Source organism: Sinohyriopsis cumingii, chromosome 11 (assembly GCF_028554795.1).
Source record: "Sinohyriopsis cumingii isolate HCF-2022 chromosome 11, ASM2855479v2, whole genome shotgun sequence".
NCBI lineage: Eukaryota > Metazoa > Mollusca > Bivalvia > Unionida > Unionidae > Sinohyriopsis > Sinohyriopsis cumingii.
Genome location: NC_142971.1, coordinates 92,354,815 through 92,485,053, shown reverse-complemented (window position 1 = coordinate 92,485,053; position 130,239 = coordinate 92,354,815). Strand labels below are relative to the sequence as shown.

General features: G+C 38.3%; 1 protein-coding gene across 1 annotated transcript; it reads right to left on the bottom strand.

Annotated features, from left to right (window-relative positions):
- Positions 1-45,612: 45,612 nt before the first annotated feature.
- LOC149789006 (uncharacterized) lies at positions 45,613-118,537 on the bottom strand. The gene is made up of 16 exons (XM_089975164.1): positions 118,362-118,537; positions 115,883-116,123; positions 111,726-111,916; positions 110,844-110,962; positions 107,333-107,417; positions 90,260-90,460; positions 88,093-88,308; positions 85,602-85,751; positions 85,002-85,053; positions 82,913-83,042; positions 78,144-78,253; positions 76,682-76,851; positions 75,075-75,214; positions 69,848-69,992; positions 67,991-68,100; positions 45,613-48,167 (listed from the first exon to the last, which is right to left on the bottom strand). Exons 1-16 carry the CDS (start codon positions 118,471-118,473, stop codon positions 47,436-47,438), a joined length of 2,904 nt encoding a protein of 967 aa, XP_089831290.1. The 5' UTR covers positions 118,474-118,537; the 3' UTR covers positions 45,613-47,435.
- Between the last annotated feature and the right edge of the window lie 11,702 nt (positions 118,538-130,239).

Genomic DNA, 130,239 nt, shown 5'->3' with positions numbered 1-130,239 from the left:
AATACTCATAAGGACGCAAGAGATGCACAAATTTAATGTTGCATACACCTGCCTAACATACAAATTCATAGCAAATAAAATACATGAGTCAGATCAAAAGGATCCATATTTTGGATAGGTTTAATAAAGCAAAGCATGAGAATATCATACACTTGACCTGACGAGTCAGTGGAAATTCATAGAATAAAAAGTTGATATACCCACCCCAAATTTATACATGCATTTTCATGTCTGAATGCCATTTTTGAAAACATGTGATGCTCACAGTGCAAACACAAGCCGTTTCCCATGGTGATAATCTTGAAAAACATTGTGTACTTCATAGCTTGATACAATTCCAAATAGTTGTCATCCAGATAATTTTTGAGATATTCTACATGCCTTACACCAACGTGTCTACTAATATAAGTGGCTAGGTCTTCTTCCGAACCGACTATTAATATTTCACTGGCTACATACTGTGTAGTGCCTACATGAGGTGTACATGCATCACATCGATTTCAAGAACAGCACAAGCAGGAAAGACCAAATTCATAAATATATCCATATCTTGCATTATTATGCAATAATAGCTCAAAAAGTCACACCATATTCTTAAGATCAGATATCTGACAGGGGCAAATTTACGAAACTTTCCTTTGCCACCTAAGTTTGATAGGGTTGGTGCTTCGCCCCTCGCTAAGTGCATCATATATGCTGCGACAGAAAAGGCTGACAATGTTCCGATTGTAACTAAAGGCGAAACGATTCATCGATGCATTGGTATATCAATAAGTCTGCCACATCGATGCAGATGCTGAGACAAGGCGATGAAGAATCGATACAAAAATGATACTTCTGTTATTCAAGCTACTTTGGTGTTCAGCATTCATGAGTAATTATTGACCGACTGTATTTTTATTGACAAATGATTAGATTAGAGCTGCTGCAGGCACCGGGATTTGTGCTTGTCAGTAAAAGAGAAAACAAAACTATTGACACAACCTACTCATCTTCTATAATCTGACATAATGAGACCACCTCGCGCAGTTCAAAATTTCCCCGTCTCCTCGCCTTTTCGGCGGTATTATTTTTTTATATTTCATGGGTACATTCAGACACGGGTGACATAGATCAACATAAAGTAGACATTTAATACTTATTCCCCATGTATTGTTTAACTCCTTTACTAATAATTTAATAGACACTTGTATGCGAACTTCTATGTTGCTTTGTATCTTATCTACTTCGACTGAGTTTAACGTCATACATATACGGTGTGTCATGCAGTAAAATATGTTCAGTTCAGTTCTGATTGGAAGCATATATTGAGATAGAAAGTAAACACAGGCTTAAAGGTCTCAGTAGAGTAAGGGGAATTAGGACGTTTTGCATTTTCAAGTACGACCCTCTCTACTGTTTTAAATTTTGTAAATTTTGGTTGGGCAAATAAATAAAAACTGTTAAAGAGTGACAGGCGTAACAGAAAACAAAAACAAGTAGAAGAGATAGAAAGTCGTGGAATAATGATCAAAGGATGACAGCGACGTACATATAAACATCCGTGCTTGTATGTAAGACCCAACCAAAAAACCATCTCAGTGATATAAAAGTTATCGAAGTCAAAGGTGGCACAAATGAAAATAAGGTGGAAAATTTCCGTTGCTCGCGGATATTCCAGAGTTGAGAGAAGCACAGGTGCAATTGTTGATACATAGTCAACGGCATCTTAGTCTTATGTTACCAGTATAACGTATCGTCGTCATACACGGTGATGTTGTTCAATATAGATTTTTCACATACACAGTATCGAAATCATTAGACTTTGGAAATGAACTTCAGTTTAAAGCATTTGATATCAATTCAGATGGGTACTTAAGATATATATATATATATATATATATATATATATATATATATATATATATATATATATATATATGTGTGTGTGTGTGTGTGTGTGTGTGTGTGTGTGTACACGTGATTAAATCTGTAAGTGATGGTAATGCGGAATATACAGATGAGAGGAAAGCTAATGCTAACATCGACTGAAATTATTTTCAATTTGTCACCGAATATCGGCGTGAAAGCGGGCACCTGATACACTACTAGCAACTTGATGCCAGCATGGAGGTATTAGCATTAGCACGCGAAAACTAAAAGAAACGTCACCGTCAATCGTTAAATTAGCCAACGGCTGTTTCTGCAACGATGAAGTGGAATTCAAGGCTGAGTCCACCCTGGTTATATTCCCTAGCAATTACATTAAACCAGTATTGACTCAATGATGAAGAGAGCTGTCCCAACTGTTATTTGATAAGGACGCACATGTCAGCGTAACAGTTCTTGGATGACAACCTCCGTTAGAGGCAGGAAGCAAAGGGGAAATAGCTCTATTTATAAATGAGCCTGGTACCAAACCCACGGAACGCACAGTTAAAAATTCCCCCGGAAGGTATTTTCCAAGATTGTGTGACGATATTTCAAGACTGTATGACGTTATTTCCAGTAAAGTATAATGCTTGGTTGGAAGTGCATGCATGTATTGCAGCTGAACAATGCTAGCCTGTCGAGCAAATTGTCCCCACGATGACAATAATTATAGAAGAACGTTGACAGACCTTCAATGTTACCGTCGTGAGAAAATAAATGTAGTTAATATATAAAACAAAATCTCGCTAGCATTTTAATCACGAATGCGTGTCGATTCGGAACTGGTAGATTTGAGCGCTCAAGAATAAGCACATGCTGATTTTATGTGTGATTCTCCTGAAAGAAACTATTTTCATTTAGAGAACTGACAATTGTTGTCCTTTCTATTTAGGTAGGTTAGTCCGTTATGTATCATTTTCAAAAGGTGTGAACGAGTGCACACTCAATACCATGAAATTCGCAAATATAAAAACTGGGCAGAATTCACATAACCATGTTAATTGTCAACATTCAAGGAAGCAAACATCCACCACTACAATTTGATAAAGATACCAATCGACTCAGAACTGGTAAATCATTATTACTTTTCTTCATTTCAAATCTAATGCAATATTTTTATTTTAGTTTTTATTTGTTGGCCTGATAACTAACACGTATGATTGATTTCACACCTTGTCAAGATTTCACACCTTGTCAAGAGGTTGTTACTTTCAGTTTGTACCTATTCCAATCAAACCAAGTTCTTATGTGTTGCCCACAGACGAGTGATTGTGAGAATTAGAACTATAATTAGGACTGACAAGGTTACATCCAAATTTAACTGGGTGTTATGCTTTTAACTTTAATTCATTTACCGCTACATGTCTGAAAAATATTAACGTTTTGTAAAATTTCGTCAGTATTAACTTAATAATATGATTGTTCCAGCTAGTTTGCAATCGACGCTTACAATTTGAATTCTATTAGTAATTTTTTTCATAATTTATGTTTAAAGTCGATAATGTACAACTAAGTAGCAACTATATTGTTAAATAACTTTTTTTGGCACAACACGTGGGGAACGGAAGACTCTGAACCCTTGAGCTCAAACACTTAACTCAGGCTTTGGAAAATGCTTAAAATATTAAATTAAAATATTAAGTATGGTCGTATTATTATCCATAGGAATTCAGTCAAAAGGTATGACATTTTGATCATCCCGGGAAATGTTTATTTTTTCTGCGAAGAGGAAAAAATATAGTTCTCTACATTTGTGTACTCTGTGCACCCTGTGTATTTTGAGGTGAGGGAGGTGTTAGGATTTATCATTCCCTACAGGGAAAACATTTTTCCTTTTTTTCTTTTTGTAAATAATAAATTGATTCTTTTCTGTTGACGCATTTTTCTAACAAATGTATATATATATATATATATATATATATAGAGAGAGAGAGAGAGAGAGAGAGAGAGAGAGAGAGAGAGAGAGAGGTATATTGTGAGAAAAACAAATGAGGAACAAGATACAGGACCCTGATAATGGGTTAGAGACGACGTGAGTCTGTATATAAGGGATCAAATAAGAGACCTAAATATGCAGATCGACTTGCTAACCATCGTTAATCACCACCACTGCTCATCTCTATTTTATCGCGTTTGTAATAATTTATTTCATATAAATAGTGTATCTAGTAGAAACATTATCTTTACATTCTTATTTTCGCCTTCGTAACTTTTCCTTTCATCTAATGTTGCCTTTACTTGATAAAAAGAAGGGATGTCTGATTGACTCACAGCTTGATATTGTGTAAACGATAAAACACAGACAGAACCCAAATCCCTGCTTTGTGGGCTAGTAGTGCAGTTACAAACTAATGTGTCTTCTGGAATAAAAGTATCTTTACAACTACACCCGTACTCAGAGGACACTGTTTTATTGGCCATTGAGTGTCTTTTATTAACAAGGTTCGCTATACTCTCATTCACCTTTCAAAGATATGTGCAAACAATGTCTTCCCATGATTAGTCACTCCAGAACGTTTCATTTTACGTGGTTCATTCAAAATATATTCACTGATAATTACAACCAAATTGATTCATTGTGATTGATTGTTTCAAATGTTGACGTGATCATCAGATACGAGATAAAAATGATATATGATATATAACTAATTTGAGATTGCTGCTATGTAATGTGCTTTTCACGGAAACTATTTCAAGACCGCTGCCTTGTAATATGTTTTGCACAATAACTAATTTAAGACCGCCGTGATGTAATTTGATGTCATAAGTACTCCTCAAGTCATTATACAAATGTTGTTTTCACGTCAGTTAATAAGATAAACCACTTCCCTGTGTATGTGTGAGGAAGAAAAGTTCAGTTTTGAGGCCTAAACCCTTTCCATATACAATTACCTTGAATTGAGAGCCAAATCAGATGTCTGAAATGAATAAAGCTGTCCGATTTTGCTTCACTGGACAAGAGACGGGGAGGGGCTTGGTGGTAGAACTGATATTACACCTATATTGGTACCCAAAATGAATTGTTCCGAGAATTTTAGATAATCCACATAAATATAAGAATCACGGTACTAATTCAGTTCCCATAATAAACCTATGCAAACACCACGATATTAAAAATTCAATAACTTCGAATTTATAGTCCCCATGATCAAATTTATATTTATCAGCATAGACACATCCTTGATGACAGCTTATATGTAGAGAAATATATGAGCCGGAGCATTGTCTGGATCTACAATTGTTTGAAACATGTGCTTTCAATACCGCATCAAAAAGTCGTGTTGATTTCAGTAACGAGTCTTCCAAACACATGACTCTGAAGAGACTGAAATTCTATCATTAAAACAATGTCTCTGTTGTTTTAGTAACAACCAGGGTAAGCTCTCAAAATATTCTTTCTTACTAAAATCTAACTTTGATTATCAACCAATCCTGGCAAGCCAAACCCATATGCTCTATTTTATTTTCACCCATTTCTAGACTGGTTCGCATTTTTCAACATCATTAGTATAGTGAGTCCCATAGAGCATATCATTTCAAAAGGCTCATGTCTTGAAACAGGAACAGACTAAACAACATCACGGGTACAGACAACTACCGCTTTCACAGGCAAAGCGCTTACGAACACGGCGACAACCTTTGCATCCCATAATAGAAATGAAATCGAGAAAGTATCCCTTCAAAAAGTGCTAGATAGAGCAATCCTACAGTAAATATCGAAGTTTCTGTACATTTTACGTTGAACACAATTCATTTGGCACAGTCATTCGTTCTCAATAAACCAGCCTAGAATCATATTTGTAGCCTTCGCACTGAGAGCAACACTAACCTCCTCAATGAACGGGGCCTCATTGATGTCATAATTACTCATCTTCATGATATTGCTGAACAGGTTTTTTTTCCTTCTGCTTCTAAACATATTCTCACGGAATCTTCTTTCCTGCAACGACTATGATCAACTTAGATTATTTGCAAATGAATGGATGCCCCTTGTACCAGCTTCTGTCAACCATTAATATCTTTAGATGATGTGTGGACGCGTCTTGTAGTGTTGGACACAAATAAATCAAACTGCATTCATGGCTTAAATCCTGAAATATTAGAAACAAAACTATGTCTCTGTAATTGACGAATCTTTTATTGAGCTATTGTAACTTTGAATCTAAACTGGTTAACTCAAATCGTCGTGCAAACAAACTAGATTAAGTTACCCCTATACATAAATGGGGTAACTAAACTGATCCCTCCATGTACAGACCTCAGCCCTCCGTGTTGTTACCAAACTATTTGAAAAAATGTTGTCTGCCATTTTCTTGTACGCAAGGTTATTAGGCTTTCGAACCCATAGCTCTAGTCTGAGTGCATTGGTTAAGCTCAGAGATGAATGGATTAGCTACATGGAAAAGGGGAATATAATTTGTGTACTGTGTGTTTGTTAGCGTAAATAGGCTTAATATATCGGTATAACTGTATTGGCATACTAATGCATTGGATGATCATATTAATGTTTGATTTGAATTATATGCACTGTGCATATCCACGGTGCCAGAATAAGATGGGCACAGGGGGCAGGGTGCCTTGGGCCCATTTATCATGGGTGTCCCCCTGATTGCCGTGAAACTATATATTGGTCTAAACCGTATAATACTTAGTCAAATATAGTTTTAATAACTATACATTTGTAAAGGACAATTTAAGGACCGCTTTCATGGTTTATTTGTAGATCTATATATTAAGTGGCCTGCCCCCACCACACCCAACCCCCAAAGCTTGAAGTAACCCTGCCTATCCCCTAAGCCTTTACTCTCCTGAATATTCATTACTGCTAGTTTGTAATAAATACATTGAGGTCTATATGATAGACTTGCTAAATGTACAACCTCTATAAATATGGCACCAAACAATCAATCAATTAATAAGCGGAGGACCTTGAGGTCTTACGTTCATCATCTCGTAGACAGTCGCTTGATATAACATACATATAATGCAAGTAGGGCTAGTTATAAAAAAATATATTTTGAAACATTTCAAATAAAATATATTTAAAAACACTTGTGTATCAAATGCAATACTGGTGAGTAGCTTTGGTAATTTCTGCACTGGTGATATGAATTAGATATGAAACCTTTATATGAAAGAGGTTTCATACTTGCATTCAACTATGCCATTTTCGAGAATTGGTGTTTTTGTCTGTGTGTTTTACGATCGTCATTTTCTTGAGGCAAAATTAAAACGAAGCGCGTTTGAATTTGCAACTCCTGCTACTTTAGTGACAGGTTTTGGTTAATATAAAATAAAGAAATCGAAATGAGTGTCAGTTATATCCATACTCGAACCGAAAGTAAAAGTGTTAATATGGCGAACCTTGGTGCACAAATTCAACTCGACTTTAACAATATATGTAAAATATAATTAAATATAGAATATTTTATTATCGGAATATGTTACAGATTTAAATGTGCCACATGATTTACGAAACATAACGTTATAAACAACGAAAAGTCCTCTATGACGAATGCGATAATGGAATTTCTATTGTTTCTATTCATGCTCTGAATGGAATCTCCATTGTTTCTATTCATGCTCTGCATTTCCTCTGTAGACGCGTAGTCAGTATTTGTGCGCAGATTCGAAGGAAGTATTATGAGAATTGTATGAATGAAGCAACATGTTCATGCGAGAGATATTCAGGTAACCTTGTCATTAAAGTTGACACAATGTAAATCAACTATGGCTTTGTAATGAAGATTGTGCCTTTCTTCAAATTAATACATTTTAAATTCCTTTAAACAAACTTGAGTTTATTCATACATTTCCTGAATGCTGTTTGTGATCCGATTTAACTCCATCTTCTAAACATAAGGTCATACAAGGTCATACTCTTGAGTTTATCCACTACATGCTATTTTTTAATTAAATGTAGTGAGGATGATATTCGTATGAAGTAGTATTTTATGTAGTGAGGATGGTATTCGTTTCAAGATCTATTTTGTGTAGTGAGGATGATATTCATTTCTAGAACTATTTTATGCAGTGAGGATGGTATACGTATTAAGAGATCTTATGTGTAGTGAGGATGGTATTCGTTTCAGGAACTATTTTGTTTAGTGAGGATAATATTCGTTTCAATAACTATTTTCTGTAGTGATGGTATTCCTATTAAGAGGTATTCTGCGTTGTGAGGATGGTATTTATTTCAAGGTTTTAAGAACTATTTTGTGTAGTAAGGATGGTATTCGTTTCAAGAACTATTTTGTGTAGTGATGATGGTATACGCATTAAGAGATCATTTGAGTTGTGAGGATAGTACGAGATGCATCGTTATATTATTGTACAACTTTGCTCCATAAATCGGTCTGAAGCATGTGTCGTTACATTCCATTGCAAAAGACTGGATTCCTTCCTTACCCATATATGATCTTATTGTACATCTGTGCTCTACGACATACTTCAATAGAGGATAAATCTTGCGAGTGTTATTCTTACCTTGATTTATACCTGTTTCGTTGACAAACGTGCCAATTTAGTCGTTGGATAGCTTAAAATATTTTAAATGAATTTTGATCATCTTTAAATTTATTCGACCAAAGCTATCTTTTTCTGTGAACAAACTGTATTGTTCATCTCATTCCTGTTCAGAAAAGTGCATCTTCAGTTTTGTCTACAGTGGCAAAATTGTATCACTTTTGATTGGTTGAGGTTGCTAAATCTGTCTATATTCAGGTATACGGTTTGATGAATTAAAAACTAAATCGCCTAGTAGGTAATGTACCAAGTGGTACGCAATAATTAAGATACAAATAACGATATGACGAAACCGAAAACGATACAAACTATCAAGAGTCTGAGTAGGTACATTACAGTGTACCTTTTTGGTTCATGTATTGAAAGAGACAGGGTTTGTCTGTATTGTCTGTGTTTTACTGCACATGGGCACTTCGATCGTACTGAGGCAAGCAGAGTAACGTGCCTTTCCAAGGACACACCGTCATAATTTTGTTCACAAAGTTACAATTGTAATGTATTTTAAAGTAAATGTAGCAGGGGTCATATTGCAACGTACACCATTAAGCATAGTGAATCTATAGTTATGTCAAACAATTATGACATGTATACCTTTATGTACATGGTTGACGGACTTGTTGTGCCACGTGCGAAGAGACGGCTTTATGAACTCACAATCCTCAAGTGGCCACGTACCAGTTTATTGTGTTATATATTTTCTGTATGGTCAGATTAATTGATGCTTTGGCAGGATGCTGTCTCGTTTGAGATAGTATTTTTTCAGCTGTAGATATACGTGATTATCATATACGTACTTGTTTTTATTCTATACGGATGATTTAAATCTTTTTATAAATTTATTTAAGGTCAAACCTCACAAACACAATGCTATCTGATTTAGTATCTGCCTAGGATTACTGTAGTGCTTTATCTGAATAGATAATCTGGGTTAAATATATATTAAACGATAAGAAAAATATAGCTTTTATAATCCTGTGCGATTACTCTTGCTATATTTAGATTCATGTATGAACGTTTCTATCACGTAATTAAATATAGTCAGCCAGTAACGGAGACAGTTTTAATGTTTAAGCCGGTCTGTTTTTGTGTAGGCATCCATAATATGTATAATGGTGTTTATATCAAAGCAAGCTAGACATTTCTGGCTATGTAGCATACGCTTCAGTTGTCTATATTACGATCTGATTTTCAGAGCATGATGCATAATATTAATTGTGAATTCGATTGGGTATATAAAGCCATGAGTGAAACGCCTCAGTCTGCGAGCTTTCCCTCGTCCTTTGCCTTCTTGAAAGTGAGATTCTGACGGATTGGTTGGCAGACTAGAAGGAATACTGTAGGTTTGATTATTTTTGTCCTTAATGTAGTATGCCCTACTGTCCTTATACTGTTACGTGTTTAGGCTCGGATAAACAGTAACACAGAAAGAGTGAAAACAACTAGCTTTTTAAAATTTAACAAATAATCTATTTTCCTGGAAAATTCTGTAAAAATGACAAATGGAGAAGAACTTAAGATTTCAAGAATCAAATCCAAAAATAATCAAAGAATAATCCACGAATTAAATTGCAAAAGTCCTAGTAATAAATGTTCTAATAATTTCAAGTACGAACCCTGCTGGAAAATCCCAGATGGATGACGATGACGGATGATGTAGTCAGTACTGTGCATATCAACAGTGCCTTGTAGGAATACAAATAATGGCACTCAGGTGTTGGAAATCCAAATTAAATTTGTAAGCAATGTCTTTCCAAAATTTCTTTGTGAGCATTCCTCAAAGTATTTCCAGAGAATAAAGAATTAATCCTTTTGAAATCCAAATGAACTGAAGATAAATAACTCAGAATCTGGCTACAACAAAGAAAACTTGACATCAGTATAAACAGCCCAAAACTGATCTCTCTCTCTCTCTCTCTCTCTCTCTCTCTCTCTCAAACAAACAAACAAAGGTTATATGGTATTATAAGACGCAGTTTCGAAATTCCCCCAAGTTGCGAAATCAGAAGGGGGTCACGTGATAGTGTTTATATCATGTACACAGAATATGGCCTTGATTAGACCAATAATTTTATTCCCGGAATAAAAATTTTAAAAAAGTGTTTACTTCTTAACCCACGTAGTCCCATCATGACCTTGACAACAACGAATCATTTTAAAATAAAAATAGAACTTTGTTTACTAAGAATGATTCAGGTCAACCGATTTTCTGGAAAAATATAATCTCCAGTGAATAAATTTACATTATAAAATCATAAAATAAATATGAATTAAATCAGATATACTTAACAATACGACTAATATGGTACCATTACTTCATGTTCATTATTGTATTTTCATCAATTCATACCTCATATGTGAACAGCACAATTTCATAAATTCATGTTTCTTGTGTCAACTGCAAAATTTCATAAATATGTGTCTCTTTTGCGAACAACATTGCTACGTGATTTCATTTGTCAGCATAGTTCACAAATTCATATCCATTAACTGGATAGAACCGTATCAAACATCAATATTGTGTATGCTTTCTATTAAACGTCGACAAAGAATATAATAATAGCGGGGTATTAGAGACACGGACAGACAGATTCAGTTGTAGGCCGATAAATTAGTCCCACACCTATAATGATATTTACTAGCTGTTATGTTTTTAAAACCTTCAAAAATCTGCAGACACTTTTGTCTGCACACATCAGTGTACATTTTATTTACACTTACTGGTATTTCTCGTAGCTGTTGAGATACCATCGGCTTAAGGGTTACTTTGTTCATATGCATACACTATTTCAAGATATTTGACGACTTGTAAACCCACGTGAAATAGCAAAACCCATTGCCCTGTTTCCATTTTGAATTTCGCGCCAGATACGACTGTTATAAAATACTGGTAGGGACTTAACTGTATAAAGGCGTGCCCCGAAAAGATGTGCAGGCAGCAGAATTGCACATTTTAATAAGCATGTGACATCAGACCGATATATCGTCTGTCATTATCAAACACATATTTGGGGGTTTGATGTATCGGACTAATGCAGTTGACGTTAAGATGGCTTTGTTGTGAGTAATAAACCTTATTGTAAATGGAATCGTTGCATAAGATTGTAATTTACATGGCCTCTTGGACTTTGTTGAAATACTTGAAGTGTTTTATGCCTGGAGTTATTAGGATGAAGTAAGCAGCACATCCTTGCGTATATTTATGACATATACTCTGAATACAGTATTTAACTTTAATTACGATGACTTCCTTAACAATAATTACTTCTATACACCTAACAGGGTTGTTGCATGTATCATACGATTTTGCAATAGGACACTTTAGTGACCTTTGAGTGACTTGATGACCCTGGGAAACGTGGATTAACGTGTTTATAAATGTTTGATATTAACATTGATCAGACACGTCGCCAGGAGTATATCACAAAAGGGTCGACCCGGATGAAAAAAGAGAATGGGGTATTCAAAATAATAATTGCTACATTACATACAGATATACATAAAACATGGATATGGAAATTATTCCGTCAGAAGTATACGAAGATTCCTTCAGAACCAAACCCATATGTAAACTTTATAATGAATCTTTATATGCAGATATATATATATATATATATATATATATATATATATATATATATATATATATATATATATATATATATATATATATATATATATATATATATATATATGCATATAAAGATTCATTATAAAGTTTACATATATATATATATATATATATATATATATATATATATATATATATATATATATATATATATATGTAATGGTCAGCCATTGGACGAATGGTCGAATATGGCATTTACAATCAAATGACAAATACATACAGGTAAACTAAAACTAAGATAGTTTTATATACAGGATGGTGCTTTACAGAGGTGATCTCTCCTACACGTTTCACATTATATTCCCTTTTAAATATGTTCCCCAATCATATTCAGTTAGAATATTAGCCCGCTACGCTCTCGATTCCAGCCATACCAAAATATAAAAATCGTCGCTCTCTATCTCATTTTGAAAAAAAGACAATAACTAATGCACATTACCTCCCCTTGCCACCGCCATGTGTCGCAGGATTTATAGCTTGCTTGCTGCACCGATAACATTGTACATTTTACCTCCGACAGATCAAGCTATCTTAGTGCTAAATTTGGACCGTAAAACTTTAAATTTGGATTGATTTTGTTGGACAATCAATCTTCTACAGGTTATATACATTATTTTAACTATTTCTTCCTGATTTGAGTGACTTTGTCACCACCTTTATGGACTTCGTCTATTTAAGACCACGTGTCAACACGCTATCGTTGAACTCATGGTGTCATTAACCAGTTAACGCGACAAAGACTATTTCGCTTGCTCCCTTAGTAACGGGCTGGAATTTGCGACTTAGTAACATACTGAATTACTAATGTATGCTTTGTTTTCTATTCTTGTGTCGTTTCAATGAAAATGTCAACTAAATGTATGAAATGCAAATGTTCAAAGCAAGAGAAGTCAGCCATTATTCTTGTAGTGCATGTTCAAAGAGTACATCGTCTGTGCTATGCAGAGTGTGTAATACGTGGATAGTGGAAGTATGGCTACAGTATTAGCGAGTTATGAACATGCTATATTGATAAGCTTGTTTTATCTTCTTGTGTAGTTCCAGTACAAATGTCAAAAAAAATGTATGAAATACAAAGTTTACAGCAATAGTACAGAATCCATCGAAGAGAAGGAAAGGCAGAAAAAGTCCAGTGAGATAATGTGGACGTCCTCAGTATACATCTTAAGTCAACCTCCAATTCGCATCCTTTGGGACTTTGGGTTACCCCCCCCCCCCCAACCTAAAGCTCGTCGCTTGCAGCTTCGGTCTAATTGGGAAAATATCCGCCCGGGTTTGGGCTGCTTAGCGAACTTAAGTCCCTCCGCATGTCCACGAATGGCCATCAGGCCTCTAAGTCTGGATGCATAGGGGTTGTATTGGATTCGATGAATCCATTTCATGAAACAGCTCTGCCGTCATCGCCTTTCCAGAATAGGGGCATTGTCTTTGATACACCAATCCGGCCAACTAAGATTTACGTGGATCTGAGTGACAGATCCAACGTGTATCCGTTGTGTCGGCAACATAACCTTACAATGGTGGAGATTACAGTGAGAACTCTGTCAGTCCAGTCAGGCCCATGGATCGGCCGGTACCGATGAATGCCATCTAACCGTCCAAGCTAGGGAACTTTATTGATAAAACGATCCAGCAAACTAGGATTTACTGTGATCTTGGTGACAGATCTGTTCGTTTAGCCGACATACCCTTACTATGACGGAGATTTCAGTGAGAAATCTGTCCGACTAGCGGCCGTTTAGCGGCCGGTATCGTTATTAACCGGACCGTCTTCTATGGCCACCCATACGCCAGATAAAAGTCAGCTATTTCGGCAGTGCAGGATTTGCTTTTTTTTCACTGCTTATCCACATGGGAGAGTTAGTAACATTGTAAAGGGGACGGATTTTAGCCACGATACCAACTGGTATGGCTTATCCAGAGCTGCAAGCGGAACTAGGTCAGTACACGACAGTAGTGAATGGGGGCGATTCAGGGACAATGGGACTTACCATTAAAAACAAGGTCCCGGCACTTTGGGGACTATGTAAATTTAACATGGGGAAAACTGGCCCGGCACTTTGGGGACAATGGGAATTAACATGGGAATCTATTTTGGGTCAGTCTAGGGACAAGGGAAATTTAACATGGGAGAAAAAAGCAATTCTAGGGACAAGGGGAATTGAACATGGGATTTTTTTTGTTTTTTTTTAAAAAGATAAAAAAAAAAAAAAAATAAAATAAAATAAAAACGAAAAAAATCGGGTAGGCAATTGAAAGTCTATCTCTTTTCGAGAGATGTGGGTGGCCCTGAAAAGGGCCTTTGGTTTTCTTCTTCTTCTAATTTCTTCTATTTCTCCACCAGCTTCTTATTTTCTGTCCTACACTTTTTCTCTTCTTTTCTTTCTTTTCTTCCTCCTTTTTCTTCTTTTTCTCTTCTTTCTGCTTCTCCTCCTCTTCTTTCTTCCTCTTCTCATTTTCTTCTTCTTCTTCAATTTTTTCGTTCCATTCTCTCATCCTTATCCTTTCCTCTTCACCCTCCTTCTCCTCCTTTATTTCTTTCATCAGAGCATTGATCATGTCCTTTACTTTTCTTAAATTGTTGATCTCCATCTTCACTCGATGGGGACAATAAGAATAGTGATCCTCGTTTAGCCTCACTAACATTTGCTCCATCATACCCAAATTGTCCAGGACGTCTTGCAATGTTTTCATTTTATCAAGTTGGTTTGAAGCCATCTTCTTTTTTATTCTCTGTAGAATGGTTTGAACGACGAATACTGTGGGTTCTTATACGAAAAGCGCGGACGTGATGGAAAACATCCCCCTAAAGCCCAAAAGTTATATTACCTAGATCATCACTTAAAACGTGCGGACGTGAAGGAAAACATCCCCTACTTTTCTCATTTCTTATGATCTACTATCCACATAAGTGAAGCAGCAATTAACAAACCCCAAATCTACTATCCACACACGCAAAGCATTATAATGAAACCCAAAAATCTACTATCCACACAAACGTACGTGAGCGCTTACAAACACAAACACACACACACACACACACACACACACACACACAGAGAAAAAAAGAGTCAGTGTTTATATTCACTCTACTCTACATACACACATTGGCAAATCGATTACTATTTCTTTTCTAAAGGTTTGGGTAGCCCTGAAAAGGGCTGTTTGTTTTTAACTCCAAATGCACATATCTAATGCTGGCACCTTCCTGGCCTGGCACCACACACATATCTTCTTCCCCAGTCTCTTTTCACTCTTTTTTGGGGGAGAGCAGAGGCGGGATAAGTGGCTTCAGAATCCCAATTTTCTGTCTCTGGGATTCTGAAATTTCCTCTCTCCTTTTCCTCCTCTCCTTTTTTTCTTCTTTCCTCCTCCTCTTTTATCCTTCCCTCTTCGACAATGGCCTCCGCGGCCAGTTCATTTAGTATGCGCCTGGCATATTCCAGGTGCATCTGGAGTTCTAGAAGCTTTACAATTCTGGTGTTCATTCTCTTGATCAACCAACAAGGGTAGCTAGACTGCCGAGCGATTTTCAATTTATACTAAAAGCGCGGACGTGAAGGAAAACATCCCCTAAAACAAAATTGATCTTACCTAGATCATGACCAAACAACGCGCGGACTTAAAAGAAACACTCACTGACTTTTTTATACTACCCATCACTATTCTAAAAAATTTTCATTTAATCAATAATATACTATCCACATACGCAAAGCAATCAAATCAAACCCCAAATCTACTCTCCCCACACGTCAAACAGCAAAAAACATGATCTTAATCTACTATCCACACAAACGTACGTACGTTAGTTAGTTAGTTGGATTATATTGGTTTTCGTTCTTTTAAACATGTACCACTTGTTTATTCACGCACTGCGTGATTTTTAATTACTCCTGGAGGAAGGAAAAGGAGCCTCATCCCCCAGGCTTTTATGTATTCAAAGAGTACTTTTTAATTTAGCCACTCAGGTGTAGGACTAACTAGTCCTTAACAACCTGACTGAAAGGCTGATAAACATGAGTGGGAATAGTCACACCACACACTCGTGTTTCTTAGTTGAATCGAAATGCCCCAGGTGTCAAACCAAGCAGTATGTGACTCCCGCTACGATTGGTCGGCAGCGATGACGTCACATTAGGACACCTGGCCTTGTGGCATTGACGAAGTGGCCCGCTTTTTTGATATCATCAATTGCCTTTCCCAGTCCCATATTCCGGTAGACAGAGCCTTCCTTTTTTCCACTCTGTTTAGGTCGTGCAGGTTCATCAGCTTCATCGCCGCTGGATGATGATACTTCCAGGGCCGTGAGCACTTACAAACACACAATCATATACACAAACACATACACTCGCACTATAAAAAAGAGTCAGTGTTTATATTCACACTATTCTACATACACACATTGGCAAATGGATTGTTATTTCTTTTCTAGAGTATTGGGTAGCCCTGAAAAGGGCTGGGTTTTTTGCTTGCTATGACAATCTTTTAGTTTCTAACAATGCGACGTCCTCTGACGATAGACTTTCTGACGATAGGTCTGCTTCTTCGGAAAGAGAAGAACTCTTTGGTGTCGATACGACAATCGACAAAGCCTCTGTCAGGTTCAGGTTTCTGCTGCTGCTGTTGTTGCTGCTGTTGCTGCTCTCTCTCTGCTGTTTCTGAAGTCTGTACTTCTTTGTCCATTCTTCTTTCTCCCTGTTCACTTATTCTCTGAAGAGCTCTTCTATCAGGTCTTCAGTGACTTTTAACATTCTCACATTCTCTATCTCTTCTGGCTTCGGTATCAGACTGTGTCTGACCCTATGCAAATTTACGTAGGCTTCGTTTAGCTTAGCTAGTTTGGAGCACATCTTCGTAGGAGGATGAGTCGACAATGGATGGTTAGACTGGAGGCTACCCCGGCCTTAAAGTCAAAGCGCGGACGTGAAGGAAAACATCCCTCCACGGTTTTCGAGCCGAAACGTTCAATGAGTGCCATGAGAGGAATATTAAGAAGTCAAAGAGCATGAATCAAAATTCTTATAGCCAAACAAAAGACAAAGGCATTCTTTGCAAAACACAACATTTTTTGTTCAAAATCACTTAACACTAACAAACAACTCTAAGATTTTTTAACAATAACTCAACAATATAACATCAAACATTTTTTTTCAATTAACACTCTACTTTAAACAGGGCTGACAACGTTGTGAATGAAATTGTGATTTCCACTGTTGGAAGTCATTAGGCCATTGATGGACACTACGTTTCCTAGCTTGAGACAAAAGATAAGCATAATGGTCACAAAACCATTGATCTACTTTCACATCATTTCTAGAAGAAGAACGAGGATCAAAATGAGTCACTAAATGTTCTAAGGAATAGCCCAGGCTGCGATAATGGAGAAAATACACACAATATTGTCCACCCACCAAGGAATCTGTGCCTTGTAATTTCACATTATTGAATCGGGTGGTCTGAGCATTTCTTCTCATAAAGTCAATGATATCGTCTTCCAAAGGGGGCAATCCGTACGAATCGAAATATTCCACACATCCTTCTTGAGGAAAGTAAACGGTTACCCAGTGGGTTCCTGGGAGATGACATAAGCTAGATGGTCTTGAAGTTTGCGATGAGGGAGTTCATCTTTAGCACAGACGACAGGATTCCAAGAAGCCGTATACGAACTGTGGTTCAAAAGGTAATAAAGTTCCCAGGTATCCATTGATTTGTGTGGTTTTCTTCTTCACAGGTAATGATAAGTGACCAATTCGATCCTGACTTTTTGCTTGAAAATGTCTGACAAGTAAAAGGCGTTTAGCTTCGTCTCCCCACTCTGATTCAGAAGAGCTTCGATACGATGGATCTCTTGAGTGGTTAATGGTAGACAAGAATGTTCACGCAAGTCTTTATACCACTGATGCAACACGACTTCGTCCGAGATGAGACTCCAAGTTTCGTCCAGATACTCGTTCAATTTTTCTTCTTGACTTAACATCAGACATTTCTCGTGTTGAATTTGACTGGGATGATCGTTTTGACATCCATAGCAATCTTTCTTGATCAATTCCGTCATTTTTTCGACCAAGTGTTTGGCACAACAGCAGACTAAATGGGCTTCTTGTTCTGGCCATCTTGACTTCATCATGATAACTTCTTCGTCTTTGTCTTGAGATTCTTCTTCCCCGGTCTCCTCACATTCCATCTCCAAAGTTTCTCCACTAGGTAAAGAGGGATAACAGTCTTCCATGGCTTCTAATAGTCTAGAATGACTTCTCTCAAACTGTTGATTTCTATGGTATTGTCAAATTCTGCATACAGGAGGACGTTCACTGTGTGATCTGGAGGTGGATTTGCAAACTGAAGTTCCACACGAATCTGACCCGATTTTATAGGGTGGAAATGTCCCTCGTCGCTACCTTGGTCTGGAGTGAAATCAAAACCCCACAAAGCATAGCCTCCTGCATAATCGTCGTACGAAATACCGTGACTGGTGTTGGTTCCTAACTGTCCGGTGGCTTCGTACAGGGACAAGTACGATTTCAAATAATTCTTCGCGACACCAAAGTTAGGCTCAAAGGGTCGGGTACACAAGGTCTTGCCGTCGCGACTGACTTCGATCTTGGACACATTGTAATGTTGAAACTCAAAAGGATTTTGATCGTGGGTTCCGTTGAAGGCTGAATTCCTGACGATACCAACAATCAAACGCTTGGGTAACTGTCCTTGGAACAGATGATCTTCGATCATGGATCGCTGTCCAGCGGGAATGGTGAACGTTTTCACTTCTACGCGTCGTATCGGATACTTGGCGGTCGTTCTGCTCAACATCTGACTGACGTCGTTTGCCACTTTAGGTAACGCTTCCAAACGACGCACGTAAAATCGGGCTTGTTGAATGATAGTTTTGTATTCATTGGCATGGGCCATCAAATGGAAAGCGGCACTGCTACGATTCAGTCTCAGACGGATATCCACCCCGTTCAGCAAATACTTTTCTTGTAACCTCATGTCCAAATGTAAACGATCCATCAGTTCTAAACTTCGCCCTTACAGAATTTTCTTACGACGGTCGTTAAACCCCACATTGTGAGGACTGTCATCTTCTGTCAGGACTGTGTCGCTAAACGTGCCTACACCTACCGTGTCAGGTTTCCATACCACGCAAGCATCCAGATGAGTATTCTTGGCTTCTTTTCCGTACGTCATGAGATTTTCCAAGTAGGCACGATATGGGTAAGTATCCATGCTGCTGCTGACCAGTTTGTTATTCAAGTACAAGTCCACTTCGCTGAACAAGGAATGCATGAAATTGTTGACAGGAGATACTCTAGCATCGCCTCCTGGATTGGTGTCGTCCGTTTTGATCACTTTCACTTTCAAATACAGGTAACTGTTATTCAGATTGATGTAATCTTCGGGTTGTCCTTTGAGTTCAAACTCGATGAGAGCGGAATCCGTCAAAGAGGAGACGGGATGAAATTCCACCCACTGGGATTCTTGCACGGTCATCATGGTGGGGGGCATGGCAAACAGATCCAGTTCCGACTTGGAATAGGCGCAAGACTCTCGGTGCATCATTTTTTTCTCTTTCTCAAAAATCGGAAACGTTTAAGTCTCGAACAGTTCTTCTTTTCTTTGAATTTCTAGCTTTAGACGTGTGACGTCTGGTGAAAGGGTGTTTTCTTCGTCGTCTCTTTCTGCCTTGTCCTTGCTGAATACCTGACTCGGTAGCGTGCAGGTCATTTATAGGTGTTTCTCGTCGGCCCAAAAGGTCTTTGCCCGTTTGCAACAAGACATTTTTGCCTGCCCTCATGAAGGCTTCTTTAGGATTTTGTTTGTCGATGATGACATTTTGGAGAAATTCCTTGCCTTGTGTCAGTGACGCATCTTTCAAGGCGTGCAATCCACGTGTCACCATCGGTTTCAACACCGGGGCCACCGAACGAAAGGCCGATTTCAGCATATCTCCTAAACCGTGTCCTCGCTATCGAGCAACCCCTCGGTACACTGGATACATGACTTACGAGTCGTGAGAGAACCGTTTTCGAAAATGGAGTTTCACCGTGACTTTTCCTTTGGTGACTGAAATATTTTGTCCCAGATCTCCTTTTATAGCAATGTTGACCGTGTCCAAATAAGACTTACTGACAGGCAAATGGTGAGGATGTACAAATTCGCGGTGAACGTGGTAAGTGTTTCCACCTTCCTCGTCAGCGGTCGTGGCAGAATCCACTTTGAAAGGAATGACACGCAGTAACGCTACAGAGGTGTGTCCCACCACGTTGTACTCTACCACATCGGAGTACACAAACATCAAATTCAGTCCTTGGTTCAGTTCTACCGGGGCACGAAATAACTTGCTAAAAGACTCGTTGTCGTAAATGATTGGTAATTCGTTTTTCTTGAGCATGGCCTTTCTCATGTCCATGTCTCCGCCCAACATGTCAAACAATTCAGGACAAAATAAAATGGACACGATTTTACTCCCGTCAAATTTCATCAAGAAGCGACGAGCTGCTTTGTGGTATTCCATGGTGACACTTTTTTTGACACTTTCCAAAGCTTTCAGAAACACGATATTAAACCTGGAGGTTATGGTGCTCACCAAATGTTGACCACTAAAATAATAGCCTGGGGGAACGAACAAGTGATAGGTGGTGTACTTTTGATTTTTTGTGCCAGGGGTTTTCTTGTCATATTTGCCATAGGTACCCAAGTACTGTTGCAATTGTTCGTCATGAACTTCCACATCAAAAAAAATTTTGATAAGGAAGGACACTAAGGACTTGAGTCGGGTGAATGATTTCTACTAAAGCCACTTCCCAATGGGCTTCGTGATCTAATGGGATGGCCTGAGGTAATTTGGCCGTGTAACAGCACAACGTGTTGTTGGGAAACACCTCCATGGAACTGTCACTAGGTAAGGTTAAGTAAAATTGGTTTTGGTGACTCATAATTCCAGAGTTCTGTGGCTGTCCGAGGGGTTACTGGACGTCAGAGGCGTGTCTCCGCCCAAAATAGGGTTGTTGTTGTTATTGGAGTGGTGACTGACACTGGCACTGGACACAAGGTTCCCGTTGTTCCGGTTCGAGGAGAATTTCAGGGAGGGATTGGGAAGCAGGTAACCGATGCAGCTGCTCAATAAAATGGTCCACAACTGTTTGTCTCCTTGTTGCAAACTCAAATTGTCAATGGCTGCACCGATGACACAATACACCACGAAGATTTGGCAGAAAAAGACGATTTGCATTTTAGGCACACGTTGTCCCCACCACACCCACAAGGGTTGTTTTTGTAAATCTTGCAGAGAAGAACTGGGTGAAGCAGTGGTCGACGTAGCTGCGTCTGTGTGAAAGGGCATGATGGTCACTTCTTTTTATAGTCGATGACTTGCGAAGCCTCGATCCAAGAATCAAAACTGGGTGGATATCCTTTCCAACGTACTTTGACTTCTTTGACACGTCGTTTGCCCACTTTACGGGTTCTGCGTTCGAGAATGCTTTCGATGTCGTACACGTCGTCTTCTTTTTTGGTGACACGTTGTAACTCGGGCAAATAAAACGTTCCTTTGAGTACTTCTCCGTTCATGTCTTCCAATTTATAGACGGCAGGATGACGGCCATGCACTCGTCCAGTGACACGAAACAATTCGGTCGTCCAGTTAGGTAAGTAACCTTTGTCGAAAGTGCGTTTGGTTTTGCCAATGCGCACCCAATCTCCTACGGCCAACACTCCACTTTTCTTGGGGACACCCCTCGTCGGGGACGTACCAAACAGGCGCTCAAACACCAACACTTCGTTCTCGGGAGTCACTTCTTGAGGGGCACGTCCGATGCTTCGATGGTAAGATTGGTTGTACGCTTGCACCAGGTGCGGTAAGATGTCGATGTACTTCAGAGTGTGGTGATGCGTAAAATATTTCCACATACGTTCTTTCAAAGTGCGTTGAAAACGTTCCACGATGCTGGCTTTGGTTTCGGGATTCTCGGTGGTAAAAAAATGAATGTCACGTTTCTTTAATTCTTTTTTTAAAGCTTGGTTCAGAAATTCGGTGCCTTTGTCCGTTTGCTATCGAAGAGGGCGACGACCACTTTGTTTCAACACTCGTTGCAGGGCTCGCACTAACTCGCTGCTCGATTTGGAAGTCAAGGGTACGACCCAGGCAAATTTGGAAAAGACGTCGATGACACAAAACAAATATTTGTAGCCGCGATTGTAGCTGGCCAAATGAGAGACATCGGCTAAATCGGCTTGCCATTGATGATCGATGCCTTCCACTCGGGTGCGACTTCTGGCAAACTTGCGTCGAATGGGTTTGTGTAAAGTGTAGGTAGCTTGTTCTTGTAACCATCGTTGCACTTGAGGTAAACGGAGACTTTTCAGTCGCGTTTTGGCAGCACGATACAATTTTTGAACTCCTGCGTAACCTGCAGGATGGGACGGATCGTAGTAAATGCTGGCTAAGACTTTTTCCATTTGTTGGTTTGTGTGTTAATAAGGCACCCACTCTTGGAAGATGCTACTCTTTTTCTCTTGGGGTACTTTCTTGGATTGCAATGCTTTGCGTGTGCGACCAACAATAGGTGTCGCAGAGGAGGATGTCGGAACAGGGGATATCGGTTCTTGTTTCACTTCTGTCTTCACTTCTGTCTGCACTTTCTTTTTCTCTTCTGATGAAGAAGGGGTGGTCATCATCTTTTTAATCCATCCAATTCTGGAGGTAGGTGGTGTTGTTAACTTGCGTACTTTATCTGGTGAAGTTTGAAACCCTTCTTCTTCTTCTCCTTTTTCTGTCTTGGTCACTGGTAGTGGTGGTGGTGGTACTGGTGATGGTGCTGAACTTTTCATCAAGGTCTTAAAATCTTTCAGAGTGGGTAGAGCTGTTTCGTCTAAAGCTTTCTGGTGAAAGAGTTGCAGTCGTTGAAAGAGTTGACCGTACTTTTGCGATTTTTCTGTTTCGGACAAATCTTGGCGATCCATCAAGGACTGCAATTCGTGTTGTAACTGGGACATCTCCCTCAAATGGGGATTGGGAGGTAAATGCGGGGTGCGTTGTTCTTGCCAACGATGGTATTCCATCCATCGTTTGTAAGGCACTAAAGCTAGTTTTCGTCCTTCCATGGGGTTGTCAGGGGTCGATTCTGAGATCTTGGGACTTCCGAGGGCCTTTTTATCTTGCTCCCACCAGTCCTCCCAACATGGTTCCCAAGACTCCTTTCAGCAAGGGGCCTAGCAAGAGGGGTAAAATGCCTCCACGTTGGACCAACATCTTCTTCTTTTCACGAATGGGAATTTTCTTTTGAACCATTTGGCGAAGAACGTGACGATGTTTGCCTAAGCATTGTTTCTGGTGTTTGGACAAAGGGATCGTGCCTTTCAAGACGTTCAAACAACATTCGCACACGGTATCGATGACCTCTTTGGAAGTTGATTGAATGAGGTTTTTTCGTAGGGGTGGAGAAGCTTTGGACAGGACAGATAACGTGTCCCCATGTTTGACTAAACGTGGTGGCAGTCCTTTCCTTTTCTTTCCTTGGGGTTGTTTAGAAGAGGGATGTTTTTTGGAAGGTGACATCTTTGAATCTTCAGGAGCACCAAAACACTGATACCCCGACTTGGTCACGCACCTTTTGTTATATTGGAACGCGTCGCCACTGATTGTCTTTACGTCGTATCAACTTCAGGACAGGCATGACACGTCGTGCAGGGGTACACAACGGACTAAATCGAGCCAGTTCTTGCTTGGACAAATCCAGTAAACTTTGTAACATGCCCGATCTTTCTTGGACTTTGATTTTGGGAGAAGGTACTTTGTGAGCAGCAGCCACTGCCACTAAATTGGAAGGTCCTGCCACTGGGGAAGTTCTTGGGTCATCAACGGAGAAGTTCTTGGTGTGATCAACGTCTCCAAGTACTCTTCAGTTCTTGGTGTCATCAACGGAGAAGTGGATGAACTCGAGGCTGCCGGAGACGCTGTCACCGCCGTGGCAGGTCGTGGTTTGCGAGTGTAAGGTTGCGTCCTGGCCGAAGTGCCTCTCCTGCGACTAGTTTTCTTCTGTGGACTTTTCTTTTTCTGGGGACTTTTTCTCTGTTTCTTTTTCTGGGGGCTTCTTTTCTTTTTCCGGGTTGGTGTCTGGTAAGAGGAGGGTCCCGCCACTGGAGAAGTTCTCCTTGGGGACCTGGTCTTTTTCTACTTCTTGGAGCCTCGTTTGACTTTTTTCTTGGGTAGAACTTTGGTGGCATTAGGATCCCATCTTAAGAGAGAGCGAATGATGACCCCTCCTAGAGTACCGCTCCCTCCAGGTTTCAAAATGATTTGTTTTTTGGTTTGAGTGTCGATGCGAGGATCGGCCAGTTGGGTCAAAGCGACTTTGTTTCGATCAAAAAGCGTTTGGTTTGATGAGGAATCTGACTGATCCCTTGTAGTAATTGACGTGCTGTCACCGTGAACCATCGTAAGACTTCTTTGAGACTAGCTTCTAAGACACGAGCTCGTGTTTGTGGATTTTTTTCTCGACTGATGCCATACAAGGCACGAATCAATTTGACGGGAAGATGCGACTGAAGGGACGTCATGTTCAAACTGTGTGAGACAGACGAAAAGTGTCTGAGGTTTTTATAGATTTTTTTGTGGCATGAAATTAAGTCGAGGAGGGAGACGTGTACAGGACAGGCCCTCCGTCTTGGCACCAGTCGTGAAACAAGTGGGTACGAAATCGCAAATCATCGGGGATCGTAGGTTTCAAATCGACGAGTAAATAGGCGTGTGGAGTTTGAGTGGCATCGTCGTACGCCTGAGTCAGCCAAGGCGTCCCTAACTGTTTGGCTAAGACTTGCACTTGCGATTTATTTCGAGGGCTTTTAAACAAGACCACGTAATGCGCATTGAGACTGATGGTGCGATGAGCTTTACTTTGTTGAAACACATTTTGAGTAATGTAAACGACACTGGCATTACGATGATGCCCTTTGCGCGTGAACCGCAGTTTAATTTCTTCTTCGTCTTCTCCTAACATGTCGTCGAAAATGACCAAATGGGTTTGACGGGAGTCAGAAACGATGCCGTCGTCTTCTTTATGAATGCCTTCCACAAATACGATGGAATCGCCTTGACTTTCTCGCAAGAGGATGTACGCCGATTGCCACTCTTTGTAACACCACACGATGCGTTGAGGTGGACGATCGATCAAATGATGTTTGTGTTCGATCAAACGCTTGACGAATTCGGTTTTGCCAGAACCGCTAGGTCCAGCAATGGGCATGTTAAAGGGATGGCGAAGATACAAAGCCTCCCAACTGGCACGATCTAAGTGTTCGTCGATGACTTTCACAGTAGAGGAAGAGGGAGCAGAGACAGTAGAGGTAGCCATAGTGTTAGGAATGTCACTTGTGACACGAAAACAAACAAGACGAGAGTTTATATACTTTTTTCAGGACACGTTTATTGAATGTTTCAAATATGAACAACACGAAAGACAAAATACATAAAAGCCAAATAGTTATGTACAGCAATAAAAAACACATCAAAACGATCAAAGTGGAATATAAACAAGTCTCTGTACAACATGTTTTGGGTTACCAAGATATCCTAGGGACAGTGTGTAATGTTCTTACAGTCTCTACATGAGGTATTGTCACACAAGTGTACTCCCGGAATGACCTTTCAGGAACGTCCATGACAGTCCTGTCCTGAAGCGAGTGGTTGTTCTCGGTGACGGGCTCTTCTGGCACTGTCACTAACACAGGTTGAAAAGTAACTTTTTTCCTTGAGCAACTCTTGTGCATACTGGGCCACTTCTTGGGTCCAAGCCTCAAAACCCCCCTTTTTCCAGTCACGAACATCTGTCCAATGGGGGTGTAAGTCACAAGCGACACACACATCGTCATACACGTCTTCGGTAGCTAAAGGTTGACGAATCTTTTTTTCCTGTTGAGGTCGAGAAGTATCCAGATGAAAACGCAAGGCTTTGAGCAAAAGGAGTCTTTCGTGACCATTTAAGGCCATTGGGGTAGTAAGTGCTGTTCGTAAAGAGTCCACAAGGAATCGGCTGGTAAACGAAATCCCAGAAAACAAGTCACTAAGACACACACCAATTGTCGACCCAAATTGAATGGATACAGTTCTTGTAATAATTGATGGTAATGATCCACGGTTTGAATATGGTCAATGAGTTCCTTCCACGGAATCTGTTCAATTACATATGACATAAGCCGTGGCATGGCAGCCTGATTTTATAGTCTCTTTGTTTCGGAAGCAATAAAGGTACTTTCTAACTAGACATCTTCGTTCTCCAGTAGGGAATCTAAATCTTGCATACTGTAACCGAAACGTCAGAGCTTGTCTAGATGTTTCGTCTTCTGCTAAGCAGATTCCACGTAAAATATGTTGGTAATCCTTTAACTCGTCTTCCTCAATACGTTGCACTAGGTGAATCTCAAAGTAACCGAAATTACGAACGTTTAGTTCATTCACTAACTGAAAGTGTTCAACAAGGTCTGACCACTGAAACAATTTCTAACGAATCAGTCCTCTTATACCATTCAGGTACCAGTGGTTAAAGATCTGGTGACGTAACGGATGCAACTGTTCTTTACGTTTGACTTGTATTTTGACCAGCTCTCGGTAAATCCTTTCTCTCAACTCCACAGGCAAAGCACGAATGTTCTCTTGTAAAGTATCCATGAATAGGTCAGTCCGTACAATTCACAATCTTCTCCTAGAGCAAAAGTAATCCACATAGTGAGTAATTTCTGACCACTGCCATTCAGGGTAACGTCCAAGAATCTCACTGAACTCTTTTGATGTAAACGGTCAAGAGTGATATAATAGGACGAATGTACACTTGACCCAAAGAAATCTAACACACTGCTTGACTTTTTTCACTTTCCTCTTGTGAATTTCTCGGCACAAAAGTTCTACAGTCACCCATTGAGATTTCACTCTGGCAAGTCCCTGCCAAACTTCCTTGTAAATCTTCTCTTGCAGTTCTTTAGGTAATGATTCAATATCGTTTTCGAAATGAAGTTTAAATACCGGTCTCGGTGATGTCCAACATTTCACTCCTAGCCAATCTGGTTTCTTCTTCGTCAACGACATGGTAAGTTACTTCAATGTCTCGGTCCCACTAAGGGTAAGTAATGACAATTCGGTGACCATCGAGCATATTCTACGTAGGCCGAATCTTGCGGTTCCCAGTGGTGAAGTGACACACCGCAACTGAAGCACTTGACTTTATCTCCTTCGCCCAAGCAGAAAAATCCGGCTCTGCTAATTCTTCGGGGGTCGGGCCTCCCAGATACTTAGACCATTTTCCTTTGAACGATTGAAGACGATTTTCAAAGTCGCAGTATTCCGACAAACGCACAGGAAACGAATATTCGTCTTTCACAGGTTCGTTTCGATGAGGGTTGGGTGACATAGACAGGAGTTTGCTCAGGGCTGGATGACATCCGTAGCGGGGTAGACGTGAAAGTGAAAATCCACCTTTAAAACGAAACTCAGTAAAGTGTCCAAGAGGACGAGCGGCATCGCTTTCGCATCCCTCAGGTCTGACACGCACAGCATCACTTTCCATGATAGGGGTAGTGAGAACAAAGTTCCCATGATGCTTTACGGCATCGCTAAGGTCACAGCGTACAGCATCGTTCCCATCGCAGGGCTCACAATCTCATTCCACTTCAGAAGCCCCACACTTGAATTGTGCCTTTCTAAACTTGTTTTGTGTTTCTCTGAAAGTATTCATCTTGTTCGCTTGGTCTTCGTAGTCACAATGAACTATCGATCTTGCCTAGGGTTCCTGTTTATATACAGACCAATACCGACTTGTCCATACGGTAAGGTGAAATGATTGTGAAGTCGCACTCGCTTCTGGTACACGATTTGATAGACTTTTTCCAAGGGTCGACTGACGATGTGGTGAGTGGGTAAACGTACAATCTTGTTCGGTTGATAGGTGGTCACTTTAAAGTGTTCATCCTCTCCAGATTGCAAGGCTTCTTTCAATACCCCAAAGTTGACCACACGACTGTTACGATAATTCAGAGTCAGTCCTTTCACTTTGCACGTCGTGTGCACTTCTCCTTGTGGGTCCCGGTATTCGTAGCCGTAAATGTTTGGACCGCCACTGACGAAACTTAGAATCTTGTCGTCGGGATGCTCGTCTGTCCAGGCTCCTAAACGGTCTCCTTCGATGTCAGGGTGCTGTTGACTCGGGTGATGGATGTAAATGCAACTGTCCGTGTCAAAGTACAGGACGCGTTCCCCTAACAGTTCTAAAGCTTCGTACAATTTTAAGCGAGCATGAGCTGTCACGTAAGCCGCAATGATGACATTTCCAAAAGGGTCGTCTTGTACAAAGTCCAGATCTTCTTCGTAATTGACCAAGATCAAATCCTCGCGAACAACGTCCACGTGTTTCATGAATTTGGTTTTGTCGTGAATCATCTGGAAGGAGCGGGAAGGTTCTGTCAAATACTCCGTCTTGGGTAAACACGGACGTTGTGCCATTTTACCACACAAGCAATTTAACATCACTTTGGCAAACGATCGCCTGCCTTCGTTTTTCTCGATGTGATCTAAAGAGATGCCTTCTTGTGCCCAGTATTTCTCTTTGAATGTCTTTTGGTCTTCGGGAGTGTGACACCAGGAAGGACAGCCTCAAGCTTCTTGTTTCAGTTTCAAAAAGGCATCCACGTAGTCGGCGAAAATGCCTTTCTGCGTGGGGTCACCCTTGTGGTATTGTTGTGTCTTGGGAAAGTGACAAATTTCGTACACTTCTAACAGTTGGTATCCCATGTCCAGAGCTTTGAACAATTCTACGCTGACCCACGTCCCCGTCAAGGCCCGTTCTTCCTGGGTGTGCTGACAAGGTTGGTCTTGGTTGCACGTTTCGGCACAAGTACGGCACAAAGGAAACATCAGTTTGCCTTGGCAATGGTGAGGTAGCACGGGATGGTACAAGTTAGTGGGAGGCAAGCCTTTGCACTTGATCAGACCTTTGTATTGTCGAATGTTTTTCAGGTCGATGTGTTCCGTGAACAATTGTGGGTGTCCTGCAGGAAAGTGACAATATTTGCACACGTAGGGATACAGCGAACACACGTCCAAGTATTTGATTTCTTCTCCTTTCTCTTCGTCGGCTTGGTACAGAAAACATGTGGCATTGGTCCTTCCTCCGTACAAACTATCCCTCGGGTTCAGGGGGTCCATGAACTGGTAACTTTCCACGAGGCGTTTAAACTTGGGATCGGTTTTCAAACGGTGATCGTATTCGTGTTCCCACATTTCCACCACTTGGTCTCCTTCCTGTTCTAACTTTAGGCGTCGCTGACAAGTGGCCTGGTACAAGTCTTCCATGGTTCGTTGTAAAAACTGATTTTTAGTGCCACGGTCAGGATAACAGACGGGACATCCGTGAAATAAGCAACCGTTAAACTCGTATACGATCTTGGGGTTTTCTAAGTCCCAGCCATCGACCGAACGCGTTCCGATGGTCTTTTCACCCCCTCCGTTGCGGACATGCTGAATCCACTTGTCTTCCTTGTCGCACAAGTAATGTAACCAGCGTAGGGCTTTGACCGAGTATTGACGCTTGACATAGTTGGTCGTTTGAGGACTGATGACAGCTACGGTGTTTTCAGGCATGAATCGTTGCCGGTACACTAAGGAATACGCTTTGGCAATGGTGCAAGCTTCTTTCAAAGGATCGACCCCTCCGTGTTCCATGAACAGTTCTCGAAATTTTCCACAGCAACGTCGTAAAATATCCACGTCGGAACGACAATACTTTAACATTTCTTCCTGAAAGTCGAAAGGGTCGGAGGCGTGAGCCTGGTACCAAGCGTAGAAAGCTTTTCGTTGTTCGGTACGCATGTTGTCAGGGTCGTAATAGTGAGCCTCAGGCAAATTGTGTAGAACAGCGTGTTGATTGGCTTCCGTATTGAAAAAGTGTGGAAAGTACCCTTTAGCCATTTCTGTCATTCCAAATGTTTTAGGCATTCGACTCAAAGGCATGGCTAAGTGACTCATCGAATCTTTAAACTGCACTTGTCCCACTTGCATGAAAATGATTTTGGCTCCGTTCAAAGTGACTTTAAGACGTTCGATGCCTTGTTCCGTATAGTATCTCAAAAGAAACTGTCCATCGTATCCGGAGAAATTGTGAGCCATCACCGTGGCATGACGATGACAATCTCCGTAACGTTCGATGTCCTCTTGGCTCCACGTCTTGTCGATGGGGTCTAAGACCCATTGGGCAAAATCGGCTAGCGTGTTCGGTCCCCGAAAGATTTTTTCACGCCCTCCCGGAATCTTGCTGCAGTGAGGGCAATGACTGAAGATAGATTCTTGAATACACTTCTCGCACGCTCGATGAGCCACGCAGAAATTAGGAATGTGAATACCAGTCTCTTGCATGCATTCGGAATCGAAAAAGATGAAATTGCCTTTCTTCTTGTGTCCATCCTCTTTCTCTGGTGGGGATTGGTATTTTTGTGGTGACAAATGTGACATTTTTTCTTTCCTGAACATACGTGTGCCTTGGCACTGTTGGTACGTATGCCTTGTCCACACGTAGGGCACAATCTCAGCAATTGACAGTCTTCTGTGAACCTTGTGTTTTCAAATGTTGTTGGTAACAGGCAGGACTGACAAACGTGCGCTGACAAGCTGGACAATGCACTGGTTCTTGTCCTTCGTCCAGACAGGGTTGAGAGGCCAAACATCCTGAGCATTTACATCCACAATGTTTGTGTTGTTCTCGATTTTTATAGCCATAGTCACATTTCTCACAGTAATAACTGTATCCCAGGAATGCAGTGATACTGGTAATGGTATCGAAATGGTCATCGTGATAATATACATGAATGTATTTTCCATCCTTAAACTCTTTCCCTCGAAACAACAGAGGCCCGTGCACTTCTTGAGGGTGCACTTTCAAGGTGTAGCGTGGAGCTAGGACATCTTGCAAGTTTTGCATTTCAGGAATGCCACAGAGCGTGTCTTTGGACAGGCCGGCTTGTTGCAACAGGAGTTCTGCTTCACTTCGTTGTTTGGCTCGGTTCGATTTTCGAATGTTCTCCCAGTCTCTTTTCCATTCTGCCGTGTCGTTCTTGTCAGCATAGGTTCGTCCCACCACGATGGCTCGGGCTAAACACATCTGGTCTTGAGAATTGTGAATTTGGACGAGACTCTTTTTGGTGCTGCGAAGGTCGTTCACCAATAACACCTTATTGCGTTGTCCGGTCCCTTGAAGAGGAGAGACGTGGGTCATGTCGAGTGTGGCTTTTCCATCGGTGATGTCAAACTGGTCATTAGATTGTTGCACGTGTTGAATCTTGTCCATGACTTTGGAAGCTGGCAATTCTGCAGGGTGCTAAACTCGATCCAAACAGGGGATTTCAAACCGTCGTGTTGTATGGAGAGTCTCAAGCGATCGTCTTCTTTGGGTTGACATTGTCGCTTGAGTGTGGTGAGCAAAGAATTCCACATTCCGGTGATGAACCCTTCTGCTTTCTCTAACGGTACTTCGGACTTGAAATCTTTAAACTTCACCGTGTATTTGTAAGCCGCGGTTCTAAATTTTCTAGAGGAGCGCTTTTCCGTCTCTGGAATGTCATAGTATTTTTCAGGGTTGACTAAGGGTGGTGAACTTTGTTTAGAGGGTTTGGATTCTGGTTCACTCTTGTCCTCTTCAAAATCACTGGCATGAATTTGTGCCAAGACTTCAGCCCTGGTACGAGGCGATAGATCACGTTTCCAGCTCTTACTTTCTTCTTCTTTCTTCTCAAATGAATTGGATCATTTCATCTTGAATGCAAAACGTCAAATGACTCAAGTTTAAACACCATAGACTAATTTATAGTCATGGCAGACCAGCGTATATAAAAGGGTGTGTGTCTTGTCCCTTCACTATTCATTTATCTCTCAAACCGAGCACAACGATGGAAGAGACTAGGAAAATCGAACGTTTCATCAGAGCTTTGCGAGGGGTCATTAGAAAATTTTCTTCAGACCAGCCTTCGGACTACTCTCCTTTTCGAGATAAAAGTGAAGATACTTGCTATATCTGTCAAAAGAAAGGGCAATGGTCTTCATAGTGTCCAGACCGTCAAAAAAGAAAAACAGGGGTTAAAAGATACAAAAGTCAAGATACTTGTTATTATTGTCAAGAAAAAGGACATTGGTCTCCAGATTGCCCAAAAAAGAAACAAGAGGAGTCAGAAGAAAAGAGGGATTCTTCAGAGGAAGAAGAGGAGGAAGATAGCAGACAGGTGAAGAAAAAGAAACAGGAGAAGAAAAGAAGAAGGGAAGAAAGTGAGGAGGAAGAGGAGGAAAAGACTGTGACGGTGGAGAAAGTTATTGGCAATTGAAAGTCTATCTCTTTTCGAGAGAAGTGGGTGGCCCTGAAAAGGGCCTTTGGTTTTTGGTGTAGGGGTGAGTTTAAGCAATCAACTTTAACTGCCTTAAGCCTTTGCCACGGCCGAGGCCTACTTCTGACGATGATGATTGAGTTGAAATCACTAAGGGTGGTACGGTAGGCTTAGTCACAGGCTTGGCGTGTTTAGCTCGGGAAGGTCGTATTCTCTTCGGTCGTGATAAAGAAGTCTGATACATTTGTTTCAGACTTCTTAACTCCGCTAAAATATATAACAGTACCGTGACCGTTTGATTTTCACCCTCTTGTTTCTTTGCTGCTGCTTCTTCTTGTTGTTGTTGTTTTTTTCTTACCTCTTCTTGCTGTTGTTGCTGTAAAAGAAAAGCTTTTACAAAAAATTTCTCCAATTCTTCTTTCTGTCTCTGTCTAAAATTCTCCACGTGTGGTAATGAAGGTGACGAAGGTTCCGGAACAAATTCTTGCGAGGTAAGAAAATCCACAAAATCCCAATTCACCTCTTCTGAAAGTAAGTCCGGGTTCCCTTGGGTGGTCTCCACTGCTGGTGCACCCCAATGGATCGGTTTCTGAGTTTCCGTCATGTTGAATAGATTGACTGCACACAGGCGCTAGCGAATCTATATAGACCACGTGACGTCACAGACTGCTCTCTTCGGATTGGATGCGGGCTGACTGAATTTTGTAACGCGTGTTTGGATTGGTCAACAAACTCAATCCGCTTCAATCCTACCTCTACCTATAAATAAGCGCAGTTCACTGCATTGATTCACCTGTTCTCGGCGCCTCAAGATGTGGACCGATGTGCAATCTTCTACGCTTGTGTCTTCAATGATGTTCCGGACGGACATACCCATGTATGTCCGATCCAACTGGACAGTTGTCCACAGGACAGACACCAGTCTGTGGATACGTAGGATCTACGTAGAAAGACAAGGATGCCTCAAAAGAGTCCTGATTTACGGTCCTACAGTGAGACGCAGCCTAAGGACAAGAAGAAGACCAATGCGGTGCCCCTTATGTTAATGGATACATTAACATAAACCCAAAGGCCCTTTTCAGGGCCACCCACATTTCTCGAAAAGAGATCGACTTTCAATTGCCTACCCTATTTTTTTTTATTTTTTTTATTTTTAAAAAAAAAAACAACAAAAAAAATCCCATGTTCAATTCCCCTTGTCCCTAGAATTGCTTTTTTCTCCCTGCTTTTTTCTCCCATGTTAAATTTCCTTGTCCCTAGAAAAGTGCCGTTTAACCCACACAGGCATTTCGAAACAATCAGATCTCGCCACTACGGAGAGACGAATAATCGGACTAAAGACAGGGGATCATTTCAGTTAAACGTGCAATATAGATCCCAGCCCAGTGAGAGGGGACAACAGTCTTTCCAAGCTAGGAGGCAACCATACAGCGGAGACAAGAAATCAAGTTCTCCACCTTCAGACCTCTTAACTCTAGACATTGACCTACATCTTACAGACAGACTACCTGTGGAAGGCCGCCCCCTGAAATTTCAGGCTTACTGGATCACTCTAATCCCTCAGAAAGATTAGGTGATCCAAGTCATTTATGAAGGGCTTTTGATTTCATGTATCCATCCCCTCCTCTTTCTTTCTCTCCCCTCTACGCGGACGTACCGTCACATCAGGAGAAGGATGCCTTTTCAAAATAGAAAATTCAATCACAAATCAAAACAGGTGGTGGATATCGTGCACAAAACTACAATTGCCGAAGTTTTTATTTTTATTGGGCCTCAGCATCAGCCCTTGGGGTTTTGTCAAAGTTACGGATTGCATTGACATTCTGTTCCGATCGACTTCTTCTACAACTACGGCAGCATACCTAGACGACATACTCTAGAAACATAGCAAGCTCTATCCTACTCCAGAGCAGAAACTATCTCCACAAACAGTTAGATCATCTAGGTTTCTAATGAACTGGGAAAAGTCCGACCTCCGTCCATTCCAGGTTTTTGTCCATCTGGGTATGGTGTTTCTTACCCACCTGTATCTGGCACGGCTTTCTCGCGGTTACGCAATCAGAATCGTCGAATTCGTCGATTCCGTTTCCAATATGACATAGATCTGAGCCAGACTTCCTGCAGTTACTCGGATTATTAATGGTGGAACTTGGACTTCATCCCCTTCGGCCGTCTTTATTTTTCGCCCCTTACACATGACTTTGCTAGCACAGTGGCTGACCCTTTTCAATTCCCCTCGATCAAACAGTCATGATCACTCCCGACATACACTGCAGTGATACGCACGTGGGAGCCCGGGGAGCAGCCCCTCCATATCAACATCGTAGGAACGAAAACCAACGCCTTTCAGTTCTAGAAAGATAGACTCTCAGGCGAAATGGTACTCATTATGTAAGACAAATCTGTGAAGACTTACCTCCTGAAACAGGGGGTACTAAATTACCCGACCTCTGGGTTCTGATTTGGCAGCTTCTACGCTTGTAAAATAATCTCCGTATCAACATCCAAATCAGACAGTTTCCCGTCTGATTCGGTGTCTTTTCCGACACTCTATCCAGGTAAGGCCAAGTCCTTCACATGGAATGACATCATCTTTATTTGAATCGGTGCACTTTGGAGGTGTCCGAATAACATGTTGCCCACCTTTGTTTATCTAGTTCCAAACCCAGACGTTAGAGGGTCAGAAATGCAAGATGATTATGATAACGCCTCTCAGATGGAACATGTCCTGGGATATCGATCTACTCGACCTAGCGACAGATCTGCCCAAGATGATTCCGGCCAACCCGAATCTTCTCAACCAACCACGGTCACGGGTGTTCCATCCCTGCCGGGACCATCTTTTTCTTCACTCTTGGCTATTTTCCGGACAGCCTTGCTAGACAAACAAAGTCAACCTTCGATTATGAAAAGAATCTCGACAGCAAGATGGCCCACCACTCTGAAGGCCTAGAAGGTAAAGTGACATGCTTTCAGGGATTCGTGCCAAGTCAATAATATTGTCCCTCTGAGTGCCTCGATTCCTCAACTGGCAGACTTTTTTCTCTAGCTCTTCGAGGAGAAATAGTTTGCCCCAATTTACTTTCAAAGGCTACAGCTCTATGATATCGGACATATTCTGGCATCATGGTAGACATGATATTGGGGATGATAAAGATCTATCGCATCTTTTAGCCAAATTTTCTCCCAATCAACAAAATTTCTTCACTTTGTTTCCAAAAACGGAATCTGTCCTGTTTTTTAACACAGCTCAATTCAAATATATTCGAGTCTTTTAGCCACACTTCCCTAAAGTTACTATTATACAAAACATGTTTCTTATAGCTTTAGCTCCAACATGCAGGGTGAGCGAGCTACATGCCCTTTCTGACAACCCGAACTATCTTCAGTTCAGATTGGATGGTTATGTGGTTCTCTTCAAACAATCAGGCTTTGGAGCCAAAAATTGGTTACCGTCTGTCGATAATCAATGAGTTGCCATTCGTTCGCTGTCTTCCATTGACTGATCGAAAGCAGAGGCCATGCAAAATCCTGTTCTCGCACTCAAGCACTACTTGAAATGCACAGAGACACGTCGTGGCGCGCGTAAACGCAAGCACCTCTTTCGTCATGTGAAAGCCGGAAAACATTACATCACCCGTCAAGCCCTTGCTTCGTGGCTGAAATGGGTTATAAGCTTGAGGGAGTCGGAAGTCTCACAAGATCAGAGTCACGTCATGAAGATTACAGCTCATGATATTAGAGAGATATAACGTTTCGATCCGATATATAGTAGAAGCTGTTGGCTAGCATGCAGAGTCAACCTTCTCAAGTTTTATCTCAGAGAGTTAGCTTCGAAGAGGTAAACCTAGAATCTGGTAGGTCCGGTGAAAGCAGTCCATATGACCACCAGACCCAATTAAAACAATTAACACAGTCTTTCAGCTTCGCTGGATTCGTCAGTGAAATTTTGTCGGTAAGAAGATTTCAGTAATTATCTTCTTAATCATACGTAGGACTTTCATAACAACTGATGTGCTGCTCATGCATTTTTGAGAACTGGTTATCATTTGCATGAGGAAGCCTGCCATCATACCCGAGAAGGATACCCAAGATAGCGATCAAATGCTCAGCATTCCCTCCTCCTATTGACTATTTCTTAACGTAATATAATTGGCGAAAATAATAAAGACAAAGCCAGTTTTTCAGTAAATTATCTTTCTCCGAGAATAATTGCCAAATCACATTATTTAAAAGCCTCCCAGTTACACCGCCATGGGAGCATCATAATTAGTATCTCGCTCAGCTAAAAACAAAAAACATCTAGCGACACCTTACGTTTGCGAACGGATGTAATGATCAAGAGTTATTGCCCTGTGTCTATATGAGATTGACAAGGACGATTTTCGTCGATAAGTAGGGCTTAATTTGCGAGGTTGCAGGTTAATATCCTAACGTAATGTGATTGAGTAATTATTCTCGGAGAACCAAAATTTACTAAAAAAATAATTGATTAACTCCTCCAATGGCTAATACTGTGCACGTCTATTTTACTGTTTCATTTGAATGATAAGGAGTTATATACGACATGTGAAATTAAAAGTCTAAGAAGTTCGTATCATTAAAAACTTCGTTCAAGTCGAAAACGTAAATTGGTAGCGTACGACCACTATTCATTGGTGTTGAAAGACTATCGTGTCCTCCATGAAAACGTTTGTTATTTTGTTTAGTTCTAAAGCCCGAATCACACAAATGATTACCCTCTCTATGACACTTAAATAAATGCCATGAACGTAGACCCAAACCGATATCAACATAATGGAATTTATTTTATCGATTAATAACATATTTTCATTAGTTATAGGGTACATTTACTGATAAAGTCAATAACATTAGTACTCACTAAATATTTGAAAATCAGGATCTGAACGAATTTTTTTTTGAGAGGCAAGAAATACACTGCAGTTATGGTTCTAAAAGGACTACAATTTTCATTTTCCTATGCTACATTGACTGTAGTTGGGTTTGTATTGCTTTGCGATAACAACAAAAGTGGATGATTGAATCAAAGAATGTATCCTTGTAGACCTAGGTGAGAAGATGGCTATGAAATCCGTATCATCTCTGTCTGTCTTTTCTTTGTCTCAGTCACTGTCTGTCTGAAGGCCTCTCTCTCTCTCTCTCTCTCTCTCTCTCTCTCTCTCTATATATATATATATATATATATATATATATATATATATATATATATATATATATATATATATATATATATACATACATACATACATACATACATACATACATACATACGTTCATACGTACGTACATACATACATACATTCATACATACATACAAACATACATTTTTATGAACCTAAGAAACGTGTTAAAATTATTGTGATTTCGGCATACATTTCTTGTAAAGTATATGAATCTAGAGATTTAAAAGATATAAAAAAAAAAGTTTGAACAAGCACAAACCAACCATAAACATCGACACCATGGAATTAGCGTCAATTTTCCGATACCATTTCGTGTAAATGAAATTGCAATAGCACAATTACGAGTATATCACAGTTGGCCAAATATCAGATCAATATCATTTGGAGGATTGCAATCAAATAATTCACTTGTGTTCGCAGATAAAAATCTCCCGGTCGGAACTCCCGATTCGCAAGGAGCTGAAATTCCTACGGGAAATTATCAAATTGAAGAATTAAATAAGGAATTTCAATGCAGAATTAAATCTATAACAGGAAAGGAATCAAAAATTAACATAACAGTCCACGAACCAACTTTATCGTCCACGATTGAAATAAATTCACCCGATTGCGTCGTAGATATTTATCAATCCTCGATTAGATCCGTATTAGGATTACCTGAATTTCCTCCAGAATACAAAGTGATTCCAGAACCACAATTATATGAATTTACCAAGTATAGTAGAGGATATATATATTTGCCAGAATACCGAAAAGAATATCCATGGCATAGCACAGATAGTTATTATACTGATGTTAATGGTAAAAAATTTGTAATTGATTATGATGAAAACCGAAATGTATTTATTCAGGAAACAAATCTTATGTAATTAGCTAATAAAATTAAAACTGAATACAAAACTATGTTTGAAACGCTAAGCAGTTATTTAAAAATTATATTTTTGAGTACCCTAATGATATTAAAAAACAACAAATTATTAAATCGATAATGCATTTAAGACAGATTGTTGCAGATCTTGAATTTGCAAACAGATTCACCATTATATATTGATCATTATAAAATAACTAACCAGCAATTGCCAACATTTACATTACCAGGATTTAACGCAAATTATCTATTGAAATCGCTTGATGATTTTATTGAGGAAAAATTCCCTGATGTCGTCGAATCATGGAGAAAAATAGTATCACCAGCATTCATCCTTGGACATAATAATGATCCACACGGCGGCGGTCGTCATATTTCACCAGAAATCGTTAATATAACGTGAACGATTGCGTGAAATCTTATATGTGCCGTAATCGATGGCAACTTTCAAATAAATCACGCTCAACAAGGATACACACTTTATACATTTACTCCAAATGTTCCTCCTGGATTTTTGATTGTACAAGAACCGATTAATCCTGTTTATCTACGTACACATAATCCGTATTTGAAAAAAAAAAATTTTTAAATTTACTGATTAAGACGGACATTTACTTGATTTCAGGGGGAAATTTTGTCAATAAATTTATACGTAAAATCATAAAAATTTTATCTTGAGATTTGTGAATCTAAAGCTTTATTATGAAGAAAAAAAACCATGATCGTGTATGTATTTTGTCACTGGTGAAACTATAATAATACTATAATAATATATAATTACGGAAGTTTCACCAGTGGCGTAACGAGACATCTACATATGGCGGAATTCGTGATGGATCATGAATGATTTCATCGTGGATTTGTCAATCCAATTATAGATAAATCTATAAATATAATAAAATGTACCAACACGTGAAAGTTTATATACACGACAAAGTTGTTCCTGAAAACGCAATTAGAAGAATATTTTCAGTACCTGGGGAAAAAATTTCCATTAACATAATCATTGACGAACCTGGAAACGAAAATTTCCTATTGACGTAATCGCAGCAAGATAAACTTCGGCATGAACATATTATTGAAATTTCATGTGAACGAGATCAGATTTTAAATTATATACATTCGTGTATCAATTTTGACAAAATTAAAGAAATATTATCCGCGAAGTAATTTTAACACAAAAATCATAACATTTAGGTACTTTTTTTAAATAATCGTTCGTTTGGTATTCAAAAATTGGGAAAATCCGCGTCGGTAATTATAAAAATGTATAAAAAGATACAAAATTTTGAATAAAATAATTGTGGAGAAATAATTATGTCTGGAATTATATCAGGAATTATGTCCATAACTTTGTTATGATTGTAGTACTGTACACACGCCAAAAATCATGAAGGAATTCCTCGTACTCCAAAACCGCCTCGTAAACAAGGTTCAGGTCCTAAAAAACTTCCCTGACGCACTTGTCTTGAATGATGCCCGCAAAATTCGCGTATACAGGATTTATTACACGGAGCTGCCAAACCTATCGCGATCGACTTACATTTGTTTCTTGTCTGAAGCGTGATATATAGTCTCATACATTAATTGAAGATATATTTGTTTTAATTGTAACATGGATGAGTTTATGAGATTATCGAAAATTGCGCCTTGGGATAAAAAATTCCCAAATTCAGGTTTGATCTTGATCGAATTTCGAATAGACTTAATATGATATCGGATAGATCATTATTAATAACTATACGTGATGCCAAAAAAGAATTTCTTCGTGATGGTGCAGATTATGTATGTTCAACATTTATAATTATCCGTGATGATGTTGCTGTTGATGCCACAATAAATGATCAGCGATTATTAATTATCTCGAAGTGCAGAAATATTTTATCAGAATAAAATTTATTACATTATCGGCCGAAATAGATGGTGAAGTCTGGACTATCCGTGATAAACGTAATCCCGTACGTGTTTATGACAGAAATATCACAATAAATAACAAATTTAGACCAGGAGCATTAACTGGTATCGACAAACCGTATTATACACGAGCATATCCCGCGATTGCAGTTATTTATGGAATATATACGGTAAATGATAAACCACACGTTGAAGATCTCGCGCCGCTGAAATTTTCAACGTTAATTTGTGTAGCTGAACGAGTAACTGGACATTTTGCAGCATCGATACGTGGAAATAAATTGACAAATATACGAAGAGAAAAATAAAATCATGGGTAGAAACCGTCATGGATACCGGAGCAATAATTAATGATGTTGCTGGATTAGAAGAAAAATAAATTCCAATTATGGTATCGACGATAACCGCAGAAATATTATACAAGCCAAAATATTTATCGAGAGGAACTCCAATAAACATTATTGATCATAATGCGCATGCGTGGACGTCTGCGGTAACAATATTTCCGCGAAATCGAACGGTTAAATTTTATATTCGGAACATGTTTGATTTTATTAATGAATTAAGTAAAAATTATCCTGTATCAATATGGTTATTTTCGAGTTCAGATTGTTATGATCAGTTTGCATTGCCATGCGGAGATATTTATCGAACAGAATCATTACATATGCAGATGAGTAAACTTGCGCTGAAATACACTGACAATGAAAATGCTGAAAAATTACCAAATAAATTTAGTATATCTGATGTTAGAAATAAATTTCCCAATCTTAGCGAGGATGATATTGAAAAATTTTCAACGATATCTCCAGGGTAAGAAAAACCGCTGATGAAGAAAAACTCGCAAAAGATCTTGGTAGAAAATAATTGGTAAATTCACCCACGGCGGATTACATGATCATAAACGTTTATGTGCAAGATTAATTATAGATAACGCTGAGTTAGATTTCATGATTAACGATACTATTTCAAAAAATACACTTGTGCGTCGAGATGATGTTAATTTATCGAATGGAACATAACTAGGTACAATTAATTGTAAGTTATATGGATGGTGAGTCACCGCAATTTACCCATTTAAGATATTCGATGCTCGCGTATGTTTCAATAAATCTTTTATCCATGATAAACAAAGTTTCTAAATTCACTGTCAGAGTCGCCACGGATTCATTTTATATTGATAAAAATAATTCATCATTGTAAGAAATCTACCGGCAAATGCATCATGGGGCCCGTGGAGGGAAGAAAACAAAGAAATACTTGATAATGTTGAATCCGCGGTCGTTCCGATAGATGATACGTATTTAAGACCATACGGAAATATTGTAGCATCTGTAGATGATCCATTATCTTGTGATTTTACATACAAATATGATGTATCATCAACACCATCTGTGCACGATCCTGTGTCTAGACATATGCCAGTTTATCTTAATGGATACGGTGTTCTGGTAAAACAACTCGTGTAATCGAATTATTTCAAAATTCCGATATGATTGTATTAACACCTACGCATAGACTTGCTAAAGAAATGAAACAACGAGGAGTAAAATCTTGTACTTATCATAGCTTTTTTAGATATAATGGAGACCTGTGGACACCTGAACGAATGGGTGATAAATATTTATTATTATTTGGGATGAAAATATGTATTGTATCGTTGTAAAAATTAAAAGCATTTCTTAATTGGCTGTTATTGAAGAATACAGCTGTAATTATGTGTGGTGATCATGGACAACCACCTCCGATATTTTGGATCATCACCACATGATTGATTAAAGAATTTCGTGGATTTAATAAGTAACTGATGATTATAGGGCGCTTTGTGCTAAATTGAGAGAATTTAAAAAACTAATTAGGTTAGAATGAAATAGAGTTCAATGTGAAGTAATGCGTACAATGATCTCAGAAACTACCATTGGTGATTTTTGGAATCTATGGAGACCGTGCGATTTAATAGTTGCGAGTAGAAAAATAGTTCGTGACACACTTATGAAAAAATTATTTTCGTGTTGCATCGAGACAAATTTCCAAAATTACCGGTACCGATATGTTATCGACCATATGATACACGAAAACAAGATGTTCTCGTTGACGTACCAGAATCATCTAAACAACAAAATCTTTGTATAAATGATATTGTTAATACTGATATTGATGTTGTTGATACGCTAACAGATAAATCTCCATGGACACTTGGATATGCAATGACAATTCATTTATCGCAAGGTCTAACTATAGATACGTGAATCTGGATTGTGGATGATCGTATCGAATGGTCAAATTTAGTTTATTTAGCAGTTTCTAGAGTTAGAAAAATGTCTCAATTGATGAGAATTATTCCACGTGAAGAAGTAGATGAAGCAAATTCGAATGAAGTTATAGATGATGTCGTAATAAGAAAAAAACTGTCTAGTTACAAACAATGCGACAAAATAAATAAACGTAATTTTGATCTCGATGTGGAGTTTATCATGATACTACGACGGCAACAAAATAATCATTGTACGATTTGTAATACAATAGTGTCGTGGAGTAATGTTCACGGTAATCCAAAACAATTTACCGTAGATAGAATTAATAATGATCTTGGTCATACCCGTGAAAATGTAACGCTAACTTGTCTTGAATGTAATCGAAATAAAGGTGCTAGTTAAGTGAATGTGGTAATTGGTCATCTGAAATTACTTGTAACTGTTCACGTACAAATCCACGTTGAGGTTCAGTTGAATCTAATCTGTATATGTTTGGTCTACCCGTAGACGTAACCACGGAAAAAATTGTATGTGTAGTAATACTCCAAATAGGATCAGTTGCTCTTTTTTTCCGCCTTCGAGTTCACCTGGTTCATATAAATATCTTACGGTAACATTACCTAATACCGGTTGTTGTGGAAAATCACGTCGTTGTGGTATATATTCTTTGTGATTGCGTCAATAGGTTTTAATGAAATTGTTCGAGTAACTTCATTATTTAACGCAGCTATTACGCGCGGTAATCTTGAAACGTATTCACGAGATCTCGTACTTTGCGTAAGTTCTTTTGCATATTGATACCCAAATAACCACTCAGCAAGTGTTCGATTAAATCGTTCAACAATTGCCTGATCACGATGAATTGCAGTATTTCCACGTCGTATTTTGACATTATGTTTATTCATTAATCATGAAATTGCACCAAAAAAGTCTTTGCCAGGATCAACTTGTAATAGTTTTGGCCATTGTAAAGGTCCTCGTCGATAAATGCGTTTAAACGCATCGGTTACTTCAGTTGATGTTTTAGTTGATAATGGTTCAGCTTCTTTATATCTATTTGTAATGTCAACGAGCGTCAATGCGTATTTGTATGATATTTGACGTCGCCCAATTTTAATTGTATCGTGCGGTAAAAACAGAATATCCGCTTGATGAACTTCATTAGGAACACTAACATTAAAATGCTCATATTCGATTCGTTTAGGCGGTGGCAGATACATTTGCCACATTGATTGTTTTGATAACCATGATGCGGCGTCAAAACGTGTAACATTTGCTGCATTGGCGAGTTTATCAATTGCTGATTTACCTTTCCTTAGTCCTTCTGGGCTATAATAAATCGACTCCATTTATAATAATCAGTTGATCAATTACCAGCCCCAAACAATAATTTACCTTTCATTGCAGATTTAATTAACCAATTAGTAAGTTTTTCTCTGAAAGATTTATCTTTTATAGAATTTAATGCATGAATTAATTTTACGTCCGCGATATGTCGTTGTTGAAGATCTGGACTTTTACAAGCTACATCATGAATATGACATGCTTGATCGATCATATTTATCGGATTTTCATCGGGTTTTGGTTGATTTTGGTCATCAAGTCTGATATCGAGTCGAGTTCCAGGACCGCAATAATTATATCCAGGAAGATGTTTTTCTCCAGAATACTTAGCCCATGGAGTTCCTAGTAATTTTCCCTTTTTTTTAAAATAAATTTATATTTTTTTGTACCACACTGTAAACACTTACCTGTTAATGCCGTCCTTAGATTTTTTGTTTTAGCTGTCGCTAGGTCACCTGTAGGTGTACGTGCACGACATTTTACACAATATAGATCCATAATTATTATATTATTTGTATAATGGATGTTGTTGATTTTTCAGCAACACGAGCGCGTGCGCCAGTAAAACATCATCCAGCATTACCAAATTCTATTAGAATGATAATAATAGGTCCATCTGGATCTGGTAAAACTCAATTATTACTTAATTTGATAATGAGATGGTTAAAATGGGATAAGTTGTATTTAGTTGCACCATCCGTGGACGATCAACGATGTTACGAAGTACATAAAGAATTTAATGAAAGTACATTGTTGCTGGATGAATCTAATAACAATATTATTGATTTCATTACCGATATTAATGAGACACCGTCTGTTGATGATCTTGATGGATTTATTAATAATTTAGTTGTGTACGACGATGTGATGCTAGATAAACAATCAAATCAGGGAAGAATATTTTCCCGAGGAAAGCATATAAACAATAATATCTTTTATGTCACACAAAGATACACACAAATTCCTAAGGAAATCAGAGATAACTGTAATATTTAAGTTGTGTTTAATGGAGTTGATACGCATACGTTAAGAAATATTCGTCCGACTTGGTGTTCGGGAGACATGGACATAATTAAGTTTAAGAATTTCTTCACAAAAGCTCAATCAACTCCGCACAGATTTATAACGATAAATTTACATGACCCTAGATCACGATATCGCATTGGGTATCGATAAAATATTCGGCTAATTATAAGCAGCACTGAAGTCCCAACCACTGGGTGATTCCAAAAAGTAATAATTACGCCAAATATATATGTACACATGGGGGGGGGGAATTATCGTAATATATATTTCTGACAAAATTTAGGGCAGCCCAAATGAAGCCAGAATGACTAATAACGGGTTTATTTTACACATTTTTTGATCTTTTTTTTTTACACGTCGATTTCGTCATTGGATCCTCCAAAATCTGGTCTGTAGGACTTCAGTGCTGCTACTTCTGGCTGCACAACCTTGGTCATAGTGTCGCCCCTTTGTGTGCGCAACAGCTTAAATACTAGATTACATGATGACGTTTTAGAAATCCGTGCACTCTTTTCCTTGGCAAAAGATGTTGATTTTTGAAATTAATCTAACAATCTAGGGATAATCATAAAAACACGAAATAAATTGTAGATCAAGCATTTTAATGCGATATATGACAATAACAGCTGAGCATAGAGAAAGGATTGCTGAGTACACCGTAATGCCGGAAGCCAGAAGGAAGGCTATAGGTATCACTCCACCTGGTCTAGGTAAAGAAAAATGGCGTTTTAAAGAACTATTTTCAAACAAGATGCCTCAAATCAATATATTTGTGATTTTCAGTGACTGTACATTTCGAAAAGCGCCCTAAGTGGACCTGATGCCGTTCACCTGTCATACATTTAACAGATGACCATTTCACAAAATAGAGTTATGTTGTATTGAAGGAAAGCATGCTTATGTAAACTATCTACCAAACTTTATAATATGTCAGTTTTACCAAGTTTACTATAGTCTGACAAAAAAATTATCGCGATAAAGGTATAAGCATATATATCACTGATAATTGAATTTATACGACTTACTTATCACGTATAATCGAAAATAATAAACAAACTCATCCAATCAGATGCATGTCAGCGCATAAATACGTGCAGATTTTAGATGATTATGACATCAGCATAGTTATTAAGATGTAATTCCATCTTCATCATAGTAAAAGCCCGGCTAATCAGATACAACTACCACATAAATATACATATATATCGTTCTCATAATTAAATTCACCCAACATTTTCAAGATATAAGCTTTTTATCAAATTTGAACAAATTCCTACAAAAGCTAGTTTCGCCAATGGTTGAAAATGCGGACAACCAGATGCGAAATAAGTTTATTGATAGGCATAGGTCTTTGTTATACTACAATTTAATCCAGGATCTTCATCGTATTTGCGAAATATTTTTCAATCGTATCAGATGATACTGTCTCTCGAACGGTAAGAAGCTCGTTAATTGGATGCAAGATAACCTCATTCATATACTGAATCTCGCTTTTAGTTATCATCATTTGATATCTTGATTAAACAACCAATCTACCACATTTGATCCAAATCGAATTAAAAACAAAGATCAGCTACAACGTATTAAATATGCGTAGACTTCGCTTTTTATGAATTTTCTCCAAGATCTTGATAATATTGGCCTATATACCAAACTAGGTTACAATTGGATCATAAATATGGTCTCTGGAGTGGTAACAATATCAACCAATAGGATGCAAGATCACCTCGTTAACCTTGATAAAATCATATATTTTATGTCTGAGCAAATTCGAATGAGATGTACGGCCTCCAGACCGGAAATAACATCAGTCACTCTTACGCAAGATCACCCCAGTAATATTCATAGATCTAGCTCATTATCAGATTCACCCGATATCTATATGGTATGACCCCATATTCCACGTTTTACCAAACTTAGATCTGAAAACGACATCGAAAGCTGTAGCAAGCGATTCTTGGTGGACAGTCAATGACGACACACCGCGTACTACCGAAGCGTGGTCAGGCCATAAGCTCATATAAGGGTCGTATAGACAGGCGGGCTAGAAATATTAATACTGAGGTTCTAACTGTAGCTTATCTCGGTTTCATAGCTTATGGGTGCATATTAATAATAACAGGCGTGATGAGGCTCTTTTTTGAGCCAGCCTAATAGATCATTGAAGTGGAGAAGCGGCATCGATACACCTATGTCATTTTTACAAGTAAGTTTAAACCCAAGGTAATACTTTCAAATCAATCAGTGGAATTCATAAAATCTTTTTTCCGATGGTAAATTTTCACATTATATTATAAGATTAACTGTGAAATATTGGAGTATGTGATCTCTACAAGGCTGATGTTAAGAAAAAAGGAAACATACCAATTCAAGAATTAAGAAGTCTCTTTCTCTGAATTTCAATACAGTTAAATGTCCGCAAGAAAGTTGGTCTTTGACACGATCCAGTTATAATACTTTCCAACATGCGTATAAAAACTGTAGAAATTTTCGACGTCACATCCACTACCAACACCCCAAGAAGCGATTCCCCCTAAGGCCCAGCGGTTAGACCTTGGAATTCTCATCACCCATCCGCCACCACTATCTCCCTTGCAAATATCGCCTGATCTAGCCACCTTGGAGCCACCACAGATCATATTCTCTGTGAAAACACCCTTGCCAGTTCCAGTACGACATTCGGCGCGGCTGACGATCGGAATTTCAACAACCTGCAGCAATGTCGCCTTTACTTTGTTTACGGTATCGATGTAACCGCAGCCAAACACCAAAGTCTTGCTCGAGATATTTTTCTCTGCTGGATCGAAAAACTGTCGATTCATTTCGTCTTCGGGCTCCAGGCAAATAGGCTTGATATCGTCTGTTTTCTTATAGTCAACACTTTCGTCCATTTTTATAACGGCTACATCATTATCCAAAAGAACAGGACGATTAAAACTTTCGTGAACGAAGTAATTTCTGAAGGATCTTACAATGGCACCTTTCCCACAAGACTTCGATCCAAGGTATAAAGCCACGTTGCTCCTGTCAAAAGAGTATCCAGACTGACTCGGAAATTCTTGTATACAGTGAGCAGCTGTAACAAGCCAGGATTTTGAAATTAGAGATCCTCCACAGAAAACAGCACCGGTGTGTTTGTTCTGCAATATGACAATGCTAAGTAAATGAAAGCAAGAATATATAGTTCTTTACTGTATGATGCTTCCAAACAAGCGAAATTACAGCTACAAAGTATGGCATGTCAAATGATGTACTGCTATATAACATCTAACGTTTGGAATCAAAGCCTTATTCTGACGTGCAAAATATTTACGGATCATTAGCTATATTACTAACATTTTCATCGATATCGGTACTGCACGATTACTATAGCGTAATTCTGAGAGTCTGTCCTTTAATATGGTATGCAAAAAAAACTCTGCAATGACAGTAATATTCAAATATAAATTAGAAGCAATCTTCAAGGCCACGCATAGAGATAAATCATGAAAATAATTTATTGTAATATTTGTTTCAGGAAGACCATGTCCTCTTTACTTCTGTAGTGCAATTTTCATGCGCACTGGTATCGTAATTCTGGTTTTACTTGTGAGATCAAGATTATGTCGTGTTAATTCTTGTAAGCTGCTAAGTAATAAAGTAATCAATACGTTGGGATTTGACATTTTCGATGTTAGATTTATGAATTATTATCTTGCAACACGTTTATTCAAGATGACCGTGACGTACACTTAAATGGTATTGCGTAGGTCCGTCAGTAGTAAATGGGGGCACCCTAGCGACAATGGGAATTAGCATTACAAGACCCCTTGGGCAACTCTAGCGACAATGGAAAATTAACATGGAGAAAAATCGTGGGTCAGATTAGCGTCAAGGGAAATTAACATGGAGAAAAATCGTGGGTCACTCTAGCGACAAGGGGAATTTAACATGGAACTATAGTGTGGGTCTGTCTAGCGACAAGGGGAAATTAACATGGGAATAGAGTTTGGGTTTGTCTAGGGACAAGGGGAATTGAATATGGGATTTTTTTTAAATTTAAATTTAAATTTAAATTTAAAAAAAGGGGTAGGCAATGGAAAGGCTATCTCTTTTCGAGAAATATGGCTGGCCCTGAAAAGGGCCTTTGGGTTTTCTTCTTCTTCTGCTTCTAATTTCTTCTTTTTCTCCACCAAGTTCTTATTTTATCTCCAACACTCTTTCTCTTCTTCTCTTTCTTTTTCTCCTGCTCTTCTTTCTTCTTCTTCTCTTCCTCCTCTTCTTTCTTCCTCTTCTCATTTTCTTCTTCTTTTTCAATCTTTTCGTTCCATTTGCTTATTCTTATTCTTTCATCTTCATCCTCCTTCTCCTCCTTTATCTCTTTCATGACACCACTAATCTTGTCCTTTACCTTTTTTAAGTTATTAATTTCCATCTTTACACGATGGGGACTATAGGAATAATGGTCTTCAACCAGTCTTATTAACATCTGCCCCATCATTCCTAAGTTGTCTAAAACGTCTTGTAATGTTTGTATTTTGTCCATTTGGTTAGAAGCCATCTTCTTTTTTATTCTTTGCAGAATGGTTTGAACGACGAATACTATGGGTTCTTATACTTAAAGCGCGTACGTGAAGGAAAACATCCCCCTAAAACGTAAAATTGATCTTACCTAGATCATGACCAAACAACGCGCGAACGTGAAGGAAAACGTAGCTCTACTTTTTCATTTCATATAATAAAACCCAAACTATACTTTCTCATTTCATATAATAAAAACCCAAACTATACTCTCCACATACGCTAAGAAACAATAAACAAAATCCATAATCTACTATCCACACAATCTTACGTGAGCGCTTACAAAACCCAAACTATACTCTTCACATACGCTAAGAACAATAAACAAATCCATAATCTACTATTCACACAATCGTACGTGAGCGGGTACAAACACAAACACAAACACACCAACACAAACACACAAACACATACGCTAAGAACAATAAACTAATCCATAATCTACTATCCACACAATCTTACGTGAGCGCTTACAAAACCCAAACTATACTCTTCACATACGCTAAGAACAATAAACAAATCCATAATCTACTATTCACACAATCGTACGTGAGCGGGTACAAACACAAACACAAACACACAAACACAAACACACAAACACATACGCTAAGAACAATAAACTAATCCATAATCTACTATCCACACAATCTTACGTGAGCGCTTACAAAACCCAAACTATACTCTTCACATACGCTAAGAACAATAAACAAATCCATAATCTACTATTCACACAATCGTACGTGAGCGGGTACAAACACAAACACAAACACACAAACACAAACACACAAACACATACGCTAAGAACAATAAACTAATCCATAATCTACTATCCACACAATCTTACGTGAGCGCTTACAAAACCCAAACTATACTCTTCACATACGCTAAGAACAATAAACAAATCCATAATCTACTATTCACACAATCGTACGTGAGCGGGTACAAACACAAACACAAACACACAAACACAAACACACAAACACATACGCTAAGAACAATAAACTAATCCATAATCTACTATCCACACAATCTTACGTGAGCGCTTACAAAACCCAAACTATACTCTTCACATACGCTAAGAACAATAAACAAATCCATAATCTACTATTCACACAATCGTACGTGAGCGGGTACAAACACAAACACAAACACACAAACACAAACACACAAACACATACGCTAAGAACAATAAACTAATCCATAATCTACTATCCACACAATCTTACGTGAGCGCTTACAAAACCCAAACTATACTCTTCACATACGCTAAGAACAATAAACAAATCCATAATCTACTATTCACACAATCGTACGTGAGCGGGTACAAACACAAACACAAACACACAAACACAAACACACAAACACATACGCTAAGAACAATAAACTAATCCATAATCTACTATCCACACAATCGTACGTGAGCGCTTACAGAACCCTAACTATACTCTTCACCTACGCTAAGAAACAATAAAGAAACCCATAATCTACTATTCCCACAAACATACCTGAGCTCTTACAAGCACCAACACACAAACACATACCCTCACACTATCTTAAAAAAGAGTTAGTGTTTATAATCACACTACTCTACCTACACACATTGGCAAATCGATCGTTATTTCTTTTCTAGAGTATTGGGTTGCCCTGAAAAGGGCTGTTTTTTTTTTTTTTTTGGAACTTCATGGACATCTGGTTAATAGTGGCACCTTCCAGGCCTAGCGCCACATACACATCTTGTCCCCCAGTTACTTTTTACCTTTTTGGGGGAGAGAGCAGAGGCAGGATATGTCGCTTCAGAATCCCAATTTTCGCTCTCTGGGATTCTGAAATTTCTTCTTCTTCTCTCCTTTTCCTCCTCCTCCTCTTCTTTGTATCTTCTCTCCTCCTCTTTGTATCTTCTTTCCTCTTCTTCTTTATATCTTCTCTCCTCCTCTTCTTTGTTTCTTCTTTCCTCCTCCTCTCTTATCCTTCCCTCCTCCACAATGGCTTCCGCGGCCAGTTCATTTAATATGCGCCTGGCATATTCCAGATGCACATGAAGTTCCAACAGTTTCTCCAGTCTCGTGTTCATTTTTGGTGTTGATCAATCAACAAGGGTAGCTGGACTGCCGAACGAGTTTCAATTTATAGTGAAAGCGCGGACGTGAAGGAAAACATCCCCTAAAAACATAAAATTGATCTTACCTACATCATGACCAAAAAACAACAACGCGCGGACCTAAAAGAAACACTCACTCACTTTTTATGCTACCCATCACTATTTTAAAATTTTTTATAAATCACTTCAATAGACTACCCACATGCGCAAAGCAATCCAATCTAACCCCAAATTTACACCTCAAACACCAAAAAAAAAAAGACATCATTTTAATCTACTATCCATACCAACTTACTTAACCACTTACAAACACAAACACACAAACACATACCCTCACATTTTTTTTTAAAAAAGAGTTAGTGTTTATTTTCACACTACTCTACCTACACACATTGGCAAATCGATTGTTATTTCTTTTCTAGAGTATTGGGTAGCCCTGAAAAGGGCTGGGGTTTTTTTTGTTTGCTATGGCATTCTTTTTAGTTTCTAAGAATACGATGTCCTCTGAGGATAGACTTTCTGGCGATAGGTCTGCTTCTTCGGAAAGAGAAGAAGAACTCTTTGGTGTCGATACGACAATCGACAAAGCCTCTGTCAGCTTCAGGCTGCTGCTGCTGCTATTGTTGTTGCTGTTGCGGCTGTCTCTGAAGTCTGTACTTCTCTGTCCATTCTTCTTTTTCCCTGTTCATTTCTTCTCTGAAGAGCTCTTCTATCAGGTCTTCAGTGATTTTTAACATTCTCACATTCTCTATTTCTTCTGGCTTCGGTATCAGACTGTGTCTGACCCATGCAAATTCACGTAGGCTTCGTTGAGTTTAGCTAGTTTGGAGCACATCTTCTTAGGAGGATGAGTCGACAATGGATGGTTAGACTGGAAACAACCCGGTTCTTAAAGTCAAAGCGCGGACGTGAAGGAAAACATCCCCCACACGGTTTTTGAGTCGCAACGTTCAGTGAGTGTCATGAGAGGGATAGTAAGAAATGAAAGAGCATCAATCCAACATTCTTATAGCTAAACAAAAGACAAAGGCATTTTTTTCAAAACACAACATTTTTTATTCAAAAATCACTTAACACTAAACAACAACTCTAACATTTTTAACAATAATCCAACAATATAACATCAAACAATTTTTTCAAAACACAACATTTTTTATTCAAAAATCACTTAACACTAAACAACAACATATCTAACATTTTTTAACAACAATGCAACACTAAAAGTTTCTTCACTAGGTAAAAAGGGATAACAGTCTTCCATGGTTTCTAGTAATCTAGGATGACTTCTCTCAAACTGTTGATTTCTATGGTATTATCGAATTCTGCACACAGGATGACGTTCACCGTTTCATCAGGGTCTCTGTCTTTAAACTGAATTTCCACACGAATCTGGCCGGATTTTATAGGGTGGAAATGTCCCTCGTCGCTGCCTTGGTCTGGAGTGAAATCGAAAGCCCACAAAGCGTAGCCTCCTGCATAATCCTCGTACGTAATACCGTGACTGGTATTGGTTCCTAACTGTCCGGTGGCTTCGTACAGGGACAAGTACGATCTCAAGTAATTCTTCTTTTTAAAGTCAGTTTCGAAAGGTCGGGTACACAAGGTCTTGCCATCGCGACTGACTTCGATTTTGGACACGCCAAAGTGTTGAAAGTAGAAAGGATTTTTTTCAGCAGCTCCGTTGAATTCTGTATTCTCGACGATACCAACGATCAAACGTTTGGGTAACTGTCCTTGGAACAGATGATCTTCGATCATGGATCGCTGTCCCTTGGGAATGGTGAAGGTTTTCACTTCCACGCGTCGTATGGGATACTTGGCGGTCGTTCTGCTCAACGTCTGACTGATGTCGTTTCCCACTTTAGGTAACACTTCCACACGGCGTACGTAGAGTCTGGCTTCTAGGATTTTGGTTTTGTAACCGTCACTATCAGCCATCAGATGGAAAGCGGCACTGCTACGATTCAGTCTCAGGCGGACATCCACCCCGTTCAGCAAATACTTTTCTTGCAACCACATGTCCAAATGCAAACGATCCATCGGTTCTAAACTTGTGTCGGCTCCCGTGATTCTCTTTCTTCGTTCTACAAATCCATCATTGTTGTCTTTCTTTTCATCAGTTTCCAATATTTCAAACTTGGTAGGTTCGTCAGCTTCCCATACCACACAGGCATTGAGATGAGTGTTCTTGGCATCTATTCCGTACGTCAAGAGATTTTCCAGGTAGGCACGATAAGGGTAAGTATCCATGCTGCTACTGACCAGTTTGTTATTCAAATACAAGTCCACTCCACTGAACAAGGAATGCATGAAATTGTTGACGGGAGCTACTGCTTCATCGTCTATAGCACCTCCAGTCTTATCTAGAATTTTGACTTTCAGGTACAAGTAACTGCTACTCAGATCGATGTAATCTTCGGGCTGTCCTTTGATTTCAAACTCGATGGGAGCGGAATCCGTCAGTGAGGAGACGGGGTGAAATTCCACCCACTGGGATTCTTGCATCGTCATCATCGTGGGGGGCATGGCAAACAGGTCCAGTTCCGTCTTGGAACAAGCGCAAGATTCTCGGTGCATCATTTTTTTGTCTCTTTTCTCAATAATCGAAAACATCTAAGTCTCGAACGGTTCTTCTTTTCTTGGCCTTTCTCGCTTGAAGTCTGGTGAAAGGGTGTTTTCTTCGTCGTCTCTTTCTGCCTTGTCCTTGCTGAATGCCTGACTCGGTAGCGTGCAGGGCATTTATAGGTGTTTCTCGTTGGCCTAAAATGTCTTTGCCCGTTTCCAGCAAGACATTTTTGCCTGCCCTCATGAAGGCTTCTTTAGGGTTTTGTTTGTCAATGATGACATTTTGGAGAAATTCTTTGCCTTGCGTCAGTGCCGCATCTTTCAAGGCGTGCAATCCGCGTGTCACCATCGGTTTCAACACCGGGGCCACCGAACGAAAGGCCGATTTTAACATATCTCCTAAGCCGTGTCCTCGCTGTTGAGCAACCCCTCGGTACACTGGATACATGACTTAAGAGTCGTGAGAGAACCGTTTTCGAAAATGGAGTTTCACCGTGACTTTTCCTTTGGTGAATGGAATATTTTGTCCCAGATCTCCTTTTATAGCAATGTTGACCGTGTCCAAATACGACTTACTGACAGGCAAATAGTGAGGATGGACAAATTCGCGGTGGACGTGGTAAGTGTTTCCACCTTCCTCGTCAGTGTTCGTGGCAGAATCCACTTTGAAAGGAATAACACGCAGTAACGGTACGGAGGTGTGTCCCACCACGTTGTACTCCACCACATCGGAATACACGAACATCAAATTCAGTCCTTGGTTCAGTTCTACCGGGGAACGAAATAAGTTGCAAAAAGACTCGTTGTCGTAAACGATGGGTAATTATAATTCGTTTTTCTTGATCATGGTCTTTCTCATGTCCATGTCTCCGCCCAACATGTCATACAATTCAGGACAAAATAAAATGGACAGGATTTTACTCCGTTCAAATTTCATCAAGAAGCGACGAGCTGCTTTGTGGTACTCCATGGTGACATTTTTGTTGACATGCTCCAAAGCTTTCAGAAACACGACATTAAACCTGGAGGTTATGGTGCTGACCAAATGTTGACCACTAAAATAATAGCCTGGGGGAATGAACAAGTGATAGGTGGTGTACTTTTGTGTACGGGTTTTCTTGTCATATTTGACATTGCTATCCATCCACTGTTGCATTTGCTCGTCATGAACTTCCACATCAAAAAAATTTTGATTGGGAAGGACATTGAGGACTTGGGTCGGGTGAATCATTTCTACTAAAGCCACTTCCCAATGGGCTTCGTGATCCAACTGGATGGCCTGAGGTAATTTGGCCGTGTAACAGCACAACGTGTTCTTGGGAAACACCTCCATGGAACTGTCACTAGGTAAAGTTCAGTAAAATTGGTTTTGGTCACTCATAATTCCAGAGTTCTGTGGCTGTCCGAGGGGTTACTGGACGTCTGAGGCGTGTCTCCGTCTAAAATGGGGTTCTGGTTGTGATTGAAGTGGTGACTGGCACTGGCACTGGACACAAGGTTCCCGGGGTTCCCGTTCGAGGTGAATTTCAGGGAGGGATTAGGAAGCAGGTAACCGATGCAACTGCTCAATAAAATGGTCCACAATTGTTTGTCTCCTTGTTGCAAACTCAAATTGGCGATGGCTGCCCCGATGTCACAATACACCACGAAGATTTGGCAGAAAAAGACGATTTGCGTTTTAGGCACACGTTCTCCACACCACACCCACAAGGGTTGTTTTTGTAAATCTTGCACAGAAGAACTAGGTGAAGGAGGAGTGGTCGACGTAGCTGCGTCTGCTGTGTGAAAGGGCATGATGGTCACTTCTTTTTATAGTCGATGACTTGCGAAGCGTCGATCCAAGAATCAAAACTGGGTGGATATCCTTTCAAACGTACTTTGACTTCTTTGACACGTCGTTTGCCCACTTTACGGGTTCTGCGTTCGAGAATGCTTTCGATGTCGTACACGTCGTCTTCTTTTTTGGTGACACGTTGTAACTCGGGCAAATAAAACGTTTCTTTTGAGCACTTCTCCGTTCATGTCTTCCAATTTATAGACGGCAGGATGACGGCCATGCACTCGTCCAGTGACGCGAAACAATTCGGTCGTCCAGTTAGGTAAGTAACCTTTGTCGAAAGTGCGTTTGGTTTTGCCAATGCGCACCCAATCTCCTACGGCCAAATCTCCACTTTTCTTGGGGACAGCCCTCGTCGGGGACGTACCAAACAGGCGCTCAAACACCAACACTTCGTTGTCGGGAGTCACGTCTTGCGGGGCACGTCCGATGCTTCGATGGTAAGATTGGTTGTACGCTTGCACCAGGTGCGGTAAGATGTCGATGTACTTCAGAGTGTGGTGATGCGTAAAATATTTCCACATGCGTTCTTTCAAAGTGCGTTGAAAACGTTCCACGATGCTGGCTTTGGTTTCGGGATTCTCGTTGGTAAAAAATGAATGTCACGTTTCTTTAATTCTTTTTGGAAAGCTTGGTTCAGAAATTCGGTGCCTTTGTCCGTTTGCCATCGAAGAGGGTGACGACCGCTTTGTTTCAACACCCGTTGCAGGGCTCGCACTAACTCGCTGCTCGATTTGGAAGTCAAGGGCACGACCCAGGCAAATTTGGAAAAGACGTCGATGACACAAAACAAATATTTGTAGCCACGATTGTAGCTGGCCAAATGAGAGACATCGGCTAAATCGGCTTGCCATTGATGATCGATGCCTTCCACTCGGGTGCGACTTCTGGCAAACTTGCGTCGAATGGGTTTGTGTAAAGTGTAGGTAGCTTGTTCTTGTAACCATCGTTGCACTTGAGGTAAACGGAGACTTTTCAGTCGCGTTTTGGCAGCACGATACAATTTTTGAACTCCTGCGTAACCTGCAGGATGGGAGGGATCGTAGTAAATGCTGGCTAAGACTTTTTCCATTTTTTGTGTTGGTTGGTGTGTTAATAAGACACCCACTCTTGAAGGATGCTACTCTTTTTCTCTTGGGGTATTTTCTTGGATTGCAATGCTTTGCGTGTGCGGCCAGCAATAGGTGTCGAAGAGGAGAAGGATGTCTGAGCGGGGGATATCGGTTCTTGTTTCACTTCTGTCTTCACTTCTGTCTTCACTTTCTTTTTCTCTTGTGAGGAAGAAGGGGTGGCCATCATCTTTTTAATCCATCCAATTCTGGAGGTAGGTGGTGTTGTTAACTTGCGTACTTTTTCTGGTGGAGTTTGAAACCCTTCCTCTTCTTCTCCGTTTCCTGTCTTGGTCACGGGTACTGGTGTACTGGTACTGGTACTGGTACTGGTGATGGTGCTGGACTTTTCATCAAGGTCTTAAAATCTTTCAGAGTGGGTAGAGCTGTTTCGTCTAAAGCTTTCTGGTGAAAGAGTTGCAGTCGTTGCAAGAGTTGACCGTACTTTTGCGATTTTTTTGTTTCGGACAAATCTTGGCGATCCATCAAGGACTGCAGTTCGTGTTGTAACTGGGACATCTCGCTCAAATGGGGATTGGGAGGTAAATGCGGGGTGTGTTGTTCTTGCCACCGATGGTATTCCATCCATCGTTTGTAAGGCACTAAAGCTAGTTTTCGTCCTTCCATGGGGTTGTCAGGGGTCGATTCTGAGATCTTGGAACTTCCGAGTCCTTTTTATCTTGCTCCCACCAGTCCTCCCAACATGGTTCCCAAGACTTATTTCAGTATGGGGCCTAACAAGAGAGGTAAAATGCCTCCACGTTGCACTAACATCTTCTTTTTTTGACGAATGGGAATTTTCTTTTGAACCATTTGGCGAAGAACGTGACGATGTTTGCGTAAGCATTGTTTCTGGTGTTTGGACAAAGGGATCGTGCCTTTCAAAACGTTCAAACAACATTCGCACACGGTATCGATGACCTCTTTGGAGGCTGTTTGAATGAGTTTTTTTCGTAGGGGTGGAGAAGCTTTGGACAGGACAGATAACATGTCCCCATGTTTGGCTAAACGTGGTGGCAGTCCTTTCCTTTTTTTTCCTTGGGGTTTTCTGGAGGGTGACATGTTTGAGTCTTCAGAAGCACCAAAAAACACTGATACCCGACTTGGTCACAGGCCTTTTATATACTGGAACGCGTCGCCACTGATTGTCTTTACGTCGTATTAGTTTGAGGACAGGCATGACACGTCGTGCAGGGGTACGCAACGGACTAAATCGAGCCAGTTCTTGCTTGGACAAATCCAGTAAACTTTGTAACATGCCCGATCTTTCTTGAACTTTGATTTTGGGAGAAGGTACTTTGTGAGCAGCAGCCACTGCCACTAAATTGGAAGGTCCTGCCACTGGGGAAGTTCTTTTGGGGGTCATCGACGGAGAAGTTCTTGGTGTGATCAACGTCTCCAAGTACTCTTCAGTTCTGGGTGTCATTAACGGAGAAGTGGACAAACGTGAAGCTGCCGGAGACGCAGTCACCGCCGTGGCAGGTCGTGGTTTGCGAGTGCAAGGTTGCGTCCTGGCCGAAGTGCCTCTCTTGCGACTAGTTTTCTGTGGACTTTTCTTTTTCTGGGGGCTTCTTTTCTTTTTCCGGGGTGGTGGTGGTGTCTGGTCAGAGGAGGGTCCTGCCACTGGAGAAGTTCTCCTTGGGGACCTGGTCTTTTTCTTCTTGGGGTTTCGTTGGACTTTTGTCTTGGGTATAACTTTGGGGGCATTAGGATCCCATCTTAAGAGTGAGCGAATGATGACCCCTCCTAGAGTACCGCTCCCTCCAGGTTTCAAAATGATTTGTTTTTTGGTTTGAGTGTCGATGCGGGGATCGGCCAGTTGGACCAAAGCGACTTTGTTTCGATCAAAAAAGCGTTTGGTTTGATGAGGAATCTGAATGATTCCTTGGAGTAATTGACGTGCCGTCACCGTGAACCATCGTAAGACTTCTTTGAGACTAGCTTCTAAGACACGAGCTCGTGTTTGTGGATTTTTTTCTCGACTGATGCCATACAAGGCACGAATCAATTTGACGGGAAGATGCGACTGAAGGGACGTCATGTTCACACTGTGTGAGACAGACGAAAAAGGGTCTGAGGTTTTTATAGATTTTTTTATGGGGAGTGAAATGAAGTCGAGGACGGAGACGTGTACAGGACAGGCCCTCCGTCTTGGCACCAGTCGTGAAACAAGTGGGTACGAAATCGCAAATCCTCGGGAGTCGTAGGTTTCAAATCGACGAGTAAATAGGCGTGTGGCGTTTGAGTGGCATCGTCGTACGCCTGAGTCAGCCAAGGCGTTCCTAACTGTTTGGCTAAGACTTGCACTTGCGATTTATCTCGAGGGCTTTTAAACAAGACCACGTAATGCGCATTGAGACTGATGGTGCGATGGGCTTTACTTTGTTGAAACAAATTTTGGGTGATGTAAACGACACTGGCATTACGGTGATGCCCTTTGCGCGTGAACCACAGTTTAATTTCTTCTTCGTCTTCTCCTAACATGTCGTCGAAAATGACCAAATGGGTTTGACGGGAGTCAGAGACGATGCCGTCGTCTTCTTTAGGAATGCTTTCCACAAACACGATGGAATCGCCTTGACTTTCTCGCAAGAGGATGTACGCCGATTGCCACTCTTTGTAACACCACACGATCCGTTGAGGGGGTCGATCGATCAAATGATGTTTATGTTCGATCAAACGTTTGACGAATTCAGTTTTGCCAGAACCGCTAGGTCCAGCAATGAGCATGTTAAAGGGATGGCGAAGATACAAAGCCTCCCAACTGGCACGATCTAAGTGTTCGTCGATGACTTTGACAGTAGAGGAAGAGGGAGCAGAGACAGTAGAGGTAGCCATGGTGTGAGGAATGTCACTTGTGACACGAAAAAACAAACAAGACAAGAGTTTATATACTTTTTCAGAACACGTTTATTGAATGTTTTTTTCAAACATGAATACGAAAGACAAAAATACATAAAAGCCAAAGGCTTAAGTACAAGAATAAAAGGCACATGAACGTGGAATAAAAAACAAGTGTCTGTACAACAACCACATGTTTTGGGTAAAGGTCTAACCAGTTCTATATTAGGGTGTAAGGTCACACAAGTGTCCTCCCGAAAGGGTCTTTCAGGCCTCTCCACGACAGTCCTGTCCTGGGTGACGGTTTCTTCTGGCACCGTCACTAACACAGGTTGAAAAGTAACTTTTTTCCTTGAATAACTCTCGTGCATACTGGGCCACCTCTTGTGTCCAAGCCTCAAAACCCTGGTCTCGGTGATGTCCAACATTTGACTCCTAACCAATCTGGTTTCTTCTTCGTCAACGACATGGTAAATTACTTCAATGAACAATGAACTATTGGTCTTGGACGTTGACCCTTTTTATATGCTGACCAATATCGATGTGACCGTACGGCAACGTAAAGTGATTGGGAAGTCTCACTCGCTTCTGGTACACGATTTGATAGATTTTTTCCAGGGGCCGACTGACGATGTGGTGAGTGGGTAAACGTACAATCTTGTTCGGTTGATAAGTGGTCACTTTAAAGTTTCCATCCTCTCCCGATTGCAAGGCCTCTTTCAATACCCCAAAGTTGACCACTCGACTGGTACGATGATTCAGAGTCAGTCCTTTCACTTTGCACGTCGTGTGCACTTCTCCTTGTTTGTCCCGGTATTCGTAGCCGTAATTTTTGGGACCACCACTGACGAAACTTAGAATCTTGTCGTCGGGATGCTCGTCTGTCCAGGCTCCTAAACTGTCTCCTTCGATGTCAGGGTGATGTTGAATCGGGTGATGGATGTAAATGCAACTGTCCGTGTCAAAGTACAGGACGCGTTCTTCTAACAGTTCTAAAGCTTCGTACAATTTTAAGCGAGCATGGGCTGTCACGTAAGCCGCAATGATGACATTTCCAAAAGGGTCGTCTTGTACAAAGTCCAGATCTTCTTCGTAATTGACCAAGATCAAATCCTCTCGAACGACGTCCACGTGTTTCATGTATTTGGTTTTGTCGTGAATCATCTGGAAGTAGCGGGAAGGTTCTGTCAAATATTCCGTCTTGGGTAAACACGGTCGTTGTGCCATTTTACCCCACAAGCAATTTAACATCACTTTGGCAAACGATCGCCTGCCTTCGTTTTTTTCGATGTGGTCTAAAGAGATGCCTTCTTGTGCGTAGTATTTCTCTTTGAATTGTATTTGGTCTTCGGAAGTGTGACACCAGGAAGGATAGCCGCTGGCTTCTTGTTTCAGTTTCAAAAAGGCATCCACGTAGTCGGCTAAAATGCCTTTCTGAGTAGGGTCACCCTTGTGGTACTGTTGTGTCTTGGGAAAGTGGCAAATTTCGTACACTTCTAACAGTTGGTATCCCATGTCCAGAGCTTTGAACAATTCCACGCTGACCCAGGTTCCCGTCAAGGCACGTTCTTCCTGGCTGTGATGGCAAGGTTGGTCCTGGTTGCACGTTTCGGCACAAGTACTGCACAAGGGAAACATCAGTTTGCCTTGACAATGTTGAGGTAAGACGGGATGGTATAGGTTCGTGGGAGGCAAAACTTTACACTTGATCAAGCCTTCGTATTGTCGAATGTTTTTCAGGTCGATGTGTTCCGTGAACAATTGTGGGTGCCCTACAGGAAAGCGACAATATTTGCACACGTAGGGATACAGCGAACACACGTCCAAGTATTTGATTTCTTCTCCTTTCTCTTCGTCGGCTTGGTACAGCAAACAGGTGGCATTGGTCCTTCCTCCGTACAAACTATCCCTCGGGTTCAGCGGGTCCATGAACTGGTAACTTTCCACGAGGCGTTTAAACTCGGGATCGGTTTTCAAACGGTGATCGTACTCGTGTTCCCACATTTCCACCACTTGGTATCCTTGCTGTTCTAACTTTAGGCGTCGTTGACAAGTGTCCTGGTACAAGTCTTCCATGGTTCGTTGCAAAAACTGATTTTTAGTGTCACGGTCAGGGTAACAGATGGGACATCCGTGCAATAAGCAACCGTTAAACTCGTACACGATCTTGGGGTTTTCTAAGTCCCAGCCATCTACCGAATACGTTCCGATGGTCTTTTCGCCTCCTCCGTTGCGGGCATGCTGAATCCATTTGTCTTCCTTGTCGCACAAGTAATGTAACCAACGTAGGGCTTTGACCGAGTATTGACGCTTGACATAGTGGGTCGTTTGAGGACTGATGACAGCCACGGTGTTTTCAGGCATGAATCGTTGGCGGTACACTAAGGAACACGCTTTGGCAATGGTGCAAGCTTCTTTCAAAGGATCGACCCCTCCGTGTTCCATGAACAGTTCTCGAAATTTTCCACAGCAACGTCGTAAAATGTCCACGTCGGAACGACAATACTTTAACATTTCTTCCTGAAAGTCGAAGGGGTCAGAGGCATGAGCCTGGTACCAAGCGTAGAAAGCTTCTCGTTGTTCGGTACGCATGTTGTCGGGGTCGTAATAGTGAGCCTCAGGTAAATGGGGTAGAACGGCGTGTTGATTGGCTTCCGTATTGAAAAAGTGTGGAAAGTACCCTTTAGCCATTTCTGTCATTCCAAACGTTTTAGGCATTCGACTCAAAGGCATGGCCAAGTAACTCATCGAATCTTTAAACTGTACTTGTCCCACTTGCATGAAAATGATTTTGGCTCCGTTCAAAGTGACTTTAGGACGTTCGGTGCCTTGTTCCGTATAGTATCTGAGAAGAAACTGTCCATCGTATCCGGAGAAATTGTGAGCCATCACCGTGGCATGACGATGACAATCTCCGTAACGTTCGATGTCCTCTTTGCTCCATGTCTTGTCGATGGGGTCTAAGACCCATTGGGCAAAATCGGCTAACGTGTTTGGTCCTCGAAAGATTTTTTCACGTCCTCCAGGAATCTTGCTGCAGTGAGGGCAATGACTGAAGATAGGTTCTTGAATGCACTTCTCGCACGCTCGATGAGCCACGCAGAAATTAGGAATGTGAATGCCGGTCTCTTGCATGCATTCGATATCGAAAAAGATGAAATTGCCTTTCTTCTTGTGACCGTCGTCTTCCTCTGGTGGGGGTTGGTATTTTTGCACGTAACATTCGCGTTCCAAGTCCACGATGTGGTGTCAAATGTGACATTTTTTCTTTCCTCGACATACGTGTGCCTTGGTACTATTGGTACGTTCGCCTTGTCCACACGTAGGGCACAATCTCAGGAGTTGACAAGCACATTTCTTCTGTGAACCTTGTGTTTTCAAATGTTGCTGGTAACAGGTAGGGCTGACAAACGTGCGCAGACAAGTTGAACAAGGCACTGGTTCTTCGCTCAGACAGGGTGGAGAGGCCAAACATCCTGGGCATTTCCATCCACAAGACTTGTGTTGCTCTCGATTGTTATAACCATAATCACATTTCTCACAATAATAACTGTATCCCAGGAATCCAGTGATACTGGTAATGGTATCGAAATGTTCATCGTGATAATAGACATGAATGTATTTTCCGTCCTTAAAATCTTGGCCTCGAAACAACAGAGTTCCACGCATTTCTTGAGGGTGCACTTTCAAGGTGTAGCGTGGAGCTAGGGCATCTTGCAATTTTTGCATCTCAGGAATGCCACAGGGTGTGTCTTTGGACAGTCCGGCTTGTTGTAACAGGAGTTCTGCTTCATTTCGTTGTTTGGCTCGATCGGATCGTTGAATAGTTTTCCAGGTTCTTTTCCATTCTACCGTGTCGTTCTTGTTGGCATAGGTTCGTCCCACCACGATGGCACGGGATAAACACATCTGGTCTTGAGGGTTGTGAATTCGGACGAGACTTGTTTTGGTGTTGCGAAGGTTGTCCACCAATAACATCTTTTTGCGTCCTGTCCCTTGAGGAAGAGAGACGTGGGCCATTTTCAGTGTGGCTTTACCATCGGTGATGTCAAACTGGTCATTAGATTGTTGTACGTGTTGAATCTTGTCCATGATTTTGGAAGGGGTTAGTTCTGCGGGTCTGCTAAACTCGATCCAAACAAGGGATTTCAAACCGTCGTGATCTATGGATAGTGTCAAGCGATCGTCTTCTTTGGGTTGACATTGTCGCTTGAGTGCGGTGAGCAAAGAATCCCACATCTCGGTGATAAACCCTTCTGCTTTCTCCAAGGGTACGTCGGCCTTGAAATCTTTAAACTTCACCGTGTAGGTGTAAGCCGTGGTTCTAAATTTTCTAGAGGAGCGCTTTCCGTCTCTCGAATGGAATAGTACTTTTCAGGGTTGACTAAGGGTGGTGAACTTGGTTTAGAGGGTTCGGATTCTGGTTCACTCATGTCCTCTTCAAAATCACTGGCATGAATTTGTGCCAAGATTTCAGCCCTGGTACGAGGCGATAGATCACGTTTCTGCCTCTTACTTTCTTCTTCTTCTTTCTTCTCGAATGAATAGGATCGTTTCATCTTGAGTGCAAAACGTCAAATGACTCAAGTTCAAACACCATAGACTAATTTATAGTCATGGCAAACCAGCATATATAAAAAGGGTGTGTCTTGTCCTTTCACTATTCATTTCACTCTCAAACCGAGGAGAACGATGGAAGAGACTAGCCAAATCGAACGTTTCGTCAGAGCTTTGCGAGGGGTCATTAGAAAATTCTCTTCAGACCAGCCGACAGACTACTCTCCTTCCTTTCGAGATAAGAGTCAGGATACTTGCTATATCTGTCAGAAGAAAGGGCATTGGTCTTCAGAGTGTCCAGACCGTCAAAAAAGAAACAAAACAGGGGCTAAAAAAGACAAAAGTCAAGATACCTGTTATTATTGTAAAGAAAAAGGACATTGGTCTCCAGATTGCCCAAGAAAGAAACAAGAGGAGTCAGAAGAAAAGAAGAATTCTTCAGAAGAAGAGAGGGATTCTTCGGAAGAAGAGAGGGATTCTTCGAAAGAAGAGAGGGATTCTTCAGAGGAAGAAAGAAGACAATTCTATTTAAAAGAAGCAAAAAAACAGGAGAAGAAAAGAAGAAGGGAAGAAAATGAGGAAAAAACGGTGAAGAAATTCAAAAAACAGAGAGACTAAACAAGGAGAAAGAAGAAGTCAATGAACTTTTAATTAAAGTGTTGTGCTGTGAATTGGATTGTAAAAAATGGATAAAAGAATACATGAATGATATAAGGTAAGTGTCTTTGAGTTTTGATTTTAAAATAAGAAGCTACACTCACGCACTCATACACAGACACGTACTATAAGGGTAAAATGGGTGGGGTTTATTTTTGAGTTATTGGCAAATTGAAATTGTATTTCTTTTCGAGAAATGTGGGTGGCCCTGAAAAGGGCCTTTTTATTTTGGTGTAGGGGTGAGTTTAACCAATCAACTTTAACTGCCTTAAGCCTTTGCCACGGCCAAGGCCTACTTCTGATGATTGGGTTGAAATCACTAAGGGTGGTACGATAGGCTTAGTCACAGGGTTGGCGTGTTTAGCTCGGGAAGGTCGTATTCTCTTCGGTCGTGATAAAGAAGTCTGATACATTTGTTTCAGACTTCTTAACTCCGCTAAAATGTCCAACAGTACCGTAGCCGTTTGATTTTCACCCTCTTGTTTATTTGCTGCTACTTCTTCTTGCTGTTGCTGCTGTTGTTTTTTTCTTACCTCTTCTTGTTGCTGTTGCTGTTGCTGTAGGAGAAAAGCTTGTTCCGCTTCCTTTTGTCGTTGCATAAATTTCTCCAATTCTTCTTTCTGTCTCTGTCTAAAATTCTCCACTTGCGGTAATGAAGAAGGTAACGAAGGTTCCGGAACAAATTCTTGCGAGGTAAGAAAATCCACAAAATCCCAATGTACCTCTTCTGAAAGTAAGTCCGGGTTCCCTTGGGCAGTCTCCCCTGCTGGTTCACCCCAATGGATCGTTTTCTGAGTTTCCGTCATGTTGAATCACTGTCGCATAGATTGACTGCACACAAGCGCTAGCGAATCTATATAAACCACGTGACGTCACAGACTGCTCTCTTCGGATTGGATGCGAGCTGACTGAATTTTGTAACGCGTGTTCGGATTGGTGAATGAATTCAATCCGTTTCAATCCTTCCTGTACCTATAAATAAGCGCAGTTCACTGCATTGATTCACCTATTCTCGTCGCTTCAAGATGTGGACCACAGTTGAGTCATCCACCCTTGTGTCTTCCATGATGTTTAGGACGGACATGCTCATGTATGTCAGGTCCAAGTGGACAGTTGTTGATAGGACAGATACTAGTCAATGGATGAGGAGAGTTTACATAGAAAGACAAGGATGTCTCAAGAGGGTACTTGTGTATGGACCGGCAGTTAGAAGGAGTATAAGAAGAAGAAGAAGAAGATGTGACAGATGCCATCTATGTTAATATTAATATTAACATAAACCCAAAGGCCCTTTTCAGGGCCAGCCATATTTCTCGAAAAGAGATAGCCTTTCCATTGCCTACCCCTTTTTTTAAATTTAAATTTAAAAAAAAAAAATCCCATATTCAATTCCCCTTGTCCCTAGACAAACCCAAACTCTATTCCCATGTTAATTTCCCCTTGTCGCTAGACAGACCCACACTATAGTTCCATGTTAAATTACCCTTGTCGCTAGAGTGACCCACGATTTTTCTCCATGTTAATTTCCCTTGACGCTAATCTGACCCACGATTTTTCTCCATGTTAATTTTCCATTGTCGCTAGAGTTGCCCAAGGGGTCTTGTAATGCTAATTCCCATTGTCGCTAGGGTGCCCCCATTTACTACTTCCGTCTGTATTACTTTACAAAATATTCTGACTTTTACAAAGTTTTTCAAAGAGTTATAGATGACAGAAAGGAGTAAATGAAATGTATAGCCACTTTCTTCTTGTCATTTTCCAGTCCCTATCTACAGGTCGATATCCACCCAAAATTTAATATAAAATATTGCCTACCATTTTATATGTATTGCACGATTGTAATGGATAAGGAGGCTCTGACATCACTTAAGAATCCATTAAGGTTTTGCTGTATAGAATTCTATCTTAGCATTGGGGTGGGAGTTGGATACAGGTCCCTTACCTCTCAATGATTTGCATTAGAACTATTGACGGTAGTTTTGCTTTTGATGCATCGGATGAAAAGGTTTCATTGTCAAATTGGGATGGTGAATGCAAACCCTTACCCGATAAGGCGCGCTTATAAGACATAACGTCAGGCAAATGCAGAACTTATAAGATCGATTTTGCCTAGTTGTGCATGAAAAACTAAATGCCTTATGCTGCCCACGAGTAAGGTATAATAGACTGATCCACTCGCTACAGGGGTACATGTCGCCAATGGGGCTGGTTAATATGATACAATTTATAGTATGTCTGTTTTCAATATTTAGGTCATATATCACTATTGAATCAATATGCGTAAAGAAAAACAAGAAATATGTCAGACAAATAATATTGAAGTAAATGTTCCTCTTTAAAAATAATTGAAGACGATGCCCCACAAAGCTTTGCCACAGGAAGTTTTGAGTTGTTATCGCTAAAGTAATCGTATACGTCTTACAAGGATCAAACATTTACAGCAACATTTTAGAGTACATAGTCTAGAGGCATATCCTGGCGTATTATTCATGAATGCAAATCATACATGATCACCATTTTATAAAGTCAATTAGCACATGGATAAACGTTCACAAATTATCTGCGAAAAATTTGTTTCAAAATAACTTTAAAAATTGTATTGAATCAGCACTGTCTTACACTTCTGATAACTGAGTAAAGTTAACATGAAGAAAGAAATCTTCCATCCAATCGATCTGAACCGGCTTAATCATAAGCAAGTTTTATGAGAGAGAGAAAGAGAAAGAGAGAGACACTCACTATCAGCATCACATGCCAGGGTCCTATTCTAGATTCCGTATCTTGACCACCAGATATTCTGGAAGACGGTTTGACACTTGCCTCATCCTCATACGCTGATATACCACATGCTGAAATTGTAATTGATGTATTTTGAAAGAATTCCTGTGTCATAACAATCACAATCACAAGAGCAAAATTAACGAGAGGGCGATCATGTGCGTGTTCTTTCACTTTATTTTTTTTTTTGATAGACAATCATTATGTCAGCCAATTAAATAAATAAATAAGTAAATCTAGTTCAGGAATAGTCAAGATTAGTGTCATGTTCACGTGACACAATGATTAGTCACATGTATGTACATAATCACATCAAATGTCCTCCAAAAACTAAATCTTAATAATAAAAAAAAAACTGTTCTTAAAATCAGCTATAAGGTTAAGACAAAAAGAACCTTTCGAAATTAGTAGTAGTAGTAGCAGGAGTAGTTCTTACTCCATTCCGACTTTCTTTTCTCTCACCCCTTCTGTTGGTATTCACACTTTCCAATGTATTGCTTGACACCTGCTTCCCATCGCTCCTTCTGACATATTTCCTTATTTCGTCTCATTTGTTCATACTTAGTATCTGCATCTGTCATTGTGTGCAATGCAACATACGCGATATATATATATATATATATATATATATATATATATATATATATATATATATATATATATATATATATATATATATATATATATATATATATATATATATATATATATATATATATATATTAGCTTTATATACCGAATGTCTTAATTTTAATGTCTTCTTCCATCTACGGTATGGTCCAGTATATCAATGTAGTTAATGCGTCCGATGATTGCTACTTTTCTGCTGCAGATTGTGGCGATTCCATTTAATTCTGAAACTTATATTGTCCTCAACCTTGGGAAGGAATTCTTTCTTAAACTACTCACCTTTGCACCAAGCTTTATATTTAGGGGACTTCCAAAATTCCTCAGTTTGATTGGCCTTTACCACACTCATACTTTTGTTTCTGCCTGTGCCTGTTCCAAATCTAGATGCCCTCGATGTTCGACAGATTGCCACGCTTGGTGATTAGTGATTTACCAGATTCCAGTGGATCTACTTACTATCGGGACCATTTCACCTAGCGCTTACATCGTCCATTAACAGCAGATCATTGATAATTTATTATTATTATTATTATTATTATTATTATTATTGTTATTATTGTTGTTATTATTATTATTATTATTATTATTATTATTATTATTATTATTATTAACCTTATTATTATTAGCCACTCTTCACAGAAATATTCTGACAGGTAATGTTTGTCCGTCCGACAACCAGTCAGTTTTCCTATTAATCTTGACCAAATGGACAATGACTGAGAGATGATCGTATTAGGTGCGGTCAGTTGGGAACATAAGTAGACAACAGCTACGTTTTGGGATTCTGGATACCCCGGAGCAGGCAGTAAAGTGGAGGTAAAAGGATACTTGAACTCTATCGATCATTATTTATTCAATGATTAAGGAGGTTCAACAGATGACATTGCCATTCTCAAATCCTTGATAAACATCCGAATCGGTGGGTGGAGGTGGCGTATGGGAGTGTAGAAAAAGTGCGGATATTTGCAATGACTTCTCTACTACTACTACTACTACTACTACTGCTGCTGCTGCTGCTACTACTACTACTACTACTACCACAATATTGGCTTCCAAAGACAGATGGTAGCTTATTTCACTTTTCATCATTTGCATAAGTGGCTATTTAAAATAAATATGCGTGCCGAATACATGCGACGTGTAAGGTAGGTTTGATTAATTGCAGTTAATGGTTGACAATTAACATACTTTGCTTGTAGGAGTCGGAATCGGTGACGTTGAGAACGGCCGACAAAAGAGATACGCAGCCGCTTTCACCCTTGCCCTCACAGGTGTATAATCCAGCGTCCGTTTTGTAAAGGTCCCGAATCTCTAAGTATCCGCCTGAAAGAAGCTGAAATATACAAACTAACAAACTAACGAAGTAGCCAACAAACTAACTAATAAACAAACTCACAAAGTAGATGAATTTGTTTTAATTATTAAAAAGGACAGAACAAACAGTAAACAAATGTAAGCAACAATTAATAAGTGCAAAGGCTTGTATTAATACATAATCTACATACTTATGTTTAGAAGTTATACACGATTTTAAAGTTGCACGAAGTACACCTGTAACAATGAATTTTTTATTTAACTTTGTATTGCACTGAAGAGGTAGCAAGGCAAGAAATGATGACGTATTTCAATTTGGTGTTTACGTGATGAAATTGTACGAAAACTGATTTTGTTGTCATCTTTTCCGTAATTGAATAATGAAAAGAAATGCATTCTTTTTTGCTTCACAAAATTAAAAAGTCCAACATTTCATAAGAGATCATCCTTAACACAAGGCATAGCAGAATCTGAACACAAACTAAAGACACCGAAATTCCTTCAATGAAGAGAGCCTACTTTTCATCACAAATCGAGAATCCCCTTGATGCAAGAGATTATAGATTCTGTCACAGAGCTAAAAACCCCTTCATGAAAGAGATCATAAGTTCCTTTCCAAACCGAGAACCCTCTTGAGGCAAGGGGTATCTTGTTAACGGAAGTTAGGTATTTTGCTTTATAATCTGGAGTCTCTGATATTAACGAGAGATAGTAAAGTCTGTTTTGTAACCAACGTGTTAATAAGAAGCCGTGTTATTAGAATTTAATCTTATGCTTATATGTTTTTCAAGAGTAACGGAAATTAAATGCAATATTAATATTTCACATTTGCATTTCATTAAAAAGCCCTTCTTTCAATATGATGCAAAAGTATTGTAACACTCAAGCAGGTCTAAGAGAACATGATTACCAAGAGAATCAAACAAAGCAGCGTACTTCTGGCTTGAAGGCAATATTTCACCTATATCCAAGGACTTCAAGACCAATGTCGTTGTCAGTTGAAGGGTTCTTAAATGTGCTAATATCACAAATAATTTTCCTCTAATCAACTAACGACACACTTTCACAGACTCCAATTTCATGCTTGCATTTGCATTTTGCTTCATATTTGTATCATGTACCAGTATGCTATACTTAGCAGCAGATTGGTATTTCGAGTACGGTACAACAAAACGTAACTCAAACAATTAATTTATATAATTATCCCGGTCTCAATTAACCAAACACGTACACGCTAGAATATCAGAAAATTTTTGTCATGTTAAGAAATTTCTAAAGGTCCATTTTTACAAAACAAGTCCATGTTGCCGTAAAATCTCGTAAATACAATACATTATAACATCTGTTGCTAGTAATTGAGTGACCCTTAAAATCAAAAAAATCTATTAAAAAAATCTATACATAGAGAAATAACAACAAAAAGTACGAAACCTGACTTGTTATAGGATATTATTTAAAGGAAAATACAACAAACAGAACAGTCTAGCTAATAAACTAATAACTATATAGGATATTTTCTTTTTATTTACATATCTTTTTATCTCATGTCACATATTGGAAAACGGAAATCAAATGAGAGGGGAGGCAGTCTGACACATAAGGAGAATTTAACATTAGGATGCAGTTTAGGACATAATGGGAACTTAACACAGGATTGATATATGCCTACACTGCCCTAGCAATTTAAAGTCAGGTGGATCACTCTAGGGCATGAAGGAAAACGTAATGTTAAAATACTTATCTAGAATCCAAACACCTTTACAATTCAACACACCAGATATACATACCGTATAGTCGAGCACCTGGTTTTTGATTACAATCTAACACACCATATTACCATCAAAACCACTACCATGCCATCTTACAAATACAAACAGAGAAGAATTCATGCTTTTGGTGGTGAAAGGTAAAAACATACAAGTGTACACTAAAATACAAATATAAAACATGAAGCAACAGTTTTGGCAAATACAATCAGTATCTCTATTTTTAGAGATCTGGATGGCATTGAAAAGGGCTTTTCGACCCCTCTCCGTCAGCAGTGGTCGCATCCCCCGGTTCTGGCATCATAGGCCACATATCTTTAGCCCCAGTTCTTTTTATATTTCCTCCATCTTTTATTGACGGAAACCACAAACCTAGATCTGGCCTCCTTGGCTTCTTTCTACCAATCTTCCTTCTCCTCCGGCATCCAATCTGGATGACCAAATCTTCGTAATTTTTTACTTGGGTCTTCATTCATTTGGAATTGAGGTGCCGAAATCGCCTCACACTCTTCTCCTTCTTGTTGGCCCTTTTTCCTCCGCCCACGCCGCTCTCATCTTAAAAACATCTTTATTTCTCACCTTTCTGACGAACTCCTTAGCAATGCTCAGAGCGCTGATATAATTATTCAAGTGTCTCTTGTGGGAGTAGATCGCTAACTTTTCCATTCAATCCAGGAGGTACTGTATTCTTTCCATGACGCTGATGACCTCCATCTGCTGGCCCAGCATGCAATGCTGAGTTGTAATCCTTCTCTATAGGTTCAGCACCTACTTCTGCTACTGCTGCCATCTCAGTGGAGGATGAGAGTGGATGTAGGGATAGAAGGCTTATAAATCTTGGTCAGTGCAGGTCTCTTCGTCTATACTTGAGCTAAAGAGGTCTGCTACGTTTCTCGCATGTGCTTTAGCTCCTTCCAAATTCCCGCAAGAGACTCACTTTTTCGTTTTCTTTCCCTTCCTTCTGTCGTTCATAAATATGTTTCCTCTTCTTCAGGCTTTCTTTTAACCTCTTATTGTTGTTGCTGTTGCTGAACAAATATTTCTTCTGCATCCTTCTGTCGTTGCAAAATATTCTCCATTTCTTCATTCTGTTTCTATCTGATTTTGGATTGGGATTTTTACTGTAGCTTTACTATTTTTTCAGTCATATCGCTACGATGTCTGCAGATTGGCAGTTTATAGTGATATCTAGCACTGTGGCATCATGCCGCAGACATGTATCATAATGTCCCACCCAGTCACATTATCCTTGACACCAGGCCGACCAGTCATAACACTAGCCTCTTTATGCTGAGCGCCAAGCGAGACAGTTTTTAGTAACATTTATATAAGTCTCTGTATGACTCAGCCGGGCATCGAACCCACGATCTCCCGCATCGGAGGCGGACGTTCTAACCACTAGGCCACCGGAGTGGTTTTTCTTTCTGAAATCATCTACTAATTCTAACAATGGAAAATGATGGGCAGGTGGTAATACCGTCTCAGGCCAAATTGCTTGTGAAGATGACAGGAAATCAGCCAAACATAATTTGAGGTTTTTTTCTTCTTGAAAAAGAATACGGTTACTGCTGCATTAATAGTCATAGTCATAGTGATAGCTCTCCGAGTATACGATGTATGCGGAGCCCAATACATTGTCTTGGTTTTTTTCAACCATAGGAATTGTACTTGAATCATTCAGAAATAATGAACAGTATGAAACGCTTGTGCACATATATACTGAATGTGACATCTCTGCTAATTGGATGACAGACCCCATACTCTGTCATCATTTTGTAACATTCGTTTTCATTTGTGGAAAATTCCAATTCGTTTCAATCCGGTCCTATGAGATGTGTACAAGTGCATTCTCCTATGGTGTTACCAGTTCACAAGACACTTCGACATGATGTGGGTAAAACTAGTGACATCGATCATAATTTCTAACATTTTGTTCTACCAAGACTATCTAGTCTCTGTGAAGACATCAGTAGCCTTCTCCAAGATCACAGGCACAGTTATATAGAAGAGAAAATTGTATGTGGAGAGGCAATTGTATCTCAAGCGAGTATTGAACGATGCTTGCAAAGAAGACCAGCGACGTGATGCCACTTATGTTAACCGACTTTGATTAACAGACTGCAAGACCCATTTCAGGGCTACCCAGATCTCATTAAAAAGAGAGATGGCAATCATATTTCCCCAAACATTTGTGTTTTATGTTTTGTGTCTGAATGTTTGTATATCTGTTATGTATGTCTTTGTCTTTCCCCATCAAAATTAAAACCCCAAACCAGTTACCCTTTCTCTTGTCTTTGTTTGTGTGAGAGGGAATAGTAATGTGCCTAAAACACTTTTTACCCTTGTGCGTGATAGTATGCTTGTATGTTTGTGTGTCAGAGTATGCATCTAAATATTCCTACCCTTTTCATTTGATATTAGGGGTGTGTGCTTGGATAAAAATTAAAATGCTGGATTGTAGGGTATATGTTTAGATTGTAATCAAAACGCATGTGCTGTAAAGTAAATGTCGTCTGTTGGATTCGAATAAACAAGCGAGAGCTGGTTTGTCAGGGCCCTGTATAGTATATGAGGTGTGCTGGGTATTAAATGTCTATGTTAGATTATAAAGGTGTGTGTTTGGAGTGTAAAACCAATTTTTAACATTATAGTTTCCTTTATGCCCTTGAGTGACCCATCTGAACCTAAATTTCTAGAGCAGTCTATAGTATTGATAGATATTGTTCATTTCCCCTTATGCCCCAGTCTGCCTCCCTATGTTGAACTTTCCTTAGATCCTGTGGAGTAATGTTAATTCTTCTAATGTCGTAGCGTGCAGCGGATAATTACTGATTAGGGATTTACTTAGTCTGCAACAGGTGCACAGTGATTAATAAACAGAACGCGTTAATGCATATCGATTCTTATCCGTTTCGCCAGTTGAGTGCTTGAATTAGTAGTGGTTTGCTAGATTGAGCATTTGCGGCAATGGCAGTGTTGCACGATTGAGAACAAAAAATGAAAACTTTCAATAAAGTCAATTGATGCATTTTTATGTTGGTGAATTGTAACAAATTGAGGGTAAAAAGCAACGAAACATGTACCCAGTAACTTTGCACTTGCTATATTCAGTACTTTTATTACAACTATCCCTCTTCAGTGTTACAAGATTCTGCGAATTAATTTAGATTGCATAACACTCTGTACACGCTTTCGATATCAACGGGAATATAGAGTTGGTCGGCAAGAAAAGATACCTGATTTGTACAAATGAGTGAGAAAAGCAATTAGGGAGGAGGGAACTTGTAGACCTCTATTCTGCCGTTTACTGTTTCAGTACGTATTACAGAACCAACCTTATGTCTAGAGGATCCTTCGATCTTGAGCTTTTGTCCATCTTTGTACCAAGTATAGCTGACCGCAAGTGGAAAATAGCATTTTAAGAGAACTTTATGTCCAACTTCTTCGCTTGTATCCACCGGCCGAGCATACAAACCTAAAATGAAAAAGAACAATTTATAATTATTAGACCAGATTGTTCTAACAAAAACTATTTGTCTGACAATTTCATTTATATTTTACGTTGTTCTGCAATGATGCAAGTAGTTGGGCATTCGTTTGTTTATGTTTCCTATGGATTGCTACCAAGGTTTAAAATATTATGGACTACTTAGAAGTAAATCTTAAGAAATTTGAATGGTTAGTTATTTTATATTCCTACAACTAAATCTAGATAATTTTTAAATAAAATAAATTCTGAGCTTTACATGCTAAGGTACGACGGTTACATCTTTGGTATTGACTTGTGCATATATATGTCGATCCCACGCATTCTTCCTAACCATATATATATATATATATATATATATATATATATATATATATATATATATATATATATATATATATATATATATATATATATATATATATATATAGATAGATAGATAGATAGATAGATATAGATATATATATATATTGTTACGTATATCTGAATATCTGATTTAATTCATATTAATTTTAATTTAATTGTTTGTCAGTTTTAAATTTTTTATTCTGTTACATGCCATTATATTATTAATTTATTCACTGTAGATGATATCTTTCCAGATAATCGGTTGATCTTAATCATTCTTTCATGAACACCAGGTGTTGGCCTGAATGCTGACCTTGATACAAAATTAGTAAACAAAGTTCTCTTTTTATTTTAAAATGATTGGTTGTTGTCAAGGTAATGATGGGACTACGTGGTTTAAGAAGTAAACACTTTTTTATTCTGGGAATAAAATCATTGGTCTAATCAAGACCATATTCTATGTACGTGAGGTAAACACGATCACGTGACCCCTCCCCCTTCTTTTAGAGAGAGGGAGATCTCAGTTTTCGGGCTTTTACACTTGGTATCAAGTTGTTTTATTTGTTGTAGCCATATTTTGAGTTAATTATCTTCAGATCATTTGGATTTCAAAAGGATTAATTCTTTATTCTCTGGAAATATTTGAAGAGTGCTCATATAGAATTTTTGGGAAGACATTGATTACAAATTTAATTTGAATTTCCAACACTGGAGTGTCATTATTTGTATTTCTACAAGGAACTGTAAAAGACAGCACAGTACAGACTACAGCATACGTCATCGTCATCCATCTTGGAGGTTCCATCAGGATTCGAATTTAAAATTATTAGAACATTTATTACTAGGAATTTTGCAATTTAATTCGAGGATTATTCTTGGATTATTTTTGGATTTGATTCTTGAAACCTTAAGTTCTTCTCCTTTTCTTTTTTTTAATCTAAAATTTTTCCAGGGAAATAAATTATTTGTTAAATGTTACAAAGCTTGTTGTTTTCACGCTTTCCGTGTTGCTGTTGTATATATATATATATATATATATATATATATATATATATATATATATATATATATATATATTATCTTTAAAGAGAAGAAGTGTGTATTTACCGAGATTACATGTCTGTGTGAGGAGAAGTTTAAAGTAGTGCTCTATGTAATTCGTCCCGGAAATGGCCACACATGTGTATTCCCCCTCGTCATCTTCCGCGAAGTTATCTATATCGAGTATACCCTTCCCTAATTCTGGTGCGCCGGTCATAAGTGTATTGTCATGGTACCTGAAGAAATCCAACGTAAAATACATAAAACATGGTGAATTAGGAGTTCTTAAAGTATGAAAGCGAACATGTAAAAATGAGCTGACTAGGGATTAATTTTATGTCCGATTTTGGATGAATTGCTTAATTTATGAATCCATGAAGACAAAAATCTGGAATTAATGGGTAAGTAAAGAATGAATTAGTTAATTTACTTTTAAAAACTTAGTACAAACATTGTTAATACGACCGAATATTTGCGACTGAAACATATTAAACTACCCAGCTTTACGGTAGCAGATAGTGTTTACGGGTAAGTTTTCACATGAATGACCATATACTTTTAAAATGGAGGGGGTCCTAGTCATGTCATTTTTCAACATTTATTACGATAACCCCTCAGTTATCGAACAATAGCAAAGTAAAGAATACTGTACATGAACATTCATAAAACCAAACACAAACCTATCAATGAATAGGAATTTATTAAAATAGTACAAATACGACATGACTATTGAAATAATCAAATAATAATTCTGAATCATAAACGACACGAGAATAAGAGATATATTCATGATCATTTTACTGAAGCCACATTTGTTCGTGAGCAAACGCACTCTTTTCCTGAAAACCATTTAACAACACAAACTTTTTTAAGTATATCGTATAAAAACTCTGTGAGACGTTTTGGTGGCGTCATGAGATATAATGATGTATGTCCATAATAGGAACCAAGGTACACACTTGGAGGAAGAGAGTCGCTTCCGAATTTGTCCATGAACTGTTATGGAATGTGGTCAACATATTTGGAGTGCGTACCCTATACAAGATGAAAATAAACCGATGGAAAATGGGACTCTCCAATATGTATAAATAAAGCTGTGTGTGTGTGTGATTTGGATTTTTAACGTAGCTTTAACAATTTTTCAGTCATATTCGCTACGATGTCTGCAGTGTGGCAGTTTACAGTGATGTCTAGCATGTAGCATGATGTCCCACCCAGTCACATTATCCTGACACTAGGCCGACCAGTCCTAACACTAACCTCTTAATGCTGAGCGCCAAGCGAGGCCCCTGTTAGTACCATTTTGTGTAAGTCTTTGGTATGACTCGGACAGGGATCGAACCCACGACCTCCCGTATCCGCGGCAGACGCTCTAACCACTAGGCCACCGGAGTGGTAAATATAGCTTTATTTATAATGCATACATATGCAACAATCATGATGGGAATGTGATGTTCTGAAGATTGCTGATAGGTCTGTCATTATACTGATAAAGCATGCATCCAAACTGTACATGAATCGTTCTTACCATCGAAATTGGGCATCCCTAATATTGACTCTACATGTTCTGATGTAATGTTCATTTTTACTTATGAGCTGACTTTCTGGCGTATCTATAAAATACATGGGCTGGAAATCCTGAAATAAATATCATCATCATCATCATCATCATCATCATCATCATCATCAAAAACAACGAACAACAACAACAATAATAATAATAATAATAATAACAATTAAAATATATCTGTGTTTGTAAAAAAAATACTTTCAGCCAAGCCGTTTAAGTTGGAGTGCTCAAAACTTTATAGAAAAATATTATTATTAATTACTGAAATTATTAGAGAAGAAGTGAACAGTAATAAATTGTTAACCGATTAATAATAAATCCATAAAAATAAATAAATGATGAACTAAATCATAGATTTGTGTTTGTTGTGAAGATGAGGCGAAAGTATATATAATCTAAAGTGGTTCAAACGTGATGAACTAAAATGGGGGAAAATGCTTTTTCACGTTAGCCACGTCATTTACATATGTATATAAACATGATTATCTAAAACAAATTTATCCACGTCAATAATTTTAAGCCACCATGTTATCAAGGTTTCCACCCAGAACAGTATGAATTCAAATTTTACGAAAAAAAGAAAACGAAATTGGTGTAGTGGCCTGAAAATTTACCTAGATAATCAAGATATAATTGCAAAGAAGTTTACACAGCTATGCTTGTATCCACTAAGTGGTATTTATGCAACTGTTTTAATAAAGTTTCAACAACTGTGTTAGTAATGTTTTAACTTAAAAGAAGGTAAGTCGAAAATGTTTCTAAAATGTATCTACTCCTTCCCCCGAATAATTATTTTAGCAGCCTGGTTGTCTAATTATGCTATCGAAATATGCATAACACTTGTTTTATAATCTTCATTTGTCTGCATTAGGTGGGTTCGGCGCAATTGTGCTAATAGGGTTTCACCGAAACAAGTCATACTCGTAAAAGTTCAAGAATTTATTTTAAAAATTTAAAATTTATTGTAATGGCCTGAACATTTACTAAGGTCATCTACATTGAAATAAAAATATGTCACCAGTATTTCATTTGTCGACATGATGTAGTTTTCATACAATCCTGCCAACTGTCACGGAATTGTATAAATCCTTTTATTTATTAAATACATGTACTCGGATTTCGTTTTTTGTGTACAACGATACCCGAGAGTGATTTATGTATATTGTTCAGTATTTCAAAATAGTGAGTTCGGTTCATCCTATGCCGCACGTGGAAAGTGCTTTCAATGGGAACAAACTGAATGCTTCCAGCGCACAGACAATGTATGACGATTGCGTCTATGCATCAATGCATCACCGTAAGATTAAATCTTCACATTACGGAACGTCTTGTCAGTGAGCGATCTACTATAGTGATGCAAATATATATTAATCCAAATGAACACTCATTCCAAATGGATATTTTCCTGCATAAATTAACAAAGAAAGTCCAAATAATATCATTTAAAAAGTGCTACGGCACTAAAATAGACTAAACTTAATAAACCCATAACAAACAAAATAGTTATGCTAATGCATAAAAAAACCCAAACAACACTCACACGCAAACAGAAAAACAAAGCATTATAGACACTTTATTATTTTTGTTATTTGGATTTGAAGGCAATGCCTATTTCAAAACTTGTTAAGTCTTAGATAAGGAACAAAACTACAAAGAATTTGACTTAGATATTGCCGTCCATACAAACAAATTGGAACAACAGACAACATATACACCACAAACAACAGACACTGGACCTTGTACGACTCTGGCAGAGTCACTAATATAGAAACTATAAAACCATAATAAGGGGGGAAAAAAACCACCTCATGGTGTATATAATTCTTGAGGGTGTTAGTATTCTCCTAAGTTCAAATGAGAAAATGGAAATCAGGCCCACTGCCAGCCAAGGCAAAGGGAAGAAAATACAAATTCTCCAAACCTTAATGGGATAAACAAACTAACTATATTTGAAGAAGAAAACAAAGAGTAACCCTGCACAATTATATTAACTATTTTATTATTTTTGATGACAAACATTTATAACACATTGGTGGGTGGACAGGGAAACCCATAGCATACAACACTTTTTGGAAAAGCCAGGGTGCCACTTCTAAGTCCTAACCATCCATATATGTTGGGATGGGACTAGGAGATGTTAAGACTATACTGATGCAAAAATTAATGTGTCTATCATAGCAGACATAATGTCGGGTTTTTTGTGCTAAGCCAGACACGTCAGCAAGGTTTACATCGGATTGATTCACTAATACCCCTAAGGGGTATGAAACACAAAACAAAATATTTATTCTACGGAGCAGGAATGGAAACAAACAAGGATTTCTATTTAGGAAAGTGATTTCAGATATACTTTAAGGACTTGCAAATCTTCAGCTGCAGAGGTATGTGAATTATTAATTTCTTGTGTATATAACTATTGTACTGCCGCGTTTATTTTGTATGTTTGCTATGTAGCTTCGGTTTACGTAGTGTACTGCAAATATTTTCTATTCGGGTTTGTGACTTAGAGAGGGATTTATATTAGCAATATAAAGTTGCAGTTTAGTACCGTAGGATTCTTATTGGTCACTGTTAGGTTTACTTTTGAACCTGTGTGTTGGTTTGCAATTATTGTGTTGATAATGTAATCTGTATAACTTACCGTATATAATGTCATTACGTTTTATCGTACATGCCCAAGTCATGTATAGTACACGGTGTTAGATGTATTTCAGCTGACCCGAATGACCAGAGCGATCGGAGTGGTCGGACTGAACCGAGTGACCAGAGTGATCAGCTGTAGAGCTGACCAGAGCGATCAGTTATCGGAGTGATCGGAGTCGACCCTAGAAGCTGACTACAGCAGATGTGAAGCTGAACCATAGCAGCTGTAGAGCTGAGTAAACAGTGTTGCAGGTCGAGTAACAGGTGATTGGGCGTCGCTGACCGAGATTGGTGTGCGCTGACTGCTTGATTGACCAATCTGGAATGATGACGGCTTGATTGGCCAGTGTGACTGGCAGCCAAGTGTGCTGGTGGCGGCGTAACTCCATACCTGTAATCTTTTAACGTTAGGCTAATTTTTTGGGTTTGTAAAACCCAATGTGTTTTTGAGACTGTAAAGATAATTTGTATATCTGTCCCTTTTTGTTTACATAATTTCACTATTTGAGTGAACATATTTTACAATGAGTAAAATACTACATTTCTTTACTATTTGAGTAAAACACATCATTCATTCGTTGTGAAATCATTGTGAATTATTCACCACTTATGCTTGTGCTGTGTAAAGCCGTTTATTTGTATTTTCAGTAAGTTCAAGCGTTTTGTGTTAATTGATCCAATATTTCGCTTATCGTGAGGTTCCTCACGAAAGCTTAGGCTTTACCCTGTTTGAACTGTTGTACGGTAGAACAGTTCGTGCATTTTATTTTAACTGATCCAATATTTGGATCATATACACACACATATTAATCATAATTAATTGCTCATTCAAGTCGTTTGTTACCAAACATTGTATTTGTATCACGATCAAAAGTGTTCTGTTGTAAATCCGAAATCCCACCCGGTTATCTTGTTACATCAACAATCCTCTCCGGACGGTGGAACACTCGTGTGTATGAATGCATGTATTCGTATGTATCAAACTATGCTTTATCATTCACTATTTATGCTTTGTTTGGGGATTTTATTTGGGCTTTTTTGTTGCTGTTTTTTTAATTATTATCTATCTCGCTAGTTTATTATCTCCGTAATAGGTTGATCGATAGGTCGGGGAAGACCATCCCGAGGTCACCTTAGCTTACAATCATAACGTTTCTGGTTATCAATTAGTCTACGGACATAAATGATGCACAAAAAAAGATAAAGACGCACACACACACACACACGCATGCACACATGCATCTTGCACACAATCTTTTTTGACACAAATTAGATGGTCTGGCACAAGTATACAGTGTATAAGTGACATAGACTTCGCAATATTACAATATTAGTTCCTGTTGACCGCATAGCACAAGTTACAAGATCATGGTTAGGGCCCATTCTCTTTTGTTTAACTTATCAGCATATTTTTGAATGTTCTTATGCGCTTTTGCTATTTGCTTCAAAACATAAAGGGAAGGATTTTGCAACTTGAATCTGCAAGGGCAAATATAATATTTGGTGAAAATAAGCAAGAGATTACACAAACTGTCCAATTGTTCACTTCCTAAAAAATATTTATTTTGTGTACAAATGGACAATATTTGGACAACAAGGTGCAACACGTTTAGTAAAATAGTACCAGAACTTTGAAGTAATAATGCAGCAGTAGAATAGATGTTGAATACTTTTCGTTCTCACTCTTACAGAAAGTGCATTTGTCATCTTCTAATAATTATTTAAAGTTATTAGTGACAATTATTCTATGAATTAATTTCAAATTAAAAAAGATCAACTTTGCAACGCTTGTACAAACTTTCTTCCGGGTATAAATCGTTGACCACTCCTCACTTTAGAGAGATTGATAGATAGAATAATAGATAGATAGATGGCTAGATAGATAGAAAGAAAGAATACGATTCCTTTTGGCTAAATTCCGGTGCCCTTTGATTCGTTTCAGTCAGCTAGTTCAGTGATAAATAGGAGTGAGTTTGATGCTTTGGCGAACGAGCAAAGATGACGATGTCTATGTATATATATATATACTGTCTACATATATATGCTTTAAGCAGGTGCTCGTTTCTTCTAGGTTGTTTTATTACCTTGTCTTTTACTTGACATGTATCACCGGATGTACCAGGAAGACAATAACATTTTTCTTCGGCTCTGGAAGCAACGCACGTTCCTCCGTTTGCGCATTTGTTGTTTTTGCATGCGTTTCCTTCTATGCAGCTTAAATGAACAAAATAAATCTCAATTTGACTGATGATTAAAAGCAATGGTTCCATTTCGGCAACAAAGTATAACGGTTGGTCTTTTCTATAAAAAAAAATCCTGTAAGGAGTAGTCTGAGAAAGAAATCAGGGTATACATAATTGAATACTGAGATTTAAAACTATACGACAGACAGAGTGAGATGTGTTATCAGTGGATCCTACAGAATGAGAATAATTATATACAAGTGATAGTTTATGAATGAAGCGTGTGAAACAACATCCACTCATTTTCACTACGATCACTGTTGTTAACACGAATCCTTAGACGCATATTTGCTATATGAAGTAATTATGCAGTTTTAAAACTTTGCTTCACGGAAGATTTCAGCAAATGAATGTCGCTAACAGTTTCTCTCCAAAGCCAGGCTAATATCGATTGAAATACATATTTTGGCGGGACATTGTGAGAGGACTTGGCGGGACATTGTGAGAGGACTTCGCTGGAACTTGGCGTGGGATTGACAGCATACTTTTGACAGTAATTTGCAACTGAACTGGACAAACTGTTTGAACTGACAATACAAACAGCATGTTATTCATTTCTTTTGCACGCCTAGCGAGGCTACGGCATAGTTGTTCATGTTTGTTCAGTTAATACCAGAAAAACTTGACGAAAAGTCGATCCAGTCTGAGAAAGGTGTGGTGCGGAATCAGAAAATGAGAGGTTCGGTTTTCCAACTTCGACTAAAGAACGATAACTTTGAGTAAAATGGATAGGTGTGTAATGAGAAGTGAAACTGTTAGGAGAAAGATCATTATAATATTATAAGTTTTTCGACACATTTTCCACTGTCATTGATTAGTTTATCTTATGGACATCTGCTTGCAATCTTGGTAATTTCCAACACATTTGAATGCAAAGTTTTATGGGCCAAACCTTAGTACGTCCATGGCTGGTATATTCCATCCATCAGGCTTCAGCTTTTGCATATTTATTTTGCACGCCCATTTAGGTATACGAACAATTGGGGACGGGATGGCACAGCGGTGGTTGCATTTTCCGTTTTGCATGAGTGTACAATGCTAAAATAAATCTAAAGCTTCCAATGCATCACAAATAAGTCATCATACTAAATTCCCCGGTAATTGCCCATGACAAATGGCAATATTTACAACACGCAACGTGTCAAAAAGCACAAATGCCAAAATTTCAATGCTAAGAAGTTTTCGACGCTCTTATACTATTATTACGTTCATCAATATTTTTAAAATTGTATAACCAGATAAGCGGGCTTATTTTAATTGAGAGCATTTACTAACAAAGGCGAGAAAACACTTCTTACTCTTATGCACCCCGTCTCTAAGTGCTTGCTCTGAAACATGGACATGAAGTCGCCAAGCTGACAAAGGTAGGAGAGAAAGCTTGCATTAACTTTAAAGATGTAATATCTACGAAGTCATATTTTGTACTTGTATGAAATGAGCAGATGTGGCCATTTTTTTCCATTTCAAATATTATTGTATAGGTTAGAGTCAACGTATCCTTCTAAACAACTGAGTTTCAAGTAAAAGGCAAAATCTTCCACTTCAACAACTTGATGAATTCAAGGCCTAATCAATGGACTGTCCAGTTTTTTGCTAAACTTCCCATCCACCTCCACTGAGAAATAATTTAAAAATAGAATTAGCCTCACAATTTGTTAACTACAATAATGTGGCCATTTCGTGCAGACATTTTCATAAATGTTGTATGTATTTTATCATTTTATGGTGAATTCAGGTTATTATCACCAGGAAATCAGTCTAATGGAAACTTCTGTTTTCAGTACTCAGCATAAGTTATTAGTTTTCTGGTAGTAGTGTTGGTAGCTGTAGTGATTACGTGATTCAGTTCGGTTTTATGTGCGCTTTTGCTATTGAGTTTGTGAGTGTTTGGAAGTTGCGGTTCGATTTGGACACAGACTGATAACAATACCTTGTTATATCCTTCTCTTTCACACACACGGTTCGGTCTGGGCAGGGACAATCTAAAACACAATTACAATTTATATCAATAATTTGTTAAGATAAGCTTAAGAAAATTATGTGGATAAAATTTCTTTTAACTGTTGTATGAGTTTTTATCGTGCTATTTCAATTCTTTATATGTCATAATGTATTGCTAAACCATCAACCCACATTTGAATAAAAATGTAAACTGCCTTCTACAAATATATTCATAAAAGCGGCTCTTAAAAATATAAAATGTTTATACAACTATAAATTTCACCATTGCAAACTTGTCCTATGAATCAAATTAAAGTGAAAGTTAGGCTTTATAAAATGACGATAGTCAACCAATTGTTACGAGAAGAACAACATTATAATTTAGATTCATTGTAAAGAAAAGGACATGTTCGATTATGTTTTATGATATGTTCAATTTCTAGTGAAGAAAGGAAGAAGCGTGATCATAATCATGACCATTTGCAACATCACCTTACAACGTTTATAATAATTGATAATACATGGGACGACCCAAAGACAACATCCACGGTTTGCTTCCACAATTAAGTTAGGCCAGAAGTGCTCGTACCTTTCCTTGGTGCAATTGAAATTTTGATGTCATAGCCAGTCAGACCGTAGCTATCATCGGAATTAAACTCCAGCTTAAGGATGTTTCCAGTCGACTGTATAATTTTCCCTTTCATACTTTCACCGCAAAATTTTCCCAGACTTGGTGATTCTGTTTAATCAAAATAGAATACATTATTTATACAAAATGGACTTATATAATCTATCTAATTATGTCTTTAATGACATCATAGCACATATATATATATATATATATATATATATATATATATATATATATATATATATATATATATATATATATCACATTCTTTAAAATAATAGTATTACAAAAATATATTTCATTCTGATTTCTCAAGCTCAAAGACTAAAATCAGAACATTCTCATCACATGTCTTGATATCGATAACGGAGACAAATTTACATGCAGTTACGTTTAATAAATTCCATCTCACTGTTTGCCTTTTACCTATTTAATAAACGTTCATATAATTGCTTACATTGTAAACTCTTGTATGTTTAAGCGTTCTGGAAATGTTCTGTACAAAATGACGTGTAAACTATTTTCATTCAACTTCGACTACACGAAAGCAAATTTATTTTAGCGTAACAAATTGCAAATGTTGTCGTTTATTTGTATAGTTTGAATATGGGACGCAACAGTAACGTTTCTGTCGCCAGCTCAGCTGCTCCGTTTACAGTTTGTTATAGTTTTGGCTATAGTATTCATTTGTATGTATTTGTTAACTTCGTCGATAGATTTTTATCATAACAGAAAATAATCCGTACAGAGCTTTGACAAATAATTATACGCTCGTCACTATGACCTAGTTTGACATGGACGGTCACAGCGGTATATAATCTGCATTAAAGGTTTTTTATTTTCCCTTCTATGTTTTATAATCTTGGATGGATTTTCTAGATAGTTTGAAATAATCCTTATGAAGCTAAAGCAAATCAATGTTTGATACTCTGTGATCAAGGTCACAGACGTTACAGCAATGCTTTAATCGTGGCTTCAACATTAAGGCCCTGATCTTCCTATTGTTCTTAACGTTTGTTCTCTAACTGGAACAACCATTGTTGGTAATATAGGTCATAATCCTCACGACAACGAGTCGAGCATGAATGGCTCAATGAATTAAAAATAAAATAGTCCGTTTTAAGACATGTTTTAGGCCGAAGCTGTTGTTTTGTGTACATAATGGATTCAAAAAGACGTTAAAATGGACAACTCGCTGCCTGCAGTAAAGCATTTACTTCGAATGAAAGATGGCTCAGCGCGGGACATTACAAAATCCTAGCGCCATAAAAATTTATATATCTTGTGACTGAAAACCCACTCATATATCAAAACCAAATTGTCAAGTTTTGATTATTGCAACTTCTATTTCTTTGAAAGGTGTTGTTATGTATATTTGATTTAATTATATCTGATTTAATATATACTTATTTCAATTTAATTGTTTGTCAGTTTTAATTTTTTTATTTTATATTTCATGCTATTGTAATATAAATGTATTCACTAGAGATGATACTTTTTTCAGAAAATAATTTGACCTTGACTGTTAGTTTATAAACATCAGGTGTTGATTTAAATCTTCTCCTTGATTCAAAATTTGTCGCATTCACGTAAACAAGTTGTTCTATTTTTATTTTAAATGATTGGTTGTTGTTGAGGTCATTATGTGACTATCTGTTTTAGATATAAACAATTATTGTTTTTTTATTTCCCCGAGTAAAATGATTGGTTTTGGTCAGGGCCACAATGGGTGGACGTGATCATAAACAAATACCTAATTTCTACGAGCTGCCAGAACATGATCACGTGACCTCCTGTTTACGTTTTAGAAGATGATATAACCTTTGGTTTTGGAGAATTATTCTCAGTAGAAGTTGGGCTGTTACACTGTAGGTTGTATGTTGTGCTGTTTGGAGTTATTTCAAGAATATTTGGATTCAAAAGGATTAATTCTGTTATTTGTCTGGAAAATACATGTGTTCATGTGAGATTCTTAATCAAAGACAGTTTTTATAATAAATTATTTAGATTTCCAAAACCAGAGTGATAATTTTTGTTCCTACAAGGAACTGTAGACTTCAACACCACAGGTTATAGCATACATCATCGTCTTCCATCTTGGATTCTCCCTCGGGATTCGAACTTGAAATCAGTAGAACGTTTTGTAGTTAGGACTTCAAATATTTTATTCGTGGCTTATTCTTGGATTATTTTGAATTTGATTCTATAAAACATAAAGTTCATATTTTTTAAATATTTTTACAGAATTTTTCCAGGGAAATAATTTTTTGCATTTTTTTCAATGCTTGTTGTTTTCACTCCTTCTTGGGTTACTGTTTTTTCGAGCCTAAACACGTGACATAAGAGTGTATTAACGGAAACATACTCAGATGAATTACTACGCTAACGAGTTGTCCAAGTAATCTCCTTTTTTGGCTATATGTAAATTTAAATATGAACCATTTCATACCTTTCCTCACACCAAAGTATATGGCCATTGAGTCATAAGTGCAGTTGTCCGACTCCTCTAAATCAAAACTGAGGAACTCTGCCTGGATTACCGCATTTGGATCCAATGTGTTCCGGAATACATTTACACAGTGTTTCTTATCAGGATATAGGCCAAACTTATCACGCGGTGACTTGATTTGTAGTTCTGGAGAATCTTCAGAATAATTACTGCAGTCTGAAAAAAGAGGAATAACGCATAATTAATTGCATGAGAAGTAAAGATATTATCGTTGAATATATTTACCAGCTAAAGGTCTAATCCTAAATACTTCGTCCATGCAGTCTTATATCCGTAAATGTCTTCAGACCAGTTTTAGGGATAACCTAGTACAAGCTAGGGGTCTTTGTTGATTGAAGGACCATTTGCTGTCCATAAAGTGTTCCAATGTATTATGAATAGTGAACATATATTTAAAGAGAAAGACGAAATCCTAAACCAAGTGCTGAACGGCACAATTATAGGCAAATGCCTTCGAGGATAAAACAGAATATCGGATCGCTAGAGATGCGTTATATCGCTTCGTCTACCTAGCAGTATATATAAAATCTACCCCAGTTGTGGTACTTTCTGTTTCATCTATGTTTTGTGCAGACTGGACTCCTGTTTATCGGCTCGTATACTGATATTTTACCTGTGACAGATTGGATTTGCTGGAATAGCACCATATAATGTCTATGGAAGACATAAACCTCAGACGGCAGCACATTTGGATTACACAATTTTTATAACCCTTACATACACAAAAACCTATCATTAACACACATGCCCCTCAACTTAATTTTTCTTTAGAATCTACAAACTGAGATATTATATATTTCTGGAGGTTGCATTATGTCTTCTTTAATTGCTTCTTGTAGGTAATAAGAGAGAGCTTGCAATAACAGTAGAGATTTCATCTGCATCATCTGCATTATTGATCAATCCTTCATTTCATAAAAACTATCCATCCTTTTGTTTGCCTTTTTGAAATGAAGCACACAGTTATTTTCTACATTTGCTTCTATTGACATATCTACAGCTAGCCTGACATAGCAAATAAAAGATAATTGTTATCAAATTACATGCAACAAGAAAGCAGGAGAAAGAAACTTAGATGATTTGGGGCTATGGCAATACATCAGATTTCACTTCTGCTGTAAGTGAATAAACATCACTGTTATGATTGTAGGTGAGGATTGGATTATGAAGTGTAGATCATTGTTACACACGTTGCAATAGACCTTGACTGAAATTTGTAAGATACATGAGCAGCGTTAGATATTAACCGTCATTTCATGCATCCAACAAAAATCATGTATCCATTTGCAAGTAAAACTTTCTGCTATCGGGGAACAAAATTAAGCCAAATAAGAAAAAAGACTTGAATCCAAACTACATAGATAAATATTATGATAAACTGTGCCATCTATAATAAGTTACTACACATATATGAAGATTTCAATACACTATGCTCTACAAGTTACCACACGTATATGGAGATTTCAATACAATATGCTCTACAAGTTACCACACATATATGAAGATTTCAATACACTATGCCCTATACGTTACCACACGTATGTACAAAATCTGATACACTGCACACTCTTTATTACAATACCAAACATGTATAAAGATTCTGATAAACTGTACACTCTTTAGAAAAAAAATTTTGTCATCTTAGATTGCTCAGATTTTAAAGTGATTGTAGCTTCGAGAGTTACCTGAGAAATGCAGCTCGACACCAGGTAGTTACCCACATAACTTTTCCCCAGAACAAAGACATCTTATTAAGCATAAGATAATTTGAGTATTATATTTGTATACTGTATCACTGCTTTGGCCTTCACCAAATGAACTATGTTTTTGAAACTAAAAAGTATCACCCAGTCTGGATGCTTACTACTTCAGCCATATACCCTTAACGAACACCTGACTAAATATCCTAGCGATGAAGAAAGAAAATTATTCAATATGATAGTAAACGAGCTTCGTGCAAGTTACATTACAACTTGAAAAATAAAGTAATTTCGACTGGCAAATATATGACAAATGCCCAAACTGCCCCACAGCGAACAGTTGCTATAAAGAGGGCATGGGAAATAGGATAGAAAGAGAAATAGGAGAACCACAGTTATAAAAGTACCTGCATCGCCCCCGAACTCGAGAGGATATGGCAAGGAAGGAGGAGTCGTGGTTTGTTCGGCTTTCTCGTAAAATGAAAAGTCAATCCGGAACTTCTCATCTCCCTTAGACTGGCTCCCCTTATAATGAAGAAGACAACTGCGGTCCGAAGTAATCAGACTTCCAGTCTCACCCTTACGAAAGACCTTCAGAGGATTACCATCTGAAATGGAGGCAAGAATCTACAAAATCGATTTCATTACTATCATTTGAATAAAGAGAGATAAAAGTGTCAGAACGATGAATGGCACCTCTTCAAAGGGAAATTCCTAACAAACAAACTATGGAAGTAAATAGTTGTCATAATTAGCAGTTAACTAAAGACGTCATCTTCATAATTGTTTTATTCTTCGAAAATTATCAGCCATATTTACAGCCCACGTTTTCAGAAAACTATACACTCCTATGAATAGTTCCTATGTTATGTGTCATAAGAAATCTCAGTCTGTCTCTACGATATTCTAGAAAATGTTTAATAAACGTATCATCATAGTAATGTATTAAATACCAAGCAAGAAAAACATGTGTATGCACAGAAACCACGCATCGAAAAAGATGTGTATGCACAGAAACCACGCATCGAAAAAGATGTGTATGCACAGAAACCACGCATCGAAGAAATATGTAATACGAAGCACGAAAGCGACATCTATTATTCAACAAATAATATGCTAAATACCAAACAAGAAAATAGTATGTATGCACAGAAATCATTCGTCAAAGAGATCCGCCATTATGTATGTTTCTTATAACATTTGGAATGTAAGTGACAAAAACGGATGAACTTTGTGATATAACATCTATGAAAGTTAAAATATGAGATCTATCTTCAGTGTCTCTTTAATAAGAATTTTTTTCATCAGCTATATGTAATATTTTATGTAAATTAGATATAGGATTTTATGCGCGGTTTACTCTTTCCGAATTCCTTCTACATAGTTCAAGCCTTAATGTAAAATGTCGTTGCCGAGAAGATCATACTGCATTATTTGCATTTCGTAAGGTCCTGCTATTGATGGATGCATGCGATATCTTACTTGAACCATCTGACCAGTTTCCTTGGGAAGTATAGTCATCAGAAAGTCATTGAAAATTGACATAATGCTACTTGTACTGCAAATGATCAAATATTTTACGTTTTGTGTAAACAATGGTGTATAGGACATAAAGTGACAAAAATAAATGTGGAAATCGGAAACGTATACTCACAAACGTTACTACTGGGTTTGTAACTTTTAAAAACCTCGATTATGTTCTAAACAATTCATTATATACTCATTTCATTTAAAGTTGCAGCACATTCAGTGAATAATTACATGTACCACATGCCACAGAGTCAACTCTCCTTCAGCCGACGATACCGTAACAAATCGTGTGCAGTACCTTCAATAATTGCACAGTAATAAATATTGGATTTTTCCTCCACGTACTGTTCTTGTATAGTCAGATACATTAGCTGCCAAACCTGCCTAGAGTTTATTTTCACTGATAAAGTTTAACAAATATAATGACAATTCAACTGAAATAAAATCTATAAATATTACGTGGAAAGTACATTTAATGTACATGATAGAAACATGTATATTAAAGTGGTTTTGATTTCATGTGCCAATTAGCAGGAAAAGTTGTAGAAACTATAGCACAAGAAATTGTGGAGTGTGATCATGAAAAATTACTTACATATTGTATAACTTATATTTTTATACACGACTGGGGGTGTGCGAGGCCTGGGCCTGACGTCCCGCTTGCCAAAGGAAAGTGAAGCGTCTCTCATATCCTCTCCTTCCCAGGTGTAGTGATCGCCGCAGGACCACTGTCTCGCTCTGCGGGGCAGGAAGTTACTTGCATATGGCCTCTCCTACACTATTGTGTCCACAGCAGCACCTTCACGCTGGGCCCCCTGTTTTAACAGAGCCTGCTGTGTGGCGCGACCGAGTGCCCGGCGATATAACTGGGTGTGCAGACTGGGCTCGTTAGCCTTGGCAGGCGACCAGTCTAAGAGAAGGGAAACTCTGACTCCAAACCCGGACAGGTGAAGCTCGTTAACCTTGTCAGGCAGTTCATCTAGGAGAAGGAAACTCTGATTCAAAACCCACCAAGTCCCATCCATTGGATTATGGCTCCACTGCCTTGTGGATATCTTCAGGAGAAGGAAAGGCTACGGGAGTAAACCCAGACAGAAAATCCGGAGTGGAGCCCCTAAGGCGGCTGGGGGTCGACTACGACCTCCTTCCGGCAGCTCCTGCATCCAAACTGGTGCCAAATGTGATGCTCAGCATTCCTTTGGACCCCACCAGCAAGGACGAGAGGGGGATCCTGACGTCTGGGCAGCGCAGGATCTCCATACTCCACGCCCAGGCTTGCGCCCTGGAGAGGACACTCCAGCCCCGCTACTGAGTGAGGAAACAACACGGAAGCTGACAGTTTACGGGTTATAAGTCCCACCCGATTGGCGTAGGGAAGGGGCGCCACAAGTCAGCTTTGACGGTGGGAGGGATCATCGTGTCCCACTGGCCAACCATCGCCCGCCTCAAGCCGGGCAGCCCCCGGTCAATAAGGTGTTGACCCGCCATCGTCTGCCTGCTCCAGTGGGTCTCTGGAGCTCAGTGTGTTGTTCAGCATAACAAGCAGACGGTAATTCCACACCAGACAAAAGAAACAAGAAATCAATAAAAAAGACTCCAGCTCTTCGATTTGCAAGCTGGAATGTGCGCACCATGTGTACAGGCATCTCCGACGACCTCAGAGAAGTGGATGACACCAGAAAGACGGCCATCATCGATAGAGAACTCACCAGACTAAATATCAGCATAGCTGCCCTCCAGGAAACTAGGCTCGCCTCTCGTGGCTCCCTCAGAGAGGAAAACTACACCTTCTTCTGGAAGGGTCGAGAACCTGAGGAGCCCCGCCAGCACGGAGTGGGCTTTGCCATTAAAAACAATCTCCTGGCCTCGGTTGAACCTCCCACAGGTGGCACTGAGCGTCTCTTTTCCATCCGCCTCACCACTGCTTCAGGTCCTGTCAACATCATCAGTGTCTACGCCCCAACCCTCACGTCGTCAGAAGACGAGATGGATCAGTTCTATGGGCAGCTGAACGAACAGATCAAAGGATGCCCCAAAAACGAACCACTATTCCTCCTAGGCGACTTTAATGCCAGAGTAGGTGCGGACCACGAGTCATGGCCTACCTGCCTCGGATATCATGGCACTGGAAAGACCAACGAAAACGGTCAGAGACTGCTGAAGCTATGCACCTACCATGGCTTGTGCGTCACAAACACCTTCTTCAAGTGTAAGTCACAACACAAAGTGTCATGGAAACACCCCAGATCTCATCACTGGCACCAACTCGACTTGGTCATCACCAGGCGCTCTGCCCTTAAAAGCGTCCTCTCCACCAGAACCTACCACAGTGCAGACTGCGACTCCGACCATGCCCTCGTGAGCAGCAGAGTGCAACTACAGCCTCACACACTACACCGCTCAAAACCAAAAGGACGTCCTCGCATAAACACTGCGCAGATGTCAGTCCCTGCCAAGGTGGAAGAGTATGTGTCCGCCCTTTACAAGGCTGTCCAGGACCTGCCTGAGGACGACGCTACAGCCAAGTGGAATGCCATGAAGGGTGCCATCTACAGTACAGCTATGCCAACATTTGGCAAGAAGGAACGACCCAGCCAGGACTGGTTCAACGTACACCTATCAAGGATGGAACCACAAATCGAGGAGAAACGAAACGCCTTCATAGTTTACAAAAAAATGTCATAATGAACGGACGATTGCTGCTCTCAGAAGTGCCCGAAGTAACACCCAACACATCGCTAGACAGTGTGCGAACGAGTACTGGCAACAACTGTGTGAAGGGATCCAGCACAGTGCCGAGTCCGGACACATCCAAGATATGCACAGTGGCATCAAGAAGGCTCTAGGCCCTACAGTGAAAGGGGTCGCTCCCCTGAAATCTCTGACGGGAGAGAAGATCACAGACCGTGGGCAACAGATGGCCAGATGGGTGGAGCACTACTCAAAGCTATACTCCCGAGAAACGTCAGTCACCGATGCAGCCCTCAGCAGCATAAAGAATCTGCCTACCATGGAAGAGCTCGACAAAGTGCCAACCTTAGAGGAGCTCAGCAAAGCAATCGACTCCCTTCCAAACAACAAAGCACCAGGTAGTGACAGCATCCCGCCCGAAGCTATCAAACGTGGAAAACCAACATTGATTAAACCACTGCACGAGCTACTTTGCCTCTGCTGGGAGGAAGGAGTAGTCCCCCAAGACATGCGCGATGCCACAATTGTGACCCTTTACAAAAACAAGGGTGACCGCAGTGACTCTAATATTTAGAGAGGGATCTCGCTCTTGAGTATCGTTGGTAAAGTGTACGCCCGCATCATACTCAACAGGCTGCAGTTGTGTACCCGGAATCACAGTGCGGCTTCAGAGCAGGCAGGTCGACGACAGATATGATCTTCTCCCTACGACAACTCCAAGAGAAGAGCAGAGAGCAAGGTCAACCACTCTACATGATGTTCATCGACCTCACCAAGGCCTTTGACTTGGTCAGCAGGAAGGGCCTTTTTGAACTTCTGAGTAAGATCGGTTGCCCCCCAAAACTCCTCAGCATGATAATCTCTTTCTATGCAGATATGAAGGGAACAGTCCTGTATGATGGATCCTCCTCAACCTCCTTCCCAATTAACAGTGGCGTGAAGCACGGCTGCGTGCTGGCACCAACACTTTTTGGGATCTTCTTCTCCCTGCTACTGTCCTACGCCTTCGACACGTCCACAGATGGCATATATCTACACACCAGGTCCGACGGGAGGCTGTTCAACCTGGCACGACTGCGCTCAAAGACCAAAGTGAGAACTGTGCTCATCAGGGAGATGCTTTTTGCAGATGACGCAGCTCTTGTGACCCACACCGAGGAAGCCCTCCAGAGACTGGGAGACCGTTTTGCTGATGCCTGCATGCCGTTTGGTCTCACCATCAGCTTGGAGAAAACAAATGTCAGCGTGCAAGATATCACCATTGCCCCTTCCATCAAAATCAACGGTGTCACCCTGGAAGCAGTCAACAACTTTACCTACCTAGGTTCAACCATCAGCAACACTCTCTCGATTGATATGGAGCTGGACAGAAGGCTTGGAAAGGCAACCACCATCATGGCTCGATTAACGAAGAGGGTGTGGGAAAACAACGCGCTGACAGAGCACACCAAGGTCCGAGTCTACCAAGCCTGCGTTCTCAGCACCCTTCTATATGGAAGTGAGACCTGGAGTACCTACATGAGGCAAGAACGCCGGCTCAACTCCTTCCATATACGGTGTCTAAAACGCATCCTGAAAATCAGCTGGCAAGACCGTGTTCCACACAGCGAGATCCTGCAGCGTGCAAGGACCCCCAGCATGTACTCCCTGCTGAGCAAACGCCGCCTTCGATGGCTGGGACACGTCCGACGCATGGAGGATGGAAGGCTGCCAAAGGACATCCTATATGGACAGCTGGCCACTGGCATGAGAAGAGTCGGACGCCCCTCACTCCGTTTCAAGGATGTATGCAAGAAGGACATGAAGGCATGCAACGTTTCACCCGATGGCTGGGAAGAGCTGGCCGAGGACCGAGACACCTGGAGACTGACGGTAAACAATGGCATATCAGTCGCTGATGCCAGGAGAGGCCAGTTGGCGGCAGAGAAACGTAAGAGAAAGAAGAACGCGGCAGCAACCACAGTAACGCAGACTTCCCAGTATATCTGCACCAACTGCAATAGGGACTGTCACTCACGTATAGGCCTGCACAGCCACAGCAGAAGATGCCAAAAGAGACAGACAACACCCCAAGGGCGCTATTCGCATGGTCTTTCGAGATGACTGTCATGAAATTGATATAGGTATTTTCGCATATATATTAAAGAAATAATTTAATGTATTCAAAATGAAACAAATAATTTGGTAAGATATAATGAATTATTAAGATAATATCCGGTATTCCTATCCTATAGGAACGTGGTATGAATGTTGATATTTGCTTCTCAAAACACTATCAATACCTTTGCTAGGTAAAAAAATTAATTATACAAATGGCTGAGACTTTTATACTATTTAAATTGTAAAATAAATTTATTTCAAAGTCGTTTTATTTGGACAAATAAATTCTATGAATGTTAATAGTTATGTGTGGCGATCGAGTCTAAAAAGGTGATTGTGCCTCAAACGAGAAATTCATATGGGAATGACGATTGAGCCTCAAACGGGAATTTAGTGTTATGACTGGTAGCTAGATATCCCTATAAACTGCCACACGGCAGACGTCGTAGCGATATGACTGGAAAATTGTTAAAGCTACATTAAAAATGTAAATCACACACACAAACACAGTTTCCTTACAATAGTGTCAGCTCCTTTTCAAATATATGCTTCCAATATCACACTTCTTATTGTTGGGTAATTCCAATCTGTGCAGATCTCTATCGTCCTGAAAGAAATATTCAGGTACTGCTATCAAATATATGGCCTCCTTTAATTTATCCACTCTACAGTGTCCAAAAGCCATTAATCTGTTCATCTTCATCTTTTCCTCCAATCATATCTCTTTGACAAGTTCCCTTATTTTTGTATAGCTGCCATTTACTTTGTAACTAAGTCTAGGCTGGCTGGGTACCTCAAATAATCGTCTATCTTACCAGGAACACTCTCAGCCTCCACCATCCAATCATCTCTCAAATCATTTACGGAGCTCATTTTTTCATGTGTTGACAGGTTATCGAGCACAGCGCTTGCGTCGAATCGACACGTGTGACTTGTTTATGCCTGCATGAACAGGCTACTTAATTAGTCCTGAGAGAGGAAAAGCGCCACTACTCACACATATTTATGATGTTGTTGTTGTTGTTGTTGTAGGGTTTAACGCCATTTTTCAGCACACGATAGGCTATACATGACGGCCAGTATTAATGGTGAAGGAAGAACCCGGGAAAACCCTGGAAAGAACCACCGACCCACGAGAAGCTACTGGCAAGCTTTCTCACATACCCACATTAGCCGAATACGAGACTCGAACCCACGCAGAGAGAGGTGAGATGGCAGTGATCAGTAACGGAGAGCGCTTTAGACCACTCGGCCATTCGGGGCCCCACGCATTTATGTACAAATTGTACTATTTAATTAGAACAAGCCCTGGGGCAATTAAATCCCAATCGACCGGTTTATGGACTTTAATGAGTGGGAATAGACCCAACACACTCATTAGCATTTTACGTCCACTGCAGCAGTGTAAGATGTCGCGCCCGATAAAACGGCTCTTTTGACGTCACCCCGGATCCGTCAATACAAGCTTATTAGGGCATTTGGAAAAATTGGACTAGTGGGAATAGACCAACACACTAGTCCTTGCTAATACGGATAAGGAACTGAGCAAAGGGACCCGGGATAGGAGGCTAAGCCATAGTTTGTGCATCCTGAAACGCCTAAATAGTCAAATTCAACCCAGTTATACTAGTGGATATTCCTTATTGCCAATTATGTGTTAGCCACAATCTTGATTAGAATCGCGCAAAATTTTATTTAAACTTTACCTAAAATATAAATTTGTAATCTTTTGTACTAAGCGTACTTAAGTGATTTAAATTATTATTAGCCAAACAAGTCATGGTGACAATAAAACTTCTGAGTCAATATTGGAATAATCGAAGCGGATTTAGAACGGTAAGCAAAGGATCTTGTTGGTTTCTTGGTTTTATCAAAAAGGGATTCCAAGCCAAATAGAAACCCCCATTATACAGACGCAGTTTGATAGGTAACCCTAAAAGGGCTTTTATGTTGCCAGCCGGAAGGTTCGACGGTGGTCTTCTTCTTGTTTAATATACGCCTCTGTCCGTGGTTCCTTCTGTTTTTCTCCTGGAATGCCTCGAACGCATAAAGCTGGGTAAGTTCCCTGGCTGTTTCGATGAGGGTATCCAAGGAAGACTAAAAATATGCCTTATCCTAACATTCAAAGATAATTGCTCATTCCAAAGTGCCACTGTTGTGGTCTCGGTTTCCTAGTTTTTAGGAGTCTTCATGCAATGTACTTCACAGCGCTTACAAATTATACTGCTTTCTTGGCTCCGAATAGTGTTTCTTCCGCTCCAATCTAGGTATATCGATGCATAATCTCATTTGTGTCAGGGGTATCATCAGTAGTATTAGAGGATAGCCAGAATGGCGAACGCTTCTCTTTGTATACCTGAAGGAAATCATCCTCTCACACAAACTACACATCATATACAAAGCATCCAAAAGAGATAATAGCACGGACCTAAAAGAAACTCTCTTTTCAACTTTTTACATACAAACATATTATTACACACAAACACATTATGACAAAGAAAACAAACTATACTCCAATGAGCAAATTTTGAGAAGGAAAACCTCTTTTAAAGACATACCCAAAAGCATTACATACAATAACCAAAATTACCAAACACACACTATCACACAAGAAAAGCTAGTACGTCTTTATAGTCACACCAATAAACCCTCACATACAAACACTCATTAGCCTAATAGGGAGATTTATTTTTCCTTAACGGAAAAAACAAACAAACAAGTAGACCCATATACAATCATTTTTGGCAGTTTTGATCCATACCTTTTATATAGATCTACGCTTACACCTCGCAGGCCAAGCTCCACACACACACAGAAGCGAATCCAGTCATTCCCCCAGCCAATATCAAAATTGGGGGTGCAGAGGATTAGTGGTCGGCTTCAGCCCCAAATCCTTCGTTTCAGGGACTCTCGAGATTCCTACCCCTGAAATCAAAACTATGCCTGTGGATATTGTGGCGGTCGTGACTGTCGTGTTGATGATGTCTCTCCAACTCAATGTCGCAAGTTTGTGTTGGAGGACCATCTGCCCTATGTTGTGGTTTTGGGGATTGACCTCACAGGTCTGCCACATCATCAAATGAGGCAATACCATCTTTTTCTTTTCCCACTCTTCTATCTTCTTCTTCTATCCCCCGCTTCAGGTACTGATTTCCACAGCCAACTCGTTGAGGAGGAGACGAAAATATTCCCGGTGTATCTAGAGCACTAGCAGTTTCTGTAGTTTGCTCATTTCTCAGAGCTGACAGTGTAACTGGATTCAATTCATTCGATTCATTATATTCACTGGCTGCCAACTAATGCAGTGATTCCTACCCCGTCACTACGGGCCATTAGGGCTCCAGGCAAGGCTGGTGCTACTGGTTAGAACATGAGAACTGGGACCTCATAGAAGAAATTTTCCACGAAGAAGTGAAGAAACGTGGACAGAGAGATATAGACAGCAGATTAGCAACAACAGCAGCAACAACAACAGCGGCAGGAGCAAGAGAGGGGATATGTGGATTCTAGAGTGTGTTTGGTCTGCCTGACCGTCCTTGACACTGTAGTCGCTTTTGCCCATTCTGTCATGTGCGACTGGTTAATGTCCACACCTTGGACTCCATAATTTTGACATGATGGGGACTTTGAAGCCACACACCTACACGCGTTAATGTATGCACTGCGTGCTATTCAGTTGTGTCTGATATCTGGGTTCCGAATCCCCACGGGACGTGAGATAAGTAGGAATATGACCACAGATGTACTCATCTCAATTAAGTCTGTATTGTTCTGAGACGCTCAAGTGGGGAATGACGCCACACTCAAATCGTCAGCCCTGTTCCATGCGTACATTCTCATCGGGCCTTTGGTTTATGGCTTATTATGCCAAACAAAGGAATGGGGTAAAACCTTTGGCACCACCATATCGTTGCAATCCGGTGCAGCATGGGTCATTGTTAAACCACAAACATAGAATGGCCTCTTGCAGAATTTAGAATAAATAATCTCTGTGCAAATGAAGATAGCCAAGAAAATAATATTGATGTGTATTTCGGAACCTGGAAATGGGTAAGTTATCTATACTTACTTTTAACAATGCCTAGTTGTTAGAGTTTTAAGTTGCTTTCCTAGTTTTTGCTACATTTTGTGGCTGGGCCTGATTGTTTTTGAAGCCAGACTGGCAAAAAATCCGCTTTATCTGCCCAAAGCACGATGTGCAGGAGAACACCCCTCGCACAAACTGCAATGCACACACAAAAACCTAACGTTTAAATTATATACCGCGCGGACGTAAAAGAAACACTCTTTTTACATTTCTTCTCATAAAGTCGCTAATGTCGTCTTCCAAGTGCGTAATCCGTAAGAATCGAAATATTCCCCACTGTGATATTTGGGAAAGGAGACGGCCACATAATTGGTTCCTGGTTGATGACTCTCGTCGGTGTTGATGATATGAGTTTGAATGTCTTTAGAATTGCGATGAGGAAGTTCATCTTAGAACACATGACATGACAAGAAGCTGTGTACGAACTGTTTGTCAACAGGCAACGAAGTTCTCAGGTATCCATTTTGTTTTTCACAGGTAATGGTAAGTCATCAATTCAATCCTGACTCTTTCCTTGAAAATCTCTGTCGAGTAAATGGCTCTAAGCTGCGTCTACTTACTCTGTGGAAATAGATTCGATGGGTTGGATCTCCATAGATGTAAATGGAGGAGAGGAATAGTCACACAAGTCTTTATACCGCTGATACAACACGTTCTCGTCGGAGATAAGACACCATCCGACATCCAGATACTCCTCAAAGTTTTCTTCTTGGATCATCATAATGCATTTATCATGCTGAATTTGAATGGGATGATTTTTTTGGGACATCCATAGCAATGTGTGTGGTTCTATTTTCAACCAGGTCTTTAGCAAAGCAGAGGACTAGACGTTCCTCTTGTTCTGGTCATCTCGACATCATGATGTTTTCTTTGTCTTTTTTATCTTCTCTTTCTTCTCGTCCAAAGACATCCTCGCCTCCCATCTCCAACGAGGCTTCACATTCTAAAGACGGATAAGATTCTTCCAAAACTTCTGACAGTCTACAATCACTTCTATCAAGCTGTTTATTTCAAGAGTATTATCGAATCCAGCATACAAGATGACGTTCACCGCTGTGGGTAGAGCTTCTTCAAATTGACGTTCCACACAAAGTTGGCTGCATTATATAAGCTGGAATTGTCCCTTGTCACTGCCTTGGTCTAGAGCGAAAACAAAAGCCCACAAATTGTAAAAACAAAACCACAATCGTCGTACAAAATTCCGTGACTCATGTTGGTACCTTACTGTTTCGTGGCTTCCTAGAGGGACAGGTTAGATAGCAAGTAATTTGTCTGCTCAAAGGTAGGTTCGAAGGGTCTGTTACGCAATGTCTGGCTATCTCGACTGACTTCTCTATCTTGAATACTTTTTTGTGCTTAAACACGAAAGGACTGACTATGGACTGACTTGGAACATCTTGGACTGACTTTTATCTTGAACACTCTTTTGTGCTTAAACGCGAAAGAATTTTGATTGATTTCTCCGTTGATGGCTGCATTGCTTACTATTCCAATTATTAAACGTTTCGGTAACTGTCCTTGCAAAAGTAAAGGTTTTCATTTCCACTTGCCGGTCGTTCTGCTCAAAGTGTGATTGATAACGTTTCCCACTTTAGGTAACCCTTCCACACAACGCATGTAGAGTCGGGCTTCTTGGACGGTGGTTTCGTGCTTGTTTATATGGGCCATTATAGGGAAAACGGCACTGCTTCTATTCAATCTCAGGCGATCATTCACTCCGTTCAGCAAATAATTGTCTTGCAAGCACATGTCCAAATCTACACGACCGCATCAGTTCTAAACTGCTCCCATTTTTATTTTCTTTCGACAGTCGTTAAATCCTACATATTGACCATCGCCATCAATCACAGATTCGTTGGATAACAACGTGTCAGGTTTCTATACAACGCAAGCATCCAGATGGGTGTTCTTGGCTTATTCGTACGTCAAGAGATTTTCTAAGTACGATTGGTAAGGGTATGTATCTATCCTGCCGATGCAAAATTTATTATTCAAGTAAAAATTCATTAACGCGAACAAAATTATGCATGAAATTGTTGATGGGAGCTACTCTGGCACAAAGACAGCACAAAGAATTGGCAGAAAAAAAAGATTTTCATTTTAGGCATACGTCCTACTCACCACACCCACAGGGGATACTTTTGTAGATCTTCAAGAGAAGAACTCTGAGAAGGAGCGGTCGCTGATGATGTGTTGAACGCCATAATGGTAAATTAGTTTTGTAGCCGATGACTTCTGAAGCGTCGATCCATGAATCACAACAATATGGATATCCTTTACAATGCGCTATCTCTTCTTTGTCTCTGCGTCTGCATACTCTACGAGCTCTTCGATAGAGAATGATTTCCATGTTGTACACGTCGTCTTTTTTATCATTGATGTCTTTCAACGTACAGACGGAATCTTGAGGCCCGGGCACTCGCTCAGTGGCATGAAACAATTTAGTGTCCAGTTCGATAAATAGAAGCGTTTGGTTTTACCAATGGGCATCCAATCTCCCGTCGTCAACAGGTTCGTGTAGGCAGTAGAACAGAGTACTAAAGAGTCGCTTAAACACGGTCACTTTCTTGGTTGTAGGCTTTGCCCAGGCGCGGTAAGACGTCGATGTACTTGAGGGTGTTTTTGAGGCGTAAAATATTTCTTGATTATTTCTTTTAAATTGCGTTGAAAACGTTCCACAATGCTGACATTTATTTTGAGATTTTTCTAGATGGAACAATGTATGTCTCTTTTCTTCAAGTCTTTTTTGAAAGTTTAGTCCAGAAAATCGGTGCTTTGTCTGTTTGCCATAAACAAGTGACGACCGCTTTGTTTCAACACCAGATTAAGGCTTGCACTAACTTGGAGTTCGTTTTGAAAGTCAGAGTTACGACCCAGACAAATTTGTAAAAAAAATCGATGACACAAAATAAACATTTGTAGCCGCGATTGTAGGTGGCTAACTGAGTGACATCAGCTAAATCGGTGGTCCGTTGTTCTTGATGACGATGGAATTCCAGCTATCCTTTGTAGGGCACTAAAGTCAGCTTTCATACTTCCATGAGATTCCAAAGTACACTTATGACGTAATTCCACAAAAGTGGTCCATTGTATCTTCCACCTCTTATTTTGGTGCAATGTCTAAGGTATTTCCAATATGTCATCCAAGTCCTAAAGCAGTCCTTTAAGCAAGGGTCCTATCAACAACGGCATTACAATCATCCGCGTTGCACCAAACCGTTTTTCTTTTCACTGATGGGTATATATATTTTTTATATCATTTGCAAGAAAGATTTAGCTGATTTGCTTCTTTCTGGTGTTTCGACAAATGTATCGTTTCTTTCAAGACATCCAAACAACATTCACACACGGTTTTCTTTCTGGTATAATCAAATGAGTTACTTTCGCATGGGTGGATGGTCCTTCGACAGGACCGACAACACGACCCAGTGTTTGGCTAGACGAGGCGGTAGTCTTTGATTTTTCTCTTTTTGGCAAGTGAGTGGTTGTGGTGTGCGCTTCTTTTGTGTGACATATATTTTACTCAGAGGTGAAAAACATCACATCAGTGAATTGCCGGACACATGTCTTTTTATACTGGAAAGCGTCTCCACTGATTGTTAGTATGTCGTATCATCTTAATGATGGGCATCACTCGACGTTAAGGTGTTCGCAACGAATTAAATCGTTCTTGTTTGGAGAAATCCGGTAAGCTCTGTAACACTTCCGATCTCTCTTGGAATTTGATCTTGGGCAAAAATACTTTTAGCGACTGCCGCTCTGGCTAAAGAAGAAGAACAGGAGGTTGTCGCCAGGAACGAAGTTCCTTTCCAAACAGGTTTCCATATTTTCATCAAATTGGGAAAAATGCATGTCAAAACTGGTCTGGCTCGCATCACGAACAACGGCAAAGTGGAAGAAGTGACTGGAGACACGGTCACTGAGGGTCTTGTTTGGGGGTGTAATATTGAGTCCGGGCAGCACAACCTCTCTTTCAGGAAGAAGCTGTTTTCTTTTGGTTTTTATTTTTCTTTGGACTTATCTTTATCTGGTGATTTGCCCTAGTCCTACCGCTCTTTTCTTCTTGGAACATCTATTGGGGAAGGAGTTTTATTCTTGTAAGTGGCTGCTGAGGCATTAGGATCCCAATTTAAGAGGAATAAATGACGACACCTCCTAAAGAGCCGCTACCTCCAGGTTTCAAATAATTTGCTTTTTGGTATAGATTCCGCCACGAAATCTGTTGCAAAACTACTGATACGGTCATTGCATAGTGGTAAACTTTTATAACCAGGTCAGGCATGTTGTTAACTTTGTCTTTCGTCATTCAATTTTCCCTATTCTTTTCATTAAGGAGCAGTGTATCAAAAGGGTATAATTTCTTCCAAGAAACTTTTAAGGGATAGTGTATTCGTTCACGAACAGAATTTCCTAATATATCTAACTTACGATCACAAATCACTTTTCGTAAAGTTTTTCATGTCTTCTGATTGCCCCCACCTCCACCATGGTGATTTTAAACAGTCTTGGTAAGTATGTTCTAACTCTTTATCGCCTGGAATTCACAAACAATTTGACTTTTGTAGTAAAGAGTAAGATAGTTGAAGTCTCTGTCATGTTGAATGTCCGACAATTTATACAAATTAACTGCAATCAAGCCTATTATGGCATTCAAATACCATGGGTAACGTAAAAGTCTATCTTTTTCGGATGTAATTGCTTCTTGCGTTTTACTTGTATTTTGACGAACTCTGTAAATGTGTTCTCTCAACTCCAGAGGCAAACAAAAAACGTTCTCTTTTAAAGTATCCATGAAGATGTTACACGGGTCCCGCTAAAGGAAGGTACTGACAATCTATGTTATCCCACATGTGAAGTGAAATTCTATTGTTTTAAACATAAACTAACCGGTAAATCCATACTTATTCAAAAGCTATACTGACTTCAAAAAACGCTAAGACCGTTATTTCATTGGAAACAAAATAATTTATTTTGTGATCAAATTCAAATAGTTGATGAGTTGTTGAACGGACTGGAAAAAAATCAGGATTGATATGTAGTATCAAATAGTTTTCATGCTACAGATTATATATATGTTTGAATTCATTTTTTTCAAAAACCTTGGACTTACAGCTCGTAGAGAAAATGGCATATAACGAGATGATAGCGTTCTGTCTTCTATCTTATGAATCGGCATGACTTGCGCTAGCTTCCACTGTGTGAGGAACACACTGACTTCAAGTGATTTACTGAATAATGCTTGCAAGGGCACACAAATTTCTTCAACTATACTTTTAAACGTTTATGAATATTTTGATTGGGTCCAACGGATTTATTTGGGTCAGAGATTAACTATTACATCTGCAATTTCTTGTTTATATATAATGATGTCAGAAATATAATTTTATTTCTAACTTCAAACTTCCGTATATATATATATATATATATATATATATATATATATATATATATATATATATATATATATATATATATATATATATATATATAATTCTATTTTAAACGTGTAATAGAGCAAAAAAGAAGTGATAAGCAGCTCATTGTTTTTCCTGATCAATTGTTGCCAAATCGAAATGGATGTATCAGGTTCAGTGCCTTCTTGAATGTGCGTGTGGACTCATCATGTTCCATTAAATTCGAGGATTCGAAGTTCCCAAGGAAGCTAAATTGTTTTATTTGACTGCCTTTTCCCTTCAAATGTGTAACGATATTTCTCTGGTTTTTATAAACAAATATGGGGGGGGGTATTCTAATGGTCTTAATTCACAGACTGTACCTTCTTTTCATCTCCCGCCTAAATTTTGATGTGAACAATGATTTATCATGGGACCTAATCCTGAATCGTTTCTTTGGGATACATATTTTAACACGATTTAGAAGAGGAGATGTAACGGTTTCGCATGTCTGATCATGCCTAATAACAGTCATTAAACAGTTGAGCCCAGTTTGATATTTTAACAAGATTCGTAATTGTACTGTTTTTGTAAATCCAAACATCTCTCTTGAACGAACAACTAACCATAACAGGTGTATATATTAAAACAGAAAGGTGACTTCTATATCACTGATAGAAGTTTCAATAGAGATCACACACGAGTTAATTACAAATGTGTGGTCACCTAGAGTTATGGAATTCGGGAGCGAAATTTCTTGTCTTGGATTTTCGAATTGGAACGGTAACGAAGTCATACAGGTAATTTACGGTTAATATATCAGTGATAATAAATGATAATACGATTAGAAAAACTATAGGCTAAGCAATATTTTCCTTTCTAAGTGGAGATAAGCTCCTGAAAGATCCTACCATGCATTACTCTGGCAAATGGACCGCCTAGTGGTTATAGCGTCCGCCTCGGTTGAGGGAAGTTTCTGGTTTGACACCGCCGAGTCAATACCAAAGACTTATAAAAATAGTACTAGCAGCTACCTCGCTAGGCGCTCAGCATTAAGGGGTTGGTGTTAGGACTGGTCGGCCTGGTGTCAGGATAATGCGACTGAGTCGAACATGATGCTACATGTCTGTGGCATGATGCCCCAGTGCTAGACATCACTATCAACTCCAACACTGCAGAAATCATAGCAATATGACCGAAAAGTTTTTAAAGTTACGTAAAATCTCTCTCTCTCTCTCTCTCTCTCTCTCTCTCTCTCCGGCAAATGTCTTACTTCCCGCACACATTTTAAGTACACCACCCTATGTTATAAAAAGAACAGTAATAGCTACATAAAGAAAAATGATTTTTTAAGACGGAAGAAGAAAACAAGTAAAACAAGTGCGAATGCATCACGCAACCCATGAACGCAACCAGATTAGGTTGCAAGTAAATTCCGTACAAATCCTGAGCGAACAAGTGTGACGGCGACATTAATAAGTACGAGGTACACAGTATGCAACTGTAAACTGCCATTAAGTCAAATGTTATGCGATTTCGTGTGAAAGACTTTCCCCAAATTACAAACGAGGGAAGAGACCTTATTATGACTCTGTAACGGGCAAATCATTATACCTTTATTTCAATCCAAAGATGAAGCAAAATGTGCGTGTATATGCATTTAAACTCTAATCACTTACGCGTGTGTTTGCCGTCAAATATCGTTAAGATGCTGTTACTTTCTGTCTTGATCTGTTCCAACATAACCACGTACTGTCCTGGTGCCTGCAGACGAGAGTTTAAGAGAATTAAACGTAAATATGGACAACCCCGCAAAAAAAATATACATGAAAATATAAACAATTTATTACACAAAGCGGGATCCACTTGAAATATATGTGTACATTTCTTTCAGTAAAAAAATCAAGCAATGCACTTTGAGGTGTTAAAACTAGATTTGAAACTAGACAATCATTAATACGGGATCTCAAATGGGCAATGATTTAATAATGAATTTAGGAAAGGATTTAATAATTTTAAAGCAGGACATTATTCAACGCGTTTCATAAATTCGATATTAGAGCGTTTCATAAATTCAATATTAAAGCGTTTCATAAATTCGATATTAAAGCGTTTCATAAATTCAATATTAAAGCGTTTCATAAATTCGATATTAAAGCGTTTCATAAATTCAATATTAAAGCATTACCTTCTGAGATTCTGCTTATCATATTGTTTTCATTTCGAGTAGAAAGAAAGTGAAGGAGGAACCTAATTTTAGCATTTCATTCTGATTCAGATAATGCATTTCAATTCTTCCGCGTGAAAAAATATTCCCAGACAAGAGTGGTAGTGTTATTGAACAATGTTAAAACAGCTAAAATTAAGAAGTATTTTAGCAAATAATAATTATAAAAGCAACTGTCAATAGATCATTTCACGAACAGGATAATTTTCGAAACTGGAGCACCGTTGGAAATTCCTAGGTGTTTTTACATAATTCACTTGGTTAGGTCTGCTGGGTTAGTGGAAGCACCATACGCCTATACATGAATTTGGATGTGGCTGTTTAAACCGTTTCCACCGAAACGTGTATTTATTCCACAACAAACGTTCACCACATATGTAGATTGGAGTTGTCGGAGGGTGTATTACTTTGCTGGATGTATACGTATCGCTGAAAATTGACAATATTTACCGGTGCTGATTTGCATTCATTTGGCTGTAGTTATTAAGTGACTGGATGTTTTCTCATCAAATGATTGCATGATCTGATTTTGATTTTGATCAGTAGACTACAGTTGACATAGACAAATATTTTTTTTTTAAAATGATGTGGTTGGTTCGATAAAGTTCTGTCAGTTGGGAGACAGGTTTATGTCCAGATTATTCTGCAAACAGATGGGAAATTATTTACTCCTACAACTTAACATATAAACCACTCTTGTGAATCATGTCACAGGTATACCGCCCAACCCTCCCACCCCAACCCACCCATCCCCAGCCCACGCCCACTCTCAATTTAACAATACCCTTTGTTGTATTTTCGTTGCTGTTTTTGGAGTTTCACGCCGCTCTTCAATGCATGATAGGCTATGCATCGCGTAATAAGACCATGTGTGGTAAATTGGCCATTATCAGACAGACGTGACCATTTATCCCAATTCCCTTTGGGCAATCAATTTGAAAATAGACGCCAAAATGTTGATAGTAATAGCAGAAACAAAAGTTCCACAATGTGGAGTAAGAATTTTTTACACGATCACAGCGAATCAGTAAAGATAATACAGCTCAAAACTTACTTTAAAATAAAAAAGTGTCATATAGAGTAGAATTCTATTTACGCATATGTGCAAAATTATATCAATAAGGTGTAATAAATGAAAATATTTCTTTCATATCTATTTACAAATTTTGCTACGAAATTGAAGAAAACTTGACATTGCCAATAAGCAAAGACTGCAATAAGGAATTCAATGTGTACAAATTTGACAGTAAGGCATTACTTCCTCGAGTAACGGTTACATATATGAAATTAGTAACTTTTCGAACAGCATTGTTATGTAACATCACGTCTTAACACACAACAGTCAACGGACAGTTCCAGCTTGTTCGCAATTAATGCTTGCCATTTGGCTTTCATCTGCATCCAAAATGGTAGTTACATGTGTCAAATCCCTACTAAATTTGTAAGTTATTTGTTCATAATTTTAGTTTCAAATCGATCAAATATAAAATAACAGCAACACTATTAGCGGAGTAAAATATTTTAGAGGAAGACTTTGGAAATACTCTTAACTCTTCAACTCAAATTAGTCCTTATGGTTTCAGAAAACACTTGAAAATAGTAAAGCTGTGTATGGTAGTTTTAATTGTTACGACTTTATGGTATTAAATTTAGTAACTAAACAGAGTATGACCAACAAGTTTTGTATAATTGGAAAATATAATTTTCTTCTCTAAAATCTAAATTGAAAAAGTAAAAATAACTTACAGTATGGTGAATGGCAGCCTAAAGTGCTTAATAGTTCTAATAAGTAAACCGAATGAGTTTCAAACGTATTTCAAATGATGGTCAGTAATATAGTGATGTATCCATAAAACAGAAGACTCACAGTGCTATAATCCCAAAATGTCTTTAAATGAATTCACAGTATTTCTGATACAGCTTTAAATTCCAATGTCCATAAATGAATCAGCAATTCCATACAGCTATTATTCCAATTAATTTAAATATTTCGAACAGTGTAATTCCAACAAATGATTATTAAATAAACGAATTCCTCTCCAAATAACCCCTATAAGACAGTTGATACTGGTAACAATGCTTAACTCTATGCATTAATTCACTTATAGAGAATGCTAAGACCCAGTTACTAAAATATAAAGATGGTTCAGTCATCTACATTGCATATCGAACATCTAGATTCAACTTTGGAACTTATGAATGAATTTATGCATTTGATACATGACCCATCTTCTAAGAGTACATGCTCATTCATAATGGAAATGTTATTAACTAAATGACCCTTACAATTTCTAATCATGCATGATAATACACGTAATATAGATATACATAGCATAATATACATGTAAATACAACAAAAAGTCTGGGGTTGTGTCTACACGCAGAAATGTGGTTATTTCTAACAAAATTAAAAAGTTATGGACCTGATGTTCAGTCGTATCAGTGATTTTAAGTAATATAACTGCAAATAGCTTAACGAACTCGTCTCTGATAAACACCAATTTTGTCCACATTAGCACACTGTAATTATTTTTTAGCTGAATGGAGGTTGGTTGCGCTGAAAAGGGGTTGGTTGGATAACCATTCTTGGGATAAATTTATTTTCGTTTAACTTATATTTTAACAAAATAAAAATATTTACTACCGTCGACGTATTTTCCTACAATTGTATATAAATTCATTTGCATGATTCGGTCTGTGGCATTTAATTGTTCCGTAGATGTGTCAAAAAGAAGAAGCAAGGGCAGGCAACTGACCATTGATGTGTCATTGATGTGTAATACTTGCATGCATCACTAAATTGCCTTGAAAGCTGAAAACGACTTTGCTAACTACTGAGTTTGGCAAGTCTATTTTAAGATCTTTACACGATTCATTTCATATAAATATTATTTCTAGGAGAAGACACAAGTTGAAATTACAAAATATTGCGTTTTATAATTTTCCGTTTAATCTAATATTACCTGTATTCGATAAAAGCAAGACATTTCTGATTGGCTAGCACCCTGATATCCTGTATTAACAATAGAACCTAAATCCGATTTTTCACCACTGATAGAACTGTTACAAACTAATGTGTCGTCTGAAATAAAATAAAAAATAAATGAATAAAAGCAAGCGTTGATATTAAAAATGTCTTCTCATTCAATCAGTGTAAGCTCAAGGCAATATACATTTAATAAATTAGCAAGTGTTATCCATTGTCAAACATACCTGGAAGGACTGTGCATAACCCATACGTTAATCTCATATAACTACAGGGACAGTGCATAACCTATAAATATATCTCAGATAAATACACAGTACATAACCTTTAAAAGTTAGTCTCAGATACCTAGAATAAACTGAAGCTCCAAAAATAAAATCTCTGTTTCTATGACATGCAACAGTAAAACCTCTGATGGTAAGGACAACAATTAAAAATCCTTTTTCTTAATCTCCTTTCCATATTTAACTCTTTGCAGATGACACCTGTATACAAAAGAATAAAGTCTTGTCGTCCATTAATCCAGCATAAATAAGTTGGGAAACTTCCCTCCTGTTCTTTTCTACGGCCAAAGTTTTTGTATTGTAAATGTATTCTTTCTACATATTTACTTTCTATTTAAATTATTTTTAAATTTAAATTTCCCCTCCTAAATTCTACCACTTCCCAATTAAGACCACGTTTATCAGTCTTTTATTGCTAAGAAAATGGGACACCTTAGTCACTCGAATTACCAATTCATTTAGATACAGACGAATAGACGAATATCTCAGTAAAACTTGAGAGGCATAGATTTTCATCATCCTATACTTTTTTGTAGATAAAAGAAAATAGATACAAGAAATATGAGGTTACTTACACGGAGTCAAGCGAGGAACTTCTTTGTACTCGAAATGGAAACCAGTACTCTCATAAGATTCGTCTGAATAGAAGTACAGAAACAGCTTATTGGTCATGGAAACGTAGGTCACTGGGTCATATCCACAAAGGATCGTCGTCGTTTCGCTCTGGTTGTTGTCAGAACCGTCCCTTATTTCAAGATAGTCCCACCTTTAAAATTCATTACGAAACTGTTTTTATCAAGGTAATTATTTCGTGCAAAAGAAGGAAATCAAAATGCCAGCATACATTAAAATATATTACGACATTCGGTCTTTACCTAGATTATCTTTGTCAGTTTGTCTCGAAAACAAAACTGTGTACGCAGAAACTGCATGATAATAATGAGAGAGAGAAAGAAAGAAAATAATTTTAAAAAAACAAAGCAAAAGCATAATTTGAGAGTGTATCTATCTTTCACCCCTTCTCTCTCTCTCTCTCTCTCTCTCTCTCTCTCTCTCTCTCTCTCTCTCTCTCTCTCTCTCTCTCTCTCTCTGTTCGATGCGGCACATGGTCCCGTAACTATGGAAATGGATTAAACATGGATACGCCAAAAAAAAATCGCTTTATGCGTCCTTGCCACGAATACAGTCTAATTATAAATGTATGCATCTCATATGAACATGGATATCGTATCGATTTAATTTAACAACTCAACAGAAAAAAATGGAAAAACAACTATTCAGTTTGAAATGTCCTCTTTTCCAACGCTGTTTGATAAACTTTAGGTGACGCGTCAGTTTGTAAGGTTTCATTTCCATTTTAAAAGTTTTTTAAAACTTATAATAATATATTTATAAGATTGTTAATGTTTTAACAAGTGAATGAGACTATTCCAAAAGAAAAACATCTTACCAATATGTCATCAAAATGTTTGGAATGGTTTAACCCTGAGACTGCTGTCAACAGTTTGATTGAAAGGTCTGACACCAGAACTGCCTCAAGCAGACTGACTGAATGTGATCTCTTAAATGATATTTCCCTATGTGTGCCTCTATCAGATTGATTCAATGTGTTTTTTTAAATGGTCTAACCCTAAAATTATTGCCAACACATTAAACAAATGCGTTCTCCTGAATGGCCCCACCCTAGGACTGTCTGACTGATTGTGTTCTCTTGAGACGTTTGACATCTAGAACTACCGCCAATAGATTGATTGGATGCCCTCTCTCCAAATTCTCGTTCAGATTATGAAATCATCATTTGATTAAAAACAATATGGAATAAGGCTCATCAATTACCTGGACAGATTAAACTCATCTGTACAAGATGTGAGTTTACCATTCATTGTTTATTCAATGGTGGATGCTACGTTCTGATTCGATAAAATATGAATAGTAAATCATATTCAGTGGTTTAGAGAAAATATGAAAAAGAACGACTCAAAACATCTGTATCGGGTGACATCAATCTAAACGTTCCAGCAACTCAAAACAAACACTCAGTATTTTGAAAATACAAGACAAACTTAAGGTTGTTTTCGACTCTTCTACATGTTTTGGTCTGTGAACCTTTTCTTTGTCCTGAAGGGTCAGCCAAAGAGAAATGTTCTACGTGTGGGTATGCCATCTTCATACAGTGGTATGTGTTCATTGATGCACAACGATGCAAAAACACTTTCTCCTGAGAGACCCGTCTGTGTGGAGTAATTATACCTAGTATGAATCAAGGATTTTATAACAAACATTAGTAGAATGGCGTTTGTTCAATATATTTTAGTTTGTGTAATGCCCACTTTATATCTCTAACCCAGCTATAACCAATCATATTTCATGCTTGCAAAATCTTCCAGCAGTACCAGGATATGCTGCCTTCTCGAATCGTTGAGCTTTTAATCAATTTTTTAAAAGCAAACGTCTGTCTGCAGAAAGAAATAGAAATCAGATCCACGTCACACAGGCCGAAGCTGGAACTAATTTGAAATAAACTCTTCCTTGTACCATTTGCAAATGCATTAAACAAAACCTTACCTGTTAGGATGGGCCCCTGGTGGTGAAGTGGTCTAAAGCGCTTGCCTTTATAGATCACTGCCATCTCACCTCTATCCGCGTGGGTTCAAGTCTTAGATTCGACAAAAGTGGATATGTGAGTAAGCTGCCAGTAGTTTTTCGTGGGTCGGTTGTTCTTACCGGGGTTTTCCCAGGTTCTTCCTCCACCAAATACACTGGCTGCCTATCCTGTTCTGACAAATGGAGTTAAACTCAAAACAACAGCAACAACAACCTGCTAGGAACATATGGTATGTTTTTGGATTACAGAATAGTTATCATAATTAATCATAGAATATTTCTCCACAGTGTCCCAAAGCATTTAATACGACCACCAAAAAGCAAAAGGAACTTTCATGATGATGTGTGTGTGTGATTTGGAATTTTAACGTAACTTTAACAATTTTTCAGTCATATTGCTACGATGTATGCAGTGTGGCAGTTTATAGTGATGTCTAGCACTAGGGCATCATGCCGCAGACATGTAGCATGATGTCCCACCCAGTCACATTATCCTGACACCAGGCCGAGATAAATTCGAGATAAAAAAAAGAGATTAATTCCGTACATATAAATATCATATCAACATTTTCTTACGTCGATGATTTTAAATAAAGACTGAAAAATGTAACAATTGTTGCAGCAATACAGCTGTGGTAAACTTGAAACGGTTTTCAATTTAAAGAATGACAGAAAGAAAAAAATATACGGTTAGACAGTTAATTAATTGTATGCGAACTCGATACATTCCTTGTGTATGACTTTTGATGAATTATATTGCTGCGACATTTTGCCAATTTGTATTAGAGTGTAAGGCGCCGTTTATATAGATACAGGACCACTTGCCAGCACCACATTGTACCTCTTCTGAAGTTAAGCACAAAAATCTTTCAGATTCTGTATGACGTGGCCATGTGTTGTTTGGGCAAATTGAAATCATCATGTATCACTTTTAGGGGATCTCACGCTCACATGTGTATTCAGGAATCATCTGTCTTATTATGTCACTTTCTACCCTCCATATGAAACCGCCTAAACAGATTTTACTTTTTCTGTTTTTCTATCTTTCCATTCATCTACATATGTGTATGCATACAGACAGACAGACAGAGGCAAACATACAGAAAAATATACAAAATAAATGGATGAACAGCAATTTTTCATCTGCATCTGTTTTAAAATAGCTGTGGGCATGAGGTTTAAGAGGAAGAGAAATTTCGATAAAGTTGAAGGTCATACGATGTCAAGTGACACAAGTGTTTTGAACAAAGCGTCGCTCTTTATAGTTAAGGGAAGTTCCTCTCATTTCAAAATATCTAGTTACAAATAACTGCGATTATAAAACAATTTTTTGTTCACTACTGTTAATGTGTTTAATCTGCATATTGTCATGGTGTTACTACTTTGGTGAATCAACATCTGGAAAATAAAACGCGAAAGGTATATACTTCAATAATAATAATAATAATAACAATAATACGAAGAAGAAGAAGAAGAATTATATATTTCTTTTTCCTCTGTACTTGCGCATTATTTTTCAGGCTATACCAATTTATCATTTCAATTTACAGTAATAAATCGTATCGCTATATGTAATATATGCAATAAGAAATTAACGTCACGGAACATGGACACCAGTCGTGTTCCTGGTTCAACTCGACCGCGAAAAAGTCTACCATTAAAAGAACAGACGAATGAAAATAGCGGGGCAACATTCTGCAGAAAATAGTTTGAAATTATTTTCTGGTTTAAACGTCAATATTGACTGGCCCACTGAGAAGTGTGTGTGTGTGTGTGTGTGATTTGGATTTTTAACATAGCTTTGACAATTTTCAGTCACATCGCTTCGATGTCTGCAGTTTATAGCGATGTCTAGCACTGGGGCATTATGCCGCAGACATGTAGCATCATGTCCCACCCAGTCACATTATCCTGATACCAGGCCGATCAGTCATAACACTAACCTCTTAATGCTGAGCGCCTAGCGAGACACCTGTTAGTACCATTTTTATAAGTCTTTGGTATGACACGGCCTGGGTTCCAACCCGCGACCTCCCGCATCTGAGGTGGACGCTCTAACCATCAGGCCACCGGAGTGGTAACAAGTAAGATTTTCAAAAAGATTTTTTCAAGAAAACATGATACATACTCGCAACCATTTGGACTTTCCTCCAAGCCAAAGTATAATGATGACAGCAAGATAGCCCTACTATCAGTCACAGAAAGACTCCAACGGCATTTATAGTTCGAATGGTAGAAATGGGTTCCATTTTCCTCCACTGTGGGCAGGATGACTTCCCCAGTAGGTCCAAAGAGGGAGGCCCCACAATCCCACTTAACAGCGGGTTCTTTAGTAGCATCTTCTTGGCCATCTTCGTAGTCGAATCGATCTGAACAAGACGCGTTAGACGTTTAAGAAAATGAAAAACATCGGTTCCTTCCTCTTTAAACAGCAGCGACATTCGTAGTAAAATTTAAACAAACATTTTATCTTTTGTAAAACAAAATGTACATAAAGACTATGTAAAACCTGATTCTGAATAATATGAACTTTTAAAAAATTAACCATAGAGGTATTTTGGAACGGAAAGTGTTAATGAGGACTTTTTCGTGCAAATATTGGTATAAAGCATTTCCTTTTTGTCGTGATTTGAAACCTACCGGTAGGGTAAATGACCGTGTGTTGCGTCTGTTGCCCATGAGTACTATGAGTCAGTTTATTAGCCTGGATTTTTGTCATCTACCAAAAAGCAAAGTGTGAAAGCCCAATATCTTCTGGATGATCTGAATGTGGACAATATGGCAGCTAATAAGCCTCTCTCTTCCACCAAATGACATGTATCAGTCAAGTTACCATCCACGTGTCATGTAGTTATCAAGGCTAATCAACCATCAGAAGAAAGAACTCTGTGTGATTCCATAGTTTGAAACGTAGTACAAAGGATACGTGTTAAACCTTGTTCCTTGCAAATTATATGCTCACATATATATGGGACAAAATTCTATTTACAGGGAACACTGCTAACTTTGATATAACAAAATTAATTTAATGGTTCAATGTTCAAAACAAAAAACAAAACAACAATAACAAATAGCAGCAACAACAACAAAAATTAAGCAATATAAATTAATTGAATATGGAAGATATGGTTGTAGTTGAATTAACAGTCAAGGTTTACCGCCACCACAACGAATATTTTCCTCCTGAACTAATGGACTAGGGACCTATAGGAAAGAGTTAATCTTAGTTTCATGGGCAATCATCAACGGAGTCAATTACTCCTTCATCGCTGAGTGGGATAGTGGTAGTTAGCAGGATATGCCCCTAAATAATGGCGATATACAATGACATTCAGTTCAGCTGGAATAACCGAAGCAAAATATTTTCGTTCGAGTACCAAGATAGTGCCTGTGTTCAGTTAAGAAGTGAAAACTCTCCAATCGGGATTCTTGAGTGTCAACCATCGAGCCACCAACCCCATTACTATATAAAAATAAAACAATTAGGTACAATGCAAATTCTTTAGCTTTCTTACATTTTCATGGGAGACTTTAAAATGAACCACATTACAAATAATAGAATTTAACAAGAAGGTTGTGTTATATTGGCGCATAAACATGAAATAATTTTTGCTTTTTATAGTTTAAACGGCACTTTTAACAATTTATTGGCTATACCGTGTTAAGGAAATGGAAGCTAAATGCCTTTCTAATGAAATAACGAGGCAAGCACATAGACGAGTCACACACTCCACTAACTAAGATATAGCGGCTGCCGCATAAAACACAAAAATAGGATCCTCAATTTTGTCAAAGTATATGATAACTGTTTCTCATTAGACAATAACTAAAATTAGTTGAAATTATTCACGTATCAATGAGAAAACAAAATTCAAATAGGGTAATGGAATCCGTGACCATAACCGCGTTATAACAGCGACAGCAGTATAAAGAGGCGCATTATAATGAATAACCACTGTATTGTAATGTTTTTATCTTCTTTGGTTTTGTCGTTGTGATTTTATTACGAAAACAAGCGGATGTGAACTATTCAAAGTGAAGTTGTGAATTTATCTCCTGGCATAATTTTGTATGTCTCATGTCGGTGAAGCGTGGCAATAAACTGAATATGTTCTAATAATTTAACACCTCGAAGGATGCATTTCAGTATTGCGCATCTGACAGTGTTGTATGTATGTATGTATGTATGTATGTATGTATGTATGTATGTATGTTTTCGCTTGCTGAATAAAAGATTACAGTTCGGCACAGTACGCCAATCTTAAATTAATACCATTAAAACACGTATTCAAGATTTTTCTCTTTGTTAAATTCAAATTATTCGTTTTAGCATAGACAAAAGGCGTAATTTCTATTAACTATTTATCTTTCAGACAGTTTATTTGTCAATGTGTCGAATCGACTGTTAAAGCCGTATTTATTTAGTTTACCGCTGTGCTTTAAAACATATTCAAAGTAATCACTAGTTCATTACTAACTTCGCTATGGCAATATATTTTATTTGTATCTATTCAGCTTGTCTCTGCATACATAATCACTTTTTCTTGCATAAAATCAATTCTCTTATTAAAACGTATTCAAAGCAACCACTAATTCCTCGTACAAACCTGCTTGTCTCTTATCCCTCGCATAAATGTCTTGAATATCGGACAATAAATTCTTTCCATGGCAAAAAGTAAAAACAATACACCAGGGTACAAGAAGCCAGACGTTAGCCATTGTTGTATGCGGAGCCACTACACTCAAGCTGATGTGTGCTAAAGTATGTTAAATCTGTCTCAGCTTAACGTCATACAGGAAGTGAGACAAGTGTTCCTGGAAGAAAGGGAACAACATCTAAAAAAATTATACTAGTGAATATTTGGCTGTTCAGAGTGCAATTCGTGTCAGAACTTGTTTAAGATCACACAACCACGCAGGAGTTCGGTTGAACGTGACTTGCGTTGCGTTGCCCTGTGTGGAAGTCATTCGGAATAATGTTAGTTCATTTCCTTCAAATCGATAAATGACTTTGGATGTAGCTGTAAGTATACTCATAAGGTTAATGAGTTTGGTGATTAGCCTCCCGCGGAGTGCATAACATATTTTGTGACAGAAAAGGCCGACAATATTCCGATTGGGACAGAAGATGAAACGATTCATCATTGGATCGATATATCGATATGTTGCCATATTGATAACCATATCGATGCGAGCAGTATAAAATCGATACAAAATGATACTTGTCATATTGTTAGACCCATATGGTCTTAATTAGGTAACGATAAAGAGCGAAAACCAAAAAGTTTAATAAAATTCAAGAAATAATATATTATCCTTGAACACAAAGTGAAAAGTATTTTTAAAAAATATGCTGTATTTTGAATTAAATCCCAAATAGTCCTAAATGTTTTATCACAGGTCCAAAAGTATAGCGTATGCCAAATTAAATCCAGTATTGATGCGAATGAATTCCAATCTTGAATGTGCTGATGTACCAATAGCTTGGAATAGTGTTGATGTATCACAACAACAAAACGAGTATTTTGTGAGCTAAAATAAATAAATACAAATTGCCTTACATTTCAGACATGAAAGTAATCTTTGATAAAGAAATTTGACCAGACACAGTTCGCGTCGTTAGACGTCAGTCCTCCTGACAACAACGAAAAAAACGCTGTGATGCATTGCTGAGTCGGACTTGCTTTGTTTTCAGATAGGGTCAAGTAGTTTACAAAATGACAAAAATGTACTTTACTGCGACAGATTAGGTCAACCCAGTCCTACCGCTCTCTTAAGTCACATGTAATAGTATGACCAGGCCATGAAAGTTAAGTGAATTTACACAAAACAAAAGGTGTTCGGGGTGAGAGCGTGTTGTGCCAAATAATGAATTTAATCTTCTAAACTTTGATATAATGAAAAATATCATTTTCTTTTCCTACCTTAATACTGGATATATTTCATCTTGTGGTACCAAAAGCTATGTATTTAACTCGTGGTTTTGTCATTCGTTAAAAAATCGTTTTTGGTACCACACGATAAAATATATCTTGTATCAACGTAGGAAAAGAAAATATCCACTATGTATGCGAAATTTCTCTGCTGCTTTGTGTTTCATCTACTTGAATTGAATTTAAAGGCCTACATGCCCGGCGTGTCATTCAATGAAATATGTTCAGTTCAATTCTGATTGAAATAGGACACTGAGATAGAAGACGAACATGGGGTTGAAGGTGACGGCATAGGAATGGGAACGAGCTAGAACTTTTTACATATGGTAAGGGACAAGCGGAAAGAGCAAAGAAAATTCATTGATGATTTGAAGAAAGAAGGCAACACAGGAGATAAGAACAAAGAGTTCACATAGAATCTTTCTCAACAACGTGCTGTAGAAGGACCAAAGATTTGGGCCATGGCCTGCCCAAAACTAATAGCGGTCATCATAAATCCAAGAATGGTTAGAAACAATTTTTCATACCAATATTATTGATTGAAATTTTGTATGCAATTTCATAAATACATGTAATAAATTTAATCAATCATACTCAAATATTGACATCCGGATCAGCTTAAATAGTGCATAGAAAAAATATTTGAATTAAAGTGTGCACTTAGTTTGAGGAGTTTCCAGACTATAGGATCAAACCCTTATGCCTGAACCGAAGTAGAGCTGTAGGAATATGTCATTGCTGTCCTCAAACTATATATCAACAGAGTGATTTTTAATAAAAAGTTTGGCATGTGACATTAAGTTTTAGCCCAAGGTAGAAACATCTCAGATACGGTTGTTTTAAAATACTTGTACATATGAGGCGCCGTTTACTTCTTTATGCCATAAACACCAACAGAACACAAAGAAACTCATAGTAAGCTTCCGTTTCAAAATCCATATCAATAACAAAGTGATCGGAATAGTAAGATGGCTGACAATTGCTGGCCGCTTCTTTCAGCTACTGTAACAACTTTATAAAGCCAGATTTACTTTCGAAAAATATGAAGGCATGTTAGCAGACATAAACTGTTTGATAATCATTGACCTTTTTCTACTCTTTAAAGTACGACCTTTTCTGCTGTAATGACTATTATAAATATTGTCTTGCAAATAAACGGAAACTGTAAAACGTTAGAGTGGCAAAAGAGATAAATAAATAGAAGAGATGAAACATGTGGAACAATAATCATAGGATGACAGCAGCGTTCATATAAACGTAAGAGAGATCTTAGATATTCGATGGCGGACGGTGGAACATGCATCGTTTGCAAAAGTACGGAAAGCACAGAATATATAGAAGAAAAAAATTGAGAATTGAAAATATATGAAACGAAGAAATTCAGAAGCTAAATAGAAACAACGCAAACCATTATAAGAGTACAATAAATAATTAAATGAAAACCAAGGGATTAATTATGTAATAGCTTATTATTTATTTGATGTATGAAAGAGTATGACGATCAAAGCCAAAGCCAGATATAGAAGCAGATATCTTTCCATAGTTATCATACCGTGACTACTAAAGAGAGAATAGTACAGGTAAAAGAATGATACTGAATTCATGACCATGGTTAATAATGGGGGCTATTCCATTCAAAGGCGCACTATTTTTAGGAGATGCATATTTATCCATCATGCATGAATAAGCTGTCTTGTATTTACCTGTAACTCAACAAGACAGACACTCTGGAGATTAAGACTTTCTGCTCATGTCGTTAAAAGTAGATATGAGAACCAAAAATCACTTACCTTTAAATTATTCATTATTATAATATAAGTCTTATCAATAAATTTCGAATTTATCGAGATATTTAAGTTAAAGGTACATGTGAAAACACATGTGGACCATGCCCAACTTAGGCAGTTCCAGTGACTCAACTCAGTGTTACGTGATTGGAATACCGAGCATTGGAAATCACCTTTGCTCTACCATATGCATGGCTGAAGTTTCTCTGGATTGTTTTCTCAAAGCGTACTCGCATTTTCGCAATATATACAATTTTTTTCTCTCAATACACTATATAAACAATGCTGTATTTTGGACTCCGAAGTTTCATTTGCAGCCGATATATATATATATATATATATATATATATATATATATATATATATATATCATGCTGTCGAGCATTTCTGAGCACCTAACGTTTCCGTTACCAATATTGAAGCAAAACGCATGCCGAATTCGACCGATTGACGAAAATAAAATACTGCAATGCTTCCGTTTCAAAATCCATATCAATAACAGAGTGATCAAAGTAGTAAGATGGCTGACAATTGATGGCCGTTTAATTCAGCTACTGGAACAACTATGTTTTGGTGAGAATTGGATCTTGTATATGTATATATCTGGTATATATATATATATATATATATATATATATATATATATATATATATATATATATATATATATATATATATATATATATATATACCAGATCCAATTCTGATTAAAACATAATTCTGTTCGAAAACAGTCCTGTCTGAGGCTGATATCGATATTGAAGTATCACTGTGGGCGAAGATGTTTTAGCAACACTATATTATGATACTGATACTGATATCTCTTTTTGAAGAAAGAAAAAAAGAAAAAACGTATGTTCAAGTCACAAGATGGCACGAGCGAGAAATACATTGCACCGAAAAATACCAAGTTACATCCAGAAGTGAATTTCATTATTTTAAGTTAGTCACAGTTGGGAGTAGACGTTAAATTAAACTCCATGAATAGATGGAGGATAAACGGTTATGTGCGAGCAGACTAAACATTACGCAAATTAATATTTTAAAAAAAAGTATCGTGAAAGAGAGATGTATGCAACATTTTTGAAGAAATACGAATACAACAACAAATCATTTCAAGTCAAGATCGGAGTTAGGGTCTAACCTCGACCCACCCCACTGTCACCTACCCTGGGTAAATTACTGTAAATTTCAGATCTTTGGCTCCCACCACCACATCCCGACCCTCAGCCAAGAGAGACAAATGCATAAGTGTCTGTTCTCTTTATTACATTTGGTTTCCTGAACAGATGTCTGTTGTAGGGCTGTTTTTATTTTTTACGCAGAAGAGTGTTTTCTTTCTTGGTCTGTCTTTCTCATAGTTGTTCAACAATATATAATATAATAAGTGAATACTGTACTAATTCAAAATTCCCACACCCCGTAAATTCAAAAGAGTACCCTACAGATATAGAACTGTTCATCTCAAGCATGTGAAACAACCGGATTTTTTTAATACCTTTTTTCGCTGAATGCACACTGAAGAATATGCGCAGCAATTCATTTAAGGAGCTGAGCGGTTTCGACCAAAGTGAAAGTAAAACTCTACCCGCCAATCAGAAGCTGTATAGTGTTGTGCATATTTAGTTTGAATTGTTTGGTGGTTTTTCTCAATGATTACCTGCTAAGTATATTGTAATTTACATTTGTCTACAATGAAGTTAATGGTCTGGCTGACTAGTGACATTTATTTTGTAAACAACATAAGACATAGTTAATATTTCTCTATTATTATAATTTAAATAATCAGATCATTATTGGTTGTAAACATGTTTACTTCAGCTTGAATTATACAGTCTTGATACTGGCCTTAAAAGGTTTCAGAAATAAAATTTTCCATGAAGACGATAGGGTAATTTTTTTTACTCATTACTGCCTTATCATCTGAAGTGGAATCAGTTTTATTGTTGCGTTCAGTTTTGAATGTGAGTGGATTTATTTATTTAAATTATACACTGTAATTACAAAAGTGCTCAATAATACTTCTTGGACTAAATCATTATATAGGGATTATTGTGAATTCATTCAAGGACCTATTGGATTGTATGATTTGTGTTAGATCAATACTGTTTTAACACATCTCTACATTCCAGGCCATTGGCACATTAGTGGATTCGAGACTACAGACACATCAACGAATTAAATATTGGAATTTATTTGGAACACCACTGGAATTCATTTTTAACTTTATACATTTCGACTTGTGACAAATGTTATAGGACTATTTGGTATTTAATTCATAATACTGTAAGTTATTTTGTAAATTTTAATTTTGTATTCAAGATAAATAAGTTATTTGTTTAATGTTACAAATCTTGTTGGTTGTCGCTCTTTTATGTTACTTAGTTTAAGACCACAGTACTTTGATACAAGTTCTTTCTTGTTTATGGGGAGAACATAAAAAATATAAACTGACGCATCAAAGTATAATACGGTCATACACATATGAAAAAATGCAGCATCATTTCATAGTTTGAAAACACTTGCAAATCAAACATAAAATATTTACTGAAATATATTTGCACGTTTTTATTTAACTCTGGCAATGCTCAGAAGTACCTCTTTTAAAGTATTTATCATGTCTATTCCAGTGTGTTGGAAATGATGTTGCTACTGCAAAAACGTCAACTTTTATTATTGTACTTTTTATTTAGGTCCTTCTGTGCAATATCACATGTCAGTATGTACCGGTGGATGACAATTGGTAAGTAGTAATTTTCAAAAGGAATGTAGAGTGTAAAAAAATAGCTTAAAAGACAAAAGACTGTTTAACCTTCTTTAACAATCCATGCTTGTGACATCATCACCCCCAAAAATCTAAGTCCACTGTGATGCCATTTAGTCAGGTTTCTTTTTCAGTGACATTTCAAACATCATTTCACTTTTAAGATAATGTCTTGCAAAACACATTCATAATGGTATTTCAGACACATTTACAGAAATTATACCTTTTCATGTCCAAAGTTTATGTTGGGTACTATTCTGCAGACAGTTATTCACTCCATGAATTTCTGAACATGTCATGTAATTCTTTACTCGAAGTTTATCTTAGATGTCAGATGTTTGTTATATTTTAACACAAATTATTTTGGGAATTTCTTAGTCCAGTTCATTGTAATAACTTTAGTAACTTTATCCTGCACGTCCGGTACTAATAATAAATAAATTACTGATTCTATTCCAAACATTGCTATTTGAATCAGAGTTCCAGCACACAACACTGCAGTTTTGTTTTAAAATGTTGCATTATTTCTATTTATATTACTCCATCATTTTGCTTACTTTTTATGCTGTTAACGTTACACATTGCTTAGTATTATGCATAACATTCTTCATACATAGATTTTAGGCATGTATTTTTCTCGCTACTCCGTATATAATTTGTATCATGTTAAATATAACATAATTCTGATTTTTATTAATATTTTCTGCTACTGCATATTTATTTTTCATGTTAGATGTTAAACACTTCTACGTTTATTGCAAACATGTTTTTGTTTTTGTCGTATCATTTCAGCTATATCCTTCGTCGTTTTCTGTATTTACTCCTCTGTTCATCGTCTTATTCCAGTGTAGATGTTAAATATTTATCACTTTTTTAACAAAACTTTTCTGTTCTACTTTTTGTGATAATGTGTGCATTCCTTGTTAGTTTTCTCCTAAAAGTATATATACATATATACATAGACAAGAGAGACAAATAAATTAGAAAAACGGTTATGTTTGCGAAACTTAACATGGCTGTTTCTACAGGAATTAAATCTTTTAACTTTATTATGTTTCAAATAGTTTATTTCAGCTTTATTTGACCTAGAAATTAATGAGCCATAACGACATCAGTTATTTTATGTAAATTTATGTAAACGCAAATTATATCCCGGATATTTCATCGTAATAATAGTCGTAGGCTATTAAGAAAATTTGGAGAATTATTTAAAAGAAAATTTGTTGGCTGCTAATGATAATTTTATTTGCGCATGGTTGTCTTTTTCTAGTCTTCCTGGTTTAAGCCACGTGGTTTCAATGTTCTAAGGCGGCGTATCCAGTAAGATTCCTTTTCTTTTCTAGTTGGGGACACCAGTTGGGGTCGTGAGCAATTGTAAAAAGTGTTCTGAGACCGGGCTTCCGTACAGCTTCTTTGTTATCCAATCAGATCTAAGAAGGTTGATCCTTTTTGTGTAGCTTTTCAGTTTCTCCTTTTTTGAAAAGGTATAATTGGTCCTCGGTAGGAATTGAAAGAAAGATTTCCACTTTCGATGACATTTTAGAAAAAGCTTACCGATTTCACTACATATTTAAAAAAACATGGGGAATTCAAATTTCAAACAACAAAATTTTCTGAAATATTTTAGCCAAAAATCATAAACCCCGGACGAGCCCTCAGTTCGTATGTTACTAGTTTAGGCTCGAATAAACAGTAACAGAAGAAAGAGCGAAAACAAGCTTAAAAAAATTTAACAAATAATTTATTTCCCTGGAAACACTCTGTAAAAATGAGGGAAACAAATAACTTACGGTTTTAAGAATCAAATCCAAAAATAATCAAAGAATAATCCACGAATTAAATTTTAGAAGTCCTAATAATGAAGTGTTCTAATGAATTCAAGTTCGACTACCGAGGAAAAATCCAAGATGGAAGGTTATTATGTATACTGTATCCTTTGTGGTGTTGTAAGGTCTACAGTTCTGTGTATTTCACAAACATTGATCTGGTGTTTTAATTAATGAAATGCCTTTGTCCAAGAATTCTGTATGAGCACTCAAATATTTTCAGGAAAAAGAACTATCCTTTAGAATCCAAAAAATCTGAATAAAAATTAAATAGAACTCCAAACTGCTACAACAAATACTTTCCAGTGTAAAGAATAAAAGCCCAACTCAGAAAAGACCGCTCCGGTGGCCTAGTGGTTAGAACGTCCGCCTCGGATGTGGTAGGTCGTGGGTTCGAACTCCGGCCGAGTCATACCAAATACTTACAAAAATGGTACTAACAGCTTCCTCGCTTGGCGCTCAGCAATAAGAGGTTAGAGTTAGGACTGGTCGGCCTGGTGTCAGGATAATGTGACTGTATGGGACATCATGCTACATGTCTGCGGCTTGATGCCCCAGTGCTAGACATCACTATAAACTGTCACACTGCAGACATCGTAATGATATGACTGAAAAATTGTTAAAGCTACGTTAAAAATCTAAATCACACACACACACACACACACACAACTCAGAATATATATATATATATATATATATATATATATATATATATATATATATATATATATATATATATATATATATATATATATATATATATATATATATATATATATATATATATATATATATATATATATATATATAGGCAACGATATACAACCTGACTACTGCGCAATTTCGGAAAACCAAGAAATTGCGAAATGGAGGCTGTTTACATATAAAAAAGCATGTACTCCTAGTATGACCTTGATAACAACCAGTCATTTTACTCGAAAATAAAATAAAAATAAAAGGATGTTTACTCAACCCTCAATCAAGGCCAGATACTAGGTCAGAAATGGAAACTGTTTCTATTTTTAGGTATTTATGAAAAGATTCAGGTCTAACTACATTTTCTGGAAAATATCAAATTTCTAGCAAACAAAATTACATTACATTAACATGTAATAAAATTTTTAAAAAAATTTAAAACTTACAAACAGACAATTAAATTAAATCAAATATAAATTGAATCAAATATACGTAAGAGTATGCAAAAATTATACGTAAAAGATAATTGATGGGACTTTTGAAGCGTTACACATGTAATACGATTAACAAATAAGACTAAATACAAATCGGTTATCTAGATACCTGACGAGAAGAGAAAGACCATACACGAATTTACCAAAATGGCGAAAGATTATAAATACGCGTTTTAATCTTGACAATAGAGACAATAAATCGTGGTTTATGAGAAAGAATATATTCTAATTCCACCAAAATGAGATATCTTTACATACTTTTACAAACATAACTTTGACAGGTATAAACATTTGTTTCATATATACTCGAATAGAATAGACGACATAGATATATTTGAAAATTGATTCCGCCTATCTGAAAATTTTTGCGATATTCAAGAGAGACTCATAATACGCTTTTAATGTTGTAAGAGATAACAATAATGTAACTGGTAAAAAGAGAGTTCCTGCACATAATTATCTAACAATAATTTAACTGGTAAAAGGTGAACTCCTGCACAGAAATATCGTAATTTGTAACTTGCGAACATCCAAATTATATACCACTCATTATCCATAACTTCTAATAGTGTGATTCTCACCACTGTTTATTAAGGCAGGTGCAGGGATACCAATTTCTTATTTCCCTATATGTAATTTACAATCTAAATCAATGAGTGACCTTCATTAGATGGTCATACAAATATCATAAAATGTTATGAAAGATGTTAGGAGCGAAGAAGAGGCAAATATTGAGAAAATAGTATACAAATTTTGACGAGTATTAATTTCGAGAAAAAAAAAATACCATGTGGTTTATATTGCAAATACCTGGAGCAAACAAACCTGCCATTGGAACACACTGGATAGGGTTCATTTTACAGCTAAGAACAAGGCATGCATATTCCTCATAAAAGATTTCAGAAGGTAGCCTTTGTGCACAGGTTTTGAGACAGGCAGACAGACAAACAGACAGACATTCATTGATTTTGAACTGTGTGTATGGTGGCGCTCACCAGATAATATGTACTTTTGAGAGAGTGACGTATGTAAGGTGAAGTAGTTCGCATTTAAAACATGCACACTGGAGAGAATGTTTGCATACCTCTATGCTACATTAATGTACTGTGGATGATATTTCTTTTGGATATTGTACTTTTGGAAATTTTACATGATTTAAGCACACTGCTAACTAAAATGACTGCTCCCTTGTGTTAAAAAATCAGTCTGAATTAGTCTAAAGTACACTATACATAGCAGCCATTAAAATAGGGAAAATGAATTTTGCCAGACTAGACAATACCAGCTTCTGAAAGTGCAATGAATGAATTACCAAATATATAAAATGTAAAAAAAGTTATCGGCTCTTTTTTATACAATTGACCTCTGAAGTTCAGGAAGTGAAAATGACCAAGTAGAGCTAGCACTTTTTTGAAAGGTGCACATTTGAAGTAAGGCCAAGCTGTATACTCTATAACCCATAGTACACCCATCAATCATACACCAAAATAAAGGGAATTAAAGGTTCTTTGCATTATACCTAAGATATACAAGGTCTTTTTTAAATAGCCAGTATAACCAGTGAGGAAAGCCGGGGACATTCTTTTTCTTTAAATTCCTAACCCTATGCAAAATGCGAAACTGTATAGCGCCACCTTAAAGAAAATAAAAAAATGTTTGCAATTATTTTTTTTTATTTTCATATAATTATGTATGATGTTCTGAATAAAATGGTACATTCATATTGCATTTAAGCATGAAAATAAGCTAATTATGATCGTTTTTCTCTTGCTTACATAATTTGCCATGAGGTATGTTTGTGTGAGTAGTGACCTTAATTATGGGGAAATTAGAAGACTTAGAATATAGGAATAGAGTCAACTTAAATTTAAAACTGTTGCAATAAGTGACAGAAATATATGGTGAAAATGTTTCTTTTCATTTATTTGCAATGAAATAAAAAAATAAATGATGAGAAAGTGAGTTCGCTTTTTCCATATTAAACAATAGGCAAATATTTTACACTTTGACCTTTGACCTTTATGAAGCTGATGAGTTACCTCCCTTTTCTAATTGTAAAATTCATTGCTGATATCTCAGAAATAATTCTGGCTAGTTTCATGTTCCTATCATTCAGCATAACATTGGTTGCTATGTTTACAAAATGTAATGTGCATTCTTAAAATAGCTCACTTTTATCATGGGGGGGGGGGTAGGCTGGACTTGTTAGAGACTCTGACACTCATAAATACTGTTCTTTGGGGAAAAAGGCAGGAGAATTATTCATAAGGATTGTTTTGATGCTTGCGACTTAAATGTTTCAGCCATAAAAACATAATTAAATCATAAAAAATAATACCTACATCTTCTTTATGGTGGCGCTCACCAGATAATATGTACTTTTGAGAGAGTGACGTATGTAAGGTGAAGTAGTTCGCATTTAAAACATGCACACTGGAGAGAATGTTTGCATACCTCTGTGCTACATTAATGTACTGTGGATGATATTTCTTTTGGATATTGTACTTTTGGAAATTTTACATGATTTAAGCACACTGCTAACTAAAATGACTGCTCCCTTGTGTTAAAAAATCAGTCTGAATTAGTCTAAAGTACACTATACATAGCAGCCATTAAAATAGGGAAAATGAATTTTGCCAGACTAGACAATACCAGCTTCTGAAAGTGCAATGAATGAATTACCAAATATATAAAATGTAAAAAAAGTTATCGGCTCTTTTTTATACAATTGACCTCTGAAGTTCAGGAAGTGAAAATGACCAAGTAGAGCTAGCACTTTTTGAAAGGTGCACATTTGAAGTAAGGCCAAGCTGTATACTCTATAACCCATAGTACACCCATCAATCATACACCAAAATAAAGGGAATTAAAGGTTCTTTGCATTATACCTAAGATATACAAGGTCTTTTTTAAATAGCCAGTATAACCAGTGAGGAAAGCCGGGGACATTCTTTTTCTTTAAATTCCTAACCCTATGCAAAATGC

Excerpts from the sequence above, each read along its gene's own strand:
- LOC149789006 (XM_089975164.1), bottom strand. The coding sequence starts at position 118,473 with ATGGCTAACGTCTGGCTTCTTGTACCCTGGTGTATTGTTTTTACTTTT. Across the intron at positions 90,461-107,332 it reads ATTTGACGGCAAACACACGC|ATGGTAATCCTCTGAAGGTC; the intron begins GTAAGTGATTAG and ends CCTCCATTTCAG. Across the intron at positions 69,993-75,074 it reads AAGGATCCTCTAGACATAAG|CTTCTTTCAGGCGGATACTT; the intron begins GTTGGTTCTGTA and ends TGTATATTTCAG.